We start from the raw sequence: 127,998 nt of genomic DNA on the forward strand, positions 1-127,998 counted from the left end.
CAAAACTTGCACTTGTCCCTTGAATAAGCTTGTGTATGCCCTGTCAGCAACCCTCAGGCTATGTCATTCACAAAAGCACTGGGGAGTGGGGAGATTCTTATTAAAAGGCAAATTCCCAAGTCTAGCCCAGGAGAGTTAGTGGACACATATTTTTAAATAAACACTTTCAGAAGCTTCTGGCCATTAGCTAGGAGCACCATGTCAAGTTCTCTGAGACATATTGAAATTCCCACTAGCTTCTACCCCCAAAGTGTAGGACTTGAGAACACTTTGTTAAGAATTTCACATTAAAGGAGAAAGAAAGAAAGAAAGAAAGAAAGAAAGAAAGAAAGAAAGAAAGAAAGAAAGAAAGAAAGGAAATGAAAGAAGGAAGAAAGAAAGGAAGGAAGGAAGAAAGGGAAGGAGGGAGGAAGGAAGGAAGGGAGAGACAGTGAAAGAAAGAAGGAAAGAAAGGACTGAATTTCATGTCTCTGAGGGAAAAATCAGCATCATCTGTGAGGAAGCTGCTCATTAATAAAAATGTGCAATATAATTTACTTTTTCAAGGAAGTTTATGTAAATATAATATCAAGACTATTTTTCTACCCCAAACAAAACCTATAGGGAAATCCCATTCTTTTAGTTGATCTATGTATATGACTGTTAATGAATATTAATCACAAATGAAACAAAGTAAAAATGTTAATCATCTTGGTCCTGGCAATATTGATACAAACAGAGCAAATATTATTCCCTATTTGCTGTTTTTTGTTGTTGTTTGTTTTTTTTAGCAATTTCCTGGGCAGGAGAAATAGCATAAATGGTTATGAAAAAGACTTTCATGCCTGAGGCTCCAAAGTCTCAGGTTCACCATAAGCCAGAGATGAAACAATGTTTTGGTAAAGAAAATAAAGAAAAGAAGTAGGGGAAAAAAAAAAAAGTGGTGAGGTCCTGAGTTCAAGCCCCGGCAGCACATGTACCAGAGTAATATCTGGTTCTTTCTCTCCTCCTATCTTTCTCATTAATAAATAAATAAAATCTTAAAAAAAAAAAGTAGGGAAGGGGGAGAGAGGAAAAACAAAAAAAAAGTTGTATCTATAAAATTTAGGGATGGGGAGATACAATGGTTATGAGGCCCCAGGTTCAATTTCTAGCACAACCGTAAATTAGAGCTGCCTAGTCAAAAGACAATTAAAAAAAATAATAAAGCAAGCAAACCAAGTTAAAATAAGCAAGCTTTTTTTCCTTTTTTCCCCACCAGTGTATTGCTGGGGCACAGTGCCTACACCACACCCTGCAGTCATTTTCCCTTTTTCCTTTCGAGAGGGGAGAGGAGCTAAAGAGAGGGAGAGAAAGATAAGACACCCGTAGAACACTCATAAAGCGTTCACCCTGCAGATTGGTAGTGGGGACTCAACGTCGGTCCTTGTGCATGGTGATATATGTGCTTAACCAGGTGTGCCACTGTCTTGCCCCCTAACTAAAATATTTTTTAAATGACAACTTCTATTATTATCATAAAAATATTTTGTGACTAGGAGGTTGTTTAGTGGTACAGCATAGGACTTGGATATAGGAGGTCCCAAGTTCAGTCGCTATGCTGTGACCAGTTCTTTCTCATTCTCACTCTTTTTAAAAAAAATTAATTTTATTTATTTATTTTTAATTTTTATTATAAAATGGAAACACTGACAAGACCATAGGATAAGACGGGTACAATTCCCACCACCAGAACTCCGTATCCTATCCCCTCCTCTGATAGCTCTCCTATTCTTTAACTCTTTAAGAGTATAGACCCAGGGTCATTACAGGGTGCAGAAGGTGGAAGGTCTTTATTTATTTATTTTATAGGACAGAGAAAAATTGAGAAGGGGAGGGGAGACAGGGAGAGAGGAAGAGAAATATCTACAGCACTGCTTCACCACTCACGAAGCTTCCCCCTTGCAGGTGAGGACCAGGTTCTTGAATCTGGGTCCTTGTACATGGAAATGTGTGTGCTCAATCGGGTGTGCCACCTCCTGGTCCCTCTTATTAACTTTCTAATTAAATTAATTTAAAACTATTTTTTAAAAAATATTTTTCTCCTAATATCAGAGTTCATTAGAAACTATGTTCTACCTTTCAAAATATTTATAGCGATTTTTTCCAGTAACTTCAGGATCTTCATACACTTCTTTAGGCATCTGAAAAGTAGTGTCAGTTCTAAAAAGAAGCAGAAAACATGATCAAATATAAAATACTATTTCTGAATATAATTTCTATTTAATATTTCCATGTTTGTAAACTATAAGATAGACTGTTATCAGACTGAAAATAAAGTCTTCTACAATATGTACTTCACTGGCCCATTTCAGACTACATAGAGTTACTATCCCTGAACCAGAAAATTAGGAGTTAACAAGAAGTGAGAGATAACAAGAGTAAATTTATGAAATCTCATATTAAAAAGTGTCCACTTTTAATTTTTTTCCTGCCACAGGTTCATGCCTGTGTGATTGAACCACTCCTAGTGGACTCTTTCTTCCTCTCTTTCTTTCATTCTTTCCCTCTGTTGTTTTTTGTTTGTTTGCTTGCTTGCTTGCTTGCTTGCTTTTTTGCTTTCAGGGTTATTGCTGGGGCTCAGTGCCTGCACTACAAATCCACTGCTCCTGGAGGCCATTTTTTCCACTTTGTTGTTGTCATTGCTATGGTTGTTATTGCTGTTGTTGTTGTTAGATAGGACAGAGAAGTTTAGAAAGATGGGGAAGGCAGAGAAGGGAAAGAGAAAGATAGACACCTGCAGACCTGCCTCACCGCTATGAAGCGACCCCTCTGCGGGGAGCTGGGGGCTCAAACTGGGATCCTTACCTGGTCTCTGCACTTCACACCATGTGTGCTTAACCCACTAGCTACCACCTGGCCCACCTTTCCTTCTTTTCTGCCCTTCCTTCCTTCCTTTCTTTTTTCTTTCTTGTCTATGGTCATACCACCCTGAAAACACCCAATCTCGTCTCTTTTCTTTTCTCTTTTTTTTTTTTCCCAGATAGATGGTGACAGTTAGAAACAGTGAGAGAAAGAAAGATATCAGTCACAGCATCACTTTATCACTTCTTAGCCTTTCTCCTCAGCATGGTTCTCCAATGTGGTGATATATTTTGTGTGTGTGTGTGAGGGGGGGCGTACTTAACTAAGGTAAAGTGAGCATTCTCCCATGTAAACTACCCACCACTTTTAATGTGAGAATAATTAAGTTCTAAAAAACAACCTCTTAATTACAGGTCAGAAGGTAGCATTTTAAGAAAGTTACAAGACATAAACTTGTAAATAACTAAAATAAATACAGAATTCAAGACATTTGTTTTTAAAAGTGATCTGGTGGAGGGTGGGTGGTAGTGCAGCGGTTTAAGCGCACTTTGCCCAAAGCGCAAGGACCCGTGTAAGGCTCCCGGTTCGAGTCCCCCGCTCCGCACCTGCAGAGGGGTCGCTTCACAAGCAGTGAAGCAGGTCTGCTGGTGTCTATCTTTCTCTCCCCCTCTATGTCTTCCCCTCCTCTCTTCATTTCTCTCTGTCCTATCCAACAACACCAATAGCTGTAACAACAAAAAACAGGAATCGGTGGGTAGCAGCGGCTTAAGTGCATGTGGCGTGAAAGGCAAGGACCCAAGTAAAGATCCGGGTTCCAGCCCCCGGCTCCCCACCTGCATAGGAGTCGCTTCAGAGGTGGTGAAGCAGGTCTTCAGGTGTCTATCTTTCTCTCCCTCTATCTGTCCTCCTCTCTCCATTTCTATTTGTCCTATCCAACAACAACAATAATAACTACAATAAAAGACAATAAAACAACAAGGACAACAAAAGGGAAAATAAATAAAATAACAAAAAAAGTGATCTGGCTGCAAGTATTAAAAACTATAATCAGATAACTAATAAAAAATTATGCTTGCAATTTCTAAGATGAAACAAAGGAACAGCAAATTTAGTCACGTCTACCTTTGATACAAGTTATCATTTTATATATGTATATATTCATTATCTATACATACATACTATATATTCGTTTCATTTTTCTCAGAGAACATCTAGTAGTCATTAAATCTATAGTCACTGTTCCAGAAGCAGAATCATTTTGGTTAAAAGGGTTGAGAGAAAGAACCTGAGGCCAGGTGGTGGTGCACCTGGTTAAGTGTACATGTTACAATACGCAAGGGTCTGGGTTCGAGCCCCTGGCTCCTGACCTGTGTGTGTGGGGAGGGTCACTTCCTAAGCGGTGAAGCAGTCTGCAGGTGTCTATCTGTCTCTCCCCCATGACCCCTCCTCTCAATTTCTCTCTTTCCTATAAAATTTAAAAAAAAAAAAAAAGGAAAAAAATGACTGCCAGGAGCAGTGGATTCATTACACAGGCAGGGAGCCCAGGCGATAACCCTAAAATATATATTAGCTTTAGGTGAATCCTAAATGGATTGAGGACTACTGCAGCAGATATGGGGACTTAGAAAGGAGAAGGGAGCAGCACAAAGGGGAGACTGGGTACCTAAGTCCCTATGGTGGAACTGTATGATGGTTTGGTGGAGGGTGAGATGTACTGACATCTATCTTGGGGAAATGTAGAAAGTTACCCATGTGATAATAATCTTACAAAACAAAACTCCCTCAACAAAGTGACACGGAAGTTGAAAAAAGGCAGGTGTTTGTTTTAGTAGCTGAAGCTAGTTTGTTACTTACACAGCAAGCTGCCGAAAGGGTTCTCTGCATTTCTCCGCAGGTCTCTTCCACTCACGACAGATGAATGGTGGCACAGGGTCTGCTTTGCTCCAGTACAGAGTATAGCTTGGATAATTCACCATGCTACTGAACATGGTTCGAAACTTGGGAACTTTTTTCTAATATTTGAATAAGGAGGTAGGGAGGAAAAGCACAAGATTATGCCATCAGATTTTCTAAAGCATTCTTTTTTTTTTCTCCCCACTAGGATTCATATTTTTTTCTCTTTTTTATTCAAATTATCTTATTGGGGGGAAAATAATGTAATATTTTTCTTATATGTAAGCTTTTTAAAGAAAAGGTACAGAGCAGTGTATATAGTATCACAGGAGGGGTTATTGGTAAGTGCATAGACTATCTCTAAAAGGATATCCAAGAAATTAAAGACAAAGGCTAATTGTGTTAAAGGAGCTAGGAATTAGAATTTACTTCACATTGTATAAGCTTTTGTGTTACCTGATTTAACACGGGTATGACTTACTTTTCTCCTTGAAACAAATTGTATCCTAATGAGTCCTTTATTCACTATTAGCTAATTAATCTTCATATTGGGGACCAGAAAGTGATTTAGAATATTTTCCATGCATAACATCCTGAGTTTAATCCCTGACAGTAAGCGAGAAAGTAACAAGGAGAAGAAAAGTGGAACTCTATGGATAGTGGACCTTTGGTCTCTTTGTCTCTTCTCTTACATTAAAGTAAATAAATAAATAAAAATGGACTGGGGAGGTGGTTCAAGCAGTAAAGCACATACCTCACAAGCTATGAGGTTCTGGGTTTAGTCCTCTGGCATGGCATAAAAAAAAATTATCAGCGGGTCTGGCAGTAGTGCAGTGGGTTAAGCACACATGGCGCATAGCTATGCAGGACCAGGGTAAGGATCCTGGTTCGAGCTCCTGGCTCCCCACCTGCAGGGGGGTCGCTTCACAAGTGGTGAAGCTGGTCTGCAGGTGTCTGTCTTTCTCTCCTCATCTCTGCTTCCCCCCCTTGATTTCACTCTGTCCTATCCAACAACAGCAATCACAACAAATATAATAATGACAACAACAAAGGTAACAAGGACAACAAAATGGGGAAAATGGCCTCCAGGAGCAGTGGATTTGTAATGCAGGCACGAAGCCTCAGCAATAACCCTGGAATTCTCATAATAGGGTCTGAGGAGATAGCATAACAGTATGCAAGAGATTTTCATGCCTGAGACTTGAGGTCTCAGGTTTAATCCTCAGCGCTATCATGAGCAATAGCTAACCAGTACTCTGGTAAAAGCAAGCAAACAAAAAAATAATAATAAATAAAATTCTCTCACATTAGGCCACAAGTATCAAAATGTTTTGCCTTCTAACAAACATGGCACAAATAATCTTTGTATAATACAAATGTTAGTCTCTACTAGTTTAGTGGTTAATTTGATCAGTGTAGTTAACAGTAGACAGTTTAACAGTTCAAGTTTTATAGGTTATTATAGAGGATTAATGAAACCTACCAGTTTGCTTCTAAACAGGGTAGCTTGGAGATTTGCCTGTGCGTAGTCTTTCGCACTTGACATAGTAAACAATGGATCTGCAAAATAAATAAAAAATAAACACTTAGGACACCAAAGTAAAAACCCTGTGGTGAGGGGTAGACATGCAGCTTCCTGGGACAGTGGGGGGTGGGAGTGGGTGGGAGGGATGGGTCACAGTCTTTTGGTGGTAGGAATGGTATTTATGTACACTCCTAGTAAAATGTAGTCATATAAATCACTAGTTAATCAATATGAGAGGGGGAAAATTAATTGTATGTCTCGAAGTTTTTTAAAACACAGACTGAATCTTTTTAATATATAGGCTGTGTATTTGATATGCGGACTCTCTCAAAAGCCTAGACCAAGTAGATCAGAAGCAAACAATAGCACAGCTATACACAAGATACTGGGTACTGTACAGCAAACCATAACAAAAGGACTTTTCAAAGTTAACCCAATTACCAAATAATGTGATGATAACATTAACTATCCATTGTCTTTTTGAACTCTAAGACAGCAGGAACCTCACATCTCCACTATAGAGCCTCTACTTCCCCCAGTCCTGGAACCCTTGGATAGGGCCCACTTTCCCGTATGCCTCTCCCAATCCATATCAAATAATATTGCATCTGCCGATCACAACCTAACCAACACAACGATTGCCACCTCAACATGCTTCACTTCAGACTGTGTCCAGAGACTTCACGTGTGGAATGACAACCCTTCAGCTCATTACTCGGGTGAGACCTTTCCTTTCATAGTATACTCTAATTCCATCTCAGGTGGTTCACTTTCTAACAAAGTCCCAAAACCTAGATATACACCAGTTTCTGTGAGAGAGAGCATATGTTCACATGTATCCATAACTACCGCAAAATATATACCTGAAAGCAGAAGTACACTAGAGTTTGCAGTGAGTATCCCCCTAACACTTCCTCTCCACTATTCTAAGCTTTGGGTCCATGACTGCTCAACAATTTGTTTGGCTTTGTATGTTAACTCTCTTTTCAGCCACCAGGTTCCAGATGTCATCTGGATGCCGGCCAGGCTTCCCTGGACTGAAGACCCCACCAATGTGTCCTGGAGCTCCACTTCCCCAGAGACCCACCCTACTAGGGAAAGAGAGAGGCAGACTGGGAGTATGGACCGACCAGTCAATGCCCATGTTCAGTGGGGAAGCAATTACAGAAGCCAGACCTTCCACCTTCTACAACCCACAATGACCCTGGGTCCATGCTCCCAGAGGGATAGAGAGTGGGAAAGCGATCAGGGGAGGGGATGGGATATGGAGACTGGGTGGTGGGAATTGTATGAAGTTGTACCCTTCCTACCCTATGGTTTTGTTAATTTATCCTTTCTTAAAAATAATAAAAAATAAATAAGCACTAAGGAAGTATAAGGAATGGAATCTATCTACTCTGAGATAGAAAGCAGTGGCAAAGCAATGTAGTTTTGTAACTGAAAAACAAACCAGAAAATTTAGATATTGCCTAACTCTGTGGCAGCTTACAGCCCTGTTCTTTTATCACCAGTGAGAATCTGTTAGGTGCATTCCTTTTCTGTATGTTCCAAAGTCAGCTTATAGAACTGAAATGTAAATAAAGGCCTGACAAATTTTCAAGTACCATAGCCCAAACACATGTTTCTTTTTCCTGTAAACAAGCCATCTTCTGGATCGGGGTAGCCCAGGAAATAGTCTAAGAGGAAAGCCCATGTATATACAACTATATCCCATCAGCAAATGAAAGAAACAATTTGGGGGTAGGTGGGTGAGGTGGGTGGTGGCATACCCAGTTGAGTGCACATGCTATCATGCAAAAGGACCCAGTTTTGAGCCCCCATTCTCCACCTGCAGTGGGGAATGCTTCATGAACAGATGTCTCTATTTCTCTCTCTCTCTCTCTCTCTCTCTCTATATATATATATATACATATACATATATATATATATATATATATATATATAAATTTTCCCCTCATCTCTCAATTTCTTTTTTATCAAATAAAATAGAAAAAAAAAAGGGGAGAGGGGAATGGCTGCAAGGAGCTGTGGATTCATAGTCCCAACAACGAGCCTCAGCAATAACCCTGGTGGCAATGGAATAAATGAATGAATAAATAAAATTGGGCACAATTTCCCATAATCAGTATACAAGGTAGATACAAACTCTTAACAGAACCTCAGAACTGGTAATGATGAGAAAATGTCATCCTCCAATAGTAGATAAGTATGATAAGCTGCCTGCAGAGTTCACTCTTAGTTTATCAGTTGTTGATGATGAAACTACATGATTTCTTCAAAGGTCACCAAAAAAATTGTTCTGCTGTTTTAAGCATGTAGTTGTGATTGGGACACCTCAACAAAAAGACATGTTTAAATATTTTGTGCTGTGGCCAGCAAGATAGCTCAATTAGGAGGACAACTGCTTTGTCATGTGTGGGAACTAGGTTTGAAGCCCTGGTACACCACATGGGAGTACTATAGCATATGTGAAGCTTTGTTACTGTGGCTTCTCTCCCGCTCTTTCCACCTGAAAAGTTGGTCCAGAGCAATGAAGCCCCAACAAGAAGGCCCATGGTCCTGCCTGTATCTTAATTTCAAGCTTTAAGCTTCCAGAACTATAAGAGAATAAATATATGAGATTTTTGTCTGAGGGGAGTGGGGATATACAACAAAAACAATTAGCATTCATATAATATGCTAGATTTGAGGAATATAAGTGGTACTAAACAAAAAAAATAATGGAAGAGGCAGCCTACTGAAGTAATCCAGAAGAGATGGCGATGGCCTGTACCATGGTAGTGGCAACAGAAATGATAAAAAGTGGCAGGATTCTAGATAAATATATATGCTTTTTAAGTAGAGCAGAACTAACTTGCTACTGGGTTGGAATGGTGTGATAGAAAGAGGAGACAAGGGAGTCGGGCGGTAGCACAGCGGGTTAAGCGCAGGTGGCTGCAAAGTGCAAGTACCGGTGTAAGGATCCCGGTCGAGCCTGGGCTCCCCACTTGCAGGGGAGTCTCTTCACAAGCAATAAAGCAGGTCTGTAGGTATCTTTCTCTCACCCCTCTGTCTTCCCCTCCTCTCCCCATTTCTCTCTGTTCTATCCAACAACAAGGACATCAATAACAATAACAATAAAACAACAAGGGCAACAAAAACAGAATAAATAAATAAATATTTAAAAATAAATAAATGAAAGAGGAGACAAAGGTGACTCCAAATTTGTTTGGCTCATCAACTATAAAGAATAATGATGGAGGGTAGCTTATAGTGGAGCAAGTTTGTAGAGAAAACACTATTAAAAATATTAGTAGTCTATAATATGTCCAAAAAAAAAAAATCTTGATTGGAGCACTAAGAAATCATCAGAAAAAAAAAAAAGAAGAAATCATCAGGTTCGGTGGGAGTAGATAACATAATGGTTACGCAAAGAGATTCTCGTGCCTGAGGCTCCCAAGTCCCAGGTTCAATCCCCTGCACTACCAAAAGCCATAGAATCTTGGCTAAAAAAGAAAGAAAGAAATCATCACACAAATCAACATCTATGACTCAGGTTGAGACGTGATGAAAACTGAATTGATAAGAAGTAAAGAAGCTAGATTTTATTACCTCAATTTACAAGCTAGTGAGTTTGAAGACAAAATTAACAGGAACCTGACAGTGAGTAGGTGGATGAACTTGGGGGAATGAGGGTCCTTTCTGAATTTGCGCCTGTCATCCCATATGCCAGAGTGATGTTCTGAATACTTTCCCTCTAATAAGCAAATCAATAAAATCAATAAAAGCTTCTTTTTGAAAGAAGATGTAATGAAGGCACCTGTTTAAAGGGGATGGTGAATATATAGCTGCTATATCTCTAATATGCTGAGAATAGTATGTAACAAAGAGAAGTTTCTCTTCACACTATTTTTAAATGATTTAAAAGATACCGCTGGGTTCAAGATTGGAGTTGCTTTTTCACTGAATCTGAATACTAAATAAGTCTTTCTCTCCACATTCCCATAATGAGTGTGAAAATATGGTCTCTGTAGAAACAGTCTCCATCTACAGACAATAATTGAAATACTGTGTGATTACATACTCTGCAATAATTCCTACAAATATGATCATAATATTTCTCAAAAGTAGTAGAAAATTCTCTGAAACATCTAATACTAGGTCTATTTGCTTACTCCAAGGTCTGTATTAAGTAATTTATATGCAATATTTAATTCTTATAAAAATCCAATGAAGTGAGCATCAGCTTTTTAAAATTATTATTATTATTTATTTTCCCTTTTGTTGCCCTTGCTCTTTTTTATTGTTGTAGTTATTATTGTTGTTGATGCTGTCATTGTTGGATAGGGCAGAGAGGAGGGGAAGACAGAGAGAGGGAGAGAAAGATAGACACCTGCAGACCTGCTTCACCACCTGTGAAGCGACTCCCCCACAGGTGGAGCCCGGAGCTCGAATCTTTATGAGGCTCCTCGCTCTTTGCGCCACGTGCGCTTAACCCGCTGCGCTACCGCCCAACCTCCATCAGCGCTTTTTTTTTTTTTTTAAAGATGAGGAAGTGACACACTGATTTGCATTAAGATTGGAACTCCAGGTAGTCGGGCAGTAGCGCCGTGGTTAAGCGCAGGTGGCACAAAGCACAAGGACCCGCGTAAGGATCCCGGTTCAAGCCCCCAGCTCCCCACCTGTAAGGGAGTCGCTTCACAAGCGGTGAAGCAGGTCTGCAGGTGTCTATCGTTCTCTCCCCTCTCTGTCTCCCCTGCTCTCTCCGTTTCTCTCTGTCCTATCCAACAACGAAGACATCAATAACAACAATAATAACTACAACAATAAAAAAAAAGATTTGAACTCCAATCCTTCCAGTTCATAGTCACGAAAAGTAAATTAATTTTTTAAAGTTTTTATTTATTAATGAGAAAGATAGGAGGAGACAGAAAAATAACCAGATATCACTGTGGTATATGTGCTGCTGTGGATTGAACTCAGAACCTTATGCTTGAGGACCACAAATAAATTAATTTTTATGGAGAAATTTTCCCATGGAAATCATGGGAGTACCTTTGAATAAATATACTCATACTGTAGAAATAGTTCTGACCAGCCCAGGAAGTTATCACAACCAAGTATAGTGGTGAAAAAAAAAAAATTCAAACTATGACATAATGATTAATTTTAGGGGAAAATATAATAAATTAAAGAATATGTAAAAATGGAAAAAGATCTCATGATAAACCAAGGAAAAATTTTGGACTCTGGGAAGTATATCATATATTTATTGGTAAAAGACTTTAGTTATCAAGGCAGTAGTATATCTGCTAATCCAGCAATCAATCAGGAAAGTATGATAAACAGTTCATGAGAGACTTGGGAGATAAAAAAAAGAAATTTATAAAAAAAATGTAAAATATAAAGTGGCTTATAAATGAGGCTAGATTGAGAAGAATTATGGTAGCTATAAAGTCTATACTGAGACTTCTGGGAGAAGTGTCCATGGAATAACAGGGATTGGTTCTCCTCCAAAATAACAAATAAATACAAGAGACCCAAACAGAATTCATCTACTATGGCTGAAACACCTGTAGTCTCAGACACCAAGTTGCAGACACTACCATTATTCTATCCTGAATTCTCTGGGAAGATGACCTGGGCAATGTGTCCTGGAACCTCACCTCTCCAGAGCTCTACCCCACTAGGGGAAGATAGTAACAGGCTAGAAGTAGGGATTGATATGCTAATGCCCATGTCCAGGAGAGAAGCAATTACAGAAGCCAGAACTTCCTACCACCCTAAAAACAATTTTGATCCCTACTCCCAGTGAGGGAGAAGTGATAGGCAGAAGAGGATAAGAGGGCTCTGAACTCCAACTCTATCAGGACCTGGAGACAGGAGGAAGAAAAAGGGAGGGATATTTGGATGTAGTAATAGGGTCATGAGTGGCTTGGAGGGAAAAAAGAGGACTGGACCTGGAAGAAAAAGGGGGCAACTATGTATAAATATAGACAGGTAGCTATAGAGATGATAGTCAACCCATGTCTGCAAACTTAAGAGAACTGTGGTGGCTTGGATGGAGGGATCGGGGATCTGGAACTCTGGTGGAATTCTACTTCTGTTGACATGTAATTTTGTAAACCAATATTAAATCACTAATAAAAATTTTAAAAATAAAAATACATACCAAATTTACCAAAGATATTTAAATGGTCTCAATTGACATAGTGATCAGGAGAGTAAACATTTTACCAAATATAGAAAAAGCTTCCCAGAAAAGCAAAAGTTTTGAATAAGCAATTAACTCAACTGAAACAAACAAACAAACAAAAAAAACAAAAAAATGAGTTTCAAGATCTGGGCAGCAAAAGTATGAAAGAGCTTAGAAAGGTCAAAGATCCAAATAGTCAACCTATTGACTTAACCAACAACAATCTCATTTCTCCGGCTTTGAGCTAAGATATAGGAGACGCTATACAACTGGTGATGAGCTTTAAGTCATTAAAGTCACCCCTGTCCCTGTCATAGTAGAAGAAATCCAAGCACAAGTTACTGTCTGCCTGATGGAAGAAGGAAGAAGACAGATGCATAGAAAGAAACAGGGTCAGAGATGACAGATTAAAGCACCAGGATAACAAGCTATGTCTGAATCTCAGATCAGCAATAATTATTGATGTAAATACATCCCAAATATTATATAGAGCTAAAAATTTACACTCAGATATACTTATTATATACCTCAAATTCACATCTGACATCATGTCCAATATGTTCATTTGCTAAATCTGGCAATCCTAATGGGGTGAATCACCATAAGACCTAGAAAACCAAGCAAAAGAATAAGGCACCTTAGTTTTGACCTTCCCTGTCCTGGTTTTAGTGGCTATATTACACATATTTCCCATGAATAGTTGTAAAATTGCCTGCTTTATTGGAACAATTCAAATGAAAATTTGACCTATTCTGAGTTGATTTTTGTTCCTTCACAGTACATGACAACATTTAGTAACCCTTCTGCAAAATAAGAAAGATACTTTGAGGGATAAAAGAAACAATAAGCTTAATAAATTATTTGCCTATCCTTACTAAAGATACTTATTCTCATCCCCAAAGTACCCTTTCAACAAACATGGTGACATGTTTACAGGAATTTACCACATTTATTTTATTTTTTAATAATTATTATTGGATAGAGCTAGAGAGAAACGAAGAGGGGAGGAGGAAACAGACACTTGCAGACCTGCTTCACTACTTGTGAAGCTTTCCCTCTCTCTGTTGGCAGCTCCAACCTGGGTCTTTGCACACTCAAGAGTCTGCACTTAACCAGGTGTGCCACCGCTTGGCCCCTTACCACATTATAAGGTGAAACCAAGTGTAAATAAAGAAAAGCAGTGGTCACAGTATGTGGCAAATCATCACACAGTCCCTACACCACAAAAACAAAAAGGGCACTCCACTCCGTAAGTTCAAGGCATTTTGACCTTAATTTTAATTATAAGAAGAAAAGATGGTCGGAGAATGGAAAACCAGACACTAATACAAGTGGTTGAGATGGTTGGTCAATCACGCAAACTTGGCAAACTTGGTCAATCACGCATAATTTTTATATGCTTTTAAAAAACAATGTATAAAAGAATATTCAGGAAATTAGTATCCTATAGATTCTCATGCCAAGAAGAACCTGGAGACCCCAGAGGAAACACCACATAGTTGAAAGCAGTTCATGGCTTGGGGGGAGAGATTATTATTACTGAAAACAAAGTTGGGAAAAATGATGTTTAACTGATTATAATTTTTGTAATAGGCAGTAGCCTTGAAATTCCCTTTTTATGCAGTTGTTTGTTAAGTGCTTTTAGTATGAGTTGCTTGTAGTATGAAGTGGAAAAATTCCTTGCCCCTTCCCCCTTGAATAAACAGGACTTAATCAGTGAAGGCCACCCATTGTTCGAAGGACCCTGCCTGGGGACGAGCCTTATCAGGACCTTTGCACAGACTTTGTGGTGTGCTGTCTACCGGATGGGTAGTCATAGCCGATGGCAGGAGGATGTGGCGACCCTGCCTGGTTGAATTCTATTGGTTGTGTGACTAGCCCGCACTTTGCTTTGAATGGATCATGTTTTTGCTAAGTTTGAAATTATTGGATTTTGTGTTTGCTATAGCCTGTTATTGGATGTAGGTTGATAAGGTGATGTGTTCCCCCTACCTGAATGTAGTCTGAATTCCTATAAATTGTGTGGTTTGAGCCTTGTTCAGGGTCGAGCTTGGTAGACTGCGGCCAGTCTCCATCTCAGCCCAGATTGCAATTCGTCAATAAACATCTTTTGCTTCCTTACAGTGGATGGTGGTTTGATTTATGCTCGCTAACAATTTTTAGTAGTACATTTAGTAACTCAATAAACATTTCTAAAGTACCAAGCATATGAGCCGGAATAGGTGTTAAGAAGCCTACAAAAGGGAGTCAGGCGGCAGCACAGCGGGTTAAGCGCACGTGGCGCAAAGCACAAGAACCGGTATAAGGACCAGGTTCGAGCCCCCCCCCTTTGCAGGTGAGTCGATTCACAGGCTGTAAAGCAGGTCTGCAGGCGTCTATCTTTCTCTCCCCTGTCTTCCCCTCCTCTCTCCATTTCTCTCTGTCCTATCCAACAATGACGACAACAATAAGAATAACTACAACAATAAAACAACAGGGTGACAAAAGGGAGTAAATAAATAAACATTTAAAAAAAGAAGTCTACAAAAACGTATATAGCATTTGACCTTAAAAAAAAAAACTCATGGACTTCATGGTTGGTTCAGTACAAGAGGTAAATAGAGAGCCTGAATATTAAAATAACTAGAGCGTTATTGAACCAGTTTGTAAGAGATGCTTTGGTATATAACAATATATAAGAAGGGCAGTAGCGCAGCAGGTTAAGCTCACAAGGACCGGTTTAAGAATCCCGGTTGGAGCCCCCAGCTCCCCATGTGCAGGGGAGTCGCTTCACAGGTGGTGAAGCAGGTCTGCAGGTGTCTTTCCTTCCTTCCCCCTCTCTGTCTTCCCCTCCTCTCTCGATTTCTGTCCTATCCAACAACGACAGCAATAATAACTACAACAATAAAAAACAAGGGCAACAAAAGGGAAAAAAAATAAATATAAATTTTTTTTTTTAAAGAATATATAAGAAAATGAGAGGAGGAAGAGGAGGAGGAGGAAGAACAAGAAGGAAAGGAAATCTAAAACTGTGATAAAATGGTGCTGCTCATGATGGGCTCTAAGAAACAAAGCAAAGGACAATAAACGGTAAATCCTCAAGGGACTATAATCTATCACAGCAAATTTGGTGACTCAGAAGGGAAAGGGAAAGCTACTTGTTGGGGATTTAAACCCCCTGGTGGTTGAGGGTGAAATGTACTGATGCCTATCTTGGGGAAAAGTGGACATGTACATTTGTAACAGCAAAAATACTATAAATCAACGTCTTCTCAAGAAAATGACACTGGAATGACAATGAACAGATGCTGAAATGTCTTTCTGGTGGGGAATTGCACGAAGTTTAAACGTGGGAATATTAAGTGAATCTCCAAGTTTGCAAATCATTGCAGACTTTTCGGGACACCAAAACGCTGAGTCTATGTTTCCTAGAAATCACTGGGGCTATGAAAACGATCAGGAAAAGAGGGTGGTGACAGGCGATAAAGGCCACAGGCGCGGTGCTTGGCGACGACGACGCGGGCGCACCTGAGGCTTCCCAGGGGTCCCTGGCGCGGGCCCCCACCTCCAACAAAGGACAACCGTGGGCGAGGTTTGTCTGGCTCACCAAGCCCCTGGCCTGTCCTCATATTATTCAAGCCCACACGGACTGGAGTCAACAACTCTGAAAGGAGGTCTGGGGTCGCCCTTACCGTACAGAAAGTCGTACGCCCGGTTGGAGGAGACATTGCCTCCTGGACACGCCCTTATCCCGCTCTGGGTTTCAGACACTTGTGGTTTGACTTGGGGCTCCTCTATAGTCACTACTTGGTTCATGGCGCTGCCTTTTTCTTCCGCACAACGAGGTAAACCTATAGATGATTCTCAGCGCTAGTGTGCACTGTAGCTATGGTAACAGCGGCTGGCGTGAGGGGCGGGGTTAGAGGGGAGGGCGGGGCCAGAGAGAAGAGGAGGAGGTTAAGGTAGCGAGGGACTGGGCTGCATGCTGGAAGTGAGCTTGAGTGGAGCTGGGAGCCAAGAGAAGAGTGAAGAGCAGGGAGTAATACTCATAGAAAGGAATTTGGGCACATCTGCTGGTGTTTCGTTAAAAATAAAAGTCTTTAGAACTAGAGAGATAGCGTAATAGTTATGCAAAAGATCTTTTTTTTTTTATAATAAACATTTGGTTTATTGGTATTCTGGATCTGGTTTTTAATCCCATTGTTTGGAAACTATCTTTTTAAAATTTATTTATAAAATGGTCTTTCATGCCTGTGGCACCAAAGGTCATAGGTTCAATCCCCAGCACGACTCTAAACCAGAGCAGAGCAGTGCTCTAGTTTAAAAATAATTACAGTAAGAAAGAAAAAACATCTTTGAACCATACACTTCTAATGACGTAACTTGCCTATCTTTCTTTCTTCAAAAGATCATGTACTAGTTTTCAATAATTTGGTCTTCAAAAATGAGTACTCTGAAGTCTGGGAAGTGGTGCAGTGGACAGATAAGGCATTGAATTCTCAAGCATGAGGTCCTGAGTTCAACCCCTGACTTTAAATGTGACAGAGTGATGTTCAGGTTCTCTCTCCAAAATAAGTAAATATATCTTTAAAAAAAAAAAAGAGGGGGTAGATAGCATAATAGTTATGCAAAAAAAGTATCATGCTTGAGGCTCCAAAGTCCCAGGTTTAATCCCCTGCACCACCATAAACCAGAGCTGAGTAGTGCTCTGGTAAAAAATATTCATGATTTCTACCTTCAAGGAAAGTTTAAATATAATTCTGGTGGTCTGGGAGGTGGTGCAGTGGTAAGGCTTTGGACTCTCAAGCATGATGTCCTGAGTTCAATCCCCGGCAGCACATGTGCCAGAGTGATGTCTGGTCCTTTGTCTCTTCTCCTATCTTTCTCATAAATAAATTTTTAAAAAAAAGTGATTCTGGTGCTTCCATTTTGCACTACACGCAAAATGGAGTGACAGAAGAATTTTTCCAAGATGGTAAAGATGTGGGTCTCAGGCATTACTTAACAGATCCAGTGGTCTATTTTGTGGGGTACAGATAAGATGCCTGTTCTTATGAATACAGTTAGAAAACAGTATCCTATGAAAATGGTCACTGTCATATTCCAGAAATAGTGTATGGAATAAGTAGTTTAATGGCCTAGTAGTGAATGGTTCTGTGAGAAGTTATGTAAGAAGATTGTTTCACAGGCTGGGGCTATCAGTTGGCCTGACAACACTCTTGTCCAGAGGAGCAGCAATTACAGAAGCCAGAACTCCTACCTTCTGCACCCCCAAAACAACCTTGATCCATACTCCCAGCAGGGGAGAAGTTCTTCTTCTTCTAGCGTTTGCCCTTCTTCCGTAGCCAGTCAACAGCATCAGGTTGAGCCTGATGTATAGTTTTGAGACCTCCTTTGAGGTCTCGAAGGGGAGAAGTGATAGGAAGAGGATAAAAGGGCTCTAAACAACAGCTCCATCAGCACCCAGAGAGAGAGAGAAGGAAGAGGGACATATGGAGGTAGTAATGTTGTCATGAGTCGCTTGGAGAAAAGAGGATTGGATCAGGAAGAAAAAGGGGGAAATTATGTATAAAATGTAGATAGATAGTTGTAGAGATGATGGTTGGCGCATGTCTACAACCTTTGTGGTATCTTGCAGTGGGGAGACTGGATATTCAGAACTCTGGTGGTGGGGATAGTGTGGATTTAAACTCCTGTTGACATGTAATTTTATAAAATAATAATAATAATATAGTTTAATTTTCAAAGTATGCATATATATGCAGAATGTGTTAGCTTAGAGTTTCACCCCCTACCCCTAGGTACCTTTTAGGAAAAAGAGTTCCCGCAGAAATACCTACTGACAATCATTATAGAAACAATTGAACTGCTTATCTTAGCATCCATCTGTTAAGGAATCCCACACAACTATGTGAGGACGGTCATGTTGGCCAAACCAGGTCCATAACCTAGAAAAGAAAGTCCTCCCCCACCTTTGTTGCTGCCCTCCCCCCTCTTCTCTTAGCCAATTGTGATAAGATTGTGAATCTGTGTATCCAATGTATGGAGAACAGGATAGTTTCAAACCTGCATTATGAAATAAATACTTGGTTGTGGTCTCTGGCTAGTATGCACCAACATGGTGAACCCAGGTTAGGTGGGAATCAATAAAACTGTCTCACTTTCTGCTTTTCTCAGGTCTCCAGAGTCCATCCAATTTTGGGTGAATGGGTAAATTTATTTATTAGTTGGGTGAAACAACTCCTTTTTTTTTTTTTTTGTAATTCTTTTCTTTTAATTTTTTTTATTTAATTTTATTTTTTTATTTAAGACAGGATAAATTAACAAAACCATAGGGTAGGAGGGGTACAACTCCACACAATTCCCACCACCCAATCTCCATATCCCATCCCCTCCCCTGATAGCTTTCCCATTCTCCATCCATCCCCCTGGGAGCAGGGACCCAGGGTCATTGTGGGTTGCAGAAGGTGGAAGGTCTGGCTCCTGTAATTCTTCTGTCTCAGCATATGGTGTCACTCCTTCTCTACCAAATCCAAGAATACATCCTTCCATGGTAGAGTCTCCACACCTGGGATCAGTTAAACAAGGACAATGCTGTTTATCACTTTTATTGAGGAAGAACTTTATTGATAAAAGGAGTTTCTGTAGGAATTGTTTGTTATTTTCCCAAATTTGTTCTCTCATCCCCAGAATTACTGTTTGATGCCATCACAGTGGATGTCCCATTCAGTACTATACAATACTATTTTCACTGTATTATAAAAATTAGGTCATTGCATTCATCATCTCAAGTCTTATTGCCTAATTTAGCAAGTGTAGCTAAATATATATTCTACTCATTATAATACCAAAAAGCCCTAGAAACTGAAAATAGAAGTTCATCACTGTTTAAGTCAGAATCTGCAAGCTAGAACTTGACACAAGAAGTATAAATCAAACTAACCTCAGTATTGCCTCAGTAAAACAAATGATCAAGTCCAATATTTTATTGCTTAGTCTCTATGTGCCATCTACTCTAATTTCTGTTCTCTAAAATTGTTTTTTCTTGAGGTAAGGGTGTTGAGATTTTTCCTTGGGATAGAATCGGAAACATTAAATTGTATATGCACTGTATTATTATTATTATTATTATTATTTTACTTTATTAACAAGAGGCCATCCTACAAGTCTAAAGGCACTTAGGCTGGATAAAAAAGGCAAATCATACTAATGTAAAAATCGTTGATCTTAAGGAGTCGGGCGGTAACACAGCTGGTTAAGCACACGTGGTGCAAAGTGCAAGGACAGGCTTAAGGATCCTGGTTTGAGCCCCGGGCTCCCCACCTGCAGGGTAGCCTCTAACAAGCAGTGAAGCAGGTCTGCAGTTGTTTATCTTTCTCTCCCCCCACCTTGCCCCTGTCTTCCCCTCCTTTCTCCATTTCTCTCTGTCCTATCCAACAATAACAACAGCAATAATAACTACAACAAAACAAGATCAACAAAAAGGGAATAAATATTTAAAAAGGAATTAAAAAATTTTAACGAAAAAATAGTTTATCTTTAAATTTTCATGTTTTACTATTAAAAGTTACCTACATGTGTGAGCTAATTGTACCATTCTGAAAAAGGAACATAAAAAAATAACTGAAAAATATGTGAATGTCTTTGGAAAACAGCACTGCTTTAGTATGTTTTTAAAGGTCAGAATAATATTCTACCCCTAAGAAGCAGTTACTTAAAAAGCAAAAAAAATCAGGCTGGCAACATACCTCACCTGAAAGGGTACCTGCTTTATCACCTACTGAACCCTGGCTCTAGCATAGCCACTCCCTCACCCCCTGCACTGAGGGAAGCTTCTGTGCTGTTTCTCTCTTCCTATCTGGAAAAAACAAACAAACAAACAAACAAAGACATAGAGTGCTGACACCCTGGATAAACAGAAAGAAAAAAAAAGTGTGGTGAGGAGGCAATGAGTCATAATGCTCAGTAAGGGAACCCAAGGTTTGTTGGGTTCTTGGACAGCACAGGTTAAATTTAAGTGGGTGCTGTGGGAAGGAGTAGGGTAAGGGATTATTACTTAAATTCTGTGCCTGAAGCCTACAGATACTAGCTTACCCTGAGACAGTCTCAGAGTGTTGTTAGTGCCACCGAAGAAGGGACCTGGGCAAGAAGTCTTAATTACCAAAAAGCAGTTTCTGTCTTCTGGTGTGCAATCTCTATGTATAATTTATTTCAGTGTCTTTAATTCTCTAAATCCTTATTTTTTAAAAAAAATATGTATGTATTTTGTTTTATTTTAATAAGAGCAGGAGGAGGAGACTGAGATTAGAGCACTATTCAAGTCTGCTTTACAGTACTACAGAGGATTGAACCTGGAACCCTGGAGCCTCAGGCACGAAAGTTCTTTTGCATAATCATCATGCTATCTCTCCCATTTGATGTATTTCTTTTAACCTTACTCTATTCCTAGACTCAGAGTTCAATAGCACAATTAAATACCGAGCAATAATTAAACAATTTTAACACACTGCCTGAGATATAATCTGGGAGCTCATTTGTGCTCATCACTGAGCCATGTCAGGCCCAGGATTTTTTTTTTTTTAATTGACTTTTTGGTTAAGAGAAATGAGCTCATCTGTCACTCAGTGGACCTGGTTTTTAGTTGTTTGGCTTAGACAAGTCATTTCACTTTATTGGGCTTTCGATTTTTTTACATTTATGGGGAGCCCAGGATCTCTTTGAACTACAGGGCCATCATCTTTCTCAGTAAAATCCTCCCCAAATTGACTCATGACCTTCTCCTGCCCTTTAACCAGGCTTCCAGCGCCTGCGCAGAAGACGCCCTTACTCTCACTGCATTTCTCCTCTTCGGCGCACGCGACCTTTTTTTTTTTTTAACCTTTCTTCCGCCGGCTGCGAGGAGAGGGGCGGGACTTCCGGCTCCTTTTCGGAACGACTGCGGAAGTGACTGCCAGCGAATCGGCATTTGCGGAGTCTGGCAGAGTTGTGGCTATTTTGTGGTAGTCATTGCTTTCGGCTGCAAAGATGCCGGGTCTGGCAGCTGCAAGCCCTGCCCCCGCTGAGTCGCAGGAAAAGAAGCCGCTGAAGCCCTGCTGCGCCTGCCCGGAGACCAAGAAGGCGCGCGATGCGTGGTCAGTGCGATGAGACGAGGGGGCGGCCGGCGGGCTGGTGAGCCGCCTCCCCCGGCTCCGCCTTACGGTCCTCGTGGCTGTTTCCCTGCTGTGCGGCTTTCTGGAAAGTTGTGGGGGTCCCTGGAGGCTTGGCTGTGGATGATCTGTAGGCTGAGTCCACACCTCATCCCAGGGAAAGCGGATTAAGGGCTAAGAGAGAGGTCAGCTTGACCCTGGCTCCCTACGCCCGCACATTTCCTTCCTACAAACACCCACTGGCCATCTCATGCGTGTCCAGCACTGTCTTAGGTCCCAGGACGTATAAATGGGTCGAGATGACAAAGGAGCTTGAATTTAGAGGAGACACATACCATTGATTGCAATACCACGTGCTAAAGGATGATAGAGGATTTAGCAAAATCAAAGAGTAAAAACTTTCTGGTGATTTCCCTCAATATCTATAGCTTCCAGAATTTAGGAGATCATCCCTTATAGTACTTAATGGTATCCTTCCATTTTGGGGGGGGGATGCATGCTTGAAAAAGCAGCGTAGGTGACACTGTTCAGAATGGAACATTTGATATAAATTGCCATTAATTCATAAGAGGTTCTGTGTTGTTGAGTGTTTCTTTGCCACCAGGGTTCTTGGTGGGGCTCGGTGCCTACATGACGAATCCACTGCAACTGGTGGCCATTTTTTTTCCTTTTTTTTGGTAGGACGGAGAAATTGAGAGGGGAGGGACCCACAGAGACAGTCACTTGCAGACCTGCTTCACTTCTTGTAGGTGAGGAGGGAGGCAGGGTGTTAAACCCAATCCTTGCACATGGTATTGTGTGCACTCAACTGGGTGCGCCACCGCACAGCTCCCTTTGTCTTGCTTTATATGGTATTTTCATTCCTTTTTGGCCTCACTCAAGTGGCATGAGAGTAGTAACTATTATAAGTACTAGTAATAACATACATAGACTCAGTATTTTGTAAATTGACCCTGCACTGTGATACTGAAATCAGTTTCATAGCAACAGAAGACACAGTGAACCATAAAGGCCTGGGACCCAGAATCAAGGTTTGAATACTGACACCAACTTTGTGGTCGCGACCAAATTACTAAATATATTACCCTGGGCCGCCTCTCAAATGGACCTAATGAAAGCATCTACTTTCAGGAATATTGTAAGGGATAATGCCCAGCCACATCAAATTTTCAGTATAAGATTGGGGTAACATCAGTAAGGAGCACAATATCCCAGGCACTCATTGATTTACTGGTAGCCCTTGAGCTCTTGAAGTACCTGACGGCTTTAGCTAGAAAAAGAAAACTGAGTCTTTGAATTCTTTTTGTATCAATTTCCTCAGACCATTATGGCTTCTCCCCCAAATGGCTATAGTCAGGAATCATTTTTTCCTTGTTGAACTTAACTTGATTCTTTGACAAAATTGCATTTTCATGGGCTAGAAATAAAGTTGTGTAGTTGTTTGATCTGTAAATGTTATAAGTGAAAAGTCACGAAAGGGTTTATCATACTTGCCTTGATTGCCAGAATTTTTTTGTTTATATTGTTGGATGTCTTGTAATTAAAAATTAATTTATTTAGATATATTTAAATGTAAGGCAGAATAAAGAATCAACAGATAAAAATTTAAAATCATTCCTTTTGATAGGAACATTTTATTAAGTCAGTTAATTTCAGTATAGAGCAATATATTCTCTGCTTGTGGACTAGGTGCAGTGTTGAATGTGTGTAGTCCTCTAATCATATTCACCCCCATGTTCCCCATAAACTTTTTGTAAACTTTTTGGCATGGAACTGTCTCAACAGCCATTAAAACAAGGCCACTTGGTGTAATAGAGTTTTTTTGTTTGTTTTTTTGGTTTTTTTTAAGAAACTCTGAACTATATCTAATATAGTTGCTCCACTTCCTTCAGTCTAATGCTCTCCCAGCTGAGCTATTTCGGCACGCAGTTGCTTCACTTCCTATCACTATCATGTATACTTATCTACTACTACAAATGTGATTAGCACTAACTTGTTAGATAACAAGTATATTTATTTTTATAGCATCATCGAGAAAGGAGAAGAGCATTGTGGACACCTGATTGAGGCCCACAAGGAGTGTATGAGAGCCCTGGGATTTAAGATATGAAGTGGTGAGCATGGTACTTTGTGATTGGGAAAAAATGATGCATAGACTTATTGCTTCAAATTTGTATATTGTTTTGCAGATTTAGTGGTCATTGACAACATTCAGTTTGGAAGGTAGTTCACTTGGTTAATCTAACATGCTTAAATGATACTAACGTGTGACTTTCATAATGTCCATAATGCAGGGAGTAAATGATGCCAATAAATGAGAGAAATATATTGAATTTGGAGAGGGAGGAATTTAACTTTCATGAAAAGACTTAGGCAAACACTTTTAAAGTTATGCTGAAATCAAATCATATAGGAATTTTAAAATGATTCCATTGTCTGACATTTTTGTTTCAAATGTTATGGGTCTTTGGTTAAGTGCATTTAAATAGTAATATTTAATGGAACCATTACTTTCAGTAAAACTAAAGGAATGGTTGCTACTTCTTTCATATTATAGGCGCTCCAATAAACCTTGAACAGCTTTTTTTTTAAATTACTTTTATCTCCCCCACATGCTTTTATTTATTTTATTTTTGTGATCAGTAGTAGGTTACAAGGCTGTAGGGTTACAAGGTATATTTCCACACCATACTCAACCACCAAAATTCTGTGCCCTCACCCTCCCAATGGTAGCCATTATAGTTCTCTAGATTCCACATCTGAGTGAGTGAAACCATCCTGTAGTTGTCTTTCACCTCTTATTTCACTAAGCATAAGCACTTCTAGTTCTGTCCACTTGGTCCCAAAGGACGCCATCACCTGATTTATTTGTTTGTTTGCTTTTTACTGCAGAGTAGTAGTCTATGGAGTATATATTCCATAATTTCTTTAACTAGTCAATCTGTTGACAGGCCTTTAGCTTTGGCTATGGTGAATAATGTGGCTATGAATATAGGGGTGCACATGTTCCTTGAGTTAAGTGTTTGCATATCCTTTGGGTACATACCTAAGAGTGGTATTATTGTCTCATAAGGTAGTTTCTTTTCTTTTTGTTTAAGGACTCTCCATATGTCTTCCAGAGGGGCTGTACCATTTTGCATTCCCAGCAGCAGTGTAATAAAGTCCTCCTTTCTCCACAGCCTTGTCAACACCCATCATTTCCTGTTTTGTAGGCCATTCTCAGATGTAAGGTGGAATCTCAGTGTAGTTTTAATTTACATTTGTCTGATGTTAAGTGAGATGGAACATTTTTTCATATGTCTGTGGGCCTTATTATCTCTTTAGAAATCTGCCTATTCAGTTCTCTGGCCCACTTTTTTTGATTGGCTCCCAGTATATATCTTTAAAAATCAAAAATTTAGAAAGGTGCAGATGGTGGCACACCTAGTTGAACACACATTACCATGCTAAAGGACCCGGGTTCAAGCCCCCCAGCCTTGACCTGCAGGAGGGATGCTTCACTAACAGTGAAACAGTGCTACACATATCTGTTTCTTACTTCTCTATCTTCCTCTCTCGATATCCTCTGTGTCCTATCAAATAAATAAAACTTTTTAAGTTAACAAGTTTAGTTGATTTACTAACTGGAGTGTTGGAAGAAAAAAAAAAAAAGGTCATTCATAGGATTTAGAACAAGAATAATGTTAATGGTGTCCAAATTCTTCAAAAACAATGCAATGGCTTCCCCCCACTTCTCCTCTCAGGGTTCCCCGACTCTAAGCTGACTTTTTCAGATGGAGAGAGAAAGGTACCACACAGCTTTACCATGATGGGGACTGGGCTCAAACCTGGGTAGCATACATGACAAAGCAGCACACTTATACAAGTAAGCTGTTTTGTAGATTCAGGCCTCATTGACTCATGGCGTGTGTGTGTGGGGGCGTTTGGTGGTGGTGGTTCTGACAGGAGAGAGACTCATGTTTATGCAAAAAGACTTTAATGCCTGAGGCTCCAAGCCACAGATTCAGTTCCCCTACAGTAAGTCAGAGGTGAGTAGTGCTCTGGTTTAAAAAAAAAAAAAAAGAGGAATAAGAAAGTATCACAAAATCCCAGTAAATGTAATGAAGTAAAAAATGTAGTTTTATTTACTTTAATTACATACTTGATATGTTGCTTTGAGACAATAAAAATAAATACATGCACTTGGAGGCTTTAAAGACAAAACCTGCATGAAAGGAGTAACAGTTTTACAAATGAAAAGAGATTTGCACAACATAATTCTTTTTTTAAATTTCTGTCTTTATTTACTTACTGGATACAGAAAGTCAGAAATTGAGAGTGAAGAGAATGATAGAGAGGGAGAGAGACACCTGCAGCACTGCTTTACCACTCGCAAAGCTTTCCCTCTGCAGGTGGGGACCTGGGGCTTGAACCCTCTGTTCCTTGCACGTTGTAACATGTGTGCTCAACCAGGTGCGCCACCACCCGGACCCCATAATTCTCTTTCTAATCTTTTTTTTTTTTTTTTCTAAATCTTTATTTACTGGATAGAGACAGCCAGAAATCTAGAGGGAAGGGAATGATAGAGAGGCAGAGAGACACCTGCAGCACTGTTTCACCACTTGCAAAGCTTTCTCCCTACAGGTGGGGACCTGGGACTCGAACCTGGGCCTTTGTGCATTGTAATACATGTGCTCAACCAGGTGTGCCACCACTAATCAGTCCTTTTAAAAGAACCTGGGTGTCCGGCGGTAGTGCGGCGGGTTAAGCGCATATGGCGCAAAGCTCAAAGATCCTGGTTCAAGCCCTCGGCTCCCCACCTGCAGGGGAGTCGCTTCACAGGTGGTGAAGCAGGTCTGTGGGTGTCTATCTTTCTCTCCCCCTCTCTGTCTTCCCCTTCTCTCTCCATTTCTCTCTGTCCTATCCAACAACAATAAAAAGACAAGGGCAACAAAAGGGAAAATAAATAAAACTTAAAGAGAAAAGAACCTTTGATACAAATGTTAATATTGAAAAGGAATGTAAATCATGTGTATAAACAAAACAATCACAAGTAAGTTATTTTGTTAGGAAGCTGTTTTATTTATTTATTGTTGGACAGAGACAGAAATTGGGAGGGAGGGAGGACGAGAGAGAGAGAGAGAGAGAGACAGCTGCAGCCCTGCTTCACCAGTTGTGAAACTTTCCCCCTTGCAGGTGCGACCAGGGACTTAAACCATAGTCCTTGCGCACTGTAGTGTGTGTGCTTGACCGGGTACACCTCTTCCTGGCCCTGGGAAGCTGGCTTTTCAGATAACAACTTGACTTCCTTATTCCATTCAGGCCTCTGTTAAAAATTTTGATTCAAGATGTTCCCTTATTACTTCATCTGAAATACACCTTCCCATCAGTCTGTCAAAGCACTGTCTAGTTGAACATCCTATGATAATAAAAATATTAGAAAGCTGTACTTTCCAATATGATAGCCACTAGCCAAATGTGGCTATTGAGCACTTGAAACTTGGCTGAGAAACTTTAGATAACCACAAGTGGCTAGTGCATAGTATGTATTTCTCCATTGCTTTACTCCAGCTAGAATATAAAATTTGAGAGAAGGAATTTTCAGTTTCATATCCTCAGGACTTATGGAAGATCATTAATGAGCTTAATGCACAGATAAGAAACCTAAGATTTATAGGTGTGAAATGACTTCCAAGGGAGATTAAATCGGAATTAAATCCTTTCTTCCGGAACTTTCTATTTTGTTTCCTCCCAACACTATTTTTACTTAGTATTTGAGAGAAAAAGCCAAGACTGTTGTATTGTGCTAATATAATAGTAATAGAGAAGTCGGTTCTTTCTCATTCACCTCTGTCCTAGAACTTCACATACGGCAGGTAAAGAGAGATAAAGAGAGATTAGCAATCTGTCCTGAGTTGATAATTACCCACTATGTGGTTAAAAAAAAAAAAGTCTAGACTGAAAATCCTGAGGCTTAATTTTGGTTTTTGATACCCAGTTTAGTGTATTTAGCATTTATCAGTGTATTAATTCTCTCTGAACTGAGAACTATAATATATTTTGTGATTTTATGTGTGTACATATATTTGGTTATGTCTACTCTTTACATGATTTAGAAAGTGATTTCTAGACTAGAAGATTAAAAACAAACATGATGCTGAATTATTTTGTAAAGTATGGGTAGGACCAACTAGCCCAAAATCTTTTTAGCATTGTTCTCTGAATTCTGGGTGAGTTGTCTGGAGAGAGGCCTCAGACTGACAACCCTAATCTCAGCTACTTTTTGATCTCCAAAAGATTTTCAAAGGTTTACCCTTATTCTGCCCTTGAGTAACTTTCCGCAGGAAGTACTTTGTGTATACCGTTGACCTTTCTGCCTTCTGCTTTGTGGATCTTTGCCAAACTTAGTTGAATCATCAAGGAGGGGTTTGCAAGTTTCCTCTCTTAAATATCTGGAAAGTAAACTGCCTTGGCCTTTCTGGGAAGATATTTTTGAGGGGGAAAATACAGTTTTTATTTCAACAGACTTTAAAAGATTAAACAGTGTATTAGTTTGAATAGTTTCAGTGATGTTTTGGGTTAGGCAAAACTAATATATTAAAATGTGAATCTTCTGTAACTGGTTTAGAATTATTGTGGCAATTAGTTAATAGTATTTGTCCGAAGAAGTCATTTTTTAGTGGTCTTAATTCTCTAACTCCATAGGTCTGGTGTCATCTTTAAAATCTGACTTGTTAAAATAAATCTCTTTTTGTAGGTGGTCTGCACTGTGAATAATGAATAATTCCTGAAGAATGAAGAAGAGTAAATAATTTCGGGTGTTCTTTGATGTACTTTGACAAATGGAAAATGTATAATTTATTAAAAAGAGGAAAATATTAGTGGTGAATGTTCAAGTGTGTTTCTTTTTGTTCTTCCTCACATGAAATTTATTTTTCTTAAAGGGTACAGTATAAAATATAAGTTTCTTGAATTCTGTGTCATTCTGTTTTTGAGTGATTTAATACTGGTTTACAAATTTACAAGGTAACATTCCTACCACCAGAGTTCTGTGTCCCATGTTTTGTTCTCCCCCCCCATTGTGTTTTGTTTTGTTTTACTTTCATAAAGATAGGGGCTAGACTAGCTTTTTGTCCTAGTATTTTATTTTATTTTTCATTATCTTTATTTATTTATTGGCTAGAGACAGCCAGAAATTAAAAGGGAATAGGGTAATAGAGAGACACCTGCAACACTGCTTCACCACTCACAAAGCTTTCCCCTTTCAGGTGGGAACCAGGGGCTTAAAGTCGAGCCTTTGCACACTGTAATGTGTGCTCAATCAGAGGTGCCACCACCTGACCCCTTGTCCTAGTATTTTAAAATCATTGTTCTTAGTTCTGTGTTTTCAGAGGCTTTTGGAACTGTAGTATTGATCTTAGATGACATTCTAGAATTAACTAGGATCGTACGTTTAATGCTAGAGGTAGATAGTTCTCTCTTATTAGAGATAGCTAATTATGACTCCGGTATTGCTGTTATTCACTAATCAAATAGCTCAATGCTATGCCACTGTGAAGCCTTCACTAGAATATAGTGTGTGATTTGCTCACAGTAATAGCTGTATTTGTATTAATTGCTTATGGACTGATGAGGCAATCAAGCGTTATCATTCTCTAAATGGAGTTTCAGATCTCAACAATAAAAGATAGTGAGAAACAAGTATATGGTGGCAGCTATGGAAGTAGCTTGTTGGACAGTACATGCCATGAATACATAAGGCCTCAGGCTCTATCTCTGATTACAGATGGCAGAGTGGTGGTGTGGTCTCTCTCAAAATATACCCACTGTGTGCTAGGTAGTGAACAAAAACTGGCAAGGCATTGCTCTCAGCTTGTTGTATAGTGAACAATTATTGTGCAATCTAAAAAATATATATATAGTTGAATACTCATTGTTGTGATGAATATTCTACGACACTTTAACACTTGAACTTCATGGTGCTAGGGACTCACTTGGGCTATGCATTTGACAAGACACACGTGGTAAATTATCTCTTCAGCTTAGCCACCTATGAACCAGTAATGGTTATCAACTGAATGCCTTATGTTGGTTGATTTAAATAGGGCTCATCTCCCACACACTTCCTCTTCATTTAAAAAAAAATAAGACCAGAATACTCAGATACAGTGCCAAGAATCAGTCAAATCCAGGGCTCTACTACTGTACCATCTCCCTGACCCTCATTCACTTGCTCTCTTTTTTTTTTTCCCTTTTGTTGCCCTTTTTTTTTTTTTATTGTTGTTGTAATTATTGTAGTTGATATTACTGTCATCATTAGGTAGGACAGAGAGAAATGGAGAGAGGAGGGCAAGACTGAGGGGGAGAGAAACTGCTTCACCACCTGTGAAGCGACTCCCCTGCAGGTGGGGAGCCGGGGGGTGGGGGTGTCAAACTGGGATCCTTACTAAGCTGGATCCTTGCACTTTGCACTACTTGCACTTAGCCTGCTGTGCTACTGCCTGACTCCCTCACTTGCCCTTTTTAAAAATCTTATTGAGGGTGAGGTTATACAAAATGACTTTCAGGCCTGAGCCGTTGAAGTCCCAGGTTCAGTTCCTTACTAAACCACAAGTCGTAGCTGAAGAGTGCTCTGGGAAAATGAATAAGTTTTATAGATATTTCAGTGATTGGTTTGTTTGTTTTAAATATTGTATTTCTTTGATGGAGCTAAGAGAAGGAGAGAGCCAGAGCATTACTCTGGCAAATGTGATGCCAAGGATCCTACTTAGGGCTGAATGTTTTCAAATCAAGCACTCTTCCAACTATTGCCTTCCCAGGCCACCACACACTTCCTCTTCTTTCTTATGAGTCACATCCCACTCTTAAACTGTTTCCATAGAAACAGGATATTGTGCTTGACTTTATTTAAAAAAAAAAAAGTATTTTAATGAGATTGATATAGAGGGAAAGATTCAGAGAGATACCAAAGTACTTCTCAGCTCTGGTTTATGGAGCTAGGGCTTGAACTTGGGACCTCAGAGCCTTAGTATCAAAGTCTTGCATAACCATCATGCTGTTCCTCCAGCCCAGCACTTGACTGGTCTTATTTCAGACCTTGACAACTGAAGGAGAAGCCTTAATATACAGCCCAAATAAAACCAGAGTAACAAAAGCTAAGGAAGAAGAAAGAATGGCTATAGAAGGAACAACTAGTGGTGTCTGTCTAAGGTCAACTGGGCAATATGTGTCCTGAAATGTTTTTCTGTTGTATTGATATTTAAAAGATTTGCCTACCCAATAGCTCCTTGTTTTACCGTGTGCATGATTTAAGTTTGAGCCTGCCTTCTACCGCAATGAAGGAAAGAGTCTTTCTCTGCCTCCCTGTTTCTCTCTGAAAAAGTCATCCTGGAGTGATAAAGCCTCAGAGGTGGTAAATAACAAGTTTAAGTAAATAAGTGTTCAACTCAGGAGATGGTACAGTGGGTAAAGTGTTGAAGTCTCAAGCATGAGGTCAAGAGTTCAGTTCCTACATCACATGCGCCAGAGTAATGTTCTAGTTTTCTCTCTTCTATCTCTTTAATAAATTAATTTTTTACAAAGTGTTTATTTAGTCGAGGCTGAGCTGTGGCACTCTTGGTTGAATGCACATACTACGTTGCACAGGGACCCAGATTTAAGCCCCTGGTTCCCACCTAGAGGGTTGAAGCTTCATGAATGGTGAAGCAGTGCTTCAGGTGTCTTTTTCCTCATCTGCCCCTTCTTAGTTTCGCTCTGTCCTGTCAAATATAAAGAAAATATAAAATGTGGAAACAATTTATACAGCATAGTGAGATGCTTGCTGCAATAAATACTAGTTATCTCTGCTTAGTTATCTCTTTAGTTTCATGGTGAGAATACCTGGTTTACTCTTAATACATTTTCAATATACCCCTGTAGTAAAGCACCAGGTTAAATGCACATAGTGTGAAGCGCAAAGACCTGCTTGAGGATCCCGGTTCAAGCCCCTGGCTCCCCACCTGCAGGTGTGTGTGTGTGGGGGGGGCTGTCACGTCACAAGAAGTAAAGCAGGTCTGCAGGTGTTTATCCCCCTCTCTGCCTTCCCCTCCTCTCTTCAATTTCTCTGTCCTATTCAACAAGAACAGCAGCAGCAACAACAACAATAACAGCAATAAAAATGGGGGGGGGGGACCTCTAGAAGCAGTGGGTTTCTAGTGCAGGCACCGAGCCCCAGGGATAACCCTGGAGAAAAAAAATTCCAATATACAATATTATTCTAACCATAGTCTTCCTGCTCTGCATTAACTATCTAGAATTTGTGAGTCCTACACAGTTAATATTTTGTACTCTTTACCCATGGTGTGTCCCACCGTTCCTACTTCCCAGAAGAAAAAAAATTTTAATTATTTTTAATTTGATAGGACAGAGAGAAATTGAGAGGCAATGTAGAGAAGGAGAGAAAGAGACTTGTATCATTGTTCATTACTTGTCCCGCCCCTGCAGGTTGGAACCAAGAACTTGAGCTGGGGTCTTTGTGCATTCAACCAGGTATGCCACCACACAGCCCCAAAGAGATGACTTTTAAGAAATTTTTAGGGGCTGAACAGTGATGCACCTGGTTGAGTGCACATATTACAATATGCAAGGATCTGAGTTCAAGTCCCCAGTCCCCACCAGTAGTGGGAAAGCTTCACAAGCAGTGAAGCCATGCTGCAGGTGTTTTTGTCTCTCTGTCTCCACCTCTCTTGATTTTTCTGTCACCAATTAATAAAGTTTTAAAATATAAAAAGATTCTTGAGAGCCAAAACATCACTAGCATGTGATGCTGGGGATCAAACTTGGGACCTCATGCCTGAGAGCCTACACTATCCACTGTGTTACCTTACGGACCTCTAGCTGTTTTATTTTAATAGCTGTATAAGGCAATCATTACTAAGAAGCTTATTGTCAGGAACCCACCCAGTAAGCATATCCTGTCTGTCTCTCCATGCTCTCTCCCTTTGTCACTCTCTGTCTCTTTATTTTTCCTATCAAAGAAAGAAGAAAATGATCACCAGTAATGTTGGCATGGGTCAGGCACCAAGACCAGCAACAACCATGTTTGCAAGTAATAATAAGCCTATTGTTTTTCAGCAATGTGGTGAGGAATCAACTTTTCCCCTCCCAATTCACAGACCAGTACTAGGAAAATGAAATTTAAAAATATGCTATAAAAGCCTAATGTTTGGAGGCAGGCAAAATAACTCACTTGGGTAGTGCAATGCTTTGCCATGTGTGTGACCCAGGTTTGAGCCTGGCTTCCATCACATTGAAGGAAGATTTGGTACAATGGTCTCTCACTCTCCCTCTCTGACTTCTCTTAAAAAAATAAATGAATCCAAAAGCCGTAGGCTCAGAAGTTAATTAAAAAACAAACAAGCAAACAAAAACCCTGATACTTTGAAATTTTGTCTTCATTATGGAGCAGTAACCCTTTACAGACCAGCCTGGGTGTGTTTAACCAGCTAACTTCATAACATGGCCCCCACCTGATTCTTCTGTCACCTAACCTACTGCTTTCTCTGATTAACAGAAAGCTGTTGCCAGAATATGCCATGTATTTTGTTTTACTTCTGAACTTTGCTTCACATTCTGTTCTCTCTTCCTGGAATGTCCTCTTCTAACTGAGGATCATCTGCTCACTTTCTCAGAGCAGCTTAAATGTCACCTTCCCTGTGTTTTTTTTTTTTTTTTCCTGGATTGTTTGCATTCCTATCAGCATTTCCTTTGAACTATGAGTAAACTTGTTTTATTGAATCCCAGCTATTTCTGGGTCTGTCTGCTTTCACTGGACTAAAACTTCCTTGAAGGTGATAATTGCCACCATCTCCTGTTCTAGGCCCAATGCTTTGGCCCAAATAAATGCTTATTGAATCAACAAATGATATGACTATATATTTTGTCCTCCTCCAAATATTTTGGTGTTTCTACCTGCACTTTTGTGGATTTCCTTTAAAAGCATACTATTTCTCTTTTCTATTCTGTCAAGTCTGGATTTAAAAACAAGACACAAATCTTACCACGTGCGTGAACCGGGTTCAAACCTGGCGGCCACAACACTGGGGGAGACTTTGGTGCTGTGACACCTTTCTCTTTATTTTTGTCTCGGTTTCTGTCTCTATCTGAAAAAAGTTGACCCAGAATAGTGAGGATAGCACTGTGAAGTAGTGAAACCTAGGGAGGATGGGGGAGGCTGAGGGGGTTAGAGAAGAGAGAGATTCTTTTCCTTGTATTTTCACCCTAGGTACTATCCTAGAGCATCAGTGTCACCATCACTGCAGGCACTGGGGACAGTTTTTTTTTCTGTGTCCATCATACCTCCCCAGCACATATACAACCAGCCAGCACATATAGCAACAAATGAAACTGTATATGGATACACATAAACTTCCCCAAGTACCTAGCAAGGCAGTGTAGCTCAGAGAGCACATAATTCAAAATCACAGTGACCTAGACTTTAGTCCTTCTTCATCTAATAACTCTGATCTTGACAAGCTCCTTAACCTCTCTAAGCCGGTTTCTCCCACTTAAAAAAAGTATCATGGGATGACATGAAGAAAATATAACTTGAACAAAAGTACCCCCTGCTAAAATGAGCACATATATGAATTGATGTGGCAGACAGCTGGGAACAGTAGTCAGAGGACTGATCTGTTTCTTTTTTTCTTTCTCTGTATTTCTTTTTTTTTTTTTATTTTTTTGCTATTCTCTTCTGTTGTCTTTTTTATTGTTTTAGTTATTGTTGTTATTGATGTCATCGTTGTTGGATAGGACAGAGAGAAATGGAGAGAGGAGGGGAAGACAGAGGGGGCAGAGAAAGACATCTGCAGACCTGCTTCATTGCCTGTGAAGGGACTTCCCAGCAGGTGGGGAGCCAGGGACTCAAACCGGGACCTTTAGCCGGTCCTTGCACTTTGTGCCATGTGCGCTTAACCTGCTGCGCTACCGTCCAACTCCCAATCTGTTTCTTTAATGGGTTAGGGCCAACCCATTTGTCAGACTCGCCAAGAAAGATGACCTGTTTTGAAATTCTATCTTTGGCGGAGGCTTAGTTGTTTCTGTACTTTTGATTTCCTCACTCACAACTGGCAAAAGAGTAGCCACTCTGGCAGCTCAGGGGCCTGCATGACTAAGGTAGAAGGCAGAACATCTGGTGCTTGGTAATGTGGGTGGGGTGGTAGGGAGACAAGGAGCTGGCATAAAACAACATATGGAAATCCCCAATAGCCACTGCTCAGATGACATCATGGGTCCAAATCACTGAATGTGCTCCCGTGACATGCTTTCCTTCTCCAGAGATTCTCTATTTCTTACCCACTGAATTTCTCACCTTCTTTATGATTATTCAAATTTTTATCAACTTATTTGGGGGCATTAGTATTTTTTTAAAGATTTTTTTTATTCCCATTTGGTGCCCTTGTAGTTATTATTGTTGGCATTGATGTCATCGTTGTTGGATAAGACAGAGAGAAATGGAGAGGGGAGGGGAAGACAGAGAGGGGGAGAGAAAGATAGACACCTTCAGACCTGCTTCACTGCCTGTGAAGCGACTCCCCTGCAGGTGGGGAGCCGGGGGCTCGAACCGGGATCCTTACGCCAGTCCTTGCGCTTTGCGCTACGTGCGCTACCGCCGACTCCCTAGTATTTTTTTTTTTAAGAGAGCACTTTTCAGCTCTGGCATATGGTGTGGAGACTTTGGAGCCTCCATGCATGAAAGTCCTTTTTTTTTTTTCTTCTTCATAATCATTATGCTATCTCTTTCACTCGTCCACCACCTTCTTTAGAGAGGGCCAGTTAAATTTAATGAAATGGGGTCAGGGGAACCCACCTGACTTCCTTCAACTTGTCATAGATTTTTTACATCTTTGCTTTGCAGTTCTGAAATACTTTTTCCTTTCTGTCTATATTAGTTAATTCATCCGTATACTTCAAATCAAATGTTAACTCATTAAAAAAAAGTTTTATTATCTTCATTTATTAGATAGAGACAGCCAGAAATCGAGAGGGAAGGAATGATACATATACCTGCAACACCGCTTCACCACTTGCAAAGCTTTCCCCTTGCAGACTTAAACCCAGGTCCTTGCACACTATAACGTGTGTTCAACCAGGTGCACTGCCACTCGGCCCCATCAAATATTAACAAATATATTACCTCCTCTATGTCTTCCTTCCTAGGCTGCTGCCTGTTTTTCTTTTCTTTTTTTATAATTTTTATTTGTGATTTTAAAATGATTGACGGGAGTCGGGCGGTGGCGCAGTGGGTTAAGCGCAGGTGGCACAAAGTGCAAGGACCAGCGTAAGGATCCCGGTTTGAGCCCCTAGCACCCCACCTGCAGGGGAGTCGCTTTACAGGCGGTGAAGCAGGTCTGCAGGTGTCTTGTCTTTCTCTCTCCCTCTCTGTCTTCTACTCCTTTCTCCATTTCTCTCTGTCCTATCCAAAAACGATGACATCAATAACAACAACAGTAATAACTACAATAAAACAACAAGGGCAACAAAAAGGGAAAGCTCATAGCAGGTACCCAGTATAGATTTGTATATTTGTTTTTTTTTTAAATATTCTTTTTTTAAAAATATTTATTTTATTTATTTATTCCCTTTTGTTGCCCTGGTTGTTTTTTTATTGTTGTAGTAGATTTGTATATTTGTTGAGTTGGAAGTTTCTACTCATCTCCATTTTTTATTACTCACTAATTTCATTAGCAGCATAATAAAAGTCCCTACAGATTGAATACTTGCATAGTTCTGAAGGCTACCACATGCCTCTCACTCTGCCCTCCCCCCTCCCCACTGAAACATGATACATACATGCCACCATCAGGGACAATAATGGTAGTTAAGTGTTAACTAGCAACAATGGAAAAAATCTAAGAAGTCATTTGGATATCAGAGGAACATTATTTTAATGTGTGCATATTTTACTTAACTTTTTAGAAACCCAAAACAGACCCAATTTCATTTTGAAGTTCCTTGAATTTCATCAGACCTGGGGGGATACAGGAGTGTGGGGTTGAAGGTCATGGAGCTAGTGCTGGATTTCCATTTACTGTGCAAACTGCTAGAGATATAGCAGTCAAATCCCGGCTCCACCACTTACTATCTGTAGAAGCCTTGTACCTCTCTCAACCTTATTTTCTTTCAGATCCAGAAGGAGGTTAATATTTGGAATGGTTGTAGTCATGGCTAGATAATGTGTGTGTTCAGTATCAAATCTAGGGATGGTATTCCATGGGTATTTAGTAAGTAGTCGTTTTTATTCAAGTATTGAGGTGTGAAGTGTGATAATCTGTGCAAGGTATTACTATTGTGTGAACTGTTACTACATCCAGATATGTGCAGGGGGAAATCAACTTAGAACTCAAAAAATTGGCTTTGCGTAGTTTAATAAGTATCAAATAAATTCCCGAGAGATATTTATAAAGTGACTTAACAAAGACCTTCATGGGGGGGCTTTCCAGTTCTCACAGTTAGGATTTTTTCTGATAATAGTCCCACACTTTCCTACTTTGATGTATAGTCTTATCTCAGGAGAGCCCCTGGCCCACAGGGAGCTCTGGACAGTGTCCTGCCTGAGGTGCTGTGGTAATTCTGTGATCATCTTTCCTTTGTCCCTCACCACCTCCCTCTTGTTCTGAGGTTTTATCTTGTCCTCTGGGGAAGTATGTTAAGTGCTCTACCAGTCTGCCAGTGTGCCTGGTCTGTTTTTTCTCACTGCCAGCACCTCTTGGATTCCAATTCCAAACATGGTATCCATTTGTGGTCACCCTTTCTTCCGGTGCCAAGAGAGACACATTCCAAATGGAGCACAAGTGTGCCTCCCATGCTGGGCTCTCCTAATTCAGTGTGAGGACAACAGAGCAGGATGTGGCTACTTTACCCCTCACTGCTGAAATCCACAGCCCTGTAGTTCTGCCTTCTACTTGCTTGGGACAATTTAGATTTTCTGCCAAGGCTCAAGTCTGTGTAGTCTCAGAAGAAACCTGGAGCCAGGGAAGCTTGCCAGACTCTACGGGGAGGGTTAGCATTCTGGAGAAGGAAAAAAAAAATTTTTTTTAAGTCTCTATGAAGTATACTATGTTCTGTCATTCATTCCAAAAGCTACTGGAAACAGTTCTCCCTGGGAAGGCAGAGCTGCTGGTGAGAAGCCAGAGGTGAGAAGATACCTAGGAAAAAAGATTAATTATTTTCTGAATTTCTTATGTGGGGACAGTTTTAGGAGCTGACAAGGATTTAAGACCCCCGAAGATGAGTGCCAACAGCAGTACGGTGGGCCAGCTCCTTCTGCAGGGGCCTGTGTGTATTGGCTGGAAGCAGGAAATGGAAGGGTCTCTTTACCACCTGGCCAACTGCATCTTGCTCTTGGGCTTCATGGGGGGCAGTGGTGTGTTTGGCTGTTTCTATGTATTTGGCTTCCTGGGCACAGGGTTCCTGTGTTGTGTGCTGTGGGGCTGGTTCCATGCCTGTGGACTAGACATCATCCTTTGGAACTTTCTGCTGGCAGTGGCCTGCCTGCTCCAGTTGGGACACTTGGTATACCTCCTTCGGAAGGACACCCTCCCTGAAGAGTTCCGTTCCCTCTACAGAACATTGTACCTGCCCCTGCAGGTACCCCTACAGGCATACAAAGAGATTGTTCACTGCTGCAAGGAACAGGTCTTGACTCTGGTCACTGAGCAGACCTATGCTGTGGAGGGTGAGACTCCCATCAACCGCCTGTCCCTGCTGCTCTCTGGCCGGTAAGCTACTCTGTCAAGGCCCAGCATTCCATCTCCCAGACCACACTGCTTTTTTCTCAGTATGTCCTTTTCCTTTTCATGGTCCCTTCCACTGAGGGAATGATGTGGCCATTCAAGCAAACCAAGATAGATTTTTCTAAGCATGGATTTGCTTCCCTTTTCTCTGCGGTTTTCAGAAAAGGAAACTAGATGATAAAGCATCTTCTTGTTTAGCAGGAAGGACTGTCGTGCATTTGCTGCTGGGAAGTGTGGGGTCAGTGTGTTTTGGGCCTGGGTCTAAAATGACAACACATACACATAGTAGAATATCCTGCCTAAACTGCAGCAAAATAAGCCACAGTACAGGTAGGCAATAAACAATATAAGCAATAAAGCTTCAGACAGCAGAACATTTCAGTAAGATTGATTTGTTCCTTTCATATACATTTTTAAATTTTTTTGGTATTTATTTATTCCCTTTTTTTGCCCTTGTTGTTTTATTGTAGTTATTATTGTTGTTACTGATGTCATTGTTGTTGAATAGGACAGAGAGAAATGGAGAGAGGAGGAGAAGACAGAGAAGGGGAGAGAAAGATAGACACCTGCAGACCTACTTCACTGCCTGTGAAGCGACTCTCCTGCAGGTGGGGAACCGGGGGCTCGAACTGGGATACTTCCGCTTTCATACACATTTTCTAAGCACCAACTTATGTGCAGAGAACAGTGACAAAACAAAGTGATTTTCTTGAGTTCCTATTTCTGCCAGGCTATCAAGGAAATAAGCTCAGTGTATTGGTGATATTCTATAGATTCCCTGTTAAAGTCATTTATACATCACCAGGGGGATGGACTACCCGTTGCACACTCTCCAGTCATCTTCTTTCTTCTTCTTCTTTTTTTTTTTTTGGTAAATATTTGTTTATTGAGAGCGAAAGAGAAAGAGAGATGCATACCAGAGTATCATTCTGCCATATGTGATGCCAGGGATTGAACCTGAGACCTCATACTTACAAGTCTAGAATTTTATCACTGTGCCACTTCCTGTGTCCCAGTTGTTCTACTAGCTTCTTCTCCCCTTCTCCTACTTCTTCTCCTTCTCCTTCCTCTCTGCCTTCCCCCTCCTACTCTGCCTTCCCCCTTCTATTCCCCCTCCCCCACCCCTCCTCCTCCTTCTATTTTACCAGAACACTGCTCAGCTCTGGCTAATGACAGTGCAAGGGATTGAACCTGGGACCTCAGAACCTCAGGCATGGATAGTCTCTTTGCATAACCATTACGCCATCTACCCCTGCCCTCTACTAGCTTCTTACAGAACAAAAAGTCAAGTACTGTAAATCTGAGAGCCATACAGTGAGAGAATGGTGATGTCCATATGTTACTAAGGCTTTGTTAGGAGACACTAAGTCATTTTTAAGAAAACTGACAGACGTCAGCAGGAATGGCTTTAGTCAGATTCCATGTATGTCCAGCCAGCCTGCTTATGTTGGCCATTGGCAGATATGTTCTGAATAATTAGGGAGCTCTGTGCTGGACAATTGATAGGAAATCGTGGATTCTTTGGAACGTTACCATAGGGGAATTTATACGTGGGGCTAAGCACCAGTCAGTAAACCACTTAGCAAATATACTTGGACTGGCTCAGTGGAAAACAAGCAAAGTATTTCAAAAAGCATTACTCTCGGTTTCATCCCCTTCTTTCTTGAGAGCAAAATAATGTGATAGAAAAGATAAGATAGTAACCAGAATGCTCTGATTCTAAGAAAATAAAATGAAGCTAAATAAAGCTGTCAAGTATATAGTGATGGGAAAAGATTTTCATGGTGATGCTACTACAATAGCTACTGATAATATACACTTATGTATTGTAAGTAGTATCTAAAGTGTTATGTATAAAAGTTTTGATTTTATCTGGACTTAGAGTCTCTCTTGGGTTGAGAGAGCTATGTGGTCTTGTGGGGAAACATTTCATTCATGAGTGAATTAAAGTGTGAAAAAATGCAATTATGTTTAAACAAGTACATATGCAAGTCCTAATCCATTATGACCAAAGCATTTGCTATCTGTAGTTCCATGGTTAGAATAAATAAGATGTAAGAAACTTGACCCTTCATGAGACCCATGTTATTATTTGCTCCTTATTGTACTTCTGTTCAAAGAGAGAAATTGAGACTAGTGGTGGTGGTGACGAGGGAGGCAGAGGATGAGGAATGCTCACTTCAGTTATGCGATGCTCATTTTCTGGAAGAATGTTATGATTATGGTATGGCTCAGGCATCCTTTCCATGCTGGATTTACTGTGAACTTGTAGAAGACTAGTTCCCTTTGAAGGAGAGGGTTGAAGAAGGCTTGCCTCCCTTCAGCTACAATTTTCTTTTCTAATATAATTAGCCTTAAAAACCTGAGTTGGAGGGCCAAATGATGACTCACATGGTTAAGTGCGTATGTTACAATGCACAAAGACCTGGGTTCAAGCCTCGTCCCCACCCGCAAGGGAAAGCTTCACAAGTGGTGAAGCAAGAGTGCAGGTCTCTCTCTCTTTCTCTCTCTCTATCTCTATCTCCCCCTTCTTAATTTCTGACTGTCTCTATCAAATAAATTAAGATAATAAACAGACAAAAAATAAAAACCTGAGTTGGAAATTAGACAATTTAAATTTTTTTCTCTTGCTTCTCAATATTTGGTTTTGTTAGGCTGTCTCTTAATGCTGTCTTATCTTAACATCTTTAAAGGTATCGTAAACATAAATAGCATAGTACCTTTTAATTTATCCAAGTTATCTTTGCTAAGTGGTAGCTGTGGACAAAAGGCTTCTAACTTGTGACCAGAATCCATCTGTAAAGGGGAATCTTTGCACTTTTGATTAGATGTAAAAAGACATCAAACAATTTGAAGCAGCAGACAAGAACTCTGTGCAAGAATACAGATACTTCCTATGCAGACCTCTCTTTATTTGCAGACTCTTATCTGAGTTCCTTTGCTGAAACTTCAGCTATTCTTTTTTTGCTTTCTTTTAACAAAGATAATCAAAAAGGGAAAGTGATTTATTCCAACTCTGTCACCCTGAAAAGCTGCTCTTACTGTTCAAAAGTATCTCTCATATGAAAACCAATGCACAAACTCCCAGTTATACAGCCTACTGAGCAGACAGTCATGTAAGGCTATTCATGCAGAAGGGACTTATTTGTCTAGAGGACTGTGAAGGATGAATAAACTCAGACAGAAAGGACATACCATGCCAATTTAAATGGTTTCTTGGAACCATGCAAGTACGTTGATGTTTCTCACACTTTAGAATGTTGTTACTTTTTGGTAGCTTGTTCATGAAGCCAGATTCCTAGCCTGAAGAGATGAGAGGATCTGAACTGATGTTTGCCTCCAGAAACTTCATTCTCCTTTCCCTCTCTCCCTCTGCCCCTCTCCCACCCTCTATCCTTCCCCCTTCCCCTACTCTCCTCCTCCTCCTTCTACTTTTTTTTTATTGATAGAGACAGAGAGGAGCCGGGCAGTTATGCAGTGGGTTAAGCGCAGGTAGCGCAAAGTGCAGGGACTGGCATAGGATCCGGTTTTGAGCCCTGGGCTCCCCACCTGCAGGGGAGTCGCTTCACAGGTGGTGAAGCAGGTCTGCAGGTGTCTTTCTCTCTCCCCCTCTGTCTTCCTCTCCTCTCTCCATTTCTCTCTGTCCTATCCAACAACAGCGATATCAACAACAACAACAGCAATAATAACTACAACAACAATAAAAAAACAAGGGCAACAAAAGGAAAAACAAATAAATATAAAAACAAAAAGACAGAGACAGAGAGGTAGAGAGAGAGAGAGAGAGAGAGAATAAGGGAGAAAGAGACCACAGTGCCAAAACTTCCTTTAATGTAGTAGGGCCAGGCTCAAACCTGGATTGCAGACATGGCAAAGCAGCAGACTACCCAGGTGAGCTATTTCACCAGTCCACTTCATTCTCTTACGTTGTCTTTATTCCCATATTAGAAAAGTGTTTCCCTGAGATTCTGCTTTCCATTTATGGCAACATAACTGAGTCCTTTTGTTTGGTGATTACTTCTTTTCTCCATACCTTTCTTCCATTCTCCCCATTTCAAAGACTATTTACTAAGAATATAGGGGACTAGGAATCCAGAATTAAAACTTGAAAAATATTTTCTTGAATTCATGGAGTTTGCAGTCTAGTGAGAAAGTCAGTGTTTGGCATGCTGGTGAATAATGGAGGTAATATTTCCAAGGAAAAATGCAAAGATAAATGAGAGATAGTAACCAGCCTCACAAGACTGAGATCAGACAAATCTTCTAGAAGAAGGAATGTTTATGCTGAGACCAGAGGAGAAGATGGGGACCAGGAAGAGATCCAACTAGAGGGGACAGATTACATAAAGTTCCTAAGGCTAGATAACCCTGTACTTATTTCCTTTCCTTACTCAGGAAAACTCTACCTGGATGTTTATACAGATTACCTATTCTTGCAGGACCAAGGATCACAAACTGTCACAGACATTGGGCTGATGCCACATCATTGACTTAGATCTGCCTTCCCTCTTTCGGATATCATTTAATAGGCAATATCTTGCTATTTGCTGGTGGCCTTTGGTAATTTACATACACACTCAAATATATATTGGCCATTTGTTAGGAGCAATACTAAAATCTATATAGCAAAAAAAAAAAATCTATATAGCCTATTAGTCAGAATGTAATCACATGGCTATGCCTAGTTGAAAGAAAGACAGGGAGATCCGAGAGATAGAATAGTGGTTTTGCAGAAGGACTTCCATACCTGAGGCATTAAAAGTTCTAGGTTCAATACCCAGCACCACCAGAAGCCACAGTTTATAGCATCACGCTAAAGGAAAGAATGAATGAAGGAAGGAAGGAAGGAAGGAAGGAAGGAAGGAAGGAAGGAAGGGGGGGAGGGAGGAAGGAAAGGAAGGAAGGAAAAGGAAAGAGAAAAACATTTAAAAAAAAAAAAAGGGAGCCTAGCTGGTCAGTCATGAGAGCAACTAAAACTCTAATCCTATGGAGAAAAGGAAAATGCAAACATTGGGTGGAGGGAAATGACCACACTGGATTTCCCAGATCCTTATCCACATCAGTATTCATCTCTGCCACTTCTTCATGCTTCAAAATTCAACTCAAATATTCTCTTTGAGAAATCTGCCACTGGAAGAGAACTATCCTCTCGCTTCTATCCTCTGGTTCCACAATAGCTCATACTGGTCTTATAAGCAGTTATTGATGCCCTTATGATTTCCACTAAATTGTGGAATTCTTAAAAAGCAAGGATAAGGAGAGTCGGGTGGTAGTGCAGCAGTTAAGCGCAGGTGGCATGAAGCGCAAGGACGGGCATAAGGATCCCGGTTTCAGCCCCCGGCTCCCCACCTGCTGCAAGAGGAGTCACTTCACAAGCGGTGAAGCAAGTCTGCAAGTGTCTATCTTTCTCTCCCCCTCTCTGTCTTCCCCTCCTCTCTCCATTTCTCTCTGTCCTATCTAACAATGATGACATCAATAATAACAATAATAATAACTACAACAACAAAACAAACCAAGGGCAACAAAAGGGAAAATAAATAAATTTAAAACATTTTTTAAAAAGCAAGGATAAGGTCCTGACCACCTCTTTATTCCCAGGTGCTCAGGAACACAAGAGGTGCTCCATGCCTATTTGTTTAGCTCATAAAGCTCCAAGGGGCGTGGGGGATGTGGAGAACAAAACCTCCTTCCAAGGGAACAGGGTGTGCCTGAGTGATCTAGTTAAAAACCTCCTTTGTTTGATAGAGACACCACCTTTCCTGGACTTTACAAGAGAGGTTGAAGCTGAAACTTAAGAGTTTTCAAGGGGGAGGAGTAGGGAAGTGGGAGTGGAGGTAGGAAAGGTAAAGGCCCAAGTTGAATCTTAATCAGTTTTCATTTTTCAATATGTAATGCATACTTTGAATAGTATTTGAGTAGCTACTTCCCATGTTTTTTCCCCCCTCTCCTTTTGCCAGGGTTCGTGTGAGCCAAGATGGGCAGTTTCTGCACTATATTTTTCCTTACCAATTTATGGACTCTCCAGAATGGGAATCACTGCAGCCCTCTGAAGAGGGAATCTTCCAGGTAATAAGGAGTTCTACAACTATAACCCAGTAACATCTCTTCTACTTCCTCCTTTTCTTTTCCCCTCTCACATCTGCCTTTTGAACCACTGTTAATATGATGCCAGGGGTGGAAGCACTTTCCTTCCTTAAAGAGTACATAGGTTTCTGGCAGGCAAGAAATGAGATACGTAGGAGTCTGTCATTGGTGGCCCATGCCACTCCTATGCTTAAAGCTCTTCTACAAGACCAGGTGACCACAAGATAAGCCCATGCTATGGTTGGGGAGAAAGCATAATGATTATGCCTGAGGCTTTGAAGTCCCAGGTTCAATCCCCAGCACCACCATCAGCCAAAGCTGAACAGTGCTCAGGTCTCTCTGTATCTTTGTCTTTGTCTCTGTAGCTCCCTCCTGTCTCTCTCTCCATCTCCCATTCAAACTAAATAAACAAAATATTTTTTAAAAAAACGTGGTGGCTTAAGAGATGGTGTAGTGAATAAAGTATTAGTCTCTCAGCATGAGGTATTGAGTTCAATCCCTGGCATTTTATGTGCTAGAGTGATGCTCTGGTTCTCTCACTCTGCTGTCTCTCTTCCTCTCTCATTAAGAGAAAAGAAAAAAAAAAAAGAATGAGATCCTGATAACCAGTTTGATAACCAACATTGCATATGCCAAAGTGATGCTCTGCTTCTCTCTCTCCATCCTTCTTTCTTGTGTTAATAAACAAATCTTAAAATGAAACAACAAAACTATGCTCTTCAGAATAACCAAAGATGTCCAGTCTCACCTCCAGCCTCCCCCTCCCTTATATGCTCAGACCAGCCATGCAGAAGGCCTCTCTGTACCTTCTGTCTGAAATACAATTCCCCCATCAAGATGTGCCTGCCTGAATTGACCCTGCCCCGCTCTTCCTCCATGGCTTATTGATCCTGTCTGCCTGCCTGTTCTCTTTCTTTCACTTATGTTGACTGGTGCACATGTAGTTCTCTGTTCTAATGAGCTGGTCTTCTTTCTTTCTTGTGCACAGTGAGTTAGTCCTTTGATAAAGAAATCTGGGCTTCTTCTTTTCTTTGTCTCCAAGCTCCATAGAACAGTGCCTTGAATACAATACAGTAGTTGTTAGAGAAAGGTATGCTGAACCAACTTGGCAGTATACCACTGATGTCACACAGGACTGCAGGGGGCATTCACAGACATGCTCTGAGGTGGGGGCCCAGCTGCATGGTCCCTATACTTTTTGTCAGTCTTTCAGGTTTTCACTCCTTTTTCCTTTTTTTTTTTTTTAGTCTTCATTGATAGGCTAGAATGTGGAATTATATATTAAAGTGTCTTCTTGATACTCACAACCACCTTCTGATCGAGTATTATTACTACCCCTATTGAATGAGGAAACTAAAGATCAAAAACATAAAATAATTTGCTCAAGTTCTTCATCTAGAAAATTGCAAAGCCAGGTCACCTGGCTGTCCTGTTTCTGTTCTTTTTAGAAACTAGTTAACATAAGAGTGGAATTTACTCTCTCTCTCTCTCTCATAGGAATGCCACTGTCCAGTCAGTTTGCCAGTGCTGGGTTCCATGTGTCTCCTACTACTTTTACCAGGGAGTCCCTCAGGCTAGCATATGTGCCAACCCCAGAATAGACACAGCCTTGGCTGTGCGACCTGGCTGGGCCTGCTTCCGCCCACCCTGACTCTTAGCTTTGTCAGGGCAGAACCCGAGAGACAATCCTGATGCTGTTGCCAGGTTAATCAATTGCAGACCCCCTCAGCTCCCCAATTCTCTCCTGAACACACACACACACACACACACACACACACACACACTTTTTCCAAATAGCCCAGCTGTTTCATTGGAGAACTGTCCCAGGACTTCCAAAACCTCCAGGAAGGCTGACTCAGGTCTTAAGGCTGCCAGACCAGGCTCTGTTTCTGATACTGACACCGAGGAACAGGTGGTGGAGAAGCTTGAGTCCTCCCCTAAATTATGCTCCAAAGGAAGGGCTGTAACCCCAGATGGCCTCTCAGCCTGGAATGTAGGCACCAATAAAATCCCCCTATTTATATTTTTAGAATGCACCTTCCTTTAGAGTAATGAGATCCACACATTTGTCATTGGCTGTGTAAATTCTCATTTCCTCTTTGCAAATGTCAACTGTTGTCCTGAGTTTGGTTCATCCTGTCCTTGTCTTTTGCAATTACATTACCTTTGTTGATTGCCTGAATCATAATTCTTTGTTCAACATAAATTAATTCATATTCTATCCTGTTTCCCAACAGTTGAATTAAATAATAATTTATTGACTGTTCAGCACCATAACTCTCTCTTTAAAAAATATCTTTTATTATCTTTATTTGATAGAGACAGAAGTGGAAAGATAGAGCCCTGCTTTACCACTTGCAAAGCTTTCTCCCTGCAGGTAGGGACTGGGGGCTTGAACCTGGGGCCTTGTGCATTATAACATGAATTCAACCAGGTACACCACCACCCAGCCCCCATAACTATCTCTTTAGCCATCAAGATATAATCACAGAAATAATCTGTAGTTGTTTAGTCTACCTCCCAATTTACTGAATTCAAAGTCTCTTTATATATGCCTTATCATCTAATCCATTTTACTAGCCTCTGATGTGATAAATAAGAAAAATATTGCCAAGACTTTACTACAAACATGTGCATATATATACATGGGACTCTACCAATAAGCCGGTTGCCTGAAGACCTTTATGGAAAGATTTTGTAGAGAAAGTGACATGAGGTCATTTTGCAATATGCAAGTGGTTCTTTCATTCACTTCAGTAATATTTATTGAGTACTTTTTATATACCAAACACTGCTAAAGATGCTTGGAATGTGTTGTCTCCTGCTTTCATGCAATTTGCATTCCAGTAGGGAAAACAAACAAACAAAAAAAATCATAGATACGGGGAGTCAGGCAATAGTGCAGCTGGTTAAGAGCAGATGGTACAAAGCACAAGAACCGGTGTGAGGATCCTGGTTCGAGCCCCTGGCTCCCCACCTGCAGGGGAGTCACGTCAAAGGTAGTGAAGCAGGTCTGCAGGTGTCTATCTTTCTCTTCCCCTTGCCTTCCCCTCCTCTCTCCATTTCTCTCTGTCCTATTCAACAACAACAATAACAATAACAACAGCAAGACAAGGGCAACAAAAGGGAACAAATAAATATTTTTAAAAAGTCATAGATACAATAAATTAATAAAGTATGTGCCATGTTAGAAGGTAGCAATTGGTAATTTTAAAAATGAGTAGTTTAAAGGAGTTATAGTTGTATTTTTGATTATTTATAATTTTATGCTATAGCATCACGGGTTTCTTTCTCTCTCCCTCTGAGTCTCCCCCTCCCTTTTGTATTTCTCTCTGTCCTATCAAATGAAAGAAAGAATAGGAGGAAGAAGGAAAGAAAGAGAGAAGAGAAAAGAATAAAGAAAGGAAAAGGAAAGAAAAAGAAATGAAAGAGAAGAAAAGCAGAGGGGAAAATGCCCACCAGGAGTAGTGGACTTGTGCAGACACTGAGCCCCAACGATAACCTTAGTGACAAAAATAAACAAAACAAACAAACAAGCCAACAAAATGAGGCAAGGAAACTGCAAGCAAAGCTGTATTGGGAGGAGGAAAGAAAGTTAAGTTTTGCACAATCTTCAGACACATGTATCCCCTCCCCTCCCCTGATAGCTTTCCTATTCTTTAACCCTCTGAGATTATGGACCCAGGGTCATTATGGGATGCAGAAGGTGGAAGGTCTGGCTTCTGTAATTGCTTCCCTGCTGAACATAGGTGTTGACAGGTTAAACATCTGACTCTAGAATTAAGGAATGAACTCTGGGTCTGAGGCATAAATTTAAGTGTTGTTAGCACACAAATGACATTTAAAACCTTTGGCTTGCATGAGATTACCAAATGAGGAAGTTTAGACAGAGAAGACACTCAAGAACTAACCCTGGGCATAAGCAAGTACTTACAAGGTGGAGAGAAAAAAAAAAAAAGGCACAGCAAAGGAAACTGAAAAAGAGCTATCAGGAAATTGTGCTGATGTAACTTTGGTATCCTGCAACTTGAGTAAAGAAAATGTATCATCGAGGAAGCAGCAATCAACAAAGTTAAAGTTCTTGAAAACTAGCTGCTGAACTCAGCATCTTAGAGTTCATTAGGGATCTTGCCATGAAAAGTGTTTGTGCACTAGTAGAAGAAAACCTGTTGGTTTAAGAAAGAGAGGATGGGGTGTGTGGGGGGAGAATACAGGTCCAAAAAGGATGACAGAGGACCTAGTCGGGGTTGTATTGTTATATGGAAAACTGGGAAATGTTATGCATGTACAAACTATTGTATTTACTGTCAAATATAAAACACTAATTCCCCAATAAAGAAATTTTTAAAAAATTAAAAAAGAGAAAGGAGAGGAAATAGAGATAGAAAATATAGATATGTTTTTCCATAGTTTTCAAAAGGAACACAAACTATGGAGCTGTAGCTGCTATGCAAGAGAGGTAAAGGAAAAGGATTTTCATGTTTTACTTTATTAGTTTTTCATTTTATTTTTTGTTTTTATTTATAAAATGGAAACACTGACAAAAAACATAGCATAAGAGGGGGGGCACAACTCCACAAAACTCCCACTACCAGAAAACTCTGTATCCCCTCCCCTCCCCTCCCCTCCCCTGATAGCTTTCCTATTCTTTAACCCTCTGGGATTATGGACCCAGGGTCATCATGGGATGCAGAAGGTGGAAGGTCTGCCTTCTGTAATTGCTTCCTTGCTGAACATAGGTGTTGACAGGTTGATCCATACTCCCAGCCTGTCTCTCTCTTTCCCTAGTAGAGCAGGGCTCTGGGGAAGCAGGGCTCCAGGACACATTGGTGGGGTCGTCTGTCCAGGGAAGTCTGTACATCATGGTAGCATCTGGAACCTGGTGGCTGAAAAAAGAGTTAACATATAAAGCAGAACAAATTGTTGGCTAATCATGAACCTAAAGTCTGGAATATTGCAGATGAAGATTTGGGGTCTCCATTTTGGAGATAGCTAGTAGTTTGTTTTTTAACTGAAGAGACATAGCATTATAACATTATGTAAGCTTGAGGCATTATCACTCAACCTGTGTATACACTACATTAAGTTCACCAATATAAACTCAATTTCTTTTTTTCTTTTTCAGTTTTACTTTTTTTTTTTTTTTAATTGTTACTAGGCTTTTGGCCAGGGCTCCATACCAGCAGGATCTACTGCTACCAGTGGCCGTTTTTTCTTTTTTGTTTATTTATTATTCTTCTATTGAACTTGATAGGACAGAGAAGTTGAGTGGGGAGGTGGAAATAGAGAGGTGGGGAGGGAGACACCCAGAGATCTGCTACACAGCTCATGAAGCATATCCTTGCAGATGAGAAGTGGGGCCTTGAACCCAGATCCTTGCATATGGTAATGTGGACATTCAACTGGTTGAGCCACCACCCAGCACCCTAAAAATCTAATTTCATTTATTTATGTGCTTACTTTATTATATTTTTAAAATTTATTTATTTATTTATTTATTTATTTTTTACCAAATCTCTGCTCAACTCTGGTTTATGGTAGTGCCAGGCATTGAATCTGGGAACTGGGAGCCTCAGGCATAAATGCTGATTTATTTTAAAGTAGAAGAAATGTCACCATGTTTATAAGAATACGCTTGGTCTTTTTATTTTTAAAGACAAGCTTAGTTTATGTCCAGATTTACGCTTACACACACACACACACACACACACACACACACACACACACACACACACACCCTGCTTCGAGTTCCGTACTCTAATTTCTTATTTCTTGCCTAGTTTATGTCCAGATTTACTCTTTTACACACCCACACACACACTGCTTTGAGTTCGGTACTCTGATTTTTTGTCCGAGAATTTTAAGTGTATCAAGAATTGTAAGTGTATCAAAGTACAGGCAATGAGTCCTAAAATTAGTGCAGCCTGGAGTGTTCCTAGCTGTGACCACAGAATATGAGCTTACACCTACAGGAATGCAGAGGTTCTGTGCTGACTATGGACCCCAGATCAAATTGATGGGTTTACAGTTAACAATATTTATATACTTTTCCCATATTTGGGAGCTACTTTCTTCCTTGATCCAGCTTTCCAGTCCTTTTTACAACTATGACACCATCTCCCCAGACAATACCTTGGGTCCACCTGCATATTAAATGTCAGGCTCAGGCAAAACTAGTAGTCATGGGCCCCTTGGAATATACATACCTAAAGCAGACCCATTAGCTTTTTCCAAAATGGAGACCCCAAATCTTCATCTGCAATATTCTTGCCTTTAGGTTCATGATTAGTCAACAATTTTTTCTGTTTTATATCTCAACTCTTTTTCAGCCACCAGGTTACAGATGCTACCATGATGCCAAACTGACTTCCCTAGGCAGAAGACCTCACCAATGTGTCCTGGAGTCCCACTTCCCCAGAGCCCTGCCCCACAAGGCAAAGAGAGAGGCAGGCTGGGAGTATGGATTGACCTGTCAACGCCCATGTTCAGTGAAAAAGCAGTTACAGAAGCCAGACCTTCCACCTTCTGTACCCCATAATGACCCTGGGTCCATACTCCCAGAGGGATAAAGAATAGGAAATCTTTCAAGGGAGGGGAGGGGATACAGAGTTCTGGTGGAAATTTTATGGAATTGTATAGGTGATTGATTGGTTCTTGTTAAAACATTGAGTAAAAGAGCTGAGGGTAAAATGGAAACATGCACAGAATAACATCTTGTCAGTGTTTCCATTTTATAAATAAAAATTTAAAAAAAAGTACAGTCTCTGGCATATTGTGACAACCAGTTATGAACGGCTAGTAGTGAATGAATTAGGACTGCTGTTTCCTGAGATTTTTTCCCATGAGGCAACAAGCTTGGAGAAAGTAGCTTATCTGGTGTCATGGTAAAAGAGTAAACAAGGAACTTGAGACCAGCTTCTGCCCTTGATGAAGTAATTAAGGGCTCTGACTTGAGTTCTAGTTAGTACAGTAGGAAAACAAAGTGGAAGTAGTAAATGAAAAAGATGGGAGAGTGGTGCTAAGGAGAGAGAGGGGACAGAGGAGGCAGAGGGAGATCTAGTAGCAATACAAGAATTCAAATGATTATATAAATCCCAAGAATGCTTGAAAAAATCACCCTGACTTTTGATTAGATAATCCAAGTAAAGATCCTAATATAATACCGAGTACTCATCATCATCACCATTTCCAAGACCTCCATCCACAAACCTACTTGATGAACTCTGCCAGCCTTCTCACTTTTAATGATTTTTTTTATCTTGACATTGATTTAAAAAAATAGTTTAGTTTATTTATAAAATAAAAATAGAAAATATTGACAAAACCATAGGATAAGAGGGGTACAACTCTACACACTTCCCACCACCAGAGTTCCATATCCCATCCCCTCCACTGGAAGCTGTCCTATTCTTTATCCCTCTAGGAGTATGGACCCAGGGTCATTAAGAGGTGCAGAATGTGTGAGCTCCAGCTTCTGTAATTACTTCTCCGATGAACATGTGTTGGTATGCTTCTAATTCTGCTTCTAAAAACCCCTTCTGTTTCATTTGGTTTAATCCCCCCTGCTTAACACTGTATTCTATTTACATAACCATTATTAACTAGGCACCACCCTCCCTCCAGGGCATTGGTGGTTCAGTGGTAGAATTCTCACCTGCTCCGCCCTGTCTCCTTGTCACACCCTACTTTTTAAAAAAATTTTTTTAAAAATATTTATTTTATTTATTTATATTATTTATTTATTTATTTATTTATTTATTTATTTATTCCCTTTGTTGCCCTTATTGTTGTAGTTATTATTGTTGTTGTTGGATAGGACAGAGAAAAATAGAGAGAGGAGGGGAAGACAGAGAGGAGGAAGGAGAGAAAGATAGACACCTGCAGACCTGCTTCACCGCCTGTGAAGCAACTCCCCTGCAGGTGGGGAGCCGGGGCTCGAACCAGGATCCTTATGTCGGTCCTTGTGCTTTGTGCCACCTGCACTTAACCCTCTGCTCTACAGCCCAACTCCCACACCCTGCTTTTCACCAGTCACTTTTCTCTCCATCCTCTCTACATCACATCCTGTTTACACCCTACTTGGCAAGTATATAGGACAGAATTGTGAGTTATTAGTTTAGTTTAGTTTAGCTTAGCTTGGCTTAGATTGTGCTGTGTTCTGCATGAATAAAAAGATACTGCGTACAGCTCAACCATGAGTCCCGGGTCATCTGTCTCCCATCAGTGAAGCTTGTCCGGCAAACATGGGCATTGGCAGGTCAATCCATAACCCTAGCCTGTTTCTATCTTTCCCTAGTGGGGCAGAGCTCCGGAGAGATGGGGTTCCAGGGTACATTGGTGGTGTTGTCTTCCCCGGGGAGTCAGGTTGGTGTAATGGTAGCATCTGCAACTTGCTGTCTGAAAAAGCATTAAGATACAAAGAAGAAAAAATTGTTTAATAATCTGGAACCTAAAGACAAGACTATAGCAGCTGAAGCTTGGAGTCTCCATTTTGGAAAAAGTTAGTAGGTCTATTTTAGGTGTATTCCAAGGGGCCCATGACTTTACTAATTTTTTTTTAAATTTCTTTATTGGGGAATTAATGTTTTACATTCAACAGTAAATACAATAGTTTGTACATGCATAACATTTCCTAGTTTTCCATATAACAATACAATCCCCACTAGGTCCTCTGTCATCCTTCTTGGATCTGTATTCTCCCCACCCACCCACCCCAGAGTCTTTTACTTTGGTACAATACGCCAATTCCAGTTCAGGTTCTGCTTGTGTTTTCTTTTCTGATCTTGTTTTTCAACTTCTGCCTGAGAGTGAGATCATCCCATATTCATCCTTCTGTTTCCGACTTATTTCACTCAACATGAATTTTTCAAGGTCCATCCAAGATTGGCTGAAAATGGTGAAGTCACCATTTTTTTATAGCTGAGTAGTATTCTATTGTGTATATAGACCACAACTTGCTCAGCCACTCATCTGTTGTTGGACACCTGGGTTGCTTCCAGATTTTGGCTATTACAAATTGTGCTGCCAAGAACATATGTGTACACAGATCTTTTTGGATGGGTGTGCTGGGTTCCTTAGGATATATCCCCAGGAGAGGAATTGCAGGATCATAGAATAGATCCATTTCTAGCCTTCTGAGAGTTATCTAGACTGTTCACCACAGAGGTTGGACCAATTTACATTCCCACCAGCAGTGCAGGAGGGTTCCCTTAACCCTACACCCTCTCCAGGATTTGCTGCTGTTACCTTTTCTGATGTATGACATTCTCACAGAAGTGAAGTGGTATCTCATTGTTTTTATTTGCATGTCTCTGAGAATCAAAGACTTGGAGCATTTTTTCATGTGTTTCTTGGCCTTTTGAATCTCTTCTGTGGTGAATATTCTGTCCATGTCCTTCCCCCCATTTTTGGATAGGGTTATTTGTTTTCTTGTTGTTGAGATTTGCAAGTTATTTATATATTCTGGTTATTAGCCTCTTGTCTGATGTATGGCATGTAAAGATCTTCTCCCATTCTGTGAGGGGTCTCTAGGTTTGGGTAGTAGTTTCTTTAGCTGTGCAGAAGCTTTTTAATTTGATGTAGTCTCATCGGTTTATGCTTGTCTTAGTCTTCTTTGTAATTGGATTCATTTCATTGAAGATGCCTTTAACATTTATGCAGAAAAGAGTTCTGCCAATATTTTCCTCTAAGTATCTGATAGTTTGTGCTCTAACATCCAAGTCCTTGATCCACTTGGAATTTACTTTTGTATTTGGTGAAATACAGTGGTTCATTTTCATTCTTCTGCATGTTTCAACCCATTGTTTCCAACACCATTTGTTAAAGAGACTCAGCTTTCGCCATTGAATAGTCTGGGCACCTTTGTCAAAGATTAGATGTCCATAGGAGTGGGGGCTTACTTCTGGGCTCTCAGTTCTATTCCACTGGTCAGTGTGTCTATTCATGTTCCAGTACCAAGCAATTTTGATTTCAATAGCCCTATAATACAATTTGAGATCTGGGAGTGTGATGCCTCCAGTTCTGTTCCTTTTTCTCAAGATTGTTTTGGCAATTCTAGGTCTTTTCTGGTTCTAGATAAACATTTGTAGCATTTGTTCTATTCTCCTGAAAAATGTGGTTGGGATCTTCATGGGGATAGCATTAAATCTGTAGATGGCTCTGGGTGGTATATTCATTTTGATGATGTTAATTCTTCCAACCCATGAACATGGAATATCTTTCCACTTCTTTGTGTCTTTTTCAACTTCCTTGAGTAGTGATTCTTAATTTTCAGTATACAAATCTTTCACTTCTTTGGTTAGATTTACTCCTAGATATTTTATTATTTTGTTGCTATAGTAAAAGGAATTGATTTCTAGATTTCAATTTCTTCTAACTTAGTGTTTGCATAGAGGAATGCCACTGACTTTTGAATGTTAATTTTGTAGCTTGACACCTTACTGTATTGCCTGATGATATCCAAAAGCTTCTTGCTGGATTCCTTAGGTTTTTATATGTATACTATCATGTCATCTGCAAATAGGGAGAGTTTGACATCTTCTTTTCTAATCTGTATCCCTTTAATTTCTTGCTCCTGCCTGATTGCTATGGCAAGAACTTCCAACACTATGTTGAATAATAATGGTGATAGTGGGCAGCCCTGTCTAGTAACTGATCTGAGGGGAAATGCTTCCAGTTTTTTACCATTGAGTATGATGTTGGCTGAAGGTTTTCTATATATAGACTCCACTATCTTCAGGAATTTTCCATCTATTCCCATTTTTTTGTAATGTTTTGATCATAAAGGGATGTTGTATTTTGTCAGAGGCTTTCTCTGCATCTATTGATATGACTATGTGGTTTTTGGTCTTGCTTTTGTTGATGTGGTGGATGACGTTGATTGATTTACATATATTAAACCAACCTTGCATGCCTGGGATAAACCCCACTTGGTCATGATGAACAATCTTTTTAATGTACTGCTGTATCCAGTTGGCTAGAATTTTGTTCAATATTTTTGCATCTATGTTCATCAGAGATATTGGTGTGTAGTTTTCTTTTTTGGTTGTGTCCCTGTCTGCTTTTGGTATAAGAGTGATGTTGGCTTCATAGAAGCTGGCAGGGAGTATTCCAGTGTCTTCAATCTTCTGGCAGACTTTTAAAAGTAGAGGTATTAGTTCTTCTTTGAAGGTTTTGTAGAATTCATTTGTAAAACCATCTGGTTAGGACTTTTATTTTTGGGAAGGTTTTTGATAGCTGTTTCAATTTCATTAGCTGTGATGGGCCTGTTCATGTTATCTAGTTCCTCTTTACTTAATTTTGGAAGTTCGTAGGTATCTAGGAAATCATCCATTTCTTCCAGGTTCTCTAGCTTGGTGGCATATAGTTGTTCATAGAAGTCTCACATGATATGCTGAATTTCTGTAGTGTTTGCTGTGATATCTCCTCTTTCATTTATGATCCGATCTATTCGGATCTTCTCCATTTTTTGTTTTGTGAGTCTGGCTAAAGTTTTGTCGATTTTGTTCACTCTTTCGAAGAACCAACATTTACTTTCATTGATCTTTTGTATGGTTTTCTTATTCTCAGTGTTATTTATTTCTGCCCTAACTTTAGTGATTTCTGTCCTTCTGGTTGCTTTAGGGTTCCTTTGTTCTTCTTCTTCTAGGTCTTTAAGATGCAGGCTGTTTATTTGTGCTTTTTTCTTGTTTCCTAATGTGTGCTTATATATATGGCTATGAACTTCCCTCTTAGTACTGCCTTAGCTGTGTCCCTAATATTTTGATAGCTTGTGTCTTCATTTTCATTGAACTCTCGGAACATTTTGATTTCTTCCTTTATTTCCTCTTTGACCCAGAAGTTGTTAAGAAGTGTATGTTGAGCTTCCACATTTTGGGACTCTTACTAATCTTTTGTTGATTGTTAAGTGTTAGTTTAATTCCACTGTGGTCTGAGAAGATGCTTGGGATGATTTCAATGCTCTTGAATTTGCTGATGCTCTTTGCGGCCTAACATATAGTCTATCCTTGAGAATGACCCATGTGGACTTGAGTAAAATGTGTATTCCAGTTTCTTGGGATGAATGACTCTGAAAATGTCCAATAGTTCTAGTTTATCTATCTCTTAATTTTTCTTTCTGTTGTCTTTATTGATTTTCTGCCTGGATAATCTGTCAAGTTGAGAGAGTGGGGTGTTGAAGTCCCCTACTATGACTGTGTTGCTGTTAATATATTGCTGTAGCTCTTTCAGTAGACATTTGATGTATTTAGATGGCTTCTTACTGGGTGCATAGAAACTTTACTAATTTTTGCCTGAGCCTGATAGCTAACATGCAGGTGGGCCAAAAGTATTATCTGGGGAGATGGTGTCAGGATCACTTTTAAAGTTTTATAAGATTATTTTTAAAAAAGTGTGTTTCCACAGTCTTTCCTTTGTTATTCTGTGCATGTTTCTATTTTACCCTCAGCTCTTTTACTCAATGTTTTAACAAGAACCAATCAATCACCTATAGCCTGCTGGGCATTTTTTACTTACCCTACAAATATAACTCTGCTTTTTACCATGGATACATAGTGTGTGCTTGGAAATTCCTGGTGACTAAATAAATGCAGAGTGCACACCCTTCAACCTTGTTTGTTTAACATTTCCTTTTCCTGGTTTTTTTTTTTTTTCTGACTTAAGTTGTCTGATCTGTTTGATTGTTAGTAGTGGTTAAGAACAATCACTCCTTTCTTAAATAAATAAAAAGAAAAAAGAAAAGAACATTCCCATGGGCCTGAATTCTTGGGCAGTGCTTTGTCTATTTGGTATAGCACTTGATTCAATAAAAAAATCTTTTCAGACTGAAATTATGATTTTTAAAGATCTAATTATTTATTTCACATGAGAGAGGAAGAGCAGGAGAACAAGAGATAAAATATACTCTGCCAATATATGTGGTGCCAGAGATTAAACCAGGCACCTCAGGCATATAAGTCCTGCAATATGCCTTATTCAACCATTTCCCCAACCACATCTAACTAAAATTCTTTCCATGTCATTTTTGTATCCTGACCACAGTGTTATCCTTCTTTATTCTAAAAAAAAAAAAAAAAAAGACAGAAAGAAAGAAAAGAAAAAAAAAAAACAAACCTGTTAACAACACTCTGGTCTGGTCTTTCTTCAAGACACTAGAGTGTCCCTTCTCTCTTGAAATCATAACAGATTCAGAATCCTCTATGGTCCTTAGTGATATCAACCATGAGACTGCAGACTGAAAGATTGGGTGTGGAGACCAAGGCACCATGAAGTGAATGCCTGTTTCTAGGGTTTCTAGGGTTCCTGACAAGGTAATCCATCCCTGGGTCTCTTATCAGCCCACACAAGTAAAAGTCACTGACAGGATCTCTTCCAGGCAAGGCCATAGAGGATACTCTCACAGTTCTTTACAATGACAGTGCAAATACATGTCAAATAACTGTACACTTTTCTGTAGGAGTCTTCATTGCTAAGGACTTTTTATTGCTAAGTCTAAGTATGAACACATTTCCTAGTTTAAACCTTCATCTCTTCTCCTGACCCTTCTTAGGTCACCCTGACTGCAGAGACCGAATGTAGTTATGTTTCCTGGCCCCGGAAAAGTCTCTACCATCTTCTGACCAGAGAGCGATACATCTCCCAGCTTTTCTCAGCACTTCTGGGCTATGACATCTCGGAGAAGCTCTATGCTGTCAATGATAAGCTCTTTGCTAAGTTTGGGCTGCGCTTTGATATCCGTCTCCCTAGACTCTATCATGTCTTGGGCCCTGTGCACCCAGATGTGGGGCCAGAGTCTGAGAAAGAAGATGAAGAAACACATGAGCATGCCATGCTTCCTCCTCAGGCGATGCCTAATTTTATCCAAGAAAAGACCCCTTGCTCCCCACCTCGATCTACCACTGACCCTCCTATACCTTCTTGCTGTGTAAGGACCCCCAGGCCTGATAGCGGTGTCCTGGGTGAAGACTCTACCAGTCTGGTGCTTGAAGATTTTGAGGAGTTATCAGGATCAGAATCGGTCATGGATTATAGGAGTGATGGGGAGTACATGAGATGAGGGGAGAGCTCACGTGGGCACAGCCACCAGGCTCAGGATCCTGTGTAAGTACTTAGAAGGCAGCTGCTATACCTCCTGCCAATAGCCAGTCTTCACTCAGCTTGTAAGGGCAAAACACATTTTGTGGAGTCTTTTTCTCAAGGGACTCCCAAAAAGGGGCATTAACTTGGCCTTGCAGAGAGCAATTCATGTCAGCTGTATGCAAAGCACGAGGTGATTGTATGATTTTGTTCTTGGGTGTGTAGCCTAGGAATCTTTATTACAAGGGGGGGGGGGCTTTTGACTCATTCTTTAGAATGGTTGCCTTTCGGAAAGTGGATTGATCACTTGCTTTTTCTCTCTCTTTCCTCTTCCTCCTCCTCTTCCTCTGTTTCCTTCTCCTTCCCCATCTCTTCCTCCTCCCCCCCACCTCCTTTTTTATTTGCACTTTTGCTAACAGCTAAGTCCACAGCTAGAGCTAAAGGGAATTGCATTTGGAGTGTGTATTTAAAAGGTAGAGGGTAAAATGGCATGGTCCTAATCCCTACTTACTTTTCCTGGTACAGTCAGCATTGGAAAACAGTCATTCAGCCTAGATTGAGCTGTATCTCTATCACAGCTATGTATTCAAAGAAGCTTGTGACTAGAGGTTAATAACCATGAGAGGAAATTGGGTATGTGGGTACAATGGGTGTACAGCAGCCTGACTTCCTCCATAAACCACATCTGTGGGAGATTAAAGGAGTTACAAACTTGGGTGTACCTGAAGTATATGCAGTATCATCCTCACAGTTCATGACAGTATATAGAAAACACTGTACTGACCGGTTCATGTTCTCCCCAACTGCTCTCACAATGGTGTGACATTCTCCTCTGGAACTCTACCCTACCATGGTGGAGGTCTGGTTTTCCTTGAGGAAAATTCCACTTTTCCCAGTGTAAAAGCCATTTCTAGCTTGGTGGTGGGGAAGTTGAGGGGAGAGGAGGTGCTTGGAGACCCACTATTCTTTGCGAAGCTGTGACAAACTTCCCAAGACACTAGCCCAAATGAGGAAATCTTACAAGGGACACAAGATGAATGAGAAGGTGTTTGTATATTCTGAAAAATTACATAGATGGCAAAAGAGCAAGAGAGGTCAATGATAAAATATTAACTACTTGGTTTTATAGATATGGGGTTTATAAACCCCAGTAGTGTCAGTGTCCTTGGTTGGTTCTGGGATAATTCTAAGAATATATCTAGCACCACAATCACTCCATTCATTTCCTCCATATCCAGTATCTACTCTGATCACCCCCTTCCCATTGTGCTGATGATAATCACCTTCTCACTCATTCACTCCCATCCAGACATACTAGTTATATCCTGTGGTTTCCCTCTTTGTCCAACATGTCTGCCCACCTGAACACAGTGAATTCACCCAGTTTTCTGTGACTTCATGTTCTTCCTGGTTTTCTTTATCTTTCCTTTTTAAAAATTTTTTTGAAATTATTTTTTAAATATATTTATTAGATAGAGACAGCCAGAAATTGAGAGGGAAATGGGTGATAGAGAGGGAGAAAGACAGAGAGACATCTGCAACAGTGTCTTACCATTCATAAAGCTTTCTCCCTGCAGGTGGGGACTGGGGGCTTGAACCTGGGTCCTTGTACATTGTAACATGCACCCAACCAGATGCACTACCACCAGGCCCCTATCTTTCCTTTTTCTTATTTCCTTCTTTCTTTCTGACAACTGTTTTCATATTGTTTGTTTTTTCTACCAGAACATGGTTCAGCTCTGGTATACAGTGGCGCTGGAGACTGAACCTCAGGTCTTAGAGCTTGAGGCATGAAAATCTTTTGCATAATCTATGCTCTCTCTCTCTGCCCTCTTCCTAGTTCTATTTGTTCTTTTCCTTCTTTTTCTTTCTGCCTTCTGCTCTATCCTTGGTCACCCCATTTTGCTGTTATGAAGGAAATGTTTTTTTTTTTCTTCCCAGCTAATTTCTCCAATTTGTCCTCTGTGTTTCTTTACTTCATTGTTTCTGTGTTTATCTCTTTATTACCTTCTTTTCCTTTATTTACCTGCCTTAAATCTGTTCTTCCTCCTGAACTATCTTGGGACACCATTTTAGCTTTTCTTTTCTTTTTAAAAAATATTTATTTATTCCCTTTTGTTGCCCTTGTTTTATTGTTGTTGTTATTATTGTTGTTGTTGATGTCATTGTTGTTGGATAGGACAGAGAGAAATAGAGAGAGGAGGGAAAGACAGAGAGGGGGAGAGTAAGATAGACACTTGCAGACCTGCTTCACTGCTTGGGAAGCAGCTCCCCTGTAGGTGGGGTGCCAGGGGCTTGAACTTGGATCCTTACGCCAGTCCTTGCATTTGGCGCCACCTGCGCTTAACCTGCTGTGCTACCGCCTGACTCCCTATTTTCATTTCTTTAAATATTTATTTATTTATTCCCTTTTGTTGCCCTTGTTGTTTTATTGTAGTTATTATTGTTTTTGTTATTGATGTCGTTGCTGTTGGATAGGACAGAAAGAAATGGAAAGAAGAGGGGAAAATAGAGAGGGGGAGAGAAAGATAGACACCTGCAGACCTGCTTTACCACCTATGAAGTGACTCTCCGGCAGGTGGAGAGCTGAGGGCTCAAACCAGGATCCTTATGCCAGTCCTTATGCTTTGCACCACCTGCACTTAACCCACTGTGCTACCGCCCGACTCCCCATTTTAGCTTTTCTTAATGTGGCACCTGGGAACAGACTGAAGGTCTTGAGCATGGATAATACTGCTGAAGAGACTATGTTTTAGTCTTTTCCTTCTTCCTTTCTTCCTTCCTTCCTTCCTTCCTTCCTTCATTCCTTCCTTCCTTTCTTTCTTTCCTTCCTCCTTCCTTCTTTTTCTTTCTTTATTTCTTCTTCTATTTCTCTTTTGAGAGAAAGGTATAGGAGAGAGGGAGAAGTAGACACACTCAGAAAGGAGACTCACATTGTACTGATCCACTATCCATAGAACTCTCCCTGTGCTATCTTCTCAGATGTCAGGACCAGAACCCAGGGTCTCACAAACAAGAATGTGTGTGTTTTAGTAAGGGAACTATCTCCCGGCTACCCCACCTTAGTTTTTCAACACAGACTTCTCTAAGATCACTACCTTCCACTCTGCCTATAGAGAAAACCACTCAAATGAAGATGTGAACTTTCATTTTTAGATGGTTATGTATTTCCCAAACATTAAGAGGCTGACAGCATAAATAAGAAAGAAAACCAAACTAGAAGCATGAAGTTGCGGCATCTATGTCACTACTAAGAAAAATGTGATATGTTTTTTTTTTACCTATCCTCATTTTCCTCCTTTGAGTGTGTTAGACTAGCTAGCCTGAAAGGGCTTTTGGGCTGACATGAGAAAGCAAAGGATGAATTTTTTCAGAGGAATTTGTCAGTGAGCAGTACAAATGACACAAGTCCCAGATTATCAGAGTGTCTTCCAGCAAGGATACTCTGCTGTTTCACTAGGATTTCTCTTGTGACTTGAGATATCTGCCTCCCTTCTGGATGGTAGTTCCTGTTACTAGAAGTTTCCTGCACTCTGCCCCTATAAAGAAACTATTGATGACAACATAGATGTTCCATGTGAAAGAAGTCACAACTCAGATTCCAAGGTCCTTCATTCTGAATTCTAGTATATGAGAAATTCACCTTTCCATGTCTGCCGTTTCTGAAGTTGAAAATAAGAAACCTGCTCTACAACTCATTTTGTAAAGCACTGATAGTAGAGTAGATTTTTAAATGTTTAAATAATGGAGAGAACAGAAAAAGCATGCCTTTTCTTTCTTTCTTCTTTCTTCTTTCTTTCCATTCTCTCTCTCTCTCCTTTCTGTCTTTCTTCCTTTCTTTCTTCCTCCACCAGTGCACTGCTCAGCTTTGGCTTATGGTAGTGTTAGGGACTGAACCTGGGACCTTGGAGTCTCAGGCATGGCAGTCTTTTTGCATAACCATGATGCTATCTCCCCCCACCCCACATATTCTCTTTCAAACCACAGTTTTCAGAACTTGAAAACACAATAAAATTGGTAAAATTTCAAGTGACTCTCAGTTTAGTCTGCTGAGAAGAGAATTTAAATCTGAGATCTCTTTCTGGAATTATGTTGTTTTTTAATTTATTTATTCATTTTCCCTTTTGTTGCCCTTGGTTTTTAAAAAATTGTTGTTATAGTTATTATTGTTGTTGTTATTGATGTTGTTGTTGTTGTTAGATAGAACAGAGAGAAATGGAGAGAGGAGGGGAAGACAGAGAGGGGGAGAGAAAGATAGATACCTGCAGACCTACTTCACCACCTGTGAAGTGACTCCTCTGCAGGTGGGGAGCCGGGGTTTGAACCGGGATCCTTCTGCTGGTCCTTGTACTTCACACCACGTGTACTTAACCTGCTGCACTACTGCTGGACTCCCAAGAATTATGTTTTTGAATGTTTGCTTTGACTTTGTTGTCATCAAACTCCTTCTAGGGTTACTACTGTTATGAATAAGTCTAGTCTTTAGTAATTGGTAGCAATTTACTAGTGGTTCCTCTGTAAAGTAAATTACAATTCACCATCTATTTTCTGCCTCTTGAGTTAAAACAAAAAAATTCAGATGAGTTCTATTCATTCCAGCATAAAACTTACATAAGAGACATGATGCTGACTGGTTTCTGCATGGTGGAGAAAGACACTACTGGGTCACACTGACTCCAATCCTTGTCTCTTACACCAATCAACTTAAGAATGACTATAAATAATCAAGAGTATCTAGTAGAGCTCTTTTTGAATTAAGTATAATTTTTAGTCTAGTGATACCTACAGCTGTGCTCCAAATGACTGCTGCTTCCTCTAGCAAATAAAGAATTGCAGCTAGATCTCTTCATCAGAGTCTCATAGTCAGAATCCATATGAGCCCTGCCTTCACTAGAATGCATCCATTGAATTCTCTGGACACTATTAAAAGATAATAAATAGACTATCTGATGACAACATAGATGTTTCATGTGAAAGGAAGTGACAACTCAGATTCCAATGTCCTTCATTCTCAATTCTAGTATGTGGTGCCAGGGATTACACCTTCAGCCTTTTGCAAGGTTGCTTCAAATTCTGAGAGAAAAATGTATTAGGCTATCTCTATTAATGTGTCTCTTAATGCTGTGATGCTACAGTCTGACTTATTTCTGCCACTTAACCACTTTTAAGAACAGTTCTTCATTGCAAAACAAATGAACTAATAATCCAATAGGTATTAATGCCCGTGAATAAGTAACAGGCAGCCTCTGTCTACTTGGTTATCACAAGGAGTAATTGAGCTAAAGGTAGTATGCAAGTTGTTAAATCCCTTGCTTAATGTATATGGAATTTAAAAAAATATGTCATATATAAAACTGTTAAGAATCTTTGCCATTCTGTCAGAGACACATAATTTTCTCACTTATCCTCCCCAGTCTAGCTTTTAGGAAAGATGTTAACTGGCAGAATATCCTGAAACACACAACTTAGCTGTTCAGCCCCTGAGTAACTAAGTAACGGGCTTTGTTTCACCATATTTGCTCAGCTGATAAGAGCTCATCATCACACTACACTCAAGCTCTTTTCTGTTGATGTGGCTGAGATGTACCTTAGTGACTGCCTATTGTTAAGCAGCATATTCTCATAGAACCATGGAAAAATCTCCTGGGGGCAGAAAGCTTGCTCTCAGCAATGGTATGGTGGATACTGCCTGGGGTTCAGGTCCTGGGCTTCTGGGTAGTGGTGCCACTCTACTTGCCAACATTCTGCTGGATTACACGTGAGAGGAGCATTTCTTTTTTAATTCTTCTACTGTGTGCTACAAGCCTCATTCACTTACTTTTTCTCTTTGTAAAAATAAAAGGTAGAAAAAAATTTTTTATTTATTTTTTATTGAGGATTAATTATTTTTAAAATTTTTATTTATAAAAAGGAAACACTGACAAAACCATAGGATAAGAGGGGTATAATTCCACACAGATCCCACCACCAGAACTCCGAATCCCATCCCCTCCCCTGATAGTTTTCCTATTCTTTAACCCTCTGGGAGTATGGACCCAGGGTCATTATGGGGTGCAAAAGGTAGAAGGTCTGGCTTCTGTAATTGCTTCCCCACTGAACATGGCAAAGGCAGAAATCTTATAAAACCATTCTTCTCTATAGATTTTTAAAACCTTATCCAGTAGTGTTGGGAAATGTTTTCATTATCATTATTTATTGAATAGAGACAACCAGAAATTGAGAGGGATGGGGGAGGTAGGTAAGAGAAAGAGAGACACTTGCAGCCCTGATTCACCACTTGCCAAACTTTCCCCCTGCAGGTAGGAACTGGGGGCTCAAACCCATATCTTTGTGTATTTGTAACATGTGCACTCAACCACATGCGTCACCACCCACCCACAATTTTATAGATTTTTATAGGAATTGACCTCTTGGTCTCCTCATCTATAAAATCAGAAGATTGGACTAGATAAGTCCACAGCTGACAGGGTCAAATATTCTATAATGAATGGATTCCCTTTCTATATTCCCTATTTCTATATTCATTATAGAATACCCCACCCCCTCTCTGTGTCAGGCACTGAATCCACTTAAAATATTGGGGATTGGCAGAGAAAGAAAAACAAAACTGAAAAGAATCCCATGAAGTTTCACAAGCTATCAGGAACCATAAAGCTGAAATTCCCCTCCCCCCTTTTTTCCTTTTTATTCACAGCTTCTAGAACTGTCCAGAGCTATGCTCAAGTTATGTCTAGGCTCCAACTTTTACTCCTGAACTTTAAGCATCAATGGATTGTCCTTTTCTCTGACACCATTTATCTTCACAGAAGAGTCAATATGTGCACATCCCATTTCTCCTGTCTCTGAAAGACTCACAGGCCAGGTGGGAGTGGACACAGATGTCAGCAGCAGCCACACCATGGGCCCTGGGTGACTTTTAGAAAGTCCCCTTCATCGGCTTTTTTGTTCCTGGAGAAGGCATCCAAAAGCCCAGATGTTCATTATGTTGTACACCTAAAACTAATGTTACAAATCAATGATTTCTAACAGAAGAATGTTGATGTTTAATAAGAGTAATGCCTGATTACACTGCTTAGTAAGTCTCAAAACTATTGCTGTTACTCTTTTCCAAAAAAAAATAAATAACATGTTATTAATCCATAGACTTTGAAAGTTTTTTTTTAATTTTATTTATAAAAAGGAAACATTAGCAAAATCATAGGATAAGAGGGGTACAACTTTGCACAGTTCCCACCACCAGACCTCCATATCCCATCCCCTCCCCTGATAGCTTTCCTATTCTTTAACCCTCTGGGAGTATGGACCCAAGGTCAGTGTGGGATGCAGAAAGTGGAAGGTCTGGCTTCTGTAATTGCTTCCCCACTGAACATGGGCGTTGACAGGTCAATCTATATCCCCAACCTGTCTCTCTCTTTCCCTAGTGGGGAAGGGCTCTGGGGAAGTGGAGCTCCAAGGCACACTGGTGGGGTTGTTTGTCCAAGGAAGTTTGGTTGCATCCTGCTAGCATCTGGGAACCTGGTGGCTGAAAAGAGAGTTAACATACAAAGCCAAACAAATTGTTGAACAATCATGGACCTAAGGGCTGGAATAGAGCAGATGAAGTGTTGGGGGGGGGTCCTCCATTTTGTAGATAGCTAGCAGGTATATTTTAGTTATATTTCAAAGGGCCTGTAGCTATAATAGTGTTTTTATTTTGTTTTGGTTTTTGCCTGAGCCTAAAATCTGATATGCAGGTGGATCCAAGTTATTATCTGGGGAAATGATGTTATGGATGGGAAAAGGACCAGAAAGCTGGGTTAGGGAAGAGAGTAGCTCCCTAATATGGGAAAGGAGTATAAATATTATTGACTGTAAACTCCATCAATTTGATGTGATCTGGAGCCCATAATTAGCTTAGGAGCCTCTGTGACCTCTGCATCCCTCTAGATCTGAGCTCACATTCTGTGGTCAAGAGTAGGAACATTCTATGCTGCCCCAGTATCGACCCATCTTCCTCAGGTGTAGCATAGAATATGTTGTCCAGCCTCCCTTCAGAGGATGGAACATTCTCTACCATTGTTGATCCAAGTTGAGGGAAAGGTCCTATGGGAGCCCACAAAGGGGCCTATTTTGTTGTTCCTGATAGAAATGACCAGCAACAATGGAGAGAGGGATTTATTCCTGTTCTAGGCCCATTGTAGACTTTGAAACTTAAGCGTGAGGGTTTTTTTTTTTTTTTTTAATAAAAATATATCATTTGAAAAGGTCTAGATTCTATCTGGAGAGTTAAAGTCTAGTTCTTTTAAAAAATTTTTTTTTCTATTATTTAGTTTCCCTTTTGATGCCCTTGTTGTTTTATTGTTATAGTTATTGTTGTTATTGATGTCATCATTGTTGGATAAGACAGAGAGAAATGGAGAGAGGAGGGGAAGACAAAGAGGGGGAGAGAAACACCTGCAGACCTGCTTTATCACTTGTGAAATGACTCCCCTGCAGGTGGGGAGCTGGGGGCTCGAAACGGGATTCTTACCGGGGTCCTTGTGCTTTGCGCCACCTGTGCTTAACCCACTGTGTTACCGCCCGACTTCCCTGAAGTCTATTTCTTCAGACTCTTGGCTAAGTTCCATGGACCCTCTGCATTATATCTGTAAAGCAGGGATTTCAAAATCCACTTCTCAGCACTATTGTGGGGATTTCGTTGATGTAGGTAGAGCACCTAGGGCATGACATGGCACCTATACTCAATACAAATTCAGTTCCTTTTCCCTAAATTGTTTCTTTAAACTGTCTCAAAGGATAGATAAAGTCAGCTATCCAAGAAGTTTTCACTTAAAAAACACTTTTATTTTATTTTTATTTTTTGCCTCCAGGGTTATTGCTGGGGCTCAGTGCCTGCACCATGAATCCACTGCTTATGGAGGCCATTCCCCCCCCCCCCTTTTGTTTCCCTTGTCGTAGCCTTGTTGCGGTTATTATTGTTGTTGTTGTTGATGTCATTCGTTGTTGTTTTAGGACAGAGAGAAATGGAGAGAGGAGGGGAAGACAGAGAGAGGGAGAGAAAGATAGACATCTGCAGACCTGCTTCATAGCCTGTGAAGCGACTCCCCTGCAGGTGGGGAGCCATGGGCTTGAACCGGGATCCTCACACCAGTCCCTGTGCTTTGTGCCATGTGCGCTTAACCGGCTGCACTACCACCTGACTCCCACATTTATTTTATTTTAATGAGACAGTTACAGAGAAAAAGACCAGAGCACTGCTCAGCTCTGTCTTATGGTGGTGCTGGGGATTGAACCTGGTATCTCAGAGCCTCAGGCATGAAAGCCTTTAGTATAACCATTATCCTATCTCCTCAGCCCTTATATGTTTACTTAAAAAAATTACAAACACAATACCTGCTTATAGAAGTAGAAAATTAAAAACCCAGTTTCCCTTAAGATTAAAAGTTTCACATACGAATCTCTTATTGTTGTGTGTATGTGTATATGACATCTTCACAAACTAAAGTAAATTCCTATAACCATCTTCAAGTGGATTTATACATTTTACATATTTTATTTTGTTTCTCCCCTAGGCATGTCAACATACATACTACCTCTTGCTGTGTAGCAGTCACCTCTAAGCCTTAATCACAAACAGTCATTTAGCTCATGAATGTGGGGCTTGACTGAGCTTAGCTAGGTTGTTCTCACTCAAGGTTTCTTGTGCTGTTACGCTCAGACAGTGACCAAGGTTAGAGTCATCTTGAAGGCTTCCTCATTCACTCATGGCCTAGTCTGGGGAGACTCAAGTTCCTGAAGAATGAAACAGTTGGGTCTCTGAGCCTTTCTCTTCCTTTCTCAATATTCTGTTCATTTTGTTGCTGTATGATGCTTTCCTACATTTACTTATTTCACAATTATCCTTTCTATCATTGATGAACATTTGGATAGCTTCTAGCTTGGGGAAAGTATGAATAGTGGCAGCATTAACATTATTGAATAGATGTTTCTGTACACCTTTGGTCATATAATTAGGACCAAAATTATTCATATATTAAGTGTGTATTCAACTGTAGTAAATAAGTGACGGTACAGTTCATATATGCACTAGTAATGTATGAGTTCTAGTTGTTTCTCATTCTTCCCAATTTTCAACATTGTATTTTTTTCTCTTCATTTTAGTCATTTGGGTGTATATGAACATAGCAATATATTGTGGTTTTCATTTTTGCTTCACTGATGAATAATGACATGGAGTATCTTTTTGTGCTTAAAATAAAATTATTTTATGCAGGACCAGGGTTGAACTCAGGGCCTAGTGCTTGCTTGACTCTACAAAGTGGCCTTCCTGATCCAGTTATCTATTGATTGATTTTTTTTTCTTCACTAAGATTTCACTGCTCTAGACTGACTTCTCAGATAAATAGAAATAGAGGGAGACAGGGAAAGATATCACAGCACTTTCTCCAGCATGGTAAGGGCCAGACTCAAACTAAGGCTATGTATGTCAGAGCAGGTATGCTCCTGAGTGAACTATTTCACTAGCTCTCTAATCTTTACTTTTGAAAAAGAGAAAAAAAAAGGTGAGAGAGAAAGAGAGAAAAGATAGACATCACAGTTCTACTCCACCACCTATAGAGCTATCTTTGTGCTGTCCATAAAACTTAAAATGTGCCAGGGATCAAAATCAGGGCCTCAAGCAAGGTAAACCATGTGCTCTATCCACTGAGCCATTCCCAGTCCCCTTTTTCTTGTTTTTATTAGGCTATATACATGTACTTTCTGTACTTTAAAAATTAACCTCTATAATATATTTTAAATTTAATTTTTTATTTACTAATTTTGCACAGGTGTCTCACATATGTGTAATTCCACTGCTTGTGACAGAATTTTTTCCTTTTAATTTCAGAGAGAGAGAGAGGGGAGGAGAGGAGAGGAGAGGAGAGAGGAAAGGAGAGGAGAGGAGAGGAGAGGAGAGGAGAGGAGAGGAGAGGAGAGGAGAGGAGAGGAGAGGAGAAGAGAGACACTATAGCACCACACAACAGTTCATGGAACTTCTCCTGGTGCCATGTATTGTGTTCCTATGTGGTTCTGGGTGATCAAACTTAAATCCTCAGGCATAGTGAAGTGTGCACTCTAATGGGTCAGTTCTCTCCTGACTTATTTACTTGTGAGAAAGACAGAGAAAGAAAGATCAAAACATCGCTCTTTATGTATGACATTCCATTTGCTTTTATCCTTTTATTTATGTGCTGGTGCTTGAACCCAGTGCTTCATGTAGGCAAGGCTTGTGCTCTACTACTGAGTCACCTGCTCAATCCCCATATCTTCATATCTTTGAATATAGCATCACATATATGTATAACACATTGTATTTGTTCAGTCAACAGAAAAATTTTAACATGACATTTGCTATCCTCTAGTAACCCCAAACCAGTGTACCACATATGGAATAGAAAATGTTTGGGTGATTTCTTTCTTTTTTTTTTTGACTCCAGGATTATCACTGGGGCTCAGTGCCAGCAATACAAATCCACGGCTCCTGGGGCCTTTTTTTTTTTTTTTTCATTTTATTGGATAGGACAGAGAGAAGTTGTGAGGAGAGGGGAAAGCAGAGCAGAGGAGAGAAAGACACCTGTAGACCTGTTTCATCGCTTGTGAAATGACCCACCTGTGGGTGGGAAACTGGGGGCTCAACCAGGATCCTTGAGCGGGGACATCCTTGTGTTTTGTACTAGGTGCTCTTAACATGATGCCCTTGAGCTATTATTTTTCTGATGAGTAGTCAAATTTGCTCAAAGGAAAGGACAGTATATGCTTTTATCTCATGAATACTTACTACATATCTACTTCTGTCAAACTCTATGCTTGATACCTCTGTTATATAAACCAGTTATGATTCTATAAAATCTGACCAGAAAATAATCTCAAAGAGCTTGAGATCTAGAGAGAGAACCAAATGAGCTATAAGCACCCACTTCCCTCTGTAGTAAGTGAAGGTCTCTAGGCCTGATTACTTTGAAAAGTTCTCTTTGCCGGAAGATTCTTCATTCCCTTGTTTAAATAGGCTTTTGTAGCTCTTATATAGTGTGCAGAATAGCTGGGTCTCAGATGCGTATACCAAGCACTATGCCAATCCACTGTGGAAAGCACTACATGAGTGGTTGAAACAACTACATGACCTACAGAAGATTAATAGAACATGTCACTTCCTGTTTCTGAGAGAGGAGGGGTTCATAGAGAAGCTGACTTTTGTTTATAACTTAAAAAGACAGAACAAACATAGGCAAAAAGTGAGTCAAAAGTCCCAGGGCTGGAAGATACAGGAAAGTTGAAGGACAGGCCACCCTAGCCTGTTCAGAATAGGCCTCCCCAGACATGTGAACCTGCATATAAATTAGTCTGAGTTGAGGTTAACTGAGGCCCTGCAGGTTCATGAGAAATTCATACCATTCTTTTACATAGAAGACTGAGTTGGGGTTTTACTTAGAATTAGGATTCTCGGGAAAAAAACAACAACTTTCTATTAGAGAAACCTAACTTACATGTCAGGGCAAGCATCTAATTGCAGAGCATTTGATCTTTATCATTTGAATGACCTGCTCTTTAAGTAATTCCCCTTTCTCTCTTTTTGAAGCCAAAATCCCCATTCCATTCCTTAGGTCAGAGTATACACCCTTGTTTTGTTCCATTGGCTTTAGAATTCGCATCTATAGGATGCTCCACATGGACATAATCAAATTCTTCTATTAACTTTCCTAATGTTAAATCAATTGCTCAGCTATCTAGACAAGATTTCAAGGGAGTAAAAGGGAATTTCCTTAAGTCATTACTGAGGCATGCCAGGAGAGGAAAACTGGTGGCTAATACTGACCAGCCATAGCATCTGGACTCTTATTAGAAGACAGTGGCAAGTGAGCAGGGCAGTGGTGTTCTGGAAGCAGTGTATAGAAGCTTATACTCAGGAGTCAGGTGGTAGTGCAGCGGGTTAAGTGCTTGTGGTGCAAAGTGCAAGGACCAGCATAAGGATCCCAATTCAAGCCCCCGGATCCCCACCTGCAGAGGAGTCGCTTCGCAGGCAGTTTCTATCTTTCTCTCCCCCCTCTGTCTTCCCCTCCTCTCTCCATCCCTCTCTATCCTATCTAACAACGATGACATCAACAACAACGATAATAACGACTACAACAATGAAAAACAACAAGGGCAACAAAAAAGGGAAAATAAATAAATATTAAAATTTTTTTTAAAAAAGCTTCTACTCAATGCATACCACAGAATCTAACAGAGAGTGTAGTGGTTCCATAAATCTTCATGTTCTGAAGGGCTTGAGTAGAGAAAAAAAGAGCCAGGAGTACAGGTCAGACCATAGAAATCATCAGTGATATGATATTACCAAGAACCAGAACTCATGAAAGTGAAAGAAACTGGGAAGCAGGAACCTGTCAGTAACTTGGGGGGAACAATTTGCATGGGAAGGAAATCGATACATGCTAGTGGTTCTGTGTCTTTTCCCCTTTACATTCTTTTTTTTAAAAATACATATCCCTTTAAATAAAATTTTTTCCTTTTATGATCTTACTGGGGAGCTAATGGTCCCCTTTACATTCTTGCCAACCTGGTTTCCTAAAGACTTTTCCATAAACCTTAATGACCTAAGAAGTGTGAGCAATTTCTCAGTGGTTTCACTTCTAATTATCATTGAATTCAGACACTGACACTCCCAGTCAGAAATTTCCCTGGAGATCATGGGGCTTTATTTGACTTTTGGCTCACTTCTCTGACACCATCCTTCCTGAGAGTCCTCTTTTGCACAGCACATAGTTTCCAAGTGCCAGTTGCCAAGTAGGGACTATTAAAGGCCTGGAATTGCAGAATTGCCTTCTACCCCTCAGTCTTCAGCTCTAGCTCCCACTCATCCCACAGAGCTGGTAAGCATATTCCTTGTGTAAGCTCTCTGTTACACTCCACGCCCATCTCTACACACACACACACATTAACCTGTCCCCTTCAGGATACTTGGGACCATGCCCTCAGTTCCCATTTCCCTTGCTATACACCCTCTCAAAGCTCTGGAGGATTGGGTATGCTCCCGTTTACTGCCATGGCTACGGAAGAAGGGCAAACGCTAGAAGAAAGAACTGCCATGGCCCCAGAACCTCATATGATGCCACATCCTTAGCATTTCACTGGTAATGGTCAGATCTTTCTTAAATTCAGTTGTCAGACATTTTATCTGGGCCTATTAACCCTTGGGATTTTTGAGACATCTAGTTCTACTTTCCAGTTTCTTTTTGCCTCTGCTCATTATTCAAGCCAGAACACTTTCTGTTTTACTCTTGGGTGTTTAAGGAAAGAGGCTATTTCTGTCTGGTTTCTTCAGGCTCTATCAAGGGGCTTAGTCTAATGCCTTGCCCTTCCCACCCAAGAAGAGCTTGACCTTCTCTCTTGCTCTTCCCTGAAGAACCTGAGAGGAAGCATTAACTGCTTCTACCAGTCTTCCTTTCTCCATTTTGGTTCTTCTCTTTTCCCTGAATTTTATTTCTTGTAAACTGATTCCTCAGTTATTCACCACTTATATTCTATTTCTCTTCACTACTAACCCCTTCCATATCTCTGAATTACTTTAACATCTTCATCATAAACATATTTCTAAAAGACCCTTGGGTTTACTTTAACCTAGTATACCCCACTTTAATACAACTAAACATATATGGGTGCATATATGCATATGTATGCACAATGTACACCTATACATATGCATATTTATATATGTATATGTGTTTGATAAGAGTTTCACTTTGTGTATTTGCATGGGCATAAGATTTTGGCTCCTCAGGGCTAGTTAGAGAAATTCCTCTGCTTGGCCACTTTTTTCTTCTTTCTCTTTAAACAGAGCATTTCTCAGCTCTGATATATGTTGGTGCCAGGGATTGAATGTGGAACCTCTGGTATCTCTGATATGAAATTCTGTTGCATACACTGCTGTGCTGTTTCCCTTGCCTTGTCTGAGTACTTTAGTATCTAAGACATCAGAGTTGCCTGAGACACTCTAGGACCCAGCAAGGAGTCATGGAGTCATCTAGCCTTCTTTCCTCAGAGGTTAGAGTTATTGGTCTGCCTCTCTGCTTTTGCTGTGTCTGACATCTACTTCTTGGTTTGCTGAGATGCTGTTGTAATTATTTATTCAGAGGAATTATTCTCAACCCTAACTACATATTGAACTCGACTAGGAAGTTTTTTTAAAAACAGTCTAGTGCCACAGATAAGACAGCCATCAGAGTTGACAGTCATTGAAGCTGGATGACTAGTGCATGGAGAGTCTTTCCAATTTTGTACATGTTTGAAATGCTCCCCAGTAATAATAATAATAATAATAATAATAATAATAATAGCTTAAAAGCAAATGAAGGGCATGAGCTAGCTCACCTGGGAAGGTACCTGCTCTTGCTTTGAGAAGCTCTGGGGATATGGTCTCTCTATCTCTGTGTCTCTTTCTCTCTGTGTATGAAAAGGTCTTCCCACAGTGGTAAAGCCACAGTGATGACAAAAGTAAATAAAGACGTTCATAAATAAATGTTTAGGTAAATAAAGTATGTATAGTTTAATAGTAAATATAAATACATTTATAATGAGACATCTTAATACATACTATTTTTTTAAATGAAACTTACAACAGACCAGTTAAAACCAAATTGTTAAGTGGGTTGCCATCATAGTAGGGCCTGGCACACTTTAGGCATATCATAAAAGTTTGCTCAATGAATGAATGAAATTTCTGGTACATTGGTTTATCTCCAACTCTCATTTCTCTGCACTCCATAGATAAGAAACATGGCAGAGGGTAGCTTCTAAACTGGACATTGGGTTGGGAGTCAGAAGGTTGTATAGATATATTTTCTTATCAGCATAAGTTTCATTAACATACAATAGAATATGGCTCACCCATAAAAGGGAGGAAATTCTGACACATGCTCCAACCGCAAAAAGCCTTGAAAACATTATGCTTAGCACATAAGCCAGATACACACTGGATGACCATATGATATAGTTAGGATTATAGAACTCATGAAGAGAGAGAGTAGCATGGTGTAGCTAGGGACTAGGTGGAGAGACTATGGAGTTTCAGTTTGAGAGGATAAAAAAGTTCTGGAGATGCATAGTGGTGATGGTTGCACAATATTGGAGCTTTTCTTATTACTACTTGAGTTTTACACTTGATCATAACTAAAAGGATTTTTTCCCACTTTATTGAGGTGGGGAGGGCTAATGATTTACTGTATAGTTGTTGACATTTAAGTACAACCTTTCATCTCCCTATGATAGTTGTCTCCTCCAACCTAGGTCCTTTCTCACCATCATACCCCTGAACTCAAAAGCTTTCCCACCCCAGCCCTTGCCCTCCTTCCCCAAAGTCCTTTGCTTTGGTAGAATATACCACACTCAGTCCAAGTTTCTCTTCTGTGCTTGCTTCTTAAGTTCCATCTACAAGTGAAATCGTTTAATATTCATGGAAAGGGTTTTCTGAAAAGAGTTAAAGAAAACCAGTAAGTATAGACGAATCCAGAGGCAACTGGTTGCAGAGAAAATAGTAAAGATATGTGTTTCCACATCTACCCTTGAGGGCTCTGCTTTACACCTGGGGGCACTTCAATTTGTTTCTTGCCTTCTGGTTTCCAGATGGAGTTCTTCAGTGAGGAGCACTAACAGGAGAAATGAGGAGCTTGGAAGACAAGGAGGAAGAATTTGTTTCCCCACAGGGCTACTTCCCCACAGAATAGCTGCCAGCAGGCAGACTTTGTCATTTGACTGAAGGTCTCACAGCCCTCCAGCTCAGGCTCCAGATTCTGGCCCTACTTCCTCTTTAAATCTAGGACCTTGGAAGTTTCTCCTGCTTCTGCTGTCAGGACACTGCATTAGGCCTCATGGTTTCCCCCCTCCTAACACTTTTGTTAGTATTTTTTTTTTATATTCTCTTTAGATCACTCACTTTGAACACATGTTTTTTTCTTGCTGGGCTGTGGTTAGTACAGGTTATTTATAAAATTCAACATGTAGGAAATGCTGAGTCAAAGAAAATCCACTTGTTAGTGGTCCAGGAGGTGGCAGAGTGGCTATGACATTTTTATGTCACACTGGACTCTCAAGCATGAGGTCCTGAGTTGGATCCCCGGCAGCACATGTACCAGAGTGATGTCTGGGTCTTTCTCTCCTCCTGTCTCTCTCATGAATAAATAAATAAATAATAAATAAATAAATAGAAAATCCACTTCTATTCTCCCCCAAAGATCTCACTGGCCATCCCACCACCCCAAATCTTCCAGATATCCAGAGAAGGCAACAGTTAGGAACAGTGAAGGAGCCCATCTTCCTCCTTACCTTCCATCCCCTCTCTTACCCATGCACTCCTTTTCATTTAATTCTGTTTTGTTTGCTGTTTTAATGTAGAGAATTCAGTGATGTTTTCTCCAGTTTCATAGACCATAAACTACGTTTTTGTACAAAGCAGAGTTTTATTCAATTGTTTCAATGAGACAGCTCACCTACATAGCACACCTGTTTTGTCGTGCATTCCACCCAGGTTCACGCCCGGCCCCCACTATCCTGTAGAAAACTTCAGTGATATATTGGTGTCTTTCCCTCTGTCATTCTGTCTCTTTCTTTTCTTTTTTTTTTAATGTTTATTTATTCCCTTTTGTTGCCCTTGTTGTTTTATTGTTGTAGTTATTGTTGTTGTTGCTATTGATGTTGTCATTGTTGAATAGGACAGAGAGAAATTGAGAGAGGAGGGGAAGACAGAGAGGGGAAGAGAAAGATAGACACCTGAAGACCTTATTCACTGCTTGTGAAGCAACTCCCCTGCAGGTGGGGAGCCGGGGGCTTGAACCAAGATCCTTAACGCCGGTCCTTGCGGTTAACCTGCTGCGCTGACCGCCCGACTCCCACTCTGTCTCTTTCTAGTTGAAAAAAAAAAATCAGCTTGGAGTAATGGCATGGTGAAATCTCAGTGGTGAAGAAAAGTAAATAAAAAACTGAATTAAATGACTCAAATACTCCACAGAGGTTTTGTTTTGTTTTTAATACTTTATTTGTACATGCTTCCACATTTTATTTATTTTTAACCAGAAAGCTGCTCAATTCTGGTTTATGGTGGAATGGGGGGCTTGAACCTGAGACCTCAAGCATCAGGCATGACAGTCTTTTAGCATAACAATTATGCTATTCCCCCCCTCCCACACACACACACATGCTTCTACTGACTCCTAGGTACAATTTCCTAAGGATATAAGACAATTGTAGTTAAATATGAATAAGAAACTTGAAATGCTCTCTATGTCAGTCTCTTCAAATTGACAGTGGAGATAAAGTTCTATAAAGTGAGCTACCTCTGCCCTGTAAAGTGGCAGAATGATAGGTAACATAACCAAGAGTTTTGTCTTCATAGTAGTAGTGGCTTAGAATAAGTTGAACATCCCACCTCGAAAATCCAGGGAGATGTGACCTGCTCAAACTTACACTAAGTACAGGTTATGCTCAGGTCATGATAAACAGTCATGCTTGACTGCAACTTCACTGACTCAGGTAAGCAGACCATCTTGTTACTGCAAGACAAGAAAAATAAGAGGGTATGTTCTCAGCATGGACTCTCAGTGGGTCGGGAGGGAGGGGTAGGAGTTATGTGCTCTTGAGTTTCCACAATGTCAGGTAAAAGAAGAACAACTACAGAATGGCTTCACTCACATGCGGAATATAGACAGTTGAGCATTTGAATGTAAAAAAACCCCAAAAAACGTCAACCTACTTCCAAGACTATGGGAGAACTATAGTGGTTATCTATGGGGGGGTGGGGGTGAGGACACAGATCTTTGGTGATGGCAGTGGTGGGAAATAAATGAATAAATATTAATGAAATGAAGGAAATATGAAAAAAAAAGAAGTTTGCCATCATCAACAATGGAGACTAAGGAGAAAGAAATGTGCAGTGAGACTCTTTGTTTTAATGAAATCTTATATAAAAACAAAAGACATATAAACTGAATATATATATATATATATATATGTATTAGATTAAATGAAATTTCTTGCATTGAGGTTTGGATGAGGAATCAAAACCTGTTCTTTTTTATTTTTTTAAATTTTTTAAAATTATCTTTATTTATCAGATAGAGACAACCAGAAATTGAGACGAGGGGGGAGAGAGAGAGAGAGACCTGCAGCCCTGCTTCACCACTTGTGAAGCTTTCCCCCTGCAGGTGGGGACCAGGGTCTTGAACCTGGTTCTTTGCACATTGTAATGTGTTTGCTTAACCATGTGCACCACCACCTGCCCCCCTTGTTATTATTATTTTCTAACATCCCAGTCCAAGATACCCATTGCAGGAAGTTCAAGAAAAACCTGGTCTTGGTTATCTTTGCTTTGAACAAACTAATCAATTTGTGAGGTTACACCTCCACAAGCATCACACTTATGGTCAGGATTGGCCCTTGTGAGTATTTCTGAGGTAGGTAGGTAGGTAGGTAGGGTGGATACTAGGGGCTTACTTGTCATTGATGGGCAAAGGGGCAGTGCAGAACTTCCCAACAATGGTTGTCCATTCTTTTCTCCAAACCCTGGAAGACTTCAACTTGAATTTCACTTGGTTTATCTGACACTGAGGGTTGCTGTGAGCTATGATTCCTTTGCCTTGGAGTTGCTGTTTAGGTCTGCAAGGGAAAGGGAATGGAAGTTATCAAGTCACTCCATGGAATTTTGCATTCTCTAGACTCCAATCTGCTGGTAGTCTCCTTAAGTATCATACATGAAAGAGTAAGTTCCTTGAACATGAAGCCCATAGTCTTTTGTATCACCTCCACCAGACTGTGTACCCATCCATCTACAACTATAAACAATTCAGAAAATATCTGCTGATTTCAAAAGTGAGTTAGTGCACACTATAGCAAAATGGTAGCTTCTGGGTTTTCACATCTGGAAAAAGCCCCTTATTCTTAGACTTTCAGTTAGAAAAGCTTTTAATTTTCAAAGACATTTTTAGGGGGCCAGGTGGTAGCACATCAGGTTACATAGCGTGAAGCTCAAGGACCAGTCTAAGGATCCCAGTTCGAGCCCCCACTCCCCACAGGTGATGGGGGTGGGTTGTCACTTCACAAGTGCTGAAGCCGGTTGTCTGCAGGTGTCTTTCTCTCCCTCTCTCTGTTTTCCCCTCCTCTTGCAATTTCTCTTTGTCCTATCCAGCAACAACAGCAATAATAATAATAATAACAAGGGCGACAACAAGGACAACAAAATGGGGGGAAATGGCTTCCAGGAGCAGTGGATTCACAGTGCAGGCACTGAGCCTGTGATAACCCTGTAGGCAAAAAAGGATATTTTTATTATATTTATTAATTGGACAGAGACAGCCAGAAATTGAGAGGGAAGGGGGACATAGAGAGGAAGATACCTGCAGCCCTGTTTCACCACTTGCAAAGCTTTCCTCCTGCAGGTGGGGACTAGGGGCTTGAACCGGGGTCCTTGCACACTGTAACATGCTCACCTGGCCCCCAGCTTTTCATTTTCAGATTCAACTACCTGGAAGGGCATTTGGGTCAAAGAACTTTCTGTAAGGACTACTTGATTGTAGAGTAGGTATTAATGTGCAGATGAGCAAAAACAAATACACAAATAGCAACAACAAAAAGTCCAGAAGTCATACGAGCTAGAGGGTGGACAACCAGGCTTTGTCTCTCCTCTGCTGTGTGTCTTTGGAGTCACACACTGGGTGATCTAAAGCCTGGCTGCCTCATGTGCTAGCTCTGAGCTAGATCCACAGGATGGGGGCTTGTGGGGGTGAGGGTGAGGGTGGGGGGTGGGCATAGATTGCAACTACAAGATTCAAGTAAAAACAGACTCTACCCTTTTAGACTTGTACCACAGAATCCCCACCAGTTTATAAGTCTGGGGTGATGCTTTGGACTCTGAGGTAAAGATATAGGGGAGCAACTAACCTAGATAGGTTATTTCAATAAGGGCTGTGTAACCCCAGAAAAAGGCAAGACTTAAGTGTGGATGAAACAGCTCTGCAATAAAGTCAAGTCTAGGAAGTCAGAAGTTATCTGCTGGGACAGAGCCAGACCCACCTCACCCTGGGGGCATTCCATGGGAACTGGAAAAGAGCCCAGCAGGGCGCCATAGTCCTGTTGCATGCTAGGGACACTTTGTCTTCTATGCCCTAGTCTGGGCTGCCAGCCCTTTCCAATCTTCTCTGGCCTGGGGAATAGTGGGCACTGTAAGGGAGACAGACTCATGTTTCTGCTCTGTCCTCCCCTCCTCACATAGATGATGTTAGGGATTGTCCAAGGGAACTAATTTGGTTTCTCTTTCCTTTCTGACCTCTGCAAAGGAATGAAAGGTCATTCTTCTGGACTTTTTTAGCCCAGGGTTAGTCATGCTGTTGGTTGTTTCCTTTTGAGAAAGAGTCTTTGTGGAAAAGGATCTTTAAGGATCTTTGTGAAGTTTATTTAAAAGCATTATTTCAGAAGTGTCCTAAAAGACCTCAGAGGAAACATTAGGAAGCCTGTTCCCTTAGAGAAGCTGGTTGGATGGAGGAGCTTGTAAACCAGCAGAGCATGACTCACACTGTGAGTGGAGGACTTAGGGACTTGGTTAAGGTAAATTTTCTAATTAGAAGGAATACTTGGGGGAGTTGGGTGGTAACGCAGTGGGTTAAGAGCATGTGGCACAAAGCGCAAGGACCGGCGTAATGATCCTGGTTCGAGCCCCTGGCTCCCCACCTGCAAGGGAGTCGCTTCACAGGCGGTGAAGCAGGTCTGCAGGTGTCTATCTTTCTCTCCCCTTCTCTGTCTTCCCCTACTCTCTCCATTTCTCTCTGTCCTATCCAACAACGACATCAGTAACAACAACAATAAGAACTATAACAATAAAACTAGGGCAACAAAAGGAAATAAATAATTTTTTTTTAAAAAAAAAAGAAGGAAAACTTGGGGGCTCACAATGCTATAAAAGGTAGGAGGAAGACCACACATAAACTCCCCTCCTGCTACCTCTCTCTCTGCTCTTTCATCTTCATCATCATTATTATTCAATTTAAATTCCACAAATAATCATGTCCTGATAATCTTCTTCAAAAAAGTAATGCAAATGCTTTGGGGGAGATGTTAGAAGGAATATGGGTTCTCATTCCGGTCACTCAGGGAACTGTTGAAGTTATGCTCAGAGATTCTGCCGCCACTGGTCTGCATGGCATTTGTCCTCCCTGGGTTTCAGAGTTGTCCATTTGATTCAAACAAATATGTTGTGTTGTATTGTGTGTCATTGCCTTGATTTCTGCTTCATCCTAGAGAGGATATGAAAAACCCTTCTACAAATAGCATAAGGGTCAGCAAAATAGCTCATTTGAATAGTGTGCTGCTTTGTCATATGCATGACCCAGGTTTGAGCCTGGACCCACTGCATTGAAAGGAACTTTGGTACTCTAGCCAGTTTCTCTCTCTCTCTCTCTCTCTTTTAAAAAATAATGAAAGAAATAGGGGTAACATGACCTTGAGGTGATCTAATGAAAATTATACAGCTATAATTTGCAGAGCTCACAAGGGAACCAGAAGGCCTGTATTATGCTGATTATTGTAGCTCTCTGTGTGTGGCCTTGATAAGCAGGAGTCCCTTCTGGTGGTAGGTTGTTGGGGAGCTCAGAAGAATTGTAGTAGTCCCAGAAGAAAGTTGTATTCTCTGGTAATGTTCAACCCTGCAACCTGAGATATATTCCCAAATCCCAATCAGACCTGGGTTCTCACCTATTCAAAATTCCCAGTGGAGAGTCAGATGATGGCACATCACCACGGTCTAACCCCTGTTTTCCACTCCTGGAGTCTTATTTCAGTCTTGTCTCTAACATTATTTCCTTACACTTGCCCAAGTAAGTGCAAGGGCATAGCACTCACCATCATTGACAATTGTCCATGTATCTGTGTGCTCACTGATTGTTTCCTTTATTTATTTATGTCCCTTCCATTCCCTGCAAATCATACTTCTCAGATGTCTCTGTTAGCTGGTTCCATCAAGGTCTGCCTCAATGAAGGCACATAAAAGAGGCAGAGTGCACTGAGTGAAGACTCCAGAAGGAACTGTTTCCTTCCTCCTTCCAGCTTCTGTGGAGCAGCCTTCTCTGTGAACGCACCTCTGCTCTGCCAGGACAGCTGGCCCTGTCAGTTTAGTCCCAGAGTGGTGGGAGAGGTCCTTGCTGATACCTGGTATCTGTTTTGCCTCCCCTTCCTCCTTTTGACTTTACACTAGTTTATAACTAGTTGCCTATGCTTAATTCCTTTTATTGGACCAGCTGACTTGAGCTGTTTGCCCCATCGGACCCTGAGTAGGATTTGACTTCTCTGATGAGGTTATCTCCTGCAGGTTTATGAGGAACTAGTAGTCAAATTCTTTAAAATAATAATAATAATAATGTGTCACTGCTTTTGAGTTCCTGTCCCTGGCACACTGTGGTTATCTGCCTTCTCATCTCATCCTCCAGCTGCAGACCCAAGTGTGACCCAGCAAAGGAAGGAAATGCTTAGTCCAGTCCCAGGAACCCCCCCATCACCAACCCAGCCATCCTGCTGGCCCTCCTTTGCATTCAGTGGCTGGGATTCTGCTCTAGTAACTCAAGTAGTACTGCCCCACCCATCCACCAAGCTCCCTCCAAGGAGCAGTGCTTCCTGGCTCTGATCAGCCAAGCAGAAGCTCTCCTCCCTACTGACATCAACGATGCTCCCTGCCTGGACTCTTAAGCACAACTTCCTATCAGAGACCTAATTGATATGTTCTCACTACCTGCTGGGACCCCTGCTGCCACCGGCTGCCTGCCCTCTCTGCTACTATCTGGACACACTGTGCTTAAACCCTGTGCTGTTTCAGCCATCAAGTTACAGTTGCTACCATGATGCCAACTTGACTTCCCTAGGCAGACAACCTCACCAGTGTGCCCTGGAGCCCAATCTCTCCAGAGCTCTACCCAGGGAAAGATAGAAACAGGCTGGGGGTATGGAACAATCTGTCAATGCCCATGTCCAGGAGAGAAGCAGTTACAGAAACCAGACTTTCCACCTTCTGCTCCCCATAAAGATCTTTGGTCCATACTCCCAGAGGGATAAAGTATAGGGAATCTTCCAATAGAGGGAAGGGGATATGGAACTTTGGTGGTAGGAATTGTATGGAATTGTACCCCTCTTATCCAACAATCTTGTCAATCCTTATTAAATCACTAATAATAATAATAAAGCAGTGTTGCTCCACTTGTCCAGCATGTGTGTCAATGGGTACATCCATGACCCTCAACCCCAGCCTAGTGAGCCTAGCCTAGCCATGTGGTTGCAGCGTGCTGGAGTGTGTATGTGTGTGTGTAAAATTGAAAACCAAGTCACTTCTAAGGAGATGGGAGAGCCACATGGGACATGTACGTACATGGTGATCTTGACTGAGGAAGTGGCATTGCTGCTAAGGAAGGTGACATCTACAGTGGTGTCTTTGTTTCTTGGCTGAAGCAAGTAGAACTCCACGAGGCTGTGATGCACTAGGGAATCAAAGCAGAGTGGATGACCGCGTGAGTAGATACCATGTGCAAAAAGTTACCAAGAGCAGCAGGAAGGTGATTAGAAATCTCAGTTCTACATCTAACCCGTCATTTCAGCTTTTCAGCTTCCTCATTGGGGAAAATAAAAATAGACTTCCCACACCCAGCACCAACATATGCCATAGATGAGAAGCTTATGATGACAGAATATCATGCTCCCCCCTATGCTGACATCCTAGTGGTGTGATTTTTTTTCCCTGCTAGGACTTGACACCTATATTATTCTACCATTCCCAGGGAGTTTTTTATTCCCCAGATAGAGGCTGAGAGACAGAGAGAGACATAGAGAGAGGAGAGACCACAACACTTTTTTTTCCCATTGCACATGAAGCTTCTTCCCCCTGTATAATCATGCAGTAATTCTCAGGGGCTTGACCCCAGGTCCTCACACATGGTAAAGTGTGTGTGTGTATGTGTTCATGTGTGTGCTTGAGTCATCTCCCAGGTTTCCTAGTGATGTGATTTTCAAAGAACAAAAAGGATCTTTGTTATACTAAGGAGTTAACTCAAAATACAGCAACATCTTACTCCATCACCATTCACCCTATGCCAGGGAGCTGTGTATGTAAGATAGCATCACTCTCATATCTGTGGTAACTGGGTTTGACCCTACTGGTAAGAACACATATAGGGGTTCTCAAAGTAGGTGTCACAGAAACTGGGTGAACAGCATGGCCCACAATGAGACCCTGAGATTGGCTGTCCCTCCAGCAAGAAAGGTTAAGAGGTTAAGTTGCCCTGACACCATCCTTTTCTTACTAAGGTATACACCCATCTGGTGGTATCATGCAGAAGCATTGGTCTTGGAGTATTTTTATAGACTGTTTTAGTGACTGTGACATGGCTAGAGAAGTAGTCCTTCACCTCTCCCCTACATGCACTTTTTCATTCCTCATGTTTGATGTTTGAGTATTACGGGGCAGGGATTGGGGCATGGAATGAATTTAGGTGGACTCAGCACCAAGTTGGAGAAGTGTTGTGGTCTGTCTGGGCTCATGAGTTAGTAACTGAAGTTATTGATACCAAGATGTTGAAAGTTCACAAGAGGCAAAGAGAGCACTGCATGTCTCTACCCAGAGGAAAACATCAAATACCACACTCCTGCTGCCTCTGTTTTTTTCCTTGCTTACTATGGGATGTAGACTGCTATAGAAAAGGGCAAGGGTTGAACTAGGGTGAGTAACTGCAATGTGGAGGGAAAAGAGAGGCTAACTTGCACAAGCTTTACTAATTTAATTCTCTCAGCTGAGTTTGATACATAACATCTTCCATTATCACAGGGAACATAGATTAAGAACATGTTTCCCTAAGAAAGTACCTGGGGGTCAAGTGCACACATTACCATGTGCAAAGACCCCAGGTTCAAGCCCTCTGTCCCCACCTGCAGGGCGGAAACTTCACAAGTGGTAAAACAGGTTTTCATGTGTCTCTCTGTTTCTGTCTCTTTCTCCTCCCCTCTCAATTTCTATTTCCAACAATAAATAAATAAATAAATAAATAAATAAATAAATAAATAAATAAATAAAATTTTAAGTGTCTGCTTCTCTCTCCTCTACAATACTCTGGATATGCCATGAGGACCAATTGTGCTTCTGTTGGGTGGGAACTGGTAGTAGAATCAAATCTACACAAGAGCATGAACCAGTAGAAGTAGCTCACACAGCCCTGGATGGTCCTGTTGCTGGCCAGATGTGCTGCTTTGCAGAAGTCACTGCACTTTCTGTGTCTCTGTCCCTTCATCTGTGAACAAGAATCCAGACATCCTCTGAGTGTGGATAAAAAGAGGTAATGGGGGCTGTGCTGTGGTGCACCTGACTGAGTGCACATATTACAGTGTGCAAGCTTCACAAACAATGAAGCAGTGTTTCAGGTGTCTCTCCCTCTCTACTTCTCCCTTTCTGCTTCATTTCTTTCTGTCTTTATCCAATAAATAAAAAAAAAAATTTTTTTAAGAGGCAATGGAAAAAAGGTACTTTGAGTGAAACATTGTTCTATGAGGGAATAGCAACAGTGTCAGGAAAATGTATTATTTAGAGAACATTCTCTATGTATGTTGGTGTATTCTTAACAAGAAACATAGGTGACTAATATCTTGGTGAGCACTGCTGTCGGGGGTGAGGAGCAGCCCATAAGAGGAGGCCCGAGACATGGTGGTCTGGGAATGGGTCGAAAGGGGCAGCCAATTCCTGACACCTCTTGAGCTACCCAGGTAAACAGTCAGGGTCCCCTAGGAGAGGAAGGGGCTTAGCTTTGATGCTTGGAATGGAAGGTCCCAGGTGTCACAGTGGCTCAGTTCTTTCAACAGACAGGGCCACACTTCTGAGCAAGTAGGGAGACAGCCTCACTAAAAGTCTGAAGCAGTCATAAAAATGATGCCTCCCTCCATGGTCTCAGAAAAGACCTTAAAAAGCCTTTAATCTCCAAGTGGTCAGCTTTCCTGTCTGCAGACTGGGAGGCGTCAGTTCAGGTCACTGCAGAGCTCTTCCTGAGCTGAAAGTGGCAGCGGAAGTCTCCTCCCAACAGCACTGTCTCCTTTGCTGGACAAAACGTCCTCCCTCAGGCTGACTTCTGAGAAGGCAGCCAGAAGCAAGGCTCAGGAAGGCAAAGAAGCAAGTGCAGAAGCAAATGGTGGTACGGGAAGAGCACAGATTTGGGATCAGAGACCTGGAGTTATAAATTTTTAATTTTTCATCCACTTGTGTGTTCGTGGGCACATTGACCCTGAGGACCCAGTTGTTCATGAGCCAAAAGATATGAAACATCCAGAGTTGGCTCTAGTAAACCATTTTGTTCCAAGAAGAAGAAATAGAATTATGTTAATATGAAACTAGTAATATCTACATCTAGTCTCTGAAATTCTCTGACTGGCAAAGAGAAGAGACTTGTCCTTATCGGCTAGTCACTTCTCATATACTATTATTTTCACATATGATTCTTTGAAGTAGGTACTATTTCAATACAGGGATACACAGTTTCAGAAAAATTAAGTAACTATTACTTATCTGATCCATATGACCATAGAGACTAAACTTTGGGGAGTTGGGTGGTAGCACAGCGGGATAAGTGCAGGTGGCGCAAAGCCCAAGGACTACAGTAAGGATCCCGGTTCGAGTCCCTCGCTCCCTACCAGCAGGGGAGTCACTTCACAAGCAGTGAATCAGGTCTGCAGATGTCTATCTTTCTCTCCCCTTCTCTATCTTCCCCTCCTCTCTCCATTTCTCTCTGTCCTATCCAACAGTTATGACATCAATAACTACAATAATTTAAAAAAACAAGGGTAACAAAAGGGAATAAGTAAGTTACTTTTAAAAAAAATTAAAAAGAGACTGAACTTTGGGGTTTTAATCACATTGCATCAACTCTTCTTCTTTCAATTAATTAATATTTAAAAGATATGCTTGTTTGTTTTACCAGAGCACTACTCAACTCTGGCTTATGGTGATGTTGAAGATTGAACCAGGGACTTCAGAGACTCAGAAACTGGAGTCTCACTGCATAACCATTCTGCAATCTCTGTTACCTCTTTAATTTGTTTTTTTGTTAGTGATTTAACCATATTGGAAAAATTTATGAGATTTCAGGATTATTTTCATACCCCTGTACAGTGCATGTAAGTCACAACATCCTTCACCAAAGCACACCACCCCTCTCCCCACTCCCCACCTTAGTTCTCACAAAGTTCAAGAGACAGTATGGTTATGTTTTTTGTTTGTTTTTCTTTTTTGGAAGTTCTTATACTTTAGATAGACATGTATGTTGCCAAGAAGGCATAGCCACAAAGACCCCTCTACCAACCAGATGCAAGCTCATCAGACTATCAGCTAGGTTTAGGGTGGATATATAGTGTCTCACACTAATCCAGACAGGACTGCAGAAGAACAAGGCGAAGTCAGGAAGTCTAGTCACCCTAGTTAAGATGCAAGAAGCACAGGGGTGATGGATCAACCTGTAGTCTATCCCATGGAGTCCAAAAGATACTTTTTTTTTAATCACATTTAACATCTTTTACATCACTGACATCTTATTGCTCCAATTAAATGCAGTGGCTAGAATGGTGCTGAATAGCTGGGATACTTATATGAAGAAGGAGGACAAAGGATAAGTCAAGTGCTCCATAGAGACATTGACCTATGAGGGCTGTTGAAACAGGTGATACAAATTGTGAACACCAAGGTAAGCAGAGAAGTATGCTGGAGAGACCTAGGGGATGGCACATCTGGCACACCTAGTACAACACACACATTATCATATGTGTGGACCTGGGTTCAAGACTCAGGTACTCAGGTCACCACGTGGGAGCATCTGCCTGGGGAACTCTCACGAGCCATGGGGATAGTGCTGTGGTGTCTCTTTTTCTCTCCCCCCTCTGTCTTTTACCCACTATCCAAAAAAAAAAAAAAAAAAAAAAACCTCTACTGGGAGCCATGAGCTTTTGCAGAGATCCAGCAAATACCCATGCTTTAAAAAAAAAAAAGTATGAAAGAACAAAGAAGCCAAAAATTGTACCTAAATACTACTCTAGGTGGAAGCACACAGGAAGGCAGGTTTCCAGCGGGTGTGGAGTAGGTAGGAACTATGACAAACAATATAGAGACAGTAAGAGCTGCATTCTCAAGTTCTCATCTGTAGTGCAATGGCTTTCCAGAACCAAGAGTTTTGGCTATAACACCAGTAACCTCCACCCATCTCATGACTTTACACAGGCCCTTGGCCTTAGCTGCTATGCTGGGGCTGGAGACAACACTAGTTGGGTTCTTGCTCTCTGCTGAACAGCAACTTAGCATTTTCTCACTACTCACCACAGTAAGGGGCCATGGAAGTGGTCAGGAGATAGACGCTCACCTCCTTTGGAAGTGGCTTTATGTCGATACCACCTTGTTCTGCCAAACCTAGAAAGAAAAAAAGTACAGAAAGACCCTTGAGGAGGCCCCTTTAGGCTCCCCTGGTACGCAGCCACATGTTGATGAACTCCTACACCAGGAATTCTACAAATAGACTGCTTACTAGATGCCACAACCTGTGGAGAGTCCCAGTACACAATCAGTGGAGCAGAGGCTAAACACATAAAGCAGCAGGAAATACCTCTTCAGATCATCTAGCTCAGTCTCAGGAAGTAATTATAAGGAAGCAGAGAGTGTGTCTCTAACTTGCAAAGCCATCTGTATGAGAGTTGTTCTGATGGCAGCAGGAACCCAGGAAACTGTTTAACAGCGAATGACAAACCGGGGAAGAGTATTTCAGACAGAGATCAAAGTCATACAGGGTGTGAACATGAAATACTCTTGAAAGTTCAAGTGGTTATCACCGCTGGGGGGTTTCTGCGCAAGAGAAAGTGACGAGAGGCATGGGCCTGGGTGGACAGTGTGAAATGGCTGTTACGTTAACTGAACCATCACATCTGGAGGAAGTGGGTGACACAAGCTGAATAGGAAAGAATGTTGATTAATTTGTCAAGTTGGTATTCATTTCATTCAATCAAAGCAGGCTGCTACAGTTGAGGAAAAGCCAGTGATGGGACAGAGCCAGGCTGGCCCGATCATGTGACCAGCATGCCAGCGACTAGGCTCAACTGCAGCTGGCACAGGGTACCATGGCCTCACATGTCTAAAGTGGGTTATGTGCGTTGCTCTTGGGGACTTCCCCAAAACACTTGATTACAAATCTATCAGGAATGGAAGGTGGTAAACTTAACTAGGAAGACGTATGGCAAACATCCTGTCTTAGATTATGGGCAGAGACTCTGAACCATACCAAAGTTTCTAGAGTATCCAGAGGCTTGACTTGGCAGGTTAGGGGTCTTGTGAGTGTGAAGGGTATGTGTTGCATGAATATGGTGTCAGGCAGTAGTATAGAGGGTGCAAAGAGGTGGCCAAATGCCATCTTCTAGGCAAAACAAACTTATAACACCTCATAAGCTAATTTCTTTACCCCCACTGAGTAAATTGACCACAGGAGATCCAGATTAGAAGACACTTGCAAAACTGAATCCCCTTCCCTCCCCAAATTGTCTATGGAAAACAAAGGTGTGGCAATTACCAATCCTTGGGCAGGAAAGCAGAAATGGGGTAAAGCAATCCACACAGTGTCCTGCAAGGAAGGCTTTGTAGCTGGCACAGGGAAAAGCCATCAGTGGACAGGAATTCTCCAGGGCACTGATGTAAAGGTGCACAGCCCTCATGTGATCACAGATCAGATAACTGTAACCTGGGGAGGGGGGAAAATACAACCAAGGTTTCAGTTCAAGACAAGTGGAAACTCCCTCTAAGCTATTTTCTTTAAATCTACCAGATTTTGTATCTTAGCAGGCCATAAATACACAGTGTCCCCTAAGCCACATTTTAAAAATATTAATGAAAATAATTACTGTATCTTCCTGGGTCAATATTGAGGCAGCATGGAATGTTCCTCCTCATGACCACAGAATGTGAGCTCAGATCTAGAGGGATGCAGAGATCACATAGGCTCCTAAGCTAATTATGGGCCCCAGATCACAACAAATCAATGGGGTTTACAGTCAACAATATTTATACCCCTTTCCCATATTAGGGAGCTACTCTCTTCCCTGATCCAGCTTTCTGGTCCTTTTCCCAGCCATGACATCATCTCCCCAGACAATAACTTGGATTCACCTGCATATCAGATTTCAGGCTCAGGGGCAAAAAGAAAAAGAGAAAAAAAATCAGTATAACCACAGGCCCTTTGGAATTTAACTAAAATACGCTTATTAGCTATCTACAAAATGTAGGACCCACCCCCCTACAACTCTTCATCTGTTCTATTCCAGCCCTTAGGTCCACGATTGTTCAATAATTTGTTTGGCTTTGTATGTTAACTTTCTTTTCAGCCACCAGGTTCCAGATGCCAGCATGATGCTGACCAGACTTCCCTGGACAGACAACTCCACTAATGTGTCCTGGAGCCCCGCTTCCCCAGAGCCCTTCCCCACTAAGGAAAGAGAGAGACAGGCTGGAAGTATGGATTGACCTGTCAACGCCCGTGTTCAGCGGGGAAGCAATTACAGAAGCCAGACCTTCAACCTTCTGCATCCCACACTGACCTTGGGTCCATACTCCCAGAGGGTTAAAGAATAAGAAAGCTATGAGGGGAGGGGCTGGGATACAGAGTTCTGGTGGTGGGAACTATGTGAAGCCCTCTTATCCTATGGTTTTTTTCAATGTTTCCTTTTTATAAATAAAAATTTAAATAAATAAATAAATAAAAATGATTGCATCTTCCCTTTTTGCCAGGCTAGTGTGAGGGTGTTTCTTCCCAGGCATGGGCTCTCCAGGTTGGAGAAAACTCGACCAGAGCCACCCTGGGCTGCTGATTACTCAGCGACGCAGGAGAGAGACCAGGAACTCGTGATGGAGTGGAATGCAATGTGTTTTTATTGATCAGAGACAATGCTTTTATATATTTTGAACCAGAAGTGGCAAGTTGGAAAAGGAAATGCCTAGGAAAGGGGATGGAGAAAAGGAAAGAGTGGGAAGGTAGAAAGCTTCTGTAGCAATGGTTGCTAAGGTTTTAACTGGTGGGATTAATGTACCCCGCAGGCAGGGTGGGTCTCAAGGTAAAAAGAAGACAGATCAGGCAAAACAATGATTATGTAAATAGGCCATGGAGGATGGAGCAGGGGGGCTGCCCGACTCCTTTTCTTTTTAATTTTCTTGAGATGCCAAAGTCTAATATACCAAGAAAAATGCTTAAGTTCAGATCAAACCTCCTATGATCATGCAAATTCTCTTTCAGAGAATTGAGAACATGCAGAGTTATAGATTCTGGCTCCATTTCTCAAAAATAGATGTCTGGGCTGGCAAGATAGCTACACACTTGACCCAGATTTTGCATTTGGCCTCTACTGTACTGGAAGAAGTTTTGGTGCTGTAGTGCTTTTACTCTCTTCCTGTCCCTGTCACTCATCTCTCTGAAGAAGTCAGAGAGAGGAAAGGGGCCCTAATAATGACAAAACAAAGCAACAACAACAACAACAACAACAAAAAACACCTCTCTACATGTTTTTATCTTCTTTGTCATCACTCAGAAAAAACTTCACACTCAGTGCAGCAAAGAGACAATTACAGAGATCAGCAGACCATGGAGATCACAAAAAAACCTTCATGCTTGAGGTTCTGAAGTCCCAGGTTCAATCCATGTCACTGGCACCACCATAAAACAGAGCTGAGGGGGCCGGGCGGTAGGTAGCGCAGTGGGTTAAGTGCACATGGCACAGAGCGCAAGGACTGCAGTAAGGATCCGAGTTCGACCCGGGCTCCCCACCTGCAGGGGGATCACTTCACAAGCAGTGAAGCAGATCTGCAGGTGTCTATCTTTCTCTCCCCCCTCTGTATTCCCCTCCTCTCCCAATTTCTCTCTGTCCTATCCAACAATGACAACAATAACAACAGCAGTAACAACGATAATCAACAAGGGCAACAAAAGGGAAAAAATAGACTCCAGGAGCATGAATTCATAGTGCAGACACTGAGCCCCAGCAATAACCCTAGAGACAACAACAACAACAACAACAACAACAACAACAGAGCTGAGCAGTGGTCAGGTGGGAAAAAAAAGACAGTTTCAGCAAGAATTCATAGTTAATCTCTGAAAGCCAACAGATGTACCCCTGGTTGAATGACTGAGACACTGAATTTGCCAAATGTCCTAGTTTAACAAAAACTTGGCTTTGTTCCTCACTTCCTTCTTTCTTTCCTTCCTTCCTTCTCTTGTCTCTTTCTCTCTTTCTTTTTTTTTAATGCTGCCCATCCCCCCTTTTTAATTGCCACCAGCATTATCACTGAGGTTCAGTGCTGGCACTATAAGTCCCTGGCTCCTGGCAGTCATTTTTTTCTTTCTATTTTATTTTATCTACTTATTTTTTCCATTGTTTATTTTTTTATTATTTATAAAAAGGAAACACTAGTGGGCCAGGTGGTAGTGCAGCGGGTTATGCGCACATGGTGCAAAGCGCAAGGACTGGTGTAAGGATCCCAGCTCGAGCCACTGGCTCCCCATCTGCAGAGGAGTTGCTTCACAAGCAGTGAAACAGATCTGCAGGTGTCTGTCTTTCTCTCTCCCTCTCTGTCTTCCCTTCCTTCCTTTCTCGATTTCTCTGTCCTAACCAGCAACAATGACAGCAATAACAACAATAATAACAACAACGGTAAACAACAAGGGCAACAAAAGGGAACAATTAGCCTTCAGGAGCAGTGGATTTGTAGTGCAGGCACCGAGCCCCAGCAATAACACTGGAGACAAAAAAATAAATAAATGAAGATAAATAAAAGGAAACACTGACAAAACCATAAGATAAGAGAGGTACAACTCCACACAGTTCCCACCACCAGAACTCTGTATCCCATCCCCTCCCCTGATAGCTTTCCTATTCTTTAACCCTCTGGGAGTATGAACCCAAGGTCAGTGTGGGATGCAGAAGGTGGAAGGTCTGGCTTCTGTAATTGTTTCCCCACTGAACATGGGCGTTGACAGGTCGATCCTTTCCCTAGTATGGTGGGGTTCTAGAGAATCAGAGCTCCAGGAAACATTTGGTAGAACAGAGAGAAATTGAAAGGGAAGGCTAGATAGAGAGGGAGAAAAGTAGATACCTGCTTCACCACTAGTGAAGTGCCCAGCTTGCAGATGGGGAGTGGGACTCAAACCCTGATCCTTACATGAGGTAATATGTCCACTTAACCAAGTGCATAACCAGTAGGTCCCAAAACTTGGTTTTCTTATTGCTGTTTATTATTTTAAAATTCACAATAATTTTCATTGATTAAATTGGTGAGGGCTAAGAGGTCTGTAGTGAAGCTTTTATATAGCCACATCTGAGTGGTATGCTGGCTTGTCTTTTTCCCCGGGGGTTTGGACTCCTCATGGTCAGTCAAATTCCTTCCAGTTGCAAAGGGAGCTGGGGAAGATACAGACTAAACCCTTTCCAAATTGTACAACAAAGAGGAAAGCAGAAAGTCTCCTAAAATGTCATGAAAAACCTCAAGTCATTGAAACTGAACTATTCAATCTGCTTAGAATTGTAGGAAAATATATAAATTTTTATGATAAATTTATAAATCTGGGCAGATTTATAAGATGTGGCTATATGTCCTATAGATGGTCCCATGGTGAATGGAGAGTTTAAAGGCCCTAGGACCCTGGAATTGGGATTAACTACAGACCTTTTAGCCCCTACCAATTTAATCAGTGAAAATTATTGAGAATTTTAAGGTAGTAAACAACAATAAGAAAACCAAGCTTTGGGGTTAGATGGGGATGCACTCGGTTAAGCACACATAACACCATGTGCAAGGATCAGGGTTTGAGCCCCACTCCCCATCTATAAATTTTTTTTTTAAAGACAGATACTGGGAAGTTGGGCGGTAGAGCAGTGGGTTAAGTGCACGTGGTACAAAGCGCCAGGATCCGTGTTCCAGCCCCCGGCTCCCCACCTGCAGGGGAGTCGCTTCACAAGTGATGAAACAGGTCTGCAGGTATCTATATTTCCCCCTCTCTGTCTTCCCCTCTCTCTATTTCTGTCCTTTACAACACAACAATGACATCAATAATAATAAATGAATACAACAATAAAACAACAAGGGCAACAAAAGAGAACAAATAAATAAATATTTTTTAAAAGGACACATATTGGGAAAATCAGTAAATTCAGTGCATTAGAAATCAGGACAAAATAGCCATATGAAATGTTGATGGTTAACTATATTCATAAGAAGACAAAACATTTGATAATGCTTAGCTTTTAACAAGTGCATTGTTATTTGAAATGATACTGGGGGTTGGGGTGACTTACCTTGCTGAGTGTACCTGTGACCAATCAAGGGCCGAGGGTCCAAGCCCCACTTCCTACTTGCAGGGAGGGAACTTCATAAGAAATGAAGCAGGTCTACAGATGTCCCTTTCTCCCTCTCTATCTCCCCTTCCTCTCTCCATTTATCTCTGTCCTATCAAATAAAAGAGAGGGGTGGGGGAAAGAGGCCACCGGGAGCAAGGGATTCATAGTACAAATGCTGAGCCCCAGTTACAACCCTAGTAGCAGAAAGAAAGAAAGAAAGAAAGAAAGAAAGAAAGAAAGAAAGAAGAAAGAAAGAAAGAAAGGAAGAAGGGGGAAGGGAGAAATAAAAAGAGGGAGAAAGAAGAAGGGAGGGAGAAAGTCAGGAAAGAAAGAAAAGGAGAGGGGCTAGGTTGTGAAGCACCCAGTTGAGTGCAAGTTACCAAGTGCAAGGACCAGGTTCAAGCCCCCACTCCCAACCTGCAGGGGCAAAGCTTCACTAATGGTGAAGCAGGTCTGCAGTTATCTTTCTCTTCCTTTCTATAGCTTTCCATTTCCTCTCAATTTCTCTCCTATCAAATAAGATAAAATAGGAGGAAAGAAAGAAAGAAAGAAAGGAAGAAAGAAAGGAAGAAAAAGGAGAGCACCAAAAAAGTAAATGACCCCATCAAAAAATGGGCAGAGGATATGAACAAAACATTCACTACAGAGGAGATCCAAAAGGCTAACAAACATATGAAAAACTGCTCTAGGTCACTGATAGTCAGAGAAATGCAAATTAAGACAACACTAAGATACCACCTCACTCCTGTAAGAATGGCATACATCAAAAAGGACAGCAGCAACAAATGCTGGAGAGGTTGTGGGGACAGAGGAACCCCTTTACATTGCTGGTGGGAATGTAAATTGGTCCAGCCTCTGTGGAGAGCAGTCTGGAAAACTCTCAGAAGGCTAGACATGGACCTTCCATATGATCCAGTAATTCCTCTCCTGGGGTTATACCCCAAGGATTCCATAACACCCAACCAAAGAGAGGTGTGTACTCCTATGTTCATAGCAGCACAATTCATAATAGCTAAAACCTGGAAGCAACCCAGGTGCCCAACAACAGATGAGTGGCTGAGAGAGCTGTGGTATATATACACAATGGAATACTATGCAGCTATCAAAAACAATGAACCCACCTTCTCTGACCCATCTTGGACAGAGCTAGAAGGAATTATGTTAAGTGAGCTAAGTCAGAAAGATAAAGATGAGTATGGGATGATCCCACTCATCAACAGAAGTTGAGGAAGAAGATCTGAAAGGGAAACTAAAAGCAGGACCTGACCAAATTGTAAGTAGGGCACCAAAATAAAAACCCTGTGGTAAGGGGTAGACATGCAGCTTCCTGGGCCAGTGGGGGGTGGGAGTGGGTGGGAGGGATGGGTCACAGTCTTTTGGTGGTGGGAATGGCGTTTATGTACACTCCTAGTAAAATGTAGTCATATAAATCACTAGTTAATTAATACGAGAGGGGGAAAATTAATTGTATGTCTCGAAGTTTTTCAAAATACAAACTGAATCTTTTCAATATATAGGCTGTGTAATTGATATGCAGACTCTCTCAGAAGCCTAGACCAAGTAGATCAGAAGCAACCAATAGCACAGCTATATACAAGATACTGGGTACTGTACAGCAAACCCTAACAAAAGGACTTTTCAAAGTTAACCCAATTACCAAATAATGTGATGATAACAGTAACTATCCATTGTCTTTTTGAACCCTAAGACAGCAGGAACCTCACATCTCCACTATAGAGCCTCTACTTACCCCAGTCCTAGAACCATTGGATAGGGCCCACTTTCCCGTATGCCTCTCCCAATCCATATTAAATAATATTGCATCTGCCGATCACAGCCTAACCAACACAACGATTGCCACCTCAACATGCTTCACTTCAGACTGTGTCCAGAGACTTCACGTGTGGAATGACAACCCTTCAACTTCATTACTCGGGTGAGACCTTTCCTTTCATAGTATACTCTAATTCCATCTCAGGTGGTTCACTTTCTAACAAAGTCCCAAAACCTAGATATACACCAGTTTCTGTGAGAGAGAGCATATGTTCACACGTATCCGTAAACTACTGCGAAATATATACCTGAAAGCAGAAGTACACTAGAGTTTGCAGTGAGTATCCCCCTAACACTTCCTCTCCACTATTCCAAGCTTTGGGTCCATGATTGCTCAACAATTTGTTTGGCTTCGTATGTTAACTCTCTTTTCAGTCACCAGGTTCCAGATGTCATCAGGATGTCGGCCAGGCTTCCCTAGACTGAAGATCCCACCAATGTGTCCTGGAGCTCAGCTTCCCCAGAGACCCACCCTACTAGGGAAAGAGAGAGACAGACTGGGAGTATGGACCGACCAGTCAACGCCCATGTTCAGCGGGGAAGCAATTACAGAAGCCAGACCTTCTACCTTCTGCAACCCACAATGACCCTGGGTCCATGCTCCCAGAGGGCTAGAGAATGGGAAAGCTATCAGGGGAGGGGGTGGGAAACGGAGATTGGGTGGTGGGAATTGTGTGGAATTGTACCCCTCCTACCCTATGGTTTTGTTAATTAATCCTTTCTTAAGTAAAAAAATGGAAAAAAAAAAAGAAAAAGGAGAGAGAGAAAGAGGAAAGAAGGAAGGAAGGAAGGAAGGAAGGAAGGAAGGAAGGAAGGAAGGAAGGGAAAAAATGGCCATGGAGGGGGGAGGCTGGTGATGGTACACCCAGATAAGTGCACATATCACCATGTGCAAGAACCTGGGTTCCAGCACCCACTCCCCACCTGCAGGGGAAACACTTCATAAGATGAAGTGATTCTGCAGGTGTCTATCTATCTTTCTTTCTCTCTATACCCCCTCCCCTCTCAATTTCTCTCTATTCTGTCAAAGGAAAAGAAAAAATAAGAAAAAAAAAAAAAAAAAAGGCCTGGCCACCAGGAGCAGTAGATTCATAGTGCAGGCACTGAGCCTCAACGAGAACCTGGTGGCAAAAAAAAATAAAGAAAGAAATATGTAAGGCCATGGGGAGCAGTGGATTGATAGTGCTGGCACAGAGACCCAGTGACACCCCTAGTGGCAAAAAAGAAGAAGGAGGAGGAGGAGGAGAAGAAGAAGTAGAAGGAGAAGGAGAAGGAGAAGGAGAAGGAGAAGGAGAAGGAGAAGGAGAAGGAGAAGGAGAAGGAGAAGGAGAAGAAGGAGAAGGAGAAGGAGAAGGAGAGGAAGAAGAAAGCAATAAAGAGATGCTAAGATGAATATATTCAGTGAACATATTTCATAAGAATGACCCAGAAGATGATAAGTAGAAGAGAAGAAATGTACATTCATTGTATTCATTGGATGGGTGTACTTAAGAAAGTTATCTTGGGCCAGGTAGTGGTGCACCTGGTTGAGTGCACACATTACAATGCGAAAGGACCCAGGTTCGAGCCCCCAGTCCCCACCTGCAGGGGGAAAGCTTCACAAGTGGTGAAGCAGTGCTGCAGGTGTCTCTCTTGTCTCTCACCCTCCCTATCCCTCCCTTCCTTCTTGATTTTTAACTGTCTCTATCCAATAAATAAATAATTATAATAAAAAAAGAAAGTTATCTTAACTTTGTGAGAACTACAGTGGTTATCTTTGGGAGGTGGGAGGGTGGAGATACAGAAATTTGGTTATAGGTGCAGTTTGAAACTAGACCACGTAATCTTACAATCTTGTAACCCGCTATTAAGCACAAATTTACAAATTAAAAAGGAAAAAATTAAAAAGAAAGTTATCTTGAAAACCGCTTTAGAGAACTGTTAAATTTAGTAAACTTGGAGGGATAGTCATGATGTGCATTGACCCTAGTTGGGGGCACATGGTCCACAATAGACATTACAGAGAATATAGCTAATGTAGACTAAGTCACAAAAGCTGGTCCCAGGGGGCCAGGTGGTAACACCGGATTAAGTGCACATGGCACAAAGCACAAGGATGGGTGCAAAGGATCCCGGTTTGAAATCCTGGTTTGAGCCCCCAGCTCCCCACCTACAGATGGGTCACTTCACAAGTGGTGAAGCGGGTCTATAGATATCTATCTTTCTCCCCCCCTTTCTGTTTTCCCATCCTCTCTCAATTTCTCTGTCCTATCCAACAACAACAATACAACAACAACAAAATGGAAACAATGGCCTCCAGGAGCAGTGGATTCTGTACCAAGCCCCAGACATAACCCTGAAGGCAAAAAACAAAACAAAACAAACAAACAAAAAAAACATATGGGCCTAAGTAGTGGTGTAGGCAGCATAAGAATGGCACAATCTTTACTTTCAGGCACTCTTTCCCATACCCTGCCTTCCTGGGCTCCAGAAACATTTGTTCCCTAAGTGCTGAGTGAACTTCATAGGAAATAACAAAGGTCGCTGGGAGGAAGACCCTGATGGGCCACACCGGCTGGCTCAGCAAGAAGAGTGTTGGTAGATTCTAGTCCTTAGGGTGGACATCTCCCAGCTCTCTGGCTCTCTGACCTGCATGAATGAAGGAAGGACAGCCAGGCTGGTCTTGGCCTCCATTGATGAAGTAGTCCACATGTCCAACAGGAATTCGAATACCCAAATCTGAAAGGAGACAGGGGCCAGATATCTTCTTACTGGAAGTGCAGGTCCCACTGCAGAGTCCACCACCAGCAGAGCCCACCCACCATCTGAACTAAAGGGTTGCCTACCTAATTCCCTAAGTGCTCTGAGATAGCAGAATTAGCCCTCAGAGTTTCCTAAAGTCTGAAAAGAAGCAAAGAAGAGTATGTCCATAAGAAGTTATTCATACTGAGCCCTGGAACTGCCACCAACTTGGTGTATTTCCTGAACAGGCCACATCCCCTATGTGGAACTTTATGTTTTACAGAAGGGAAAATGGTTTCTTCATTCTTGATGTTACCTTCTGTGTGATGAGAACCCTATTTTTTTTTCAATTATTTATTTTCCCTTTTGTTGCCCTTGTTTTTTTTTTTTTTTTTTTTTTTACTGTTGTTGTTATTGATGTCATCATTGTTAGATAGGACAGAGAGAAATGGAGAGAGGAGGGGAAGACAGAGAAGGGAAGAGAAAGGCACCTGCAGATCTGTTTCATCGCCTGTAAAGCGACTATCTTGCAGGTGGGGAGCCAGGGGATCCGGATCCTTGCGCTTTGTGCCATGTGCACTTAACCCACTATTCTACTGCCCGACTCCTGAGAACCCTATTCTTTAGCCAGTCTAGATTCTTTCCATTACTCTCATTCAATTTTTCCAGTGAAATGACAGAATTTCATGGGTAAGTCCTTGAGAATAAACTTTCTTAGTTCAAAAAAAAAAGGAGGAGGAGGAGAGGAAAAGAAGAAGAAGTAGTAGTAGTAGTTATTCATAGGGAGTCAGGCGGTAGTGCAGCAGGCTAAGCGCATGTGGCGTAAAGCACAAGGACCAGCGTAAGGATCCCGGTTGGAGCCCCCAGCTCCCCACCTGCAGGGAAGTCGCTTCACAAGCAGTGAAGCAGATCTGCAGGTGTCTATTTTTCTCTCCCCCCTCTGTCTTCCCCGCCTCTCTCCATTTCTCTCTGTCCTATCCAACAATGACAACATCAACAACAACAATGAAAACAACAGGGCAACAAAAAGGAAATAAATAAATATTTTTTAAAAAAGAAGTTATTCATAGTGATTGAATAAAATCAAGAAAAAATATCCCTTTACACGTTTTTACGAATCAACAGATGTTAAGAACTCAGTGATTTCCTCTTTGAGTAGCTTCTATTTTGTGTCAAGCAATAAATACATCAAATTAATATGTTTGGGCTATGTTCTCAGAGTCTCCCACACAGCATGTTTTTATTTTCTTCTGGCTGCAGAAATATGACCTGCTAGAAAGAGATAAGTTTCAGAGACCAGCAGCCATTGTTTTAAACATAGTGACCATATCTGATCTCAGTTAGCTGAGCTAGCTGCCAATGACTGTACTTTTCTGCTTCTTGTCATCTGTCACTACATTAAGAAACTGTTATGTATTCAGTATCATCTTCCTAGAGGCTTAACAGTGACCTAGAAGTCCTTTCCTTTCCTTTCCCTCAATCTGTATGTCCATCACTAGTCTGGTCAGTTCTATCTCCAGAATATAAAATATAAGTTCTATCTTTCCATTTCTCTCTGATTCTGAGAATACCACCCATTCCCAAACCATTAATTTCTTTTCATTCATTCATTCATTCATTCATTCTTTTTTTTTTTTTTTTGCCTCCAGAGTTATCACTGGGGCTGGGTACCTGCACTACAAATCCACTGCTCCTGGCAGCCATTATTTTTTCCATTTGTTGTTGGATAGGACAGAGAGAAATTGAGAGAAGAGGGGAAGGAAGATAGAGAAGGAGAGTGACAGATAAACACCTGCAGACCTGCTTCACTGCTTGTGAAGTGACCCCTCTACAGGCAGGAAGCTGGGGGCTCAAGCCAGGATCTTTTGTACAGGTCCTGGAGCTTCACACCATGTGCATTTAACCCAGTGGGCCACTACCTGGCCCCCCACTCGCATCACTTTCCCAGACAACCATTGCAGACACCTCCAGTGCCCTCCTGCACTGAATTTTCTGCATAGCAAGCAGAGACATCTTTTACCTAAATTCAAATGACCACATATTGTCACTAGTGGTATAATAAAAAGTAATTCCTCTTGCCACAACCAACCTGGTCATGCTTTTGTTTCTCCAGCTTCACTCAACACCTCATTCTGCTCTCTCTTCCTCTCTCTCTCTCTTAAATTTTCTTTATTTTTCACCACTCCTGTCAGCAAATGTCTGTGCTCCCACCCCTATCCCTCATAGATAACCACTCTAGTTCTCCCACAGTCTTAGAAATAAGTTGACATTTTGTTTTCTTTTTTCACATTTGTATACTCAATTCTTTATATTCTGCATCTGAATGAAACCATTTTTTAGTTGTCCTTCACCTCCTTACTTGCTTCATTAAGCGTAATCTGTTCCAATTCCATCCACTTTATCCCAAGGGATACAACATCATATTTTTTATTGCTGAATAATACTCTGTTGAATATATGTCCCATAAATTTTTTATCCAGTCATTTGTCAAAGGGATTTTGGTTGTTTCCAGGCTTCTGCTATTGCGAATAAAGTTGTTCTCTGTTCTCTAACCACTCCTTGCTCTCTCCTGTGCTCCGCCCGCTTCAGGCCTTCCTCTCCACTTAGACTGTTCTAGCTCTCTCCAGCACCAGCTCATTCTCATATGCAACTCTTAGCCTCAAACATCATCTCCTTGGATATACCTTCCTTGATCATTTTTTTCTTTTTTCTTTTTCACATGCAATAACAAGAGCCTTTATTTGCAAGCTTAAGCTTGGGCCGCCGACACCCTTCCACGCAAGGGGAAAGTCTGCGACCACAATCATTTTTCATCCCACCTTTTTTTTTTTCAATACAACCCCCACTATGTCATTCATTATCTTTCATGGACCTGTATTCTTCCCACCCACCCACCCACCCCAGAGTCTTTTACTTTGGTGTAATACTCCAATTCCATTTCAGGTTCGACTTGTGTTTTCTTTTCTAATCTTGTTTTTCAACTTCGGCCTGAGAGTGAGATCATCCCATATTCATCCTTCTGTTTCTGACTTATTTCACTCAACATGATTTTTTTCTTTTTTTAAAAAATATTTTATTTATTAGTGAGAAAGATAGGAGAGAAAGAGCCAGACATCACTCTGGTACATGTGCTGCCAGGGATTAAACTCAGGACCTCATGTTTGAGAGGCCAGCACTTCATCCACTGCGCTATCTCCTGGACCACCCTTCCTTGATAATTCTACTTGAAGTATACTCTCTACTCAAGTCACCTTGTACCCTTCATTATCGTAATTAGCTCCATTCACAGTCCTAAACCATCCCCAAAAGGAGGTTAAACTGACAGTCCCACCAAGGTCTGAGGGTCAGGATGAGAAAGCAAAACTGCCAGGCAGAGTAAGAACCCCCACTCCTTCTTGTCTGGTCTCCCACTTAGGCTGCAATTATCTTGTCTATTTCCAAGTGTGCAATTATCTTGTCTATTTGCTTGTGCATAAGCTCCTCCACTGCAGGTATTTTACCTGCCTTTTCCTCTCTAGTCTGAAAGCTAGCACCATACTTGACATACCTGAGTGCCTAGTAAATATTTATTGAAAGAATACAAGAATGAATGTCCAGTGATCCTATAAACTCCAATGGGCAGAGACCTTATTTAATGACTGGTTCACTGAAGTATTCTTAGTGGCTACCACATAGTTCAGTAGAGATGGAATAGATTATGGTGGTGGTTGTCATCATGGTGATGGTGTGTGTGTGTGTGTGTGTGTGTGTGAAAGAGAGAGAGAGATTATGAAAAAACTTCAGACCCTAGCTCCATGTATCCACCATATGCAATACAGGGCCTGGAATAAATCTAGAGGACATTTGATGGAGAGCAGAAATGACAAGGAATGCCCACTCTCTTTTTCTGTTGGTCAGAAGAGTTTAAATTGATCATAATTGATTCAGAGCGATGGGGGAGGGGCTTTTCTGTATTTGTCATGATTAGAAGGATTCTCATTTGTTACTGGACTAAGGGGGTTTTTTCCCTAGGAAAGGGGGAAATTTTGACAGGCCCAGCATCTTCAAGAAATGGAATCCCCCAGTCCCCTGAGGGCAACTTGTTCATCCTGAGAAAGTAGCTTGTTTTCTGTCATCAGCCAGGCACTCCTCCTGGCCCTACCTCAATGCTAGAATGTTGAATCAGACACCCATGTTCACAGTTAAACATTTTTGGTTCAGGAATGAGATGTTCCTGCCTGCTACTGGCTAAAAGTCAAACCATCTATCTTCTCTCCATGGTCAGACAATGGTAGAGCTGAAGGACACTGTCATGATCATCAACTGTTCATGGAACAACAGAAACCCAGAGCAAAAGAAGCCTGGCCTAGGACTGCACAACAAGGTGGTGGTGTCCCAGCCTGTGATCTGTGCTCATTAACCCACTCACTATCAGTGTCTGTGTGGATGGCTTCCACAAACAGGGCATCTCCTGGGTCCAGACGCTCCTCCAGGCTGGCTCTGGTATACTCTGGCCCAGCAGGATCTAAACCTGAGAAGACAGAGCTGGGTCAAGGGCCCTTTTCTGTCAGCCATCACAACCCCAGTGACCCACTACACACCTACTGGGACATTTGGTAATCGAGATCATAGAGTCTCCCACTGAGGACCCAAAGCTGGGAGAACCAGCTCTGGACTACCAGAGCTAGGAAACTCCACTCTTTATCTTCTCAATGACTGGCTTTCCCTGACTATAAAGTGAGCTTGGCAACACAAATCTGATGGTGAGGGTTAATATTAGTAATATTAGTATTTGTGGAGCAATAACAAGAGCTATCAGTTTTGGAGCAATTATGAGGTGTTAGATTTTAATGCTGAGCAGGTCTATATATTTTAGTCTCACAACTGCTCAGGAAAGTAAACATTACTGTCCCCGTGTCTTCATTTGGATTCCTCTCTCCCCACACTCTTAAAAAAAAAAAAAGTGCAGGGTCTGAAGTAGGGATTTAAAATTCAAGTGGCTGATTTAGGAGTGGATCACAAAAAAAACTTGAAGGAAAGAGAACATGAGTTAGAGAATCAAAAAAAGAAAAAGTTAATGAATAGTCTATTACTTTGGGCACCTGGATCTCATTTCTCTGAGCCCTCTGAAGGTCTCTATAGGACTTAAAATTGACCCACTAGAGGGTCAGGAAGTTGGGGTGCTTACCACACAACTCTAATCCCTTACTGGTGGGGGATAGCTTCTAATGCAGATGCCTTTCCAAGTATTTAGCAAAACTTTCTAAACGTGATTTCTATAGCAGGAAGGAGATATGCATTGTTAGCAATTCATTTTACAAATTTAAAAGCAGAGATTCTAGGGATCGGGTGGTGGCACACCTGGTGGAGCGCACATGTTACAGTGTTCAAGGGTTCAAGCCCCCAGTTTCCACCTGCATAGGGGGAGCTTCACTAGTGGTGAAACAGTGTTGCAGTTGTCTCTCTCCTCATCTTTTTTCCTCTCTTCTTCTCTCCCTCTCTGTCTTCACATTCATTCAATTTTGCTTTCTATCTAATAAATAGTACAATAATTAAATACACAAAAAATAATAAAATCTTTAAAAAAGGAATCAGAGGTTCAGAAAGAAATAATGTGGTCTCTTACAGTTCCACCAGACAGCATGCAGTAATGAATATGCCATTCCATACAAAAGGGCCAGGAAAAAGACATGTTGAAAAAGAATTTTAAAAATATAAAAATAAAAATACATGTTAGTGGCAAGCAATAATTTGAATATAAGAACAGAGTCCCAACACTCCCCTCTATTGGCCTTAGCAAAGGCATTTCCAGATCTCACTCTCTATGTCTAGAAGGATGAGCAGGAAAGAGCATTCATTACCTGTGATTCGTCCCAGTTGGCCTTTGTAGAAATGTCCCACCATGCCCCCAACATGGGCCCCCAGGCTAATACCAATGATGTGGATTGAGGACTCAGACATACCCAGCACCTAGAACATGGCATTTTATATGAGTTCCATATAGGCCTCTGCAACCCTTGACCTCCAAGGTCACATTTTCACTGAGACTTTGGAAGCCCAGAACCATGGGTATGGTGTGTTCACCTTGTGTGAATCACTCTTTCTGAGCACCTCATCCTAATGTTCCTCTCACTTTCCCTTAGGTGGCCACCCCAATCCTCTAGAGATAGATACTAGTACTCCTCACAGGACACACAGTGATACTGTGAGTAGACAGAGAAAGAGCTAGAGGATTCAAGAGGTTCAGTTGCCTGCCAGAACTCTAAGAAACAGCTGGGGTTTGAACCAAAGACCAGTAAGCTTCAGAGTGGCTTTGTTTCTACCTTAAAGTTCCTTTCAATGTGTTCTTTCTGAACCCCTTCTTTCCCCCATAAGCCAACAAATCCCACCCTGAGTTCTTCTGCACCTACCAGCAATTTCCGGAGGAAAGAGGATATCTCAAGTCCCAATTTAACCACATTTTCCACGGCTGAGAAATAAACTGCTGTAGAGCCATAAACCCAGTCCACAGCAATCACGTTCACATCTGCTGCCCGAAGAATGGCACCAATGAATGTATCAATCCAGGAAGGTTTGGTTCCTAAAGCCCTAAAGTCCAAAAAGGGGTAGGAAAACCACTGATCAAGCCATCTCCATTGTCATGGGAAACTTACATTTAACTCTAAATCCAGAAAAGAAAGAGACAGAGAGAGAGATAAAATAGGAAGATATATATATATATGGCAGTAAGTCATACAGCACTTTGAATATAGGGAGAATGTAATTTCAGAGTTCCCAGGACTTTTGTCTATAATATGGAGCCTTTGTGTAAATTGTTTTTAAAAATGCTTCTTGTCCCAGATAGATAAATATAACCTTCACACATGGGCTCAGAATGCTGGTGTGATTTCAGCTTTATAGGTCCTTACTTAGACATCTTTGTGCAATGCATAAACTACACAAATGGGGAACAGAAAATAGCTCATCTAGTGGGGTGCACACTTTACCATATGTGGAGATCTCACTTCAAGTCTCCTACCACCACGTGAGAGCATCATACAAAGAGAAGATTTCAAAGGGACTGTGGTGTCTCTTTTACTCTATCTGCTTCTCTCTCCTGCTCTGTCTCCATCACTAATAGAAAAATAAAGGAAAGGGGAGTAAGGCAGTAGTGCAGCGATTAAGCGTAGGTGGCGCAAAGCGCAAGGACCGGCATAAGGACCCCGGTTCGAGCCACCGGCTCCCCACCTGCAAGGGAGTTGCTTCAGAGGCAGTGAAGCAGGTCTGCAGATGTCTATCTTTCTCTCCCCCTCTCTGTCTTCCCCTTCTTTCTCCATTTCTCTCTGTCCTATCCAACAACAATGACATTAGTAACAACAACAATAACTACAACAATTAAACAACAAGGACAACAAAAGGGAATAAATAAATAAATATTTAAAAAAATAAAAATAAAAATAAAGGACAGAGACCAGGCAGTGTGATGCACCTGGTTGAGTGCACATATTACAGTGCACAAGGACCTAGGTTCAAGCCTCTGGTCTCCACCTACAGGGGAAAAGCTTCACAAGTGGTGTAGGGCTACAGGAGTCTCTGTCTCTCTCTATCTCCCCTCTCCATTTCTTTCTGTCTCTATCTAATAAATAAACAAATAAATAAATAAGTAAAAAACATTAAAAAACAGAAAAATAAAGGAGTCTCTCAGGAGCTGTGGAACCTTATAGGATCAAAAAGCCCAGAAATCACAATAATGACAATAACAACAACAAAAAGCCTCCAGAACCATATGCACAGATCATGTTTGCATGATTTATAGAAAGAGGAAAGATAGCCTTGCACTTTAGAGTTAAAAATAAGCATTCTTATTCCCCTTTAGAACATACATATTTTTCTTAGAAAGTTTTTATTTACTTATTCATTTCATTTCATTTCATTTACTTCACAAATGCATCAGGTAATATACTAAATGCCTTGCAAAAAAACTAAAGAAAAATATAAGCTATATTCCCTATGCTTCTAGAAATTACAGTATAAATGGATTTTTCTGATAAATGACAGAAAAATAATTTCAGAAAGACTTTCAAAAAAATTAGGATTAAGAAGTTTTGTCAGTGACGTAGTACAGGCAACTCAGAGCAGGCTTGTACAGGCTGAGGAGCACAGACTCAGCATGTGCCATAAAGTAGTGCTTTGGGGGACTTTGGGGCAGGTAGGGTGGTAAGTATACTAAACGCTCCAACTCTGTGAGCTAACCCTGGGCTGGGATGCACACCCTGTCTTGGATGGTGACTGAATATAAGTTCTGTTAGAAGAAATATTTTAGCAGAAAATTGACAGAAGATGCCTAAGGAAGAAAGTGACTTGGTTCCTGAAGTCTGATGATTTGAGAAGCACAGAGAATCGAGAGATAAGGAAATAGTAGTCTTTATACAATGCTTGTTTCTGCCATCAGATGTATTCAGCTCTAGTTGGAAGTTTCACCACTTTCTCTTTCCTCTCAGAAACATTTCTGTTCCTGGTTTGTTTGGTGTCAGGAATCAAACCCAGGGCTTCAAAGGTGAAGGCATGTACTTTACCATGGAACTACACCCACAGCACTGTCAGTGGATGTTGGAGAGAAGATACTGTAGTGATTGAATTGCAACTCCAAGGTTATGAAACCATATCAGCATATTTTGGAAGGTTTTATTTTAATATTTTATTTGTTTATGAGCTTGAGAAAGAGGGCAAGTACCACAGGTGGGGACTCAAAGGTTTGAAACAGGATCCTTGCACATAGGGATGTGTGTATTCAACTAAGTGTGCCAACACTCAGTCTCTATTACAATTCTAAGAAACTGAAAAAGAGATGTGTCTAGCTCCTGAGGAACATTAATCTCTGAATGTAATGGAAATAGCACTCATGAGTAGAAGTTTCTTAAGTTATGAAACCTTGGAAAAAAAGGAAATAAAACTTTTTGTAAAAGCTCTATCTTATTACCCTCTGTTGATTGTGCAAATACTCTAACTTCATTGGTTGAAATGAATCACTCTAGCCATACTTAGCCATACATACTTCAGGAAAGATTCACTAAGACCATCTCTACAACCACCCTTTTATTCATATATGGAAGCCAATGACCAGTCACACACACACACACACACACACACACACACACACACACACACACACACACTGAGAATACATAGATAAAACTGAGCAGAGCAGTAACAACAGAATGTGTGCTCCTATTTACATGAAAAATCCTCAAAAAAACCAAAAGGAGAGGGAAGGAACCCGTGCCCCTCAAGCAATCCCTTTCTCCTCTGCCCCCACCATATCAATTTCCTGTGCTACTTACTACAGTCACTTTTTAATTCCTCGCTGAAATGATTGATCCTGTTGGTTGGTTAGCTCCTACCTGAATCCATGGATAATCAGCTTGGTGCCCAGAGTGGCATTGAACCCTGAGTTTTGGATATCACTACTTTCTTCTAAAAGCTGCCCACAGCTAGGATTCGAAGGGGTGAAGAGGAGAAACTGGACTTTGAGGTTGGTGCCACGGAGGAGATTAGCTTTCTGGAAGTCAGTGCACTTCGGTTGTAGGATCGGAGGTGAGTCTCCTGAAGGAGGAAATAACAGAAAATAAAGTAGGAAAGAATAAAGTGATGTCATTTTCTTGTTGAAAAAAGATGCTATTGAAAGCAAACAAACAAAAACAAGGGCTTACAGGTGATGTAAATAAACCAGCTAGTGTAGTCCTCAGGCTCACTTATTAAAGGCATTGTTATTTCTGCAACCAAAATCTATGGGTGTTTCTTCTTCTTTTTTTTTTCATTTTTTTCCTTATTGGGGGATTAATGTTTTACATTTGCCAGTAAATACAATAGTTTGTACATGCATAACATTTCTCAGTTTTTCTCATAACAATACCACCCCCACTAGGTCCTCTGTCATCCTTTTCCAGGACCACTATGAGTATTTTTTCATATCTCAAGATGAAATGACAGAGAAAAATATGAATGTTGCTCCACTAATCCTAAGGTCTGAACTTCCACCTATAGGAGCCACTTTTTCTGTTCAAGTATACCTTCTTCTGTCCCAGTCATTCATCTTCCTTTATCTTTCCCTCCAGAAAGCCTTTGTACTGACTGTTCCTTCTTCCTGGAGTGCCTTTTCTTACACATCACAGAGCTAACTCCCTTCTCCTTCAAGGTGTTGTTTGTTAAAAATCATCTCCCTTCTAACCACCCTGTTTAAGCTACAACTTTCCTGTAAGCCTTGCCCCAGTTCTCTCAATAGTCCTTATCCAGACTATTTATATTGACAGCAATCATGGCTTTCTAATTTGCTGTGAAATGACTAATTTATTATTAAACCAATTGTCTATAATTTTCCCACATTAAACCATATATATATATATGAACTTGGGAATTTTTATCTCTTCTCTTCACTCCATTGGCTAAAATAATGCCTGCCACACACAATCAATACCAAACAGTTGTCCTCTAAAAATAATAATTAGATGCACCTTTGATAAGACAAAGTTTAAGAAAGAGGGAATTCCAAGCAAACAATATAGAGAGTGAAAAGAGGACATAAATGTTAGCAGATTTTTCAAATCATAAAGACCATGTTTATAGCTAATGATAGTTTCCTAAAAAGTGAATGGTTTCCTAGAAAAAAAACATGTTGTGAAATGAAGCCAAAAGAAAACCAATAAAAATAAATGTAAAACTGTGAAATGAAGGAATTAAAACAGCAGTCTTAGATTTCTCCATCCCAAAACTTCACTAGGCCATATATTTTTACAGAGAAATTCTACCAATCCATCTGTCCTTAACTTACACAATCCTTATCTTACACTAGTCCAGAAAATAGAAAAGAGAAGAGAAGCTAAGTTCATTCTATGACAATAATAAAAAAATATCCAAGCTGAACACAGACAGGAGAAAATAAAACTAAAGAATAATTCCACTATAAAACATAAGCTGGGGCCAGGTGGTGGTGCACCTGGTTGAGTGCACGTATTACAGTGTGCAAGGACGTGGGTTCAAGCCCCTGGTCCCTACCTGCAGGGGTAAAGCTTTGCAAGTGGTGAAGTAGTGTTGCAGGTGTCTCTCTGCCTCTCTCCCTCTCTATCACCCCCTTCCCTCTTGATTTCTGGCTGTTTCTATCAAACAAAATAAAGATAATTAAAAAAAATTTTTTTAAACATAAGCTTAGTCTAAGGAATGACAGGATCTTTAAGTTTAAAAATGCACTGGTGTAGTTTACACATGAATAAATTAAAGAAAAACTCATATGCCCATTTCAGTATATTTCGAATTAAATTGCTGGGTCCATAGTACCAAAGTGAAGACTGTAGGGTGAGTGGGGGCATTCAGGTCCTGGAATGATGGCAGAGGGGGTTGAATTGTTATGTGGAAAACTGAGAAATGTACAAACTACTGTATTTTACTGTTGACTGTAAAACATCATCCCCCGATAAAGAAAAAGGAAGGAAGGAAGGAAGGAAGGAAGGAAGGAAGGAAGGAAGGAAGGAAGGGAAGAATGAAGGGAAGAAGGAAGGGAGGAAGCAAGGGAGAGAGAGAGAGAGAGAAAGAAAGGAAGGAAGGAAGGAAGGATGGAAGAAAGAAAGAAAGGAGGAAGGAAGAAAGAAAGAGAGAAAGAAAGAAAGAAAGAAAGGAAGGAAGGAAGGAAGGAAGGAAGGAAGGAAGGAAAGAAGATATTGCTGAGCAGGGCACGACACGCTGGTTGAGCACATACTGTACAGTACACAAGGATCAGTGTCCAAGTGCTCAGACCCCACCTGCAGGGGAGAAGTTTCAGGAGTGGTGAAACAGTACTTCAAGTGTGTGTGTGTGTGTGTGTGTCCTCCTTTCAATTTATTTCTGTCTATATAAAAAAATAGATAAATAAATAAACAAGTATTTTAAAAAGAAATCTTGATAAAATTCAACACCCAGGGGGCCGGGCAGTAGCACAGCAGGTTAAGTGTACACGGCCCAAAGCTCAAGGACTGGTGTAAAGATCCTGGTTCGAGACCCCGCTCCCCACCTGCTGGTGTGCCACTTCACAGGCAATGAAGCAGGTCTGCAGGTGTCTATCTTTCTCTCCTCCCTGTCTTCCCCTCCTCTCTCCATTTCTCTCTGTCCTATCGAACAACAGCAATAACAATAACAACAACAAGGGCAATAAAAAGGGGAGAAAAATGGCCTCCAGGAGCAGAGGATTCCTAGTGCAGGCAATAACCCTTGAAGAAAAAAGAAAAAAAAATTCAACCCAATACTTATTAAATAAGAAAAGCTATTTACCAAAAATCTGAAGCAAGGACCATACTTATCAGTGAAAGATTAGAGTGTTCTATATAAACCTGGGCAAAAATGAAAACATTTCCCATTACATTTTCTTTTTTTTTTTTTTAATATTTACTTATTCCCTTTTGTTGCCCGTGTTTTACTGTAGTTATTATTGTTGTTGTTATTGATGTCATCGTTGTTGGATAGGACAGAGAGAAATGGAAAGAGGAAGGGAAGACAGAAAGGGAGAGAAAGATAGACACCTGCAGACCTGCTTCACCGCTCGTGAAGTGACCCTCCTGCAGGTGGGGAGCTGGGGGCTCAGATCCTTACATGGGTCCTTGCGCTTTGCACCACTTGCACCTAAACCGACGCGCGACTGCCTGACTCCCTCCCATTACATTTTCTATAAAGTATTGTATTAGAAGTGCTACTTAAACAAGATAATAAAATAAGTAAATGTTAAAAAGTTTTGAAAGGGAGAGAAAAAGTGCCAATATTTAAAGATGATAGAATAAAACTTTTGATCATTCGGGAGTATGAAATCTGGTCCAGTGAATGGTGTTCAGATGTCCCCATCCCAACCCCACTTCCTACACCGTAAGTTAATTTATTTAAAAAGGTGAGGCAACCTGGGAGGTGGCTTGGTGAATGAAGCTTTGGACTTTCAAGTATGAGATCTTGAGTCTGATCTCTGGCATTGCATATGCCAGAGTGCTAGAGAGAGAGAACGAGATCTTCTTGTTCTCTTATTAATATTGTTTTTTTAAAGAGAAAGGGGAAATAGTCATAGGTAATCTCAAATATAAAAATAACATATGCAGGGTCAGGGAAATAGCATAATGGATATGCAAAAAAAAAAAAAAAATCCATGCCTGAGACTCCCGAAGTATTCCATGTTACATAGGAAAGGCCCACCTTGAGGCCCATGGAACAAAGGGGTTCCCCAACTTAGGAAAGGAAACTAAAACAAAACAAGCAAGAAGTTCATGTGGCCTTTTGCCTGGAGCTATAACTGTAATTAGGCAGGCCAGGTGGAAAGACTGGGTCTTACTAACACATGGTGAGTCAACTCAGTTTATTGGAAGAGAGAACTTGCAGTAAGAGAGGTGGGAGAGGGGCAGAGAAAAAAGCCCATCCTCCTCCTTAAACAAACAACAACATCAAAAAAACAACCACTCTTTACTGAAAGTTCAAATGAAACTGTGCTAGAAGTAATAGTTATTGTTGATGTGCTAGTAACTAAAAGAGGATATGGAGATATATCCTCTTTTCAGGGCTGAGCTATTTTTTTTTGTTTCTTGATCTGGATGACAATTACTCTGGTGAATTTCCTCTAAAAATTTGTGGTATCAGAGAAGGACTAATAATCAAAACATATAAAGAAGTTACAAACTCAGCTGCAGCAACAACAAACCCCATAAAAAGTGGAGAGCGGACATGGACAGAGTTTTCAACAGAGATCCAGAGGGCAAATAGACATTAAAAAAAAGGTCAACATTACTGATTATTAAAGAAATACAAATAAAGATAACAACAAGATACCACTTTTGCACTTGTTAGAATTTTATACACAAGCAAGGATAGAAACAAGTGTTGGCAAGGATGTGGGGGGAAAGAACCCTTCTACACTGATGATGGGAATGTAAATTGGTCCTACCTCTGTGGAAAAAGTGTGGAGATTTCTCAATACACTCAAAATGAACCTATCCTATAACCCAGCAACTGCTCTCCTGGGGGTTTATCCAAAATAAACAAAAACACTCATCCAAAGGTATCTATGTATACCTGTGAGAGCCACTGTTACTCCATATTCCCTAAAGCAGTCATCTTGACATCCTGGCCTTAGAAAAAAAACCTCAGCAGCTGTACTTTGTCCCTGAAAAATCAACTCAGGGCTTTTACTTATCAGCAGATGTCCAGTGCAGCTACACCTTGTCCCTGAAAAACCAGACTCAGTGTCTCCATTTATCGGCAGTTGTCCAGTAAACCTTATCAGCCATTGAGGTATGGTCAAGGACTGTGATCAAAGAAATTCCTAACAAGCAGGTCTGGGCCCAAAGCAACCCCTCCAAGTTCTCCCCTCCTGATGTGTATAAAAATAACCTATTTGCATCTCCTCGGAGCTCACATGCCACTATTGCGAAGTACATGGAGCCCAGGCTTAAGCTTGCTTCAATAAAGGTTCTTTGTTTTCACATGTGGTTCTGGCCTCCTCTCTGCAGGAATGGGATCTAAAAATCTGGGCATAACATACCTATGTTCATAACAGCATAATCAGTAGTGGCCCAATCTTGGAAGTAACCCAGATGCCCAACAACAGGTGAGTGATAAGAAATCTGTGGTATACACAGTGCAATATTACTCAACTATTAAAGATGAAGTCATTTCCTTTGTCTCATCTTGGATAGAAATTGAAGGAGTCATGTTAAGTGAGATAAGCCCAAAATAGAAGGACGAATACCAGATGATTTCACTGAAAGTTGGTACTTTAGAAACACGGACAGGTAGCACAGTGGGTTAAGAGCATGTGGCGCAAAGCCCAAGGAACAGGGTAAGGATCCTGGTTCGAGCCCTGGCTCCCCACCTGCAGGGGAGTTGCTTCACAAGCTGTGAAGCAGGTCTGAAGGTGTCTATCTTTCTCCCTCTCCATCTTGTCTTCCCCTCCTCTCTCCATTTCTCTCTGTCCTATCTAAGAACGATGACATTAATAACAACAATAATAAGTAAAACAAGGGCAATAAAAGGGAAAATAAATAAATAATTTAAAACAAAAAGAAACACGGACAGAAAAGGAAGACATGAAGTGAAACTTGGACTGCGTGTGGTGTGTTGCAACAGAGCAAAGTACTCTGGGAAAAGTGGGACAAGGAAGTGGTAGAGAGAGCATTAGGGTCCTGGTACAGAGTGGGGCTGTTTTGCAGACACCAGACACCAGTCAGGGAGAGAAGAGAAATTGTACCCAAGTGTCAACAGCAGCACTGTAAATCATTAACCTCCCCAATATTTGAAGAATAATGATTTGAAGAATAAAAAATCAAATAAAATAAACATTAAATTTTTTTATTAAAAGTACAGACAATAGTATGACTCCAAACAGTTACCTTGTTCTTCACCAAAAGATGAGAATGGGAGAAGAATCATTATTTTGACAAGATAATTATTATGTTTTATATCTGAAAAAAAGTGACAGCCCTAGAGGTGGTGAAATAGTGTGACCTATGAGCATGAGGTTCCAAGTTCAGTCCCCAGCATCACATATGTTAGATTGATGCTCTGACTCTTTCACTTTTTCTATTTGTAAATACTTTTTATAAAGGGTCAGGTGGTAGTGTGCTTGATAAAGCACACATACTCGACCATAGACAAAAGGCTCACATCTAGACACCCCCCCACCTGCCTGCCTCTGCAGGGGACTAGCTTCAAGAGTGGTGGAGCAGTGTTACAAATGTATCTGCTCCTCCCCTTCCTCTTCTTCTTCCTCCTTCTCACTCTCTGTCTCTCACCATCCATCAGGGAAAAGAAAAAGAGACAACCAAAAGGGGTAAAGTCATCATGCAGGTGCTGAGTCCCAGTGATAACCCTGGTGGCAAAAAATAAAAATAAATGTTCAAAGGTGAATTTTCTACTATAAAGTTATACTAGTACACCCAGGATAATAAGCAGTATAAAAAAAATCTATGCTGGGAACAAAATTTTTATAAACTATATTATGAAACCTCATTGGACTGTGGTCTATTACAGCAGATATGTGGACCCAGAAGGGGCAAAGAAGAAGCACTAAGAGGAAGCTGGGGCCCTAAGTCCCTATGGTGGGACAGGATGATAGTTTAATGCAGGATAAAATGTACCAATACCTACCTTGGGAACATGTAAAAATGTCCTCATGACAACAGTAATCCTATAAATCAACATTCCCTCAACAAACTGATACCGGGGAATTATTTTTTTTCTTAAATAAGGAGTCCATGTGGGGGCACACTTGGTAAAACAGACTTGTTACTACCGGCAAGGACTGCGGTTCAATCTCTTGGCCCCCACTTGCAGTGGGGAAACTTCACAAGCAATGAAACAGTGGTATAGATGTCTCTCTTCCTCTTTACCTCTCTATCTACTCCTCTCAGTTTATGTCTCTATCAAATTAGTACATAAATAAATAACAGTAAAAAGAAAAGAAAATCACGATGAAAATATATTCTTTAAAATTTTCCAAACAGACCAACTATAGAATAAATGTTTTGCAATTCTTTCAGACTAAATATATAGTATGAAACAGCTATTTTAAGCAAATAAGGTAGCTACAGGAAAGGTTTACATGCACATATAAATGCACTATGTATAAAACAAAGCACATGCACCAAAAAAGCAAATGACCCCATCCAAAAATGGGCAGAGGATATGAACAAGACATTCACTTCAGAGGAGATCCAAAAGGCTAACAAGCACATGAAAAACTGCTCCAGGTCGCTGATTGTCAGAGAGATGCAAATAAAGACAACATTGAGATACCACCTCACTCCTGTGAGAATGACATACATAAAAAGAACAGCAGCAATAAATGTTGGAGAGGCTGTGGGGACAGAGGAACTCTTCTGTACTGCTGGTGGGTATGTAAATTGGTCCAGCCTCTTTTGAGAGCAGTCTGGAGAACTCTCACAAGGCTAGACATAGACCTTCCATATGACCCAGCAATTCCTCTCCTGGGGATATACCCCAAGGATTCCATAAGGCCCAATCAAAAAGATATGTTCATAGCAGCACAATTTATAATAGCTAAAACCTGGACGGAACCCAGGTGCCCAACAACAGATGAGTGGCTGAGAAAGTTGTGGTATATATACACAATGGAATATTATGCAGCTATTAAGAACAATAAATCCACCTTATATGACCTATCTTGGATGGAGCTAGAAGAAATTATGTTAAGTGAACTAAGTCCAAAAGACAAATATAAGTATGGGATGATCCCACTCATTAACAGAAGCTGAGAAAGAAGAACAGAAAGGGAAACTAAAGCAGGATCTGATTAAATCTAGAGTAGGGCACCAAAGTAAAAACCCTGTGGTGAGGGGTAGGGTGGACATTCGGCTTCCCAGGGTGGTGGTGGGGGCAAAGGGGGGTGTGGAATGGGACACAGTCTTTTGGTGGTGGGAATGGTGTTTATGTATACTTCTAATAAAGTGTAGTCATATAAACCATTATTTAATTAATATGAGAGGGGGAAAATTGATCATATGTCTTGAACTTTTTAAAACACAGACTGAGGCTTTTTAATACATAGGCTGAGTCTTTGATATATTGACTCTCTCAAAAGTCTAGACCAGGTAGAACAGAAGCAACCAGTGGCACACCTATATACAAGACGCTGGGTATTATACAGCAAACCCTAACAAAGGGACTTTTCAAAGTTAACCCAATTACCAAATAATGTGATGATAACAATAACTATCCATTGTCTTCTTGAGCCCTAAGACAGCAGGAACCTCACATTTCCACTATAGAACCTATATTTCCCCCAGTCCTGGAACCTCTAGGGTAAAGCCCACTTTCCTGCATGCTTCTTTCAATCCATATCAAATAATATTGCATCTGCCGATCACAACCTAATCAATGCAACGAGTGCCACCCCAGCATGCTTCACTTCAGACTGTGTCCAGAGACTTCAGGTGAGGAATGACAGCCCTTCAGCTTCATCACTTAAGTGAGACCTTTCCTTTCATAGTATTCTCTAATTCTATTCCAGGTGGTCCACTCCCCAATAAAGTCCCCAAACCTAGATGTAGTCCAGGTCCCCTGAGGTAGAGCATATGTTCACACGTGTCCATAAACCAGGGAAAAATATACACCCGAAAGCAGAAGTACACAAGAGTCTGCAGTGAGTACCCACCCCCTCAACACTTGATCTGCACTATTCCAGCCTTTAGGTCCATGATTGTTCAACAATTTGTTTGGCTTTGTATGTTAACTTTCTTTTCAGCCACCACGTTCCAGATGCCAGCATGATGCCGACCAGACTTCCCTGGACTGATGACCCCACCAACGTGTCCAGGAGCTCTGCTTCCCCAGAGACCCACCCTACTAGGGAAAGAGAGAGGCAGACTGGGAGTATGGATTGACCAGTCAACGCCCATGTTCAGCGGGGAAGCAATTACAGAAGCCAGACCTTCCACCTTCTGCAACCCACAACGACCCTGGGTCCATACTCCCAGAGGGCTAGAGAATGGGAAACCTATCAGGGGAGGGGATGGGATATGGGAAATGTGTGGAGTTGTACCCCTTCTATCCTATGGTTTTATTAATGTCTGCCTTCTTAAATTAAAAAAAAGCACATATAAATAGTTTTGTCATTTTACCTTTAACTAGGGATTTTTACTATTTGCATTTATTTCCATATTTTACTTACACCATTTAATCCTATTTGTTTAAAATGTTTGCTTAAATGATATTTTTTGTAATCTTAAAAACTGCAATTTACAATGTGTTCACTTTATTTCCATGATATGTTATTGTACTCGTGAAGTTTATAATAAAAGAAAGGACTTAGAAAAAAACACTGATGCATCCAAGTCGGAATAGAGCCTATAATTTTCCATTCCTGATCTTCAGTGGTAAACTAGTGTTAAAGAAAGGTGACTAAAGGTCAGGAGCTCCCCACATTTCCTTAATGGAAAGTGAATCCAGGACATAAAACATGAAACTCTCTTTCTCTCTCTCTCTCTCTCTCTGTGTGTGTGTGTGTGTGTGTGAGTAATTCAGATTTTTATTGCTTATTCATGACATCACACCATACAATTTTAAGTAAACAAACTTTTAGAAAACATACTTGGATAATGGCAATATTGAAGACAATGTTCAATAAGACTGTAAGAGGCACCTCTGCTGCCATCACCCTCCACGTTTGTACATTGCAAATAAAAAAATAAAAATAGTTCATTAGCATTTAACTATCATCATTCTTTGGAGTCTTGCAACATAATAAGCCTGAACAATTTCAGGATCTCCAGAACAAAGTATCTTCTTCCTCTAGCAGATGTAGGAGTTTCAGCATGAAGCACTCTTTATTCTCCTCAGATGCTGGTGATTCATATGGGTTTGTGCTGTGACATGTAAATGTTGGAAATAATGTACTTCTGGGGGCCAGGAGGTGGTACACTCAGTTGAGCATATACATTATAATGCATAAGGACTTGGGTTCAAGCCTCCAGTTCCCTTTTGGAGTGGGAAGCTTCACAAGTGGTGGAGTAGTGCTACAGATGTCTTTCTCTCTCCTTTTCTATTTCCCCTTCCATCTCAAGTTCTCTCTGGCTCTATCCAAAATAAGGAAATATAATAATAAAAACAAAAACATAACAAAACAAACAAAGCAAAAAAGAAGTATGCACTGCCACAGTCTGATCTTTATCTGCCCTACAGGTATTCTAGCTGGGTATTCCATAGATGTCTTTGTCTTATAAAAGGTTGTTTACTTTTTTAATTTGTTTTGCTAAAACAGGGAATTCTGTAATCTGGGCCAAGAAGAGCATATAAGCAGTGGCAAGAGGCTCTGGCAGGAGAAAGTGGCCTCAAAACCACAACTATCGGATATGGAGATGCCAGAGGAGCCATAATGTTGTGTGTGGGGATGTGGGCTTCTTTCTTCATACACCTTAGAAAGACACTGTGGGATGACAAATGGATGAGGGCTCCCAGACCCAGCTGACTTGTGAACTGGCTTTTGCCAGACAGGCAGGACGCCACATCACCTTTAATAAGACTGGCCTTTGAGAGGCACCATCTTAGCTCAAGTCCTAAATATTCCTTCCCAGAAGCCTTTGCCCCCAGCTCAGAACTATGGGGGGCCTGAATTTGCTGCTACCCCCTCTGTGCTCAGGCCCTCCTCATCAGATTACCAACACTATAATCAATATAACTGAATGGAATAACCCACTAGAACCATTCTGATGGGACTGTCTCAGGGTTAGCACCAGTTAACCTGTCTACCACAAAGCCACAAAGTGGAGAAGGGGCTGACAACCTGCAGAATTTATTTCTACTCAGAAAATCACACCTTTCATTTATGGAAGGCCTTCTCTGTGTCTGGTCCTGACCTAGGCTGTGGAGCTTCAAAAATGAGTAAAGCACCAGTCATAAATTCCCTCGAGGAGTACAATGTCTAAAGGCAAAAGTGAAAATAAACAGGGACATGAGACCTGCGACTAGGAAACTGAGAGAACAAGTTGAAAGGTCACCTTACCCAGAGGAAACCTTGTGGAAACACTTGGATAAGAAGATACATGAGCCTAGAAGCATGAGTACCAGCTTGAGCAAAGAGCAGGTTTGACAGTTCTTGATATCTACGGTTTAAGGAAATGGGTGTGACCTGAGTAGCCTTGAAATGTGCAGAGACCCAAGCAAGAAAGTGAATGAGGTTGAACTTCCATCCAGGACCCTAGGAGTCAGCTGTAGCCCTCCTGTGACAAAGGGATTATCTTGCTGAAGGGCCCTTCGGTTCCTAAATCTCCCTCTCCATCCTGTTCATTTGGTTTGTTTTTCCTTCACCTTGATTTCTCTTTGCCTCTTTCACTCTCCTTCTTACCTCCTGCATTCTTCTGGTAGCCTTAAAGCAGGCTCATTTTTTCCTTATTTTCCTTTGACTCATATCTAACTCCCTGATTCCACCTACATATAACACACATTTTTACCTCCGCCATCTGTCAACTCCTTTAATTTCTAAGATACAAGTGAGAGTGGGAAACATTAAATAAACAGTTTCATTACTGACAATGAGAGACTCAGTAAATGTGGGAATGGGAGAGGAGTAGGTAGATGACAGAGAATGCCTCCGTGGATGAATATGGAGAGGAGACAAAACCAAAGCCATGGATCAAATCAAGACAACCATCTATGCTCCCCCAACCCCACCCCAAGCACAGTGCCTGCTGAGTCCACTTGTCTGGTCTCACAATTATCTCCCTGAGACAATTCAGGTTCACCAATCATCTTCCCTCTAAAGTGACTTTTAGCAGCCCTGTCCCCTCCACTCCTATTAGTCCAGTAACTAATACCACTGCATGGACACATGCAAAATGTCAACCTCCATATTGATGATCTCATTTAATCCAGGTAGCATTCTGGTAGATATTACCTTCAAAAACAGGCAAAGGAAAAAATAACACGAAGTCCTTCAACTGCCAAGAAACAAAGTCAAGATTCAAATTCAGTTTAGAGTGAGCCAATGTCTACACTGTATCTGCCTGCATGCAGTAGCACTCATTGAGCACCTGCTGTTTAAAGAACACAGTGCACAATGTACTTACAGAGGCCAATGTATCCATATCTCAGCTATTATTATTTTTTTAGACAGAAACAGGAAAGCAGCAAAGCAGAGTGAGTGAAGAGGACCACAGCACTGAAACTTCCTCCAATGTGGTAGGGGCCAGGTTTGACTCTGGGTCACGCACATGGCAAAGTAGCACACCTTCGCTTTTGTGAACAAATGACCGAGTAAGGAAAAAGCACATGTCAAGCAAAGCATCCCATGTTAAAATTCACCCATTCAAGCAAGTAGTGAAAACATTCCTGCAAATCAAGCATTGGGGGATGAGGGGGTTGGGGTGGAGAGAAGAGAAATGAAGACTTAGAAAAGAGCTATGAGGGGGGTCAGGCCGTAGTGCAGCGGGTTAAGCACAGGTGGCAGCTAAGTACAAGGACCTCAAAGTAAGGATCCCTGTTTGAGCCCCTGGCTCCCCACCTGCAAGGAAGTCACTTCACAAGTGGTGAAGCAGGTCTGCAGGTGTCTATCTTTCTCTCCCCCTCTCTGTCTTCCCCTCCTCTCTCCATTTCTCTCTGTCCTATCCAACAATGAACGACATCAACAATAATAACCACAACGAGGCTACAACAAGGGCAACAAAAGGGGGGAAAATGGCCTCCAGGAGCAGTGGATTCATGATGCAGGCACTGAGCCTCGGCAATAACCCTGGAGGCAAAAAAAAAAAAAAAAAAAAAGAGCTACAAATCATACTGTGGAGAGAAGAAATGAATGAAAAAGAAGTCTGTATAACTCCAGGCACCAGGACACATTCTATAACTAGGGGAAGAATGAAAGGCTTTGTGGAGATGACAGTAAACAGCCTGAAGTTGAGAGCAGAGGGAGGGAGGGAGCTTTCCCAGGGTGGAGTCCCTTGCAAGGGGTAAGAGGGACACATAACTCTCAGAAAACCTCAATAACACACTGAGGGCTATATTAAGCAGAGGGAGTGGCAGGGTTGGGTTTTCACTGAAGGAAAGGTAGAATGCAAATGGCATCTGTGGAAAACAGTCTAAGTTCAGTAGTCATTTATGGTTAGCAAGGACCAAATATTATATGCAGTGCAGGCGGAAAAGGCTAGCAAGTCTGAACTTGAGTTGGGTTGGCAAGATTAGAAAGAACATCTAACAGTTCTAGTAACAAAGTTGTTGCTGGCTTGGCAACTAAATATTTTTAAAATAAAAATATGCATTGAACAAATTCCACTTTAGAACCAAAGAAAAAAAATCAATTTTGGTTTTTTTATACAGTCATCTCGGTTCATGTGAAAAAAAAAAAAAGTAATACAAGTCTTATAAAAATGAGTAAGACAACCGGGAACTTTAGGTTTTTTGACTTGAGAAAGTGCCCTGCTTACCATCATTATCATTATAATTATGGGTTTTTCTTTTCCTCCTTCTTTTAAAATCACCTCTGGACAGGGGTTTTAGGGGACCTTCCAAAGGTTAGCACTGTATAAGTAGATGGTCTGAGACATAAAAAGTCATTGACTAAATGACTTTGCACTGAGGGCCTGAGTTTTCCCACCCTGTTCCCTGACTTACCTGAACTTCCAACAGTGAGAAGTCCCCACCACCACCAGAGAAGACCTCCCCAGAGGCCTGGGGGCATCGCTGAGCTGGAAGTCCAAGCTGGGGATGAAACAAGTCCCTGATGACAGATCACAAAACCTAGCTTCTCGCAGGTTGCAACATTAGACATCCACTTGGGTCTCACTAATCATTAACTGGCCTCTTGGTCTAAAAAAGAAAAGCAAACTCTCCTTATTTGTTCATCTGACACAGTTTTGGGGTTTCTTGTCAGTGAAAACAAATACTTTTTTTTTCTCCTTTTAATTTTTTTTTTTTTTTACTAAAGGGACATTGAAACACATTGTCCTTCCTCTCTCTTTGCCAAAAATCATCAGGAAACCATTTCCTGCACCTCTCCCACTTCCCAATACCAAAAGTTAATAAAAACCAAGGCAGAAAGTCTTTCATCTCTAGGGGATTCACAAAGGCCTAGTCGCACTGAAATCATAGATTATTGTATTTGTTTCCCTAGAAGATACTGAATGAGTAAGGGCAGAGTGCTCTTTTCATTTATTATTTTCTCATTTGCCTAGAACAGCACTGAGTCCAGAGGATATGTTCAGTGTACACTTAATAGAATAAAAGAAGACAAAGTTTGTTCCTGGATTGTTCTATTCTTTCCTGGAATTTGGGAGGCTAGGAGTACAGACTTTAAAAAGAAATATTCAGTCTTTTGAGTTCAGAAATAGATGACCTGTGGAGTTAGTGAAGTTTCTAAGAGGGGGTAGAGTTGGCCTGCCACCAGGGCGTTTCCAGCAGACCACATGTCTTTTGACCCAGAGGAGTGGCAGAAACCACAGAGCCAGATCTAGGTAAGTGGTGGTGGGGGGGGTAGGGTACATGGTCAGTGCTCCTGAGTTTTAATGTTGCTGTGAGGCAAAGAACCCATCAGCAGGAACAGTATAAAACTTTCTGGAAACCAGGTCTGTGAGGTGAGACCAGCTTACATAGGAGAGTCAGTCACACAGCATGAAGAGGCACAGAATTATGCAGAGTTGGGCTTTGGAGCAGGATAGGATAGCCTCAGATGCCATGTTCTGAACCATGGCAACAACCAGCTACAACAACCAAAGAGAAACTGGTATCAAGCCAGTGCAGCTATGCCAGGCCTGTCAACAACAAGAATAAATTGAATTTGGAGGGGCCAACCCTCACTCCCCCTTATGCACATGATTCCACTACTCAAGTATTGTTGCCACCAGGAAGGAGCATGACAAAGTGCCACTCAAGGGCTTGGGGAAGAAGCTTAGTGCTCCCTTAGAGTTTACACCTTAGACTTAATCCCCAACACCACACAAGAACCACCAACACAGAGACAGTGGAATTCCATGGATGGTAGAGCTGTGCTCTGATCTCATTCTCTATCACGAAAGAATAAAATAAACTGGGTCCGGGGATATGGTTTTGTGATAGAGTATATGCCTGAGCTGCATGGGGTCCCAGTTTTGATTCCTGATGCTACACTAAAAGAAAACAAGCACTACTGGAGGTTGTTCTAATGTCAGAGATCAAGCCAGATATACCAGTCTAGGTCTTCAGAGAAGATGTCAAGATGAGATCATATGTGCTAGAGAAGGGGAGCTGAAGATGATGGAGAGAACCTTCAGATCTGATACACATGTTAAGCATGGGGTGGTATGGCAGGTTACACAAAAATGACCTTAGACTGCCCCCACAGTTTCTAGAATGTTCTGACTGGGCTGATTGTTTAATAAACAGGCACCCAAAGGTGGGAATAGGGCAAATTATACTAGGAATCTTGATGTGGGAGAAAGCTGGGAAGTCTTCATATATATATAATTTGTTATTGGATAGAGACAGAGAAATTGAGAGGGGGAGATAGGAAAAGAGACAGAAAGACACCTGCAGCCCTGCTTTACCACCTGTGAAGCATTCCCCCTCTAGGTGGGGACCAGGGTCTTGAACCTGGGTCCTTGTGTATTATAATGTCTGCGCTTAACCAGGTGTGCCACCACCTGACCCCCTGGGAAGGCTTTTTTAGGTATGTTCCATGTGACCCATATGGAACATACCTAAAAGTAACATCTCCTTTAAAAGCAGTATATATATACAGAATTACACGTTGACAAGGGTTTGAATCCACACTATTCCCACCACCAGAGATCTGAATCTTCACTCTCCCCACTGCAATCCACCACAGTTCCCCTAAAGTTTTAGACATGGGCCAACCATCTTCTCTACAACTGTCCACATTTATACAAAGTTGACCCTTCTTTTCCTGCTTCAATCCTCTTTCCCTCTAAACCACTCGTGACATCATAGCTACCTCCATATGTCCCTCTCCTTTTCCTTCTCTCTCTCTGGGTGCTGATGGAGCTGGAGTGCAGAGTCCTCTTATCTTCATCCTATCACTTCTCCCCTGCTGGGAGAATGGATCAAGGTTGTTTATAGGGAGCAAAAGGTAGGAGTTCTGGCTTCTGAAACTGCTTCTCCACAGAGCATGGGTGTTGACAGGTTGATCCATACCCCCAGCCTGTTTCTATCTCTCCCTAGTGGACCAGAGCTCTGGAGATGCGAGGGTCCAGGACACAATGGTGAGATCATCAAAGTAGTCTGCTTCTTTATAGGATTCAGCCTATTTTTGCAGCCCCACCCCACTGCATCATTCCCTGGGGTCAGTCTGGACTCAATGAGGAGGCCAGATCTAGAAGGTCAGTAGTTAGGACATTGATCCACTAGGCTTCCCAAAACTGGAGAGCTGGGATTGCATTTTTTCTGAAGCAGATAGTGCTGGCAGTGAAACAAGCCAGATATTCCAGTTATTTCAGCAGTTATCCCCTATGCATGCTGTGGGTACAGCATGTTTAGAAGGCACTTTCCTAATATGAATAGACATGGGCCCAAGGTCAGATTAATGGGGTTTACATTTAATGGTATTTATATATTTTCCTCATATTTGGGAGCTTCTCTCTGCCCTTATCCAGGTTTCTAGTCTTTTTTTTTCTTTATTGGGTGATTAATGTTTTACACTCCACAATAAATACAATAGTTTGTACATGCATAAAATTTCTCAGTTTTCCACACGACAATACAACACCCACTAGGTCTTCTGCCACCCTGCTCCAGGACCTGAACTCCATCACCTACCCACCCCAGAATCCTGAAATAGATCAACTCCAGTCCAAGTTCTGCTTAGTGTTTTCTCTTCTGATCTTGTTTTTCAACTTCTACCTATGAGTGAGATCATCCCATATTCATCCTTCCGTTTCTGACTTATTTCACTTAACATTAAATTTCTTTTTTTTTTAAATCTTTTTTTATATTTATTTATTCCCTTTTGTTGCCCTTGTTTTATTGTTGTAGTTATTATTGATGTCTTTGTTGTTGGCTAGGACAGAGAGAAATGGAGAGAGGAGGGGAAGACAGAGAGAGAGGGGAGAGAAAGAGAGACACCTGCAGACCTGCTTCACCACTTGTGAAGTGACTCCCCTGCAGGTGGGGAGCCAGGGGCTCAACCTGGATCCTTGTGCTTTGCGCCACCTGCGTTTAACACGCTGCACTACCGCCCGACTCCCCTAACATGAAATTTCTTCAAGCTCCATCCAAGATGGGCTGAAAATGGTGAAATTGCCATTTTTATTCTGAAAATGTCCAATAGTTCTAGTTTATCTATCTCTTCATTTAACTTCCTCATTTCTTTATTTTTTTTTTTTTTTTTTTTTTGGCCTGGATGATCTGTCAAGTTGAGAGAGTGGGGTACTGAAGTCCCCTGCTGTTACTGTGTTGCTGTTAATATATTGCTGTAGCTCTTTCAGTAGATGTTTGATGTATTTAGATAGTCTCTCATTGGGTGCATAGATGTTGATAATATTTAAGTACTCTTGATTGACTGGTCCTCTGAGCACTAAATAATATCCATCCTTATCTTTTTAAATTTTATTTATTTTAAAGTCTATCATGTCAGATATGATAATAACTGTTCCTTCCCTTTTTGTGTGGGCCAATGGCTTGAATGGTAGTTTTCCATCCTTTCACTCTGAGTCTGTGTTTGTCTTGTTGAGTTAGGTATGGGATGCCTATAGACAACATATAGTTGAATTATGTTTTCTGATCCATCTTCCTACTCTGTGCCTTTTAATAGGTGAATTCATGCCATTGAAATTTATTGATACTATAGATTGAAGATATTTTAATGCCATTATTGTAGTTTTTAGAGTGTTCTGATATATGTCATATTTATGGTGATATGATTGTTTACAGGAGACCTTTCAGAACTTCTTTTTGGTGATAGTTGATTCCTTCAACTGTTGCTTGTCTGAGAAGGATTTTTATGCCTCCATCTAATCCTAATGACAGGCTAGCAGGATACAGTTGTCTTGGTTGAAAGCCTTTCCCATTGAGCACTAGGTAGATATCTTGCCATTCCCTTCTGGCCTGAAGTGTTTGTGTGGGGAAATCTGCTGCTAATCTTATGGGTTTTCCTCTGTAAGTGACTCTTTGTTTTTCTCTTGTAGCCTTTGGGATCCTTTATTTACCCTTATTCCTTTTCATTCTAAATATGATGTGTCTTGATGTCTTTAAGTCTGGGTTAATTTTGTTTGGGACCCTCTGGGCTTCTTGAACCTCTATGCCTTTTATGTTGTCTAGACTAAAGTTCTCATCTATTATGTCCTGTAGAATGCTTTCTTCCTCTTCCTCTCTTTCTTCCTCTAGTAGGCCTATAATGCATATATTATTTCTTTTTAAGTCATCCCATATGTCTCTGTTGTTGTTTTCAGTATCTCTTAATCTCTTTTTGAGATATCTTACTTCTTCCTTAGTTTTTCTAATTTATCCTCAATCTTGCAAATTCTGTTTTCTGCCTCATTTATTCTATTGTCTCTCCCCTCTGCTATTTTCTGTAGCTCATTTATTTTGTTACCCTGTTCTAATACTGTATTAGCTTGTTCAGCTAGTTAAGCTCTTAGCTCAGCTATTTCAGCTTCCAGCTCTCTATTTACCTTGAGATAGTTAGTGCTTTCTTTCAGAGTCTCATTTGTTGTTTCTGCATTTCTGATGACAATTCTTTCAAACTCTTTCCTCACTCCAGTGACTAATGTCTCAATTAGTGTTTGCATGTTCTCATTTAGCTGGGCTTTTGTCCTAGTTCATTTCTCCAATGTTTCTTCTTGGTTTAACCATTATATAGAGTGTATTATGAGGTCCCTCTCTCAGTACTTTCCAATCCACTGATGACTTTTGCCTGTATTTATTTGTGTTTGAATAAGGTACTTAAGGAGTTCACAGTTGTGGAAACAACTGTTGTTTCAATGTTATCTCAATCCCTGAGTTGAAGCACCATGACTGTTAAAGCCTCCTGTGTTCTTTTTCTTCCCTGTCAGCTATGGTAGCCTAAGGACTTTTTACCTATAAGTTGTTATTTTAGCTTAATTACTCACTCCTGACCAAGAGATAAAGCAGGGTGGGGGAGAGATAACACAGTGGTTATTAACAGAGACTCACACACCCAAGGGTTCAAAACCCCAGGCTCAATTCAGCTTCTATGCCAGCAGATAGAGGCAAGCCAGGCAGGACTACTTGACCCTGTGAGTTTCTAAACAAGTCCTGTTTATACTCTGTGGGTTCTGAGGCAATTATTTACTGTGTTCTCATTAGGAGAACAATGTGGAAAGGCTCCCACTATACAGCCTCACCTCTAGACCATTGGGGTGTAGATCTCCTGAGTTTACTGGTCAGTTCTCTGCCCCCCCCATGTTGGCACAAGGCCACCCCCCTGCTGCTCCAGCCTCCTATGGACAGTAGCAATGGCGACTCACAGTTGCATTTAGTGAGACTTAGTGGAGTCCTCTCCTCCCTTCAGCAGCCATTTTGTTGGCAAAACAGACTTGAGGTGGCTCCTCAACTAGAAAAGTGCCAGACTGTTACCAGCTGCTTAGGAACCTAAATGGGCTTTAGTCCCAGGCATCTCTCCTTAGGCTCCTCTGTCCACGAGCCACACGTGTTTTCACTCACAAGTGAGTTGGTGGGTTCCCAAAGTAGTCCTAGTCCCATCTTGTTGTGGTCTCAGGTGATCTTTGATACTCCTAATTGTCCAGGGAGAGAAGGAGAGAAATCCCAGCTTACCCTCAACTCTGACACCATCTTCCTAGACAATACACCTAGCCCTCCTCCATGTTAGTAAAGTCATGGGCCCCTTGGGATACACCGAAAATAGACTTCCTAGCTCCTTCCAGTATAAGACCCCAAATTTCATCTGCTATACTTTTACCTTTAGGTTCCTGATTATTAAACAAATTGTTCTGTTTTATATCCTAATGCTTTTCAGTCACCAAGTTGCAGGTGCCACCATGATGCCAACCTGACTTCCCTGGGCAGACAACCTCACCAATGTGTCCTGGAATCCCACCTCCCCAAAGCCCTATCCCATTAGAGAAAGATAGAAACAGGCCAGGGATACGGGGGTAAGGATCAACCTGTCAATGCCCATGTCTAGGAGAGAAGCAGTTACGGAAACCA

General features: G+C 41.0%; 4 protein-coding genes across 11 annotated transcripts in view; 2 read left to right on the forward strand and 2 right to left on the reverse strand.

Annotated features, from left to right (window-relative positions):
• Positions 1–16,266, reverse strand: part of CFAP91 (cilia and flagella associated protein 91) — a 101,658-nt gene extending 85,392 nt beyond the window's left edge. Inside the window, exons 1-4 of one of the 2 annotated variants that reach the window (XM_007532112.3) lie at positions 16,088–16,266; positions 6,200–6,276; positions 4,678–4,835; positions 2,098–2,181 (exon numbers count right to left, since the gene is read on the reverse strand). In XM_007532112.3, the coding sequence (XP_007532174.1) occupies positions 2,098–2,181; positions 4,678–4,835; positions 6,200–6,276; positions 16,088–16,211 (443 nt within the window). In that variant the 5' untranslated portion in view covers positions 16,212–16,266. Of the gene's footprint in view, positions 1–2,097; positions 2,182–4,677; positions 4,836–6,199; positions 6,277–12,943; positions 12,992–16,087 lie in introns of those variants that run through there. The other variant, XM_060198307.1, reaches the window with a different exon arrangement.
• Positions 16,267–21,312: 5,046 nt separating this feature from the next.
• LOC103121579 (cytochrome c oxidase copper chaperone) lies at positions 21,313–28,503 on the forward strand. Its single transcript, XM_007532103.3, has 3 exons — positions 21,313–21,526; positions 23,567–23,655; positions 28,278–28,503. Exons 1-2 carry the CDS (start codon positions 21,420–21,422, stop codon positions 23,649–23,651), a joined length of 192 nt encoding a protein of 63 aa, XP_007532165.1. The 5' UTR covers positions 21,313–21,419; the 3' UTR covers positions 23,652–23,655; positions 28,278–28,503.
• Positions 28,504–37,379: 8,876 nt separating this feature from the next.
• On the forward strand, positions 37,380–82,686 carry POPDC2 (popeye domain containing 2). Of its 4 annotated transcripts, none has more exons than XM_060198309.1 (4): positions 37,380–38,277; positions 44,250–44,358; positions 57,923–58,473; positions 81,927–82,686. In XM_060198309.1, the coding sequence occupies exons 1-3, from the start codon at positions 37,787–37,789 to the stop codon at positions 58,427–58,429; spliced, it is 1,107 nt and encodes a 368-aa protein (XP_060054292.1). In that variant the 5' UTR covers positions 37,380–37,786; the 3' UTR covers positions 58,430–58,473; positions 81,927–82,686. The 4 variants fall into 4 exon arrangements, with proteins under 4 accessions (XP_060054292.1, XP_060054293.1, XP_007532166.1 ...); XM_060198310.1 differs by lacking the exon at positions 81,927–82,686 and adding an exon at positions 75,085–75,650; XM_007532104.3 differs by lacking the exon at positions 81,927–82,686 and adding an exon at positions 65,144–65,589.
• PLA1A (phospholipase A1 member A) lies at positions 76,468–121,644 on the reverse strand. Of its 4 annotated transcripts, XM_016192128.2 has the most exons (11): positions 121,495–121,644; positions 107,781–107,982; positions 104,811–104,988; positions 104,262–104,370; positions 102,830–102,931; positions 98,329–98,418; positions 89,061–89,228; positions 87,824–87,913; positions 82,856–82,964; positions 77,947–78,108; positions 76,468–77,006 (listed from the first exon to the last, which is right to left on the reverse strand). In XM_016192128.2, the coding sequence occupies exons 1-11, from the start codon at positions 121,559–121,561 to the stop codon at positions 76,922–76,924; spliced, it is 1,362 nt and encodes a 453-aa protein (XP_016047614.1). In that variant the 5' UTR covers positions 121,562–121,644; the 3' UTR covers positions 76,468–76,921. The 4 variants fall into 4 exon arrangements, with proteins under 4 accessions (XP_016047614.1, XP_016047615.1, XP_060054291.1 ...); XM_016192129.2 differs by lacking the exon at positions 98,329–98,418; XM_060198308.1 differs by lacking the exon at positions 89,061–89,228.
• Positions 121,645–127,998: the final 6,354 nt, after the last annotated feature.

Source organism: Erinaceus europaeus, chromosome 9 (genome assembly GCF_950295315.1).
Source record: "Erinaceus europaeus chromosome 9, mEriEur2.1, whole genome shotgun sequence".
Classification (NCBI taxonomy): domain Eukaryota; kingdom Metazoa; phylum Chordata; class Mammalia; order Eulipotyphla; family Erinaceidae; genus Erinaceus; species Erinaceus europaeus.

What these genes read in the sequence shown, in the direction of transcription:
- LOC103121579 (XM_007532103.3), top strand. Translation starts at nt 21,420, where the DNA reads ATGCCGGGTCTGGCAGCTGCAAGCCCTGCCCCCGCTGAGTCGCAGGAA. An exon ending in AAGAAGGCGCGCGATGCGTG is followed by an intron (nt 21,527 to 23,566) that starts GTCAGTGCGATG and finishes TTATTTTTATAG; the next exon opens with CATCATCGAGAAAGGAGAAG.
- POPDC2 (XM_060198309.1), top strand. Translation starts at nt 37,787, where the DNA reads ATGAGTGCCAACAGCAGTACGGTGGGCCAGCTCCTTCTGCAGGGGCCT. An exon ending in TCCCTGCTGCTCTCTGGCCG is followed by an intron (nt 38,278 to 44,249) that starts GTAAGCTACTCT and finishes TCCTTTTGCCAG; the next exon opens with GGTTCGTGTGAGCCAAGATG. An exon ending in CTGAAGAGGGAATCTTCCAG is followed by an intron (nt 44,359 to 57,922) that starts GTAATAAGGAGT and finishes GACCCTTCTTAG; the next exon opens with GTCACCCTGACTGCAGAGAC.
- PLA1A (XM_016192128.2), bottom strand. Translation starts at nt 121,561, where the DNA reads ATGCCCCCAGGCCTCTGGGGAGGTCTTCTCTGGTGGTGGTGGGGACTT. An exon ending in CTGATTATCCATGGATTCAG is followed by an intron (nt 104,989 to 107,780) that starts GTAGGAGCTAAC and finishes TTTGGACTTTAG; the next exon opens with GGCTTTAGGAACCAAACCTT. An exon ending in CCTTTGCCCATCAATGACAA is followed by an intron (nt 77,007 to 77,946) that starts GTAAGCCCCTAG and finishes CTTGTCTTGCAG; the next exon opens with TAACAAGATGGTCTGCTTAC.